Here is a 144,179-nt window from a genome sequence, read left to right on the forward strand (position 1 = left end):
CAATAAGTTTAAGGACTTTAACATGGACATTGGAGAGGAGTTCTTGATTATTCTATAATGATAAGACTCCTATCTCAATTTGATAGTATCAGGTAAAGTTTGAATACTACAAAAAAAAAAAAAAAAAAAAAAGGATACAACTTGGAGGAGTTTACTTACATTCTTGTTAATAAAGGGAATGATATCAAGTTAAACAAGTCAAGATTCAATGTTATGGTATCGTATCACAAGGACCAGCCTACGAATTCCTTTTTCAAAGAAGGGATAAAGGTTCAAGCCCAACAAGAACAAGGTTTTTAGTGTGAAGTCTAAAGAACACAAAGATGGTGCTTGGTCATCAGGTGAGAAGAAAAAGTACTTCAGTGGAAATAAAACTACTGCAACAAGATTGGTCATAAGAAGGTTGATTGTTGGAGGACAAAAAGAAAGCAAGAAAAGTATGGTAAACTTTTGATAATTGAGACCAATATTATTGATGTGCCTACGCATACCTGGTGGTTGGATATTGAAGCAACAATTCATATTGCTAATTCATTGCAAATGATGATAAGTCAAAGGGTGCCAACTAATCTGAGCATATCTGTCAGGACCCGTCCAGAATTCCTCCTCCGGAACCCTAGACAGCCCTGATCCCAGGGAAATACCACCGAACCTTCCAACGGAAAATCCGGCAGCACCTCCCCTAAGGGATTTACTTACCACAAATTTACCTGCACTGAAAACACACTTCAAAAATATCCCCTTATTCCTCCCACAAACTACAAACTGGTTCCACAAATTTCAGCACTTCAAAACAAAAATACAGTAATCCAGTGCAAGATAAATACAACAAGAGTGAAAGAAATAGTACAACTGCAATAAAGAAGAACAGGGTACAGTACGAACTAAAACAGCGAGGAAGATCAAGTCCGCTCCGAGTGAACGCCGACAACCTGGTACCTAGAGGAACGGAATTTAAGAGTGTGAGATGCTAATCATCTCAGTGAGCGACCCTACTACTATACCATATAATATCACAGTAATAAGTATAAATAATAATTATTTGGAAATAATATTTTCTCTCAAAACCCTTACAATTCGCTCAGTTGGAAAGGTTCCCCTTTTTAAAACAATTTCACAAAACCCTTTATCCATATTCCCCGAAAACCAAGACATCAATTAAATACCAGAAGCGGTAACAATTATATTTTTCATTAACATTTTATTTTTAAAACACAGTTCTGAAAATAATTTGATGCACCCACTATATACCAGTGGCGCCAACAGTACCCAGCGTCCCAAGGTACCGCCAGACAGGAGGTTATAGAAAGAAACCGGCATACGGTCGCGTGGCGTCCCACTGCGCCGCTGCTAACCTGGTGTCCCGGCCAAAGGGGGGTGGCCGCCCTCTCCGATGGCATCCACAGGACACCCTCATAATATCAACCGCGCACTACTCACACCCACCTGCGCGCTAATCACATCACCTGCGCGCTAATCACACCCACCTGCGCGCTAATCACAACCGTGTGCACACTAACCATATCACATATACCATATCACATAATCAGAACACCAGTACGTGCACGGTGCATCTAAAAATTATAAAATCCATAAATTTAAATCATAAAACAAATTTCACATTTTTCATAAGCATAGCGGGCATAATCCATCCGCTTGAACCGGAAAATTCTCCACAATTTCCTTATAATTAATACCATAAATCCCATGATTTTCAAATCCACCAACTCCCAAATCCATCAATTCAAATATCCACATTTTTTTCCAAGCATAAATAATTTCTCGAAATATCATAATCAAATCCCATAATATTTTATGGGCATATTTCATAAAAATTGAAATCACCAATATAACCAAATATTTTCTTTGAAATATTTGAAAATCAAATCATGCCCAATTTACCATTAAAACCACACCAATTTCAAAATCCTCAAAACCATAAAATAATTCCACATGGCACAAATTTGTAGAATTCGCATTTTCTTAAATCCAATAAATTCATAAATAATTCTACAATAAATCCAATAAATATTTGGCACATAGATATTAAATTCCAAATATTTAATTCACACATAATATATTCATCAATTAAATTCCCCAAAATTAATTTGAAGGTGGGTCACTCACCTGGAGCACGCAATTAACCCATGATCCACTACGGGATCAATTCTACGACTCACCGGTGCTCCTAGAACAAAATTCACAGACAGTCAAATAAATTAATATTTTATTCGGGTAAATAATACCCGGTACCCGGAGGGTCAAAACACAAACGATAACTAAAATTTACGAATCATATACCGAATCGAAGCTCGAGTGATGCTAATCACAGATCCGGTCTTAATTTCCGATGATCGTACCCGACGGGGTTTGAATTTCGTCGGGAAGCTTTTCGGGTTTCGGCTCCGCAATTCTCCCAAACCGTCGCGAATTGGTGGAAACGGAAGTCGGATTTGGGTTCAGGAGGTCGAACACTGCGGACTGGAGCTGGCCGGAATTTTCGGGTACTCGCCGGAACAGTAACTTCCGGCGGGCCGCCACGTCACCGGCAACCGTCGCCGGAACAGTAATTTCCGACGGTGGCCGTTTGCTGTGAAATTTTGCAGATTTGTAGATCGTGAGGAGAGCAATCCAACGGGACCGACGGTGAGCAAAACGGAGGTCGGACGGCGGAGAAATCACCGTTTGAAGATTTTCGACCCCTCGCCGGAAAACGCTCCGATCCCGGCGCGTCGGTGGTCCGATGGCCGTGATTTTTGGTGGGTAGGCCGGACTTGAGGAGAGGATGCTGGGTGTATGGCGCGTGTACTGTTTATCGGCCGGAATAGTGCCGATTCGCGGTGGCCGGCGGTGGAGGGGGAAAAATCGCCGCCAAACTTCGGACGTCCGATCCGGGCGCGTCCGGCGGCCGTTCGCCGTGAAATTTGGAGGTTTTGCCGGAAATGAGGTGGGCAATCTGGCTGGCCGGCGCGTGTACAGTAACTAGGCCGGAAAAACGTGAAAATGGCCGGCGGCCGGCGGGTCCTCTCTCTCTCTTTCTCTCTCCTCTCTCTTTCTCTCTCTTCTCTCTCTTTCTCTCTCTTCCCCGAGAGTTTTTCAAAATTAAAACCCTGTATGACACTGTTCATGCCACGTGGACCAATCAGAAACTGACACGTGGCGTTTCACTGTTCACCGACCCAAAAAAAATATTAAAATAATACGGTATCCGGTAAACTTCAAACGTCCATAACTTTTTAACCGGATGTCCGTTTTAAGCGTGCCGCTAGTCTATGAACTCGTATCGACGAGTACTTTACAACCATACAAGAGTCAACTCACAATTACATCACAAGAAAAAGTCAACTCCCGGCACCTTTTAGACAGTTTACACTTCAACTTGTTTTGCCCATAACTTTCAAACCGTAGCTCCGTTTTCGACGTGCTACTAGTCTACGAACTCAGGGCGTCATGCACTTCGCCACGGTACCCTAGTCAACTCAAAATTCTTACCGAGTCAAAAAGTCAACTTTTGACCCCTTTTGGTCAACGGTCAACGGTCAACGTGCACGGATTCCGGTGCGATTCGGGACGGGGTGTTACAGCCTTCCCCCCTTACAAAAATTTCGTCCTCGAAATTTCCGCACGTCACTGGAACAAACAAGGGTTCTGATCACGCACCTGCGCTTCGGGCTCCCATGTCGCTTCCTCGACTAAGTAGTTCCTTGCCAACCAATCCATGCCCAACACTACTTCAAGTCCGGATAGATCCAACAGGATCAGGTCTGCTTCCATCACTTGATCTGTGAAATCGTCGGGCGTAGTCCTGGCTCCCTGCTGCGTCATAGCAAACACCCGGCCTTGACTTGTCTGCTGGGGTCTCTTTCCTCTACCTCGACTCGATCCTGCAGACGGCTGGACTGATCCCGAAGAAACTCCTACTGGCTGACTCCCCTGGGAATTCTGTCCTGGAAATATCCCCGTATGCTGTGTCCGTCGACCTGCTTCTAGCACACTGCCGCTACCATAAGGGCAATCCCTCCTTATGTGGCCTGGCTGCCCACACCGAAAGCATAAACCATCCATTTGACACTGCCCAGAATGATTCCCCCTACAAAGTGGACAAATCCGCGGAGAACCAATGCGTGACTGCTGATACGAGCTTGCATCCACACTGATCGAATGGCGAGCTGGCTGGGGCATGCGATAACTATCTCTCCTCTGGAATCTGCCTCGTGGGCTTAACCCATCACTGTCTGAGCCTGAGCTATGGCTCTTCTTAGCTGCCCCCTGTCGAGGTACTCCGCTATACGAACCTTCGAATGATCTGCGCCTCGCGGGTCTGTGTATCTCCTCCTGTCTCTCTAGCTCAAGCGCTGCATCCCTGGCGGACTAATAGGTGGGATGTACTGATCCAGAAAGGGTGTAGCTGATGCTCTCTTTCAATCCGTCTATGAACCTCACCTTCTTCGTGTGATCGTCGGGAATTAGGTGCATGTAGAATTCTGATAGTTCTCGGAATCTCCTCTCGTACTCTGTCACTGTCATGTTCCCCTGTCGTAGTTCTTCGAACTCTCTCCTTCTTGCTTCACGGTAGGCAGGAGGACAAAACTCAGTAGAGAAGGCCATCTTGAACTGATCCCACGTATGCCTTGCACGAACAACTGGGCTAACTTCTCGGGTGAAAAACGTTCTCGCACCGGTAGGAAGTGTGCCGACTTGGTGAGACGATCAATGATTACCCAAATGCCGTCGTACCTTCTAGGTGTGGAAGGAAGCTTGAATACGAAGTCCATGTTGAGTTCTTCCCACTTCCACACAGGAATCGGTAAAGGTTGGAGTAGTCCCGAAGGCTTCTGTCTTTCTGCTTTCACTTGTTGACAAATCAAACACTTTGATACGAAGTCTGCCACTTCTCTCTTCATACCAATCCACCAATAATACTTAACAAGCGTCCGATACATCTTGGTACTCCCAGGATGCATCGCATACATCGAGCTGTGCGCCTCCTCTAAAATCTCCTTCTTGAGTCCTGGGATATACGGAACGCAAAGTCGTCCTTTATACACGAGGGCTCCATCCCTCCTTATGGAAAATTCCGGATCAAGACCTTCTTGTACCTTGCCCTTAATTGTCCTCAACTTAGGATCTTCCATTTGGGTCTCTACTATACGATCCACCAACACCGGTCGTACCTGGAAGCTAGCCATGAGAACTCCTGAAGGATGCATATGCATTAACACCCCCATCTTCTTCAACTCCACCATGAGAGGTAGTTGGATGACTTGGATGTGAGCAAGGGATCCAGTAGCCTTCCTACTCAAAGCATCTGCCACTACATTCGCCTAATAGTGACTTTAACTTCCCTCTTGTGCAACTTTCCTTCTCATGCCCACTAATTAAGGATAGTCAAATTGGTCCACGAGAACACGATCTAAGAGTCTTGGTCATAGTCGAACGCTAACCATAAGGTGCTTCTAAAGCATGCATCCTTAAACCAACAACCAACTCTCGTGACTCGATCAGCACTTTAAAAGGTTAGATTAGAACTTAAGTCTAATTTCCTCAATTACTGGTATCACCAAGTTAAGGTTGAGATTAATTCACTTGTCTTCGATTACCCTCCTAGTACTTACAATTATAAAGCCCCTGCTCCTCATTGATTAACCAATAGTCTTAACCTCGACAAACATCAATCTTTCTTTTAACTAAATTCATCAAGGTCATGAATAAAATTCTCAACATCCAAATACCATTCTTGAAAACCCTAAGTTTCCCCCATTTCAAATAAATTCCATGAATCCACACCTCAAGCAATAAGAAATTTAAATCCTAATTCTAGCATCACCACCAATACTATGAACAAATCACTAGATCCTTAACCCAATAAAGTATTCCACACTTCTTAAATTCTAACTACGTCCCAAAAATCATACTCCTTATCATTGTAAATTATCACCAACAATATCAACCACCTTGAATCGATAAAGCACCACCAATACGAACCTTAAATCTCCAAGGAAATAAGATATCAAGATCTTAGCTTCTAGAATGAAAAATAACCATGCTTAAACATCCAACCATGCCTAAGGAATCATCCTCATCTCATTAACCTCATCAACCACCAAGTAGAACTTTAGTCGCTATCCGGAGCTTGCTTGATTCTCTAAACGCTGTCGTACCTTCTCTTTGTGAATGATAGTTTAAGCACGAAATCCATATTTACATCTCCCTACTTTTACTTATCGGTGACCTAAGTACCTTTATTCGGATCTTGCAACTTCCTTTATCGTGCCAAACCACCATGTCATCCAGTGAGCATTCCATACGTCTTGGTACCCTTGGGGTGTATCGCATACTTTGAATCGCGTGCTTCCTTTAAGATCTCCTTTTTGAACTCAACGATACCCTGCTTTGGATTCTCGACTGGCGATACTTAACCCTTAAGTCGCTCTTGGAAAAACCATAACATAAAACAAATAATAAAATATATTTTTCAAATATACCTAACTTGCATAGGCAATTGTTAAAACTCCACATTGAAATTCATATCTTAAAATCCATAGCATAAAATAAAATATGCACGCTTGTAATGGAGGTACGTACGACACCTTCTACATGTTACGTAATCCATGATTCCAACTGTCGCCGACACTCTGCTACCAATACAAACCAGGGTGGTTGCCTATATTGGCCGTCCAATTTCCCGGGCTCGTAGGCAACATGATCATGGGGCTAGCTCTACATGGACCACATTGGTTCGCCGCCTCCATATGGTGCAGTATAATATCAAACAATATAACATACAGATACATGTATGAACACAAACCAAAAATACTTGAATAAAACACCTTGAAAAGCATTTAAATTTTGATAATCGATCGGGAAAATATTTTGACGCCTTGAAATCGATCGACACACATCCTTAGGCAATCATCCTTCTTCTCCATGAACGAAACGGATACCATTCACGATGATAAGCTTGACCTTCAAAAAGAAAAGGCATCCTCGACCATCGACTAGGCCATAGGAATTTCCCGTTAGGCTAGATGATCCTAATTGACACCCTCGAAGATTAGAGTTATTCAAACTCGGGCAACGAATTTACTTCGAGACAAACAGAAAGAACGCTTCCACGCGGGTAAAACGAGAGACTAGACATGGATGGGACACACAACAATGCACAGTCCCTTCGGAATACTAGAACCTAGAGCTCTGATACCAACTGTCAGGACCCGTCCAGAATTCCTCCTCCGGAACCCTAGACAGCCCTGATCCCAGGGAAATACCACCGAACCTTCCAACGGAAAATCCGGCAGCACCTCCCCTAAGGGATTTACTTACCACAAATTTACCTGCACTGAAAACACACTTCAAAAATATCCCCTTATTCCTCCCACAAACTACAAACTGGTTCCACAAATTTCAGCACTTCAAAACAAAAATACAGTAATCCAGTGCAAGATAAATACAACAAGAGTGAAAGAAATAGTACAACTGCAATAAAGAAGAACAGGGTACAGTACGAACTAAAACAGCGAGGAAGATCAAGTCCGCTCCGAGTGAACGCCGACAACCTGGTACCTAGAGGAACGGAATTTAAGAGTGTGAGATGCTAATCATCTCAGTGAGCGACCCTACTACTATACCATATAATATCACAGTAATAAGTATAAATAATAATTATTTGGAAATAATATTTTCTCTCAAAACCCTTACAATTCGCTCAGTTGGAAAGGTTCCCCTTTTTAAAACAATTTCACAAAACCCTTTATCCATATTCCCCGAAAACCAAGACATCAATTAAATACCAGAAGCGGTAACAATTATATTTTTCATTAACATTTTATTTTTAAAACACAGTTCTGAAAATAATTTGATGCACCCACTATATACCAGTGGCGCCAACAGTACCCAGCGTCCCAAGGTACCGCCAGACAGGAGGTTATAGAAAGAAACCGGCATACGGTCGCGTGGCGTCCCACTGCGCCGCTGCTAACCTGGTGTCCCGGCCAAAGGGGGGTGGCCGCCCTCTCCGATGGCATCCACAGGACACCCTCATAATATCAACCGCGCACTACTCACACCCACCTGCGCGCTAATCACATCACCTGCGCGCTAATCACACCCACCTGCGCGCTAATCACAACCGTGTGCACACTAACCATATCACATATACCATATCACATAATCAGAACACCAGTACGTGCACGGTGCATCTAAAAATTATAAAATCCATAAATTTAAATCATAAAACAAATTTCACATTTTTCATAAGCATAGCGGGCATAATCCATCCGCTTGAACCGGAAAATTCTCCACAATTTCCTTATAATTAATACCATAAATCCCATGATTTTCAAATCCACCAACTCCCAAATCCATCAATTCAAATATCCACATTTTTTTCCAAGCATAAATAATTTCTCGAAATATCATAATCAAATCCCATAATATTTTATGGGCATATTTCATAAAAATTGAAATCACCAATATAACCAAATATTTTCTTTGAAATATTTGAAAATCAAATCATGCCCAATTTACCATTAAAACCACACCAATTTCAAAATCCTCAAAACCATAAAATAATTCCACATGGCACAAATTTGTAGAATTCGCATTTTCTTAAATCCAATAAATTCATAAATAATTCTACAATAAATCCAATAAATATTTGGCACATAGATATTAAATTCCAAATATTTAATTCACACATAATATATTCATCAATTAAATTCCCCAAAATTAATTTGAAGGTGGGTCACTCACCTGGAGCACGCAATTAACCCATGATCCACTACGGGATCAATTCTACGACTCACCGGTGCTCCTAGAACAAAATTCACAGACAGTCAAATAAATTAATATTTTATTCGGGTAAATAATACCCGGTACCCGGAGGGTCAAAACACAAACGATAACTAAAATTTACGAATCATATACCGAATCGAAGCTCGAGTGATGCTAATCACAGATCCGGTCTTAATTTCCGATGATCGTACCCGACGGGGTTTGAATTTCGTCGGGAAGCTTTTCGGGTTTCGGCTCCGCAATTCTCCCAAACCGTCGCGAATTGGTGGAAACGGAAGTCGGATTTGGGTTCAGGAGGTCGAACACTGCGGACTGGAGCTGGCCGGAATTTTCGGGTACTCGCCGGAACAGTAACTTCCGGCGGGCCGCCACGTCACCGGCAACCGTCGCCGGAACAGTAATTTCCGACGGTGGCCGTTTGCTGTGAAATTTTGCAGATTTGTAGATCGTGAGGAGAGCAATCCAACGGGACCGACGGTGAGCAAAACGGAGGTCGGACGGCGGAGAAATCACCGTTTGAAGATTTTCGACCCCTCGCCGGAAAACGCTCCGATCCCGGCGCGTCGGTGGTCCGATGGCCGTGATTTTTGGTGGGTAGGCCGGACTTGAGGAGAGGATGCTGGGTGTATGGCGCGTGTACTGTTTATCGGCCGGAATAGTGCCGATTCGCGGTGGCCGGCGGTGGAGGGGGAAAAATCGCCGCCAAACTTCGGACGTCCGATCCGGGCGCGTCCGGCGGCCGTTCGCCGTGAAATTTGGAGGTTTTGCCGGAAATGAGGTGGGCAATCTGGCTGGCCGGCGCGTGTACAGTAACTAGGCCGGAAAAACGTGAAAATGGCCGGCGGCCGGCGGGTCCTCTCTCTCTCTTTCTCTCTCCTCTCTCTTTCTCTCTCTTCTCTCTCTTTCTCTCTCTTCCCCGAGAGTTTTTCAAAATTAAAACCCTGTATGACACTGTTCATGCCACGTGGACCAATCAGAAACTGACACGTGGCGTTTCACTGTTCACCGACCCAAAAAAAATATTAAAATAATACGGTATCCGGTAAACTTCAAACGTCCATAACTTTTTAACCGGATGTCCGTTTTAAGCGTGCCGCTAGTCTATGAACTCGTATCGACGAGTACTTTACAACCATACAAGAGTCAACTCACAATTACATCACAAGAAAAAGTCAACTCCCGGCACCTTTTAGACAGTTTACACTTCAACTTGTTTTGCCCATAACTTTCAAACCGTAGCTCCGTTTTCGACGTGCTACTAGTCTACGAACTCAGGGCGTCATGCACTTCGCCACGGTACCCTAGTCAACTCAAAATTCTTACCGAGTCAAAAAGTCAACTTTTGACCCCTTTTGGTCAACGGTCAACGGTCAACGTGCACGGATTCCGGTGCGATTCGGGACGGGGTGTTACAATATCTTTACATGTGAGATAGCTCAAGAGTGAAAGTAGATATCATGGGAATAATCAAGTTGAAGCTTACCATAAAATATTTTTAAAATTGCCAGAATTTTCTTATGTACCCTCAATAAGAAAGAATTTGTTTATGTTTCTTTGGATAGTCAGGATTATAATTTTTTGTTTGATAATAACAAAGTTGAACTTTATATTATTGGTTTTGGAACTTTATGTGCAATTTATATCAACTTCATTTATTTGGTAATGATCTAATTCTTTTGTTAATTCTATAGACACTCCTATTTTGTTGCTTCCAGATGCACAACAATTAATGATAATTCCTCTATGTTGTGGCATATGCTTTTGGAATATATTTTTAGGCACAGAATATAAAGGTTAGTGAAAGATAGAATACTTTCTAATCTTGACTTCTTCGACTTGTCAACCTATGTTGAATGCATAAAGGGAAAGCTGACTTTCAATGTTGGAAGGATAAGATTGCTAGGTGTGGAAATATTTTAAAGTTAATCCACACTAATATACGTGAATTTTTCAACCAACCGCTTTGGATGGTTATAGATATTTTATTACCTACATTAAAGACTCTTCTAGTTATGGACATGTTGAGCTTATCTATAAGAAGTCAAATTCCTTATTTGCCTTTAAGGAGTTTAAGGTAAAGATGGAGGTTCAAAAAAATGTGAAACTAGAGATCTGAAAAAAGTGGTGAATTTTACAGTAAATATGACAAGATTGGATGTAACCTGATGCCATTTGAAATTTTTTTGCACGAGTGGGGCATTGATGTACAATATATAATGCCTGATACTCCTCAGCAAAATGATACAGCTGATAGGAGAATCATACTTTATTGGACATGGTGTAATTCATGTTGGCAAGTTCTAGTTACCAGATTACTTGCGGGGAGAAACTTTGAGGACAATAACTTATATTCCAAATCAAGTGCCAAGTAAATCTATTCATAAAATTCCTTTTAAGTTGTAGTTAGGGAGAAAGCCTAATGTGTAGCATTTCAAGTATGGGGTTGCGAAACTAAGGTACGAGTTTATAATCCCCAAATTAATAAATTGGATTTTAAAATCATTAGTGGTTATTTTGTTTGCCATTGTATACGATCTAGGGGTTCCAAATTCTTTTGCACATCCCACACCACCTGAATTCTTAAGTCAGACCAGGCTGTTTATTTTTAAGATCATTTTAGATTTGATGACAGCAAAGGTCCAAGGGAGCTTCAATTTAGAGAAAAAGGTGCTTTGAGTCTCATTATTAATGTTCTTGACATAGATGTTATTGATCTAGTCATTGATGAACCAATAGTTGATCAGGGTGAACATGCTATTGAAAAGCAGGATATTCAACTACTACAGATACAGATGTGCCTTTGAGAAGGTCATAGAGGACTTCGAGATCCACTATACCTGATGACTACGAGGTTTATCTGCAGAAGCATGAATTTAATATAAGTGATGAGTCATATCTAATCACGTTTAAGGAGGCCATAAGTAGTTCTCACTCAAATTTTGATTGGATGCAATGGAAGATGAAAGGAAATCAATGGCATTGAATGGTATATGGGGCTTTGTTGAGTTATCAAAGGGTAGCAAACCAATTAGGTTTAAATGGGTATTTAAGACTAAAAGAGACACCAATGGTTAAATGGCAAGATATAAGGCTACACATAGACGTTCTTTCCTATATTCACAAAGGTTTCTTTTAGTATGGTCATTGTGGCTCATTATGACATGGAGTTGCATTAAATGGATGTCAGAACTGCTTTTCTGAATGGTGATTTGTATGAGAATTTGTATATAGTTCATCCAATTAACTTTTAGCAAATGGGAATGATAATTTAGTTTAGAAGGTTAAAAATTTTATTTATGATCTTAACAGGCTTTGAGATAGTGGTATCTCAAGTTTGATGAAAGCGTTATAAAAAATAACTTTAAGGAGAATGTTGTTGATAGTTGTATATATATGAAAGTCACCGAGAGCAACTTCATATTTCTACTATTGTATGTTGATGACATACTCTTGGCTACCAATGACACTGACCTATTGATTGAGACAAAGCAAATGTTGCAAAACCATTTTAATATTAAAGATCTTGATGAAGCTTTCTTTATTTTGAGCATTAAGATTGTTCGAGATAGGACTAATTATATGTTGCACTTGTCTCAGGAAGCATATATTGATAGGATCCTTAAAAGGTTCAATATGCACACTTGTTCTTCTGAAAGTGTACCAACCCAAAGGATTAAAGGCCTTCTAAGAACCAGTGTCCTAAACATGATAAAGAAAGGATGGAAACGAAAAACGTTTGCTATTCTTTTGCAGTTGATAGTTTTATATATGCTCTAGTTTGTACACGATTTAATATAGCTTTTGCAGTGGATTTGCTTGGTAGATTTATAAGCAATCCTAGTCCTATACCAGGCAGCTAAGAAGGTCTTTAAATACCTTTAGGGTACTAAAGATCATATGTTGATATATCGATGCACCAACTCTCTTGATATAGTTGGTTAAAAAGTCTATGATGTATATCTATTATGGTAGAAGGAACTATATCTTGGTGGAGGCAAACTGTGACAGCATCCTTGACTATGAAGGTAAAGTATGTGGCATGTTAGAAGGCAATTCATCATGCAATTTGGCTTCGAAACTTTATTCCTGATTTGGGATTGGTTGACTCCATTGACAGGCCTATTATGATATAATGTAATAATACTATAGTAGTGGTTTTCTCCAACAATTTAAAAGGTATTTATGTGGCAAGATACATCAATGTAAAGTATTTTGTAGTGAAGAAAAAAATTGAGGGCCTATTTATTGTTATTCACATGCTAACTTACAACATGGTGGCAAATCCATTGACTAAAGCCTTACCAGCAAGTACATTTAAGGAGCATATATCTCGTATGGAATTATTGGGAAATTGAGATTACAATGGGTCAGTGGGAGCTTATTATGTAATTTGCAATAATGTCCATGTTGAGCATTGTTTATTGTTTTAAATATTGTATTGTTAAGAAAAATATTTATGTATGTAGATCGTTATTTATTTATAAAATATCTATTTCACATAATGTTACTCCTTATATTCATAGGCTTTTTGAGACTTTTACACTATATATACGTTAATCCACAAGTAAGTCCCTATTGGCTATATTTTTTTATCTTTTCGGTACACAATGTTCTCTAATTAAATGGTATCATATGTTAGGGGATAGCACGTGGCAAGGTAAATCTCTTCTCTTTAAATTGAGCTTATGACATGCAAAATGCTCAGTTGAAATGATATTTAGTATTAAGATATTTACTGGTAGAATCTCTACTGCCTAATTTGATATATTGTTATGTTCTGACAATATGATATATACTTAGATGTACTTTGTTTTGAGAGATTATATAATAAGTGAGTTTTAATGATACATATATGATGATTTTATAATCCAAGTGGGAGAATGTTGTATATATATATATATATATATAGATATATTGTGTGGACTTATTATAATTAATAACTTACTTACAAGGCTTATTTGTACTATTAATGACATCGACTTATTTATTGATTTATGCAGTAGGGTCCTCAGGCACAAACTTTCTGTAATATTACAATTGGCCAATTAGACTTGAGGACCAACTTTCTTTAGAAACTCATTTGACTTATCCATATTTTTATTATTATTATACTTATTATCAAATTATTATTTTTATATGTGTTAAAAATAATGGATAAGTCAAGTGACTTGCACATAACTTCAATCTTTAAAAGGCTGAAACTTTATTGATGGGGCAAATGAGAGAGATGTATTTTTTCTTAGGGTTTAGAGGGATCATCACTAACCTGTAAAAGAGAGAAGGTTAGAAAACAGTGTGTCCATTTTAGGCACTGCAATCACGTGTTTTTTATTTGGTAGATCGCATATCAAGATTATCAATGGTTATTATAGGAGGTTACTAGTTCTACCATTAATTTATTTATTTTAGCGGAATTTATTGTGTGTACCATTTATGGATTTTATAGTATTTGAATATTATTTAAACTAACAAATAGAGCACTCACTACTCCTAAATTACTCTCACATGCAACACATGTGGTAATTTTGTTAATTTTTTTTTTACATAAAATGCAAAAAGGACCAACGGTGCAAGGTTATGATGAGTTTAGAGTGCAAAATAGCGGAAAAAATAGGTTAAGGTGCAATATACAAGAGTCAATATAAATTAAGGTGCAAGAGAGACAATTTCCCAATAAAATAAAAGAACATTTTTTTTTAATGAAAAATTGTTCAGTAAATTTATAAAATTTAGGTTCTCCAATAATCAACCTCTCCCATAAGCTAAGAAATATCCAAAGATAACTTGCCAGATTTTGCTAGAAGCAAAATCAAATTTTAATGTTAGAAGTACAAATATAATATTTAAGCAAGGTTTACCAAATGCTCGTATTCTAATTTTATAGCTTTTAGCAATTTTAAAATAACAATTTATAAAACACTTATTAGATTGATAGAAAAACTAATTGTTGCTTTAGTATTGCTTAAGCAGGGTGACTTTTTCATAATCTACAACAATCCCCAAACAAGCTAATCTAAAACAATAATGCTATAGTTGCTAAAATATTTACCAAAGAATATATTAAATTATGTAACAATATTTAATTTACTTAGTCATTTATCCATTTTAAGATTCTCTTATTCATTTTTAAGTTTTATTAATATTTCACCAATTATATATAGAGACATTTTTTGATAAATGTTTTTGGTAAACAATTTAGTGCCAGAAACATTTTTAACCTAAAAATACAAATGTAATATAAAATTATCAAAAATACTAATTAAAATACAACAATGCTAGAGTTTTCAAAATGATAACCAATGTGATGAATAATAATATATCAATATTTAATTGGAAATTTTTTTATTCTTTTATCCATTTAAATATTCATTTATTTAAGTTATATGTATATATCAATTAATAATATATTTTCACATTTTGTTACTAAATTTTTTTAAGATATTTTGATATCTATAATGTTACTGTTAAAAATGTAAAAGAAAAAATTTAATTTTTTTCTTAAAATGAAAGTATTTTAATTGTTTATTCCAAAAATAATAATAATTTAATAATTAAACTATTTTAATTGTTTATTCCAAAAAATAATAATTTAATGATTACAATCGTTAAAGGTTCTTAATTGGAACCTTATTTTCTTATCTTGAGTTATTAATTTGTTGATTTTAATATCTTAAATTAATATTATTTAATAATAATTTTTCTGTTTAATTTTCTTTAAACGTTTTATTAGCATAGTATTTATTTATTTATTTATTTTCAAAGTAGTCAAAGAATTCGAACATTATATTCTTTATTTGTTTAGGGTTTAATTTTTCATAAAAAATTAATCTATATTTGTATTTTAATTCTTTATTAACTTTTCATAATTGATTTGAAACCAAGACCACCGTTGACTTTTGATCGTCATACGAAATCCCATTTAAACCAATGTTCTTGTCCCTACTATTACTCCGCCAAAAGGAGGTCATCAAAGCTTGAATTTCCTTCAAAAGCTAACTTGGAATATGAAAACAACAATAAGTTGGAATAGCTTGGGCAACAACATTAATAAGAATTTCTTTTCCCACCTTAGAAAATAATTGCTCCTTCCACTCTTGACGCTTCAATTCTATCCTTAATAACATTAAAATGGACACCCATATTCTGACCCATGAAAATTGCGAGACTCAAATAAGTATCATGAACACCTGCTTAATCCCCAATTAAATATGCAGAGAAGTATTAGGACTGAAAATAACCAAAGATTTTCCAAAATTTACCTGCTATCCTGAAGCTTTCTCATACTCAAAAAGAATTCCTTTTATCCAATGTGCCTCATTTAAAGTTGCCTAAGCAAATAAGAGATTGTCATCTACAAAAATAAATGGGAAACAAAGGAGCTGAATGTGCCACTCTCACTATCCCAATAATATACCATCCAAAACAGTGCAGAAAAGCCTTCAGCACAAAGGGAAAATAGATACAGGGGCAGATGATCACCTTGCCTTAGTCCACTTTTAGGATGAATAGGGTTTCCCATGAATAAGGATTGAATAAGAAATAGAGGAAGCACATTTAATAATTAAATCAATCCAGTTTGTATGAAAACCTAATTTCTCCATAATTGCTTGTAAGAAATCCCACTCCACCCTATTATACGCCATGCTTATGTCCAAGCTTAATGCAATAAAACAATTTTCCCCACCCTATGCCCCTTAATGAAATACATGGTCTCAAAAGCGACAGTTACATTATCGGTTATCTCGCATCTTGGAACAAAGGCACTCTGTTCATTAGAAATAATCTCAAGTAAAGACAACTTCAACCAATTAGGCGAAGTTTTAGAGATTATTTTATAAATCATATATTTTAAAGGCTAATTGATCAAAACTTTGAAACTAACCCTGTATTTCTAACTATAGGCAAAGCAGTAATCAAACTATGATTTAGATTACCCAAATCTCCACCATTATTTAAGACATCCAAGCAACAACTAGTACTAACTTCAGGACCAACCACATACCAAAAATTATGATAAAAGAGAGCCGGTACTAAAAAATATTATAAGCATATATTAAATAATGTTATTTGTATAAAAAATACAATATGATTAAAAGCATACATTAAATAATATTATTTATAACAACACAACGATTATTAGGACTCATGAACTACTAAAATCAGTGGGCGATCCACCGTAATCACCGTAATTAGGACTCATGACTTCAGTGATCTTGTGGCTGAGCGAGTGGCATCGGTTGCATCATCAGCTTCAATTAACGAGTAGAAGGAGGCCTTTCAAGTTTAAGTTGCTTCTTCTTATTCTTCTTCTTCATTTTCTGCTTCTTCTTCAGGGAATCAATATAAGTTGCTGGGGGCGGTTGCAGTATTTGCTTGCAAGACTTATCGGACCAATCTCTATGAAAATAAAATTGGCAACCTTTTATCAACTCAAAAGGAGGGTGGAGACTACTATCACAATTGTGAATTAAAATGACCACAGATAATGGATCCATTTCCACTTCAATGTGATTCAAATACGGACTGTTTGTTTTTATGTTATATAGAAAAAAGATTTTACTTGTTTTTTTTTTTTTTTTTTTTTTTTCCCCGGTCACTCGGAGGATATAATGAAAAGTCGTACATTGGTTGAATGGAAATTACAAGAATACTTTATAGGAAGTAGTTAATTGGTAAATCTAATATTAGCCTCCTCTTTCTCCTTAGCCTTTAGTAAGCTTACATATTTTATTTCTCATATTCATAATGTGAAAAATCATTTATAATTAAAGAACAATCATATTTTGACAGTAGAACTTAGAATTAAGTTAGTCAATAAGAATTACTATAAAAATTAATTAATCAATTAACTAATAAAAAAAGCCCTAAAAATTAATTAATAAATTAACTAATAAAAAAAGCCCTATTGAATGGTGATCACTCAGGGGTGATCACTCGGGCAGAAGCTTGACTTTTAATAAGTGGGGACAGTTAACAAAATGATGTAAAATTGATAAATTGTTTTTTACAATGTATATTTACAACAATCAAAAATATTAAAATTCAAAATCTACGATGAAAATTTTTTACCCTAGTTTTCCTTTTGTTTTACTTTAGCCCGCTCCAGTAATTGAACTATCAGTCAGACTTGCATATTTTACTTTAAATGACAATTTTAATCTTCTCTTATTGACATATATATATATATATATATATATATATATATACACACACACACATAGTGTATATACATACAATTTAAATTTTATAGGCTATCTAATTCACTTTATAATACATGATATTAACAAATGGAGTAAAAGGGAAAATGTTAAAAAATAAATAAATAAATAAATTTAAAGAAAAATCCAATGTTATATGCCTATCATATAGTAATTAATAGACTGTCATAAAAAAAATTCACTTTTCCTTATTGAATTCTATAACTTTCTTATAGATAAATATTGTGGAAATGAATGGATAATTAATAAATAAAAACAATGTTATATATAAAATTATTTTTTTATTTTTTTTATTGACTAAACATTGACTTCCACATAAGAAAACTATAAATTAAACATATATAAAATGTAATAATAAATAAATTATATTAAACATATAAAGTAATAAGGTTAAAAATGTCATTTCAAATCAAATATAAAAGTTGATTAATGGTTTAGCTACTAAAAGGGCTAAAATGAAAAAAATAAAAATAAAAAATGAAAATAAAAAAGCAGGGGTATAATTTGTTAAAATATTGGTTCAAAAAATCCGTAACAAAGGGTGCTAAAGTAAAATTTAGTATTTGTATACTGTTTATTCATTTAGTTTTTTGGTTTCTTGGTGAAATAACTTGCATATTAATTTACTTAGCATTTAACGGTATTACTTTTGAAACTGCCTAGACAATAATTAGATTATGTGTTTGTAAAGTTTAAATATTTTTTAAAACAAACTTAGCATATTAGTTCAAAAATGTTTCCACAATAATTAATGTATTTTTTAAATAGCAAAAAAAATTAAATTATAGGTTTTAAGAGCTTAATACTTTTGAAAAACATTTTTTTTCAGTTAAAAAAACAATAAGTTTAGAAGTTGGCTCATAAAATTTAGTGGCTGTTTTTGAAATTTGACATATAATCATTTTAATAGTAGAGTGTTATAGTTTGCTAGTCAACAACTTTTTTTTTTCCCGGATTTAATAATTATGAAAACATTTCTTTAGTTAATAAAATAAAATAGTTAACGGAAGTAGGGTTTTGTTATTTTGTTTTTTTGTCTTATCATTATTATTATTATTATTATTGTTATTATTAATATTATTATTATTATTTCTTATCTTTCTCAATTTGCGTACCGACTTTTATGCCTAGATTGAGCATAGAGTTTAAAACACTACTATTGAATAATTCCCACATCAAATAAAATCAAAAAAACAGTAACTCTTTATAAAGCGATTCAATCCCTTAGGCAGCGCCTGGCTTAGCAACGTAAGTGGAAGCTTGGGATGACGGTGGGCTTTTGTCGTGGGCTTTGCAAATTATTCTCAATGACAAGATACATGATCCAACCATAGGCATTTGCTCATAATATAAGTAAAAGAGGCCTCATCGGCAACGGGCTATGACAATGAAACTATGTTTGTGGTTCACTATCTTTACACTTGGGCCTGACGTGACCAACAAATTTTTTTTTTTTTTTTTAATTACAATTGATTTTGCTTGAGGCAATGACCTATTTTCTCGTTAATGTTTATAAGTATTCCCTCCATATCTATCGCTAATTTTTGTTCAAAGTTTTTAGAACTGCTATAACATTGTATGCCCCTATTTTTGGAATTGCTATAACAATTGTATTCTCCTTGGTTCTTCTTCATCAAAAATTTAAGGTTTAAAAATATTTACTCAACATTCATTAGCATTGAAAATTAATGATAATAATAATCAATGAATAAATATTAAAATTAAAATTAAATATAAAAAAAAAAAAAAAAACCCATACACAAAAACTTAACCATTAGTCACCAACAGTCATTTCGAGTGCAGACTCCTACTGATTTCTATGGACAACTACAATAAGTGGCGGGTCCTAATATTTACTCAACACTCATTAGTATTAAAAATTAATAATAAGAAATGAACCATCACTACTACTAATAATAATAAATAAATAAAAACCCATACACACAAAAATTAGTCATAACAATCATTTGGAGTGCACACTCCTACTAATCACTATGAACCACTGAAATAAGTATCAGGTCCACCTAGCTCGACATCTTTTTTTCTATATGTACTACATATTTCTTTTGTTTGAAAAAAAGAAAACAATCTTTAAGAAAGGATGTAGTGCCCACTTTCAAAAAAATAAAGTGCCTCTTTATGTATTCTCAAAAAATAATTGATATTGTTTTTTTTTTTTTTTTTTTTTCTCCTACGAAAGATATGTAAAATTATTTAAATAACACTAAATTTAAATTTTCCCTTCTTATCTAGTCAGTATCAGTTTTTGGTGTGTATAAGGTTAAAACCTCTATTTTGTTAACTTAACTAGCTTTCTAATTTTATATATAAGTTAAGATTATTTTTCCCAGAATGAAAAAGATCGTTTCAATTGGCTCAAAATTGTAGCAAATGAATTCTAGTTTAAGTTTAAAATATATTTATAATTAGTTTAATGCAACAACTTACATTATATTTTATTATCCATACCGCTCAACAAAATTTCTATAAAAGAAATAATAAGTGAATTATATTATTTATAAACTAAAAGGTTAAAAATGTCATTTTAAATCAAATATATAAGTTGGCTAATAGTTTGACTAATAAAAGGGGCCAAAATGAAACAAAAATGAAACTGAAAGAGCTGGGGCGAAATTTGTGAAAATAGATGTGCATTGGTTCAAAGTATCCGTAACAAAGGATGCTAAAGTGAAATTTACCATTCGCATAGTTTTTTTTTTTAAATAATTTTTTTGGGCTTTTCTTGTTGTTTTATTATTATTTATTTATTTTTATTTTGTTAAACAACTTGTATATCAATGTACTTACAAATTACAATATATGTTTTATTTTTGAAATAGCATAGAAAATAAATAAATTATGGGCTTATAAAGTTTAAATACTTTTTAAAACAAACTTAGCATATTATTAGTTCAAAATTTTTTTACAAAATAAATAGTTTTTTTTTTAAAATAGCGTAAAAAAGTTAAATTATAGGTTTAAAAGCTTAACAATTTTGAAAAAATATTTCTCTCAGTTAAAATAATATTAAAAAAAGGAAAAAAAAAAAAAGATTTAAGTGTAGAAGTTAGTTCATAAAATTTAGTGGACTTTGAAATTTGACAGAACTATTTTAAAAGTTGAGTTTTATATAACTTAGTACTTAAAAACTCCCGCATTTCATAATTTTGAAACCATTTATTTAGTTAAATAAAATAATTAATGGAAGTAGGGTTTTATTATTAATTATTATTAATTATTATTAATTATTATTTTGTATGTTTCTCAATTTGTCCATCGGCTTTTACACTATCATGGTTGAGCAAAAATTAATAACATTACTATTCACTAATCCCACATCGATTAAAATCACATTACAATAAACCTTTATAAAGCAAGTCAATCGGGCAAGCCACTGCCTGGAGTGGTTATATAAGCCAACATACCATGTTAAGACTTGGGATAACGGTGGGCTTTGTAAGTGGATCTCCATGAAAATCCAACCATAGGCATTTGCTCATGATACATGGGAAAAAGGCCTCAACGGCAACGGGCAATGACACAATGATACCATGTTAATGATTCACCATCTTTGCACTGTGGGCCCGTCCTGACCAACAATTTTTTTATTTTTTTTTTCCAATTGATTTTGCTCGAGTTTATTAAGACCATGACCTATTTTCTTGTTAATGTTTATAATTATTCACTCCATATTTATCGCTAATTTGTGTTTAAAGTCTTTGGAACTGCCATAACAATTGTATTCTCCTTGGTTCTTCATCAAAAATTAAAAGTTTAAGAATATTTACTCAACATTCATTACCGTTAAACAATAATAATAATAATAAACATTAAAATTTATAAAAAATAAATAAATAAATAAATAAAAATAAAAAAAATAAAAAATAAATAAAAAATAAAAATAAAAAAAACCCTACACACAAACACAACCATTAGTCATTGACAATCATTTCGAGTGCGGATCCAACAAATCACCAAGAACATCTACAATCAGTGGCAGGTCCGCCTAGACTCGATTTCTTTAATCCATATGAACTACTATATATTTCTTTAAAAAATAAATAAATAAGTAAAAATCTTTAAGAAAAAGGTGGCGCCCACTTTCGTATAAATAAAGTGCTCCTTCTATTTATTCTCAAAAAATACTTGACACTGTTTTTCTATTTTCTTTCCTACAAAAAATATATACAATTATTTAATAACTCTTAATTTAAATTTTCCCTTCTTATCTAGTTAGTATTAGTTTTTGATGTGTATAAGGTTAAAACCTCTATTTTGTTGACTTAACTAGCTTTCTAATTTTATATATAAGATCACTTTTCCCAGAATAAAAGAGATCATTTCAATTTGACTCAAAATTATAGCAAATAAATTCTACTTTGAATTTAAAATTTATTTATATTAGTACAATGCAACAATTTACATTATATTTTATTATCCAATGTTACCACTAGTCAAAATTTCTAGATCAACCCTTAAACAAAATTTTTGTCACAAATCATACCCTCAAAATACTGGCAAAATATTAAGGTGGGCAAGCAAAATAACCAATTTGCATAAGAAAACTGTAAATACAGAATTTCCCCACCATCTAAACCATTTTGAAAAATCATGATATCAATTACAATTCTAAAATTTGTATATTTCACCCTTAAATCTTCAACAACACTAAAAGAAAAAAGAAAAGAGGCTACTAGTACTGACCTACGCCTTTTAATTCAGCCTGTGTTGGTTGCTGGGCATTGCCTTCTTTTCCCAAAAATACAATACGACCTACGGAGGACACAGTAAACGTTCATTGAAGGAAAAAAATTAAACCAAATGTTCATACCTCATCACCACAAAATGCAAGAAAAATTCTATATCATGTAGACATGATTCATAAAATTTTGTGCCTTGATAGAAAGCAATGACCATGCCACTTAGCCACATCAAAAGATCAAAAGCCAAGAAAGTTAATTTTTAGATCTAGGCATCGGTAAAATATGGCAGATCTCCTAAACAATACATATTTAGAAGGTAGACGTGAAGTAAAAATATTTTGGAAGATGGAAAATAATACTGTGGAGCAGATATCTAGCTATGTTATCATAAGATTAGTGGTCCCAAATAAAAATGATATATTACAAGGAGTGGAATGTGTCTAATTTTGAAATGTGTGGGTGAAACTACATGAGAAATAGGTATATTCATCTAATTCTAAAAATAAGATATACAAATAAAGGAAAGGAAATGTATTGGAACTAAACATAAACCAGGTAGATTTTTGAACAATTAACTGATGAAATCAAAACAAAGAGTTCAAAATGCAATACACATACCATTTTGACGAATGGCAATCTCTCTTATGCGGCGTACAAGACCAGTTATCGGGTCAGTAAAAATTTTGGTCTCGAGATTCCCCTCCATATATAGAATTGAGCTGCAAAGAAAGAATTATCACCAAACTATCACAAATGCATAAGACATAAATGTTTATTAACATGCGAAAAATTCATAGGTCAGCAAAAGCCAATCTTTCACAGAAACATGGTATGACTAAAACCAGAGCCAAAATCCGACAGCAACAAAAGTACATTATGTTTCACTAAATTTTAAAAAATATATATCGGATTGGCTTTGCAGATAAAATCAAAACACAAGAAGGGCAATGAGACTCAACCATTTGACAAACAAAACCCCTTCCAAGTATGAAGTCAAGTTACTGAGACTCAACAATTGGCCCTTGGGTATTTTGCACTATTTCTTATATATTGTCAAGAGGCAAAGGAGGAGATACGCTTTGGTATTTTGCAAACCCAACAGACCCACATAAAATAAAGTTTTTATTCTAGATGACACCAACAGAAATCTTCATATCCAAGATAATGCACTTCCTTGATAAGACGGCCTCAATTCTTGAAAAGGCTATCATGCATCATTGACCATTTGAAAAGGGTCTAAACTAACTAGAAACTTAAGTGTAGACAAAGCATACTCTAAAAGCAACCAAACCAGTTTTCAAAAAAGTTGCTATTACAAACCTCAGAGAATATTATCAACTTCTGACCCCATATGATCAAACCAAATTTTAATTCCAAAACACTACAATCCCAAGCTTGAAAGCTACTGACACCTTTCCATGCATCTTACCAATTTATTTATTCAAAAAAAAAAAAATTGCACATCTCTACATATTTGTTCTACCAAGCAAAGGAATCAATGCAATAAAAAAATTTGATACTGAAATGTGACAATATTTACATTGATTGTTCTTGCTGCCATTTTGTTTTTCACGATACTGCTGCTAAAGTTATCAATTTTTAACACTACGATTTCTAATAATTCCATGAGGTCAGCCCATGAAAGAATTAAAAATATCATCTAACATTCCAATAATAAATATTAACAAACCAACAATTACAACTACTGCCAATCAATTTCCTCACTAAAGAAAATGTTTCTATAACACAGAATACTCACCCAGGCAGAGCATTCTTCATGGCAATCGAACCCAACCTCTCGGGATAAATACAAACCCGATGCCACTGAACAGCGCAACGATTTGCATACTCATTCGGGTTTTCATTATCAAATGGCCTTCGATTATTTCGAATCCCACCTGTTCCAACTGCAAACATTGTCAATCTCATCCCATTCTTCAATGTCTTCTGCACAGGTTTCTGTCCTACCTGCCCAACCAATATGGCCTACACCAAGGAAAAAAAAAAAAAAAATCAAAAACCAAAAACCAAAAACCGAAACCCTAAGAAAACAGCAAATTGGACAATCCAAACATTACCTTATAAATTCCTGCATCTAATCCTCCCTCAAGAGGCCGATCATAGAGAGAGCGTCGCTGATTCGAGTTATTGGATGAAGAAGAGTGAGGGATGGCCGAATCAGAGTCCGAGCTGGAGGCATCAGAGTCTTCCGCTTCAGAGGTCTGCTGGGAAGTTTGGTGGATGGTGGTGCAAAAGGGTTTATGGCAATGATGAGAGGTTTTAGGGTTAGATAGCAACGAGCGACTGAGCCTTCTTGACAGCGCAGCCATGGAAGTAGCCATTTTCCCCCTGAAATTTCGCTGTGAAAAGAAAGATGGGAACGTTTTGACTTTCTCCTTGATTTTACATGCTTTTGGGCCTTGGATCGGGCTTCAGGGTTTTGTCTTGGGCTTTAAACTGTATGGATGGGCTTGGGATCTGCATGCTGTAAGGATTGATGTGTGGCTGGGCTTGAAGCAAATTTCTCATTTGGCCACGGAATTGGAGGATATGAGGTCGGCTTGCGTTTTTTGTGATGGAATGCATCTTCTTTTTATTTATTTATTTTTTTATGGAGTGGTTGAATCTGATTCTCGACAAGGTGTTTCCTTGTTGTATAGTAATTCAGAAACTTGGTCTTAAGAATGTTTTTGGATTGAATCAATTCAAAACTCACTCAAAAGATATCATAGGTTTCAATGTTGCTTTGCTCCTCCTACCCCTAATCTTGATGTGGCTCATACTCGAATTTCAAAAGTAATTACGACTTTGTTTCTTGTGTAGAGGAGGGTCCTTCCTAATCTTCATATCCAAAAACTCTTTGAATACGAATATGGATAAATTTTGAATTCTTTTCAGTAATCAAGCTAAGATCGAATGGTTTTGGAGCTCTGGGTGTAAAAATGGTGTATATGTGAAAGAAAATTATTATGTAAAAATGATGTATATGTGAAAGAAAAAGACTTTTGGTTGAATTGCTATGTCTTTGCTTTGTTCATCATGAAACATAGTACTACAGAGTACCTAAAATATAAAAATATACAAAAAATCAATCAACGGTATTTCTAAGGATAGGAAATTGTGATCCTCCACGGTATGTCCCAAACTAACTTAGGTAAGTCAACTACAATAACAATTACATATATTACAATTATATCTTAATACTCCCCCTTAAGTTGGAAAGTGAATATCATGAAGTCCTAACTCGTTGTGCAATATCACAAATTAATCCTTTTCCAAAGCTTTCACTGATGCATCTGTTAGTCGGAAAAATGTAGGCATATAAGAAGGCTTAATTGTTCCTTCTTGCAATTTTCCTCGAACTATGTGACAATCTATCTCTATATGCTTTGTATGCTCATGGAAAACTAGGTTAGCTGCAATATGCAAAGCTGCCTAATTGTCTACTTGTGGAACCTTCAAGTCTTGTAAGATATAGCACAATTAAGCCAGCTCCAAACATGTGTTTGCCATAGCTAAGTATTCGACCTCTTCTAATGATCTGTAAATATTGGTTTGTTTCTCAGATTTCCATGAGATAAGTGAATTCCCAAGAAAAATACAATATCTTGTAATTGACCTTCTAGTGTCATGACAACATCCCCAATTTGAATCACAAAATGCATTTAGTGTAAGAATACTAGTAGAAGGCAACAGTAAGCGTTGACCTAAAGTTTCTATGAGATACTTGAGAATTCGTATGGCTGCATCCCAATGAAGTTTTCAAGGCTCATGCATGAATTGATTCAATATTTGTATTGAATAAACTATATCTAGTCTTATAATGGTTAAATAAATTAATCTTCTAACCAATCTTCTGTACTTAGTTGGATCATTAAGCAATTTTCCATATGGAGGGTCAATTTTAAATTTTGTTCCATTAGGAATTTTTCTGGCTAGGCAGCCATAAGTCCTTAATCTTGCAAAATGTCCAATGCATATTTTCTCTAAGACATGAAAGTACCTTTCTTTGAATGAGAAAATTCAATCCTTAAAAAATATTTCAAGTCTCCAAGATCTTTGATACGAAAATCCTTGAGAAGAAATTCTTTGAGGCGTTTGATTTCTTGAAGATCATTATCTGTTAAAAGAATGTCATCAACATAGATGAGAACTGCAGTAAATGAAGTGCCTTAAGCCTTTATGAATAAGGAATAATCAATTTTTGCTTTTTGATAACTAACTTTCTTAATGATATTTTAGAAAGCAGAAATCCAATTTCTTAAGGCCTATTAAAAGGATTTTTTTATCGATATACAATATTTTTATATAAAATTTCATACAAGTCACCATGAAGAAAAGCATTTTGAACATTTAATTGGTGTGAAAACTGATTTTGGGTAGTGGCAATAGTGAGAAGGCAATGAAGAGTAGTGAATTTGGCTATAGGTGAAAAAGGTTCTCAATAATCAATGTCTTCATCTTGATTGTATCCTTTAGCAGTAAGACGGGACTTGTAACATTAATACTAATTACATCGAACTTGTACTTAATTTTATAAACCCATTTGTTGCTGATTGGTTTATGTCCATTGGTAAAAGAGACAAAGATCCATGTGTTATTTTGTTGCAATGCTTTCAATCCTGCATTCATGGCTTGGATCAAGAATAACTTGAGCATAAGATTTAGGCTCAGTGTAACCTATAATGTTCGCTGGAAAGGAATGATGGGCAAAAGATATACGAGAGTAAGAAAGAAAATGAGAGAGAGGATATTGGGTACTTGTTGTAGGACATGATTTCGAAGTAGAATGATTAGCTTGAGAAGACATTATGTAGTCTTTATGCCATGTCAATGGTGGCTTAGGACGAGTAGAATGTTTCACAAAAGGTGTAGAAATGATGGTAGTCGGTGCATGAAAGTCTTGATGTGTGGATCGGGTTGAAGTTCACATGGAAAGTATTTTAGGTATCAAAGGTGCAAGTGTTGCCTATTCGATCTCATAAAAACTTGGCTGGTTAATTGGTTGGGTTTTAAGAGAAAGGATGGTTGTGGTGGAAGTATTTTTAAATGGCATGTCAAAAGAAAGATTAGGCAATACAGGGTTATTAGAAGGTGAAGTTGTTGTGTTAAATAAAGGAAAAATTGTTTCACAAAATCTAACATCACTGACTTACAAAGAATTACTTAGTCTTCATGGCATAAAAGTTTATAACCTTTTTTTACCTGTAGAGTACCCAATAAACATGCAATTTTTGGCACAAGGATTAAATTTTTTAAGTGGGATCAACAATAGTTGCGTAACATAAACAACCAAAAAATTTTAAATGATCAATAGGTGGTGAATGACTATATACTAACACAAAAGGAGATTTATTAGACAATAATAGTGATGGTAATCGGTTGATAAGGTAGACAATAATAGAAATGCATTCACCCCAAAAATTAAGTGGTAAGTGAGATTGGAAAAGTAATGCACATGGTATGGTGAGAATATAACGATATTTGTGTTCGACGATGTCATTTTGTTGTGAAGTGTAAACATAAGTACATTGATATTCAATCCCATGATTTTTCTCATGAATAAAATTCAAAACCATTATCCACTTTAACAACTTTGACATGGGCATGGAATTGGTATAAGCAAAATCAATAAAGGATTTAAAAAGGTTTTGTGTTTCAGATTTATTTTGCATAAGAAATATCCATGTGCATCTTATAAAATCATCCACAATTCTAAGAAAGAAATGTGCTTCATAATATATGGAAACTTTATGAGGACCTTAAATACAATACAATAAATTAATTGGAGCATCACCTTTTATAGAACTTAAAGGAAATGCAGTGTTGTTTGTTTAGCCACAGGACAAACAATACAATTATTATCATAGGAGATATTATTGAAAAACAATAACTGTGAAACTAGTTTATGACAATACGTGGATGGATGTCCAATATGCATATGCCATACGTTTGGAGTATGAGATACATGATAAGAAATGTATGTCCTTTGCAACGAATATATGTAACAGAGATCATCACGTTATTTATTAAGCTAATCATCTTCCCCATAGCCAAGTCTTACAAGACACAGAAAGTTAGAAACATAATAACACAACAATTTAGAATGGTGGTGAGTTTGCTTGTAGGCATTAAATTTAAATGGAAAGAAGGGACACATAAAATATTGTCTAAAATTATGTCTTGATTGAATGGTATGGTTCCCATTAAAGTGATTGGTGCTGCAGACCTAGTGGATAGATTAATAATGGGCATTCATAAAGGTTTTGTGTGAATAAGAGATGTGGGATCATAAACAATGTGATCGGTAGCTCCGCTATCTTAAATCCATGGTTTAATGAATGCATAATTGATTGAAGCATTGGAAAAAATAAACAGACCTGTGGCATTTGCATAAACATTGCTATTACTAGAACTATAATTTGAATTCAACATCGATATGGTATGAGCAAGTTGTTGGGATTGTTATGTAGAAAGACCAGCAACAGTGTTGGTGTCACATAAGGACTCATCATGTGCAGATTGTGAAGAATCTATTGCATTAGCAGTAGGGAAGTTGAATATATTTCCATGAGAACCACATTGTTGTTGTTATGGCTGATTTTGCGATTGCCACATTGTTATTGTTATGGCTGATTTTGCTATTGCTTTGAGTTCTTATACTGTTAGGAACCTGAATCCCATTTTTATATTTGCACCTATCTTCAGAGTACCATTTTCTATCACAATAATTACAGTTAAATTTTAGAGTTCTACAATTTTCAATTGTTTGACCTGCCTTATTATCATGATCACAATATTTATTCTTGAAATTGTTTGAGGAGTTGTTTGTTCTGTTATTGACTGCAATAGCCATGGAGAAATTCTTTGTTGATTTCGATGTCATTTGATGCTGTGTTTCTTCTTAAATTACAAAAGAGTAGGCTTGATGTACAGTACGCAATGGTAACATTATGAGGATAATTTTATAGACAACATTGTATGTATCATTAAGGCCCATGAGAAATTTAATCAATCGGTCTTCTTCTCTCTGGCCAATGTGCTTTCATTTGTTGTGGGATTCAACACAAGTAGCCTTTGCTAGTAAGATACCATGTTACACCACACTCACCCACACTTATTCTGGTAGGCTTACACAGTTTCACCCCCAGTCATCACAATCTACCCAAGTGTATTGATTACAGGTGTTGCCTCATATCTTTCAGGGTTCATAGTCTTACATAAGAACTTTATAATAAAGATATTCTATTTGGAAAGACATGTCATCTAAATAATTCCACCTCATTTAAATATATCTAGATTATTTTTAAATAAATCCTAATTAAAGAAGTAATAACTGGTTAGATTTGCATAGGATCCACCAGTAATTGTTATGAAATGGTTAATAAAATATTTATTATTCTTATATTACAATCAATATTTATGATTTGCCCTGCCAAGTATAATATACTTACTATAAAATCCTATTGACGTCCTTACTATATCAAAATCTTATAAATATATTACTTTTGATATAGTGAACACGAGGTAAGGATCTTATTGTAAATATATCCTATTTGGCAAAACACATCATCTATATATATATATATGAGTTAAGCTTATACCATGTCAACCTAATGGTTTTAGTATCAGGTATCTTCGATTAAAATCTCTTAAATCACTTTAAAGGTTGGGGGGTTTAAAAATCAATAAATAATTTGAATTCGTTGACATACCAAAACCTTGTTTAGGAAAAAAAATGAACCCAGTAAAAACCTAGAAAATTGTAAATGTATTTTTAAATCTCAAATCTTGTAGTAATCCAATGTCTAAAAGAGAATGTTCTATTGGTAAAACCATCAAATCGACTAATAGAAACTTGATTATATATATATATATATATATATATATGCGTGCATGGTATCTAGTAATCATCTTACTTGCAAGTGGTAGAGAGTGAGAATCATCAAGTGAAAGTTAATTTTATGCAATTTTATTCAATATTCAGATATCATGTAATTAGGGTACCCAACTTCACAATCATATGTCTTCAACAATGGGAAAAGGAAACTAAACAATAAAAAACTCTAATCATGCAGAAGCTTATATGTACATTATCATTAGACAAGATTTTTTTTTATAGTATTTTTTTTATTATTATTTTTATTTTTGATATTGGAGATTAGAGATTCGAATTTGAGTCATTTCTTGAAAAAGTAGTGGCTTTTGCTATCCTTGCATGGCATTAGACATACAGTTTTTATATGTGAGAATAATGACTAATTGGATAGAAGTCTTGAGAAAATGCAGCAGAGGAGTAAATCTTTGATGTCATGAGACTTTGAAATTCACTAGAGCCTTGTACTATTTAATGAAGCTGGTCTCTTAAGTCTGCTAACCTTAGTTGATCACCATAAATGCTTGGATCCATAATTAATTCAGGAACAACTGTGCGGCCTTCAAGCATACTTAATACTGCGGATATGTTGGGCCGAAGTGCTGGAGATGGATTTGTACATAATAATGCCACTTTAATCACCTCTTCCTTATTGAAAGCAGATCCCAACTTTTGATCCACTAACTCCACTATATTCCCTTTTTATTGTAAAATAAGGGCCTGAAAAAAACACCACAGTTTGAAAGGTATTAGAAGAAGTCAAAGACCAAACATGTTTCAATCTAATTTTAATATGCTAGTTGATTAAGTTTGTGCTTCCTCAATTACAGTTATTAAAAAATTATAAATAATAATAATATTTGGTCGATATTTCTAATACATTTCCCTGCAACAATCTCCAATGCAACAACACCAAAATTGTAAACATCTGCTTTATAGGTTAAGTAACCCCACAATGCATATTCTGGTGCCATATATCATCTGCACAGTACTATAAACTATTAATTACTTCTTAAAGATCCATATAAAAGGATATCAACTTTCATAAAAATAAGGATTGTTAGTTCTGTTACTCTCTAAACTATATCAATGATTGCATTTTGGTTGATTAACTTCTCTTTTTTCTTTCTTTCTTTCTTTTTTTCTTTTTTACTTTTCACACCTTAAGTTTTGGCCATTAAAACTATTTTTATCTACTTTTAGCAGTTTTGAAACGTACACGTATTTGATGCATCAGGCAAGACTTTTGTGGAGTTATCTGATTTTATAATTTCATACTGCATGTTTTAAAACAACTAAAAAGTATATTAAAATCAATTTAAAGTTAAAATGAATAAAAAAAAAAAGTTTAAGGACCAAAGTGCTAAAAAAAAAGTTTAAGGATGAAAAGGCAATTATGTATATAGTTCAAGGGTTAATAAAGACAACAATTTTTTTTGTTACAAACAAAAAAAAAAATGAACAAAAACCAAAGCCAATAATTAAGCTTAAAAATAAATATATCTATACTTAAAAAAATAACTAAATAAATTTTGGAAAAGCGACTCTAGCTACTAGGTAGAAGAAACAATATTTTGAAAGAAGGAAAAGTAAGTGATGAAAAAAAAAATCTATAAACTAAAAAATTAAGTTAAAGAGAACAAAGAATCACATGGTTCCAGCGATTCTTGTGCTAATGCTAAAGCCCCCATCGAGTAGATATTAGTTGCCTTGATGTTTCTGTGAACCACTTTTGGCATATATAATATTATAATAAAATATATATTTTTGAATACAACCAATAGAAAGTAAAAATATCATACTCTTTCAATTAATTCTTTTAATTCACATCCAAATCTATTATATATATAGAAATACTCTATGTCATATATATATATATATAATGGTTATGATAATAGATTTTACATATTTTTTGATACAATTATAAAAGGTAAAAAAAATTCATGCTTTAAATAGCTGTTGAGTTTTGTGTTAATTTATATTTTAATAGGATCATAAATAATAATAATAAAAGATGATATTTTGTTTTATTGATAATTTTGGAGAAATTTTTTAAAAAAAAATTACGATAACACGTGGCATTGACTCTTCTTCTTTTATGTATTATATAGATAATATAATATAATATTATATAAATTATAATAATAAAAATAAAAATATATGTGATTTAAAAAAGGTAATACTTGCATTCTTGGATAATGATCTTCAAGATTTTTCCCATTGGTCCGAATATACTTGATTAAAATCTGGTCTTTCTCAACCGTCTATCTAATATAATAATACAAATATATATTAAATGGTAATAAAATAGGATTTATTTTCAAAATAAATTATTTGATCCTATTTTATTACCATTAAATCCTATTTTACTATGTTTAACGATTATTATTTATGATATTATATTTTTATATCCAAATAAAATATATCTTTATTAATTTTCATGTAACTATATTTGTATATATAAAAATATTTAAAATATATTTAATTAATGAAACTATATATATGCAAATACATTTTATGTATTTGACTTATTTGATAAATAAAATAAAATAAAATATTTTATTTATTTTAAATTTATTTCAAAATTATTACCATATATCATTTTATCAATTGCTTGATTGTTATATTAAAAATTGATTTTATATATATTTGGGTATAAACATAAAAAGTAAAACAATAAATAAATAAATATATTATAAATAAAATAAAAATAAAGAAGTGCTTTTGGATGGAATTTGGAAGAAGCATATGCTGACACGTGGTACATACGGTTCTTCTTTTATATATTATATAGATATGACAAAGTAGAATTTATATTTAAAACAATTTATTTTATTTTATTTTATTTTATTTATCAAATAAGTCAAATATATTTGGGTTTTCATTAATACAAAGAAATAAATTATTTATAAGAATAAAAAAAGAAAAAAAATTTATAATTTATGTATTAATATTTTTGTTGATTTGTTAAATTTATTTTATTGTAAAACAAAAAGATGTTATAAGTGGTAATTAATAATTAGATTCTATATACTAATATATATACATATATGGACATATAATAAATGGAGTTTCAATATCAAAATATATAGATTTCAATAATAAAATTGATCTTCGAATTTAATCTTATTAAAATATATATAATCATAAATAAATTACCTCATAAGGTAAAAAAAATTTCATTAGGCAAATAATAATAATAATAATAATGAAGATAATTAAATTATATTATAAGTATTTAATATAAAAAAATTAATTATTGCAATGAATTAAAAAATATATTTGAATTTGAATTTGAATTCTGTAGATGAAAAACATTATATAAATACATCTAAATTTGAATTTAAATTCCATAGGTAGAAAAAATTAGATAGGTAAACACTTTTGAATTTGAATTCTATAATTAAATAGTATTATATATAGAGAGTAAACATTTTATTTTTAACAAATTTTAACGATATAGATTAACAAAAAATTAAGATCCAAATATATTTAGTAACAATAAAACTTTTAAATAAGTTTTTAAATATGGCTGGATAGATTGATTTTATCAACCAGATCAATGCTACCAAAATACCATAGACATTCAAAATTCAAGTCCTAAGACTTTAGGAGGTTTCAAGCTTTGATGATAAATCAGAAATTAATAATGTTGAAATGGTTTTAATGGATGAATATTTTTTTTCTTAAAATTTCATTACATATTATTATTATCATTATTATTTATGTTTAAGTATATATAATTTCTATTTATTTTTAATTTACTGTTTCAGAATATTTTAAAATATTTTTATAACAAATAATATATATAATATAATTTAAAATTCAGTTCGTAAATATGTATGTAATATATAATAACATCGAAACTTAAATATTATTATTTATAATATTATACATATTATCTAAATTATATATAATAGTAAGATAGTTATTTTTTTATGTTATTATTAGATTTGAATATAATTAATTATTATAGATAATTTTTAAAATCATTTATAATGGTTTTATATATTATGAATCGCACGGAAAATAATGCTAGCGTATATATATATATATATATACACCAAAGTGGATTATATACATACACAAAGGATGATAAACGAAAAATAAAAAAATAATAAAATAAAAAGGATGATATTTGTCATGAGAGACGGCCCACATTTGGCTGCCCAAACTGACCGTACATTTTGGGTGCCACAAAAAATAGGCATTTTCTAAGGCATATGGATTGGCTTTCGAAACTTTCTTATCCACGAAAATCTTACACCAACTGATACATATACTTGACTGAAAACAGATTTGGAAAATACTTTCAAAGCAAAACCAGAGAAAAAGCTCCTCCATCACTAAGTAAAAAAATATATTGAAAAAAAAAAAAAATGTTACAGAGCCCAAAATCCTTGCAATCTTCCTCTCACTTCCTTCATCATCCAAAACTTCCACTACCACCTACTCCACAAATTCTAGAAATACCCACTTCCCCATCTTTTCCAACAACCAAACAATGCTGCAAACTCTCTCGCAGAGATCTCACAATCCAAAGCAATTCCTTGTTGCTTCTTCTCTTTGGCTTTCAAACTCTAGAACCCTTTCAAATCTCCAATGCTCGAGCTGAAGAGGAAAACTTGGCAGGCACTAAAACGGAAGAACAGCAAGTTGAGAATTCAGACACCTCTCCTAGTTGCAATAATAGAAGCCTGACAAAGCGTGCATTCATTGACATATCCATTGACGGAGAACCAGCTGGTCGTATAATTGTCGGGCTATATGGAAACGATGCCCCAGTCGGAGTTGCTACATTTAGTGATCTTGTGAGTGGTGCTGCTGGTATTAGTTATAGGAGGAAAGAGTTCGTCAAAATCATGCCAAGTTATGTCCAGCATGGTGGGGTGAGATCTTATGGTGTGGATGCAGAGATGGCGAAAAGGACGGGAAGCACTTCAACGATAGAGAATCTTGTCGACGAATGGGAGAGGATAGAACAGAGGTGTGGAGCAGGGACTAAGAACTTGGCTGGAAGTGTGAGCATTATTGTTAGAGATCCTTCAAAACCACCCCCTAAGTTGAAGCTGGTTGCAAGGAAAGGGAAGCTGGAGATAGATCAAGAGGAGGTCGGTACAGCCCCAAACGGAACAGAGTTTGTCATTGCGTATAAGGATTCTCCGGAGCTGGATGCTTCCACTTTGGTGGTCGGGAAAGTGTTGGAAGGCATGGAGATTGTAGAGAGGATTGGCCTGGTGAAGACTGTAAAAGAGAATACCAGTTCTCCTTATTTCAGGTGAGCTGCAAAATTACATTGAGAAAAAGGCACAAAAATGAAAAATTTGGTGCTAAAACTAAGAATTCTAGACATTAATGAAAATTACTGTACATTCACAAAATGACCGAAGCTTAAGAGATTTCCAAGTGCCATAAAATGTAAATTGATTCTTAAATATGCATTCCCATTCCATTCCAAATTATATTCTATAAAAATTTAGATAGATTTGTCTGGTTTCATATCATTACATAAAAGAAAATACTAAGCAAACTCATGCATTTCACATCATGCACCAAAGTAGCCAAACTTACAGCAAAATTATAATGATAACTGTATCACGAGTGCATTACCCTATTTTACAAATGCTAAAATTGATTGTTTCTAAGCCAATGCCCCTGGAAAATATTCATCAGCTATCATGATTGCCAATGATTTTCCGCTCTTGACCAAAAAGTCATACTAACGACCAACTTTTGTCTCGTGAAAGGGTGGCAAAGCTGATAGGTGACAAAAGAGCCGTTGTAGCAGAAAGAGGTTTCAACCGCCCTTACTCAAAGGTGGTGGTCACAAATTGTGGCTTGCTGGAGTAGACTCTGTTCACAACCCATTTTCTTCCCTTTCTTTTTTGTTAGAAGAGAAACACTTCATGTAGTGCAATTAATTCATTTATATTCCTTCAAAAGCCTCAACATCATATGCTTCAAATCGGAAGTTTCCCCCTGCAAAGGTGAAAATTCCAGCTTTACTTTAAAGCTGAGTTTGGCAGTAAGTGAGAGAACTTCCAAAATGGATGTAATTAACAACAAACAGAACACTTCCAACGGTTCCAAATTGATTATAGCCAAGAAAGAGATGCTTTGTGTTAAAGCTTGCAAGCATTTCACTACTTCTCAGAACTTTGGGCCACCATAAGTGTGCGCTTCATTCTTTTTGGAGACGGAGACATGAAGAGCTTTCTAACCGAAGTGACTGGATCATCCACCTGCACAAATTTTATAATGCAAGATGATGACTCTCTTCAGAAAACCATTCTATAATTAACACTTGCTCAAATCTTATAAGACAGACACTACTACAACATGATGTTTATGCATCAGTGCATCCTGTGTTATAATTAGTAAAAGAACCTGCAAATTTGGAGTTACAAACATATACCTGGTGAAACAGGATGCAACAGGTAATAGAATATATGCTGGAGTGCGAGTGTTACTCTTATTTGACAAGCAAGCATAAACTGTTAGTACATTAAGTAAGGCTAAAAAATACCTTAATTATGGATGCTGAAGAAGGTGAATTCTTAGGTGGAGAAGGTGAAAATCCTTTCTCTCGTTGTAAAGCATATAATGTTTGTCGCCATCCAGGTGTCACATTGCCTGTTGATGCAATCCAAGGACAAAAATGTCTGTGCTGCCTGATGGGATCAAACTCCATTGCTTTTTCCACTGGAACTTGTTTATGATCCTTACCTGATAGGAGAGACAAAAACATGTTGATAAAATCTATTTTGGAATTTCATTTAAAGTCAAGCATGACAAGCTCTTGTCTCACTGTAACCAACTGAACAAGAATTTAAATGTTTGGTTATATATCTGTGATCATAATCAGTCAAGTAAATAGTAAAACTTACAAGGTAAGGAAGATAGTAAAAGAATATACCATCAAACTTTGAGCAAGGTAGCCGTTTAAAACTTAAAAGACAATTTAACCAAACAATGTGTACTCCATACTCAAAATTAACTACTTCAATGAGTCAGGAGATAGTACATTTGTAATGGTGCATTCTCAGACAAATAAAAAATTGGAAAAGTTTAAAAGAGCAAACGGAGCTTGATTAGGAGGGTGATTTAATGGAAGAAAACTTTCTAACTATGGTAAACTTGCTCCCACCCAAAGCCCTCCCTCTTATTTCTCAACTTGCTGTAGCATTGTTTTAGTTTGGTTTATTTCAATTACAAATCTGTTGTTAAAAGTCAATATTCAGGTATATTATATTATATTATATGCTTAAGGCCAAGAAGAGAAAGATCATGAGGGACAGACAACTCAGGACATGGAATCAACAGGAAGCCATTAATGTATTCTAGGGAGAGTTTCATAGAATATTAAATAAACCCTTTCGTAGTATAGGATTCTTACCCCTATCAAGCTGGAAAAATGAATGGATCCAGCTTGAACATTGATGACTCTTTTATGGCTCAGTTTAAAGAACACAGCTTTTTTAAAAAATTCTTGCATGGTCTATGAAAATATTATTACAATTTTTATTCTCAACTAAGAAAATTTATTCAACCATAGCATCCAACTGTCATATGGTTATAGTTATGGCTGCTAATCCTATAAACAAACTGCTAGACAAGATGCAATTAATAAAATGAAAGTGATGGATCAAGAAAGGAAATCGAAGACTTGTTTCGAGCACAAATAGACACAAGCACAAATATGGTATATGGTTAATTAACTTTCAGTGTAGTTATATAGTTTCATAGTTTAATTAAGTTTCCTTATTTAGTTTCCTAAATTAAGTTGGTTATTTTATAATAAATAGGGCACATTAGAAATTAGATAAACTATTACTAATTAATGAATAAAGCTACTGAATTAGCTCTCTTAACTCCCTTTTTCTCCTAATTCTCTCCCCTTTCTCTCTGTTTCTCTCTCTTTCCTTCTCTCTCCTTACCAACTTGCATCAGAAAGATATTGTGCGAGTAAATATCTAATAGGGAAATAGACAAACAACTAATATAGGTATAGACCAAAGCAAGACACAAAGCAAAAAATCACCAATGAAAAGGTATCACATTAAAGTCAGCTGGAGTTGATAAGCAAGGAGTAGTAACATTTCTTACCAGTACCAAAAACCACAAGTTCATTTTTGGCAGGAGTCTGCAATCTGCCTCCAATATCCTCCTGGCTATTGGCTTCCACAGCTGTGGTGGCCTGGTTATCAGTACTGGTTTTTTCAACATCTACATTGGTTTCCAAACAAGATGGAACAGATAAAGACTCTTGATGGCCAGCTAAAGAAGTATCTTTACCATCCACTACATTGCTCCCTAAAATATGTAGCACATTGCCATTGCCAGATGAAACATTTAAAGAGGAGTGGTTTCTGTCATTTTCACCCATTATATTGGTATCACTGTCATTAGGGGTCATAAGAGAAGAGTTTTGAACATGAGAATTATCAAGATCTTCTCCTGACAAGTTGTTAGATCCAACATTAGCCACATTTTCAGACAACATAATATCACCCTGGCAACTTTCTTGTGTTTCAATTTGTGAACAAATACTTCCCATTAAGAAATCATGCATGCCATCATCAGGACGAACTGTTTGTCCAATAACATCTGTTCCTTCCACTGACTTATTTTTGTCATTCTCCTTGCTATGAGCATCACCTTTTTCACTGGCATGACTTTTTTCTTGGTTAAAAAGTATACGGTCCCTAAATTCAGAATCATAAGAAAACCGAGCCCTTAAATTCCGGCCTATAAGAGGCAAAGAAATAGTTGCTTTAAAGTTCTGCTTTGTCGGTGGAGGACCTCCTGCAATTGTCAAATTTAAGTTTGAAAGTCTTTCTTTAGACAATGTTGCACCTTCTAAACCACCACTTATAACATCTCTCCTATTTTCAGTATGATTTTCAATGCCTGAATCATGGATTACAGAATGGTTTTCAGTCCCTAGCTCTGTATGTCCAACGAATTGGAAAAATTCCATTGGCCGCTGAACTGTAGAGAAGGTCCATAATCCTACAGTGGCTCCACAAAGCCTGCAATCTAGAACAACAGAATTGGGATCAGATAGTTCAAAATTAGGAACTTCAGAATTTTCATCTCCTAACATACGCTCTTCATTTCTAGGATTCTGTGTATCAGAAACAATATCAGATGAGTCACAAACGTTTGCCTTCAAAACAGAATGATTTGATCTAATCTCTTTGTCAACAAAATATGGTAGTAAGCGAGGTTCCCAGCCACATAGACTTATAAGCTTTTGTGCCTGCAATTACAAAATGTTTCAAAAGTGATCATCTATCAACATCAAGAATGAATCTCTAAACTATATCACTAGCATTTCCAAAGAGTATGCTGAGGGCCAAATCAAATTATCACTAACATCAATAGCAGTCACAATGTTTAGCAAAGGTGTTCAGAGTGACAAGATATAATGCACAGACATATCAATCCACAAGGAAAAATACAGTACGTGTCAATCCAAATTAATGTCAAGTTTATATAAAAGAAATAGAAGAAACTGCATCAGGAGCATACCAAAAACAATACAATTCTTTCTATAGACTCAGGGAAAGTCTCAAATGGTAAGCAAAGTACTAAATGAATAAAGCCAGGTCAGACTTTGTTATACATGTTACAACAAACCAGTATGATGCAAAGAACCAAGAGACTGACAGGTATTTTGTTCTCTCAGTTCATCAACCATTAGTACATGTAAAAACAGCAACAATATAGATTACAGATCATGTATAAATGGTAAAAGAACTTTTCACAATGATATTAGCTTCCTAGACTAAAACAAGTTTCAAACCTGATAATACAGCTTTGCAGAATCACATTCGCTGCCAAGATATTCTGTTGTTAAACTTTTGGCAGAACCATTGCCACATTCTACAGATTGATCAAGAAATTGCTCGAGTTCAGGAACTCTCATGCAGTCAATGGCTGAAGATGAAATCAAAGGAAGAGCGAAAAGTTGCAAGAGGACAGAGCAACGTTCTCTGAATTTATCAACTAAAACTGGGTGTGGTGTGGGCGGAAACTGTCCCAGCATTTCATCACATGCATTGTCAATCCAAGGACAAAGTAATTTGTGCCCATTGTCCAGCTTTAAGCTAAATACCAAGGCTGCCTTCTCAACTGACAAAAATAATAGTTTCAACTCAGTTATAAACATAAAGAATGTTGCTGCATAATAAAGTGAACGACTTCAGTAAAGCCAAACTTGGTAAATATAACATGCCTTGCTGCTGATTCCAAGATGAAGGAGTTGAAAAGAGAAGACGTGCCCCACATGATTCACAGGCTATGATATCTGTATCTACATTGATCCAACCTCTCCTAGCACAATTTAGAGCACTTACTACCTGATAATAAATTAAGAAGTTATTTTCCATCCAGAGAAAAATATTAAGGTGAGAGGTTGTCAAAGACATTTCAAAACCAAACTTCAAAACAAATAACGATGGAAATAACTTGTGTAAATCAAATAAATTCTAGATATAACAAGTTGGAATTCGAGTGTTCAGAAACATGTTAAACACTAAGAATAGAACATCTCCCATGAGCCATTAAGTAATACACTTCAAGTATCTCAAAATTGATCCTATAGGGTCACATGAGGCAATAAGCTCCATCTCAACTTACTTACGCGAACTATACCGGAGAAATTGCAGTTTTATGAATCAAACTACTTTCATAATCATCTCGAATAATGCGGCTAATGTTACGAGCCATTAGGCAACTAATTACCATTTCTAATGGGGAAAACATCTCAACATGATATAATCCGAGCAGCGCATGTGTAAAAAGAGAGTTAACCCCATATTCTCATAAATTCAATCTGGCAACTAACAAAATGAAAATGCAAAACATGTTAGGAAGAGCTGGTCAGTGGAAGCATACCTCAGGTTTAGCAAACCAAGTCATGGACTTGAATGTGGCTAACCTCCTCATAAGATCTCCACGGTCCCATGGCCTACACAACGGAGCCTGAGAGGAAGGCTCGAATGCATTACCACTCGAAGTCGGTTCTACTAAGGCGAGTGCAGACGACGGATTTGCACGCTTTTTACCCCTCGAAGTTTTTGAATTCGAAGTACCACTACTATGAAATAAAAACATAATCAAATTAAATTTATATAAAAAAAAACAAAAAAATAAAAAAACAAAAACAAAAGGAACAGATTCAAATAGCTCGTATCAAAATTTTCAACATTTAAGTTTCAGAAAACGAAACTATTTAGAGAAGTATCTGCTAAGCTGAAATCGAGCTGAATTCTCATATATTAGTAAAGACCAAACAAAGAATTAAAACCGAATATTTTCTCATCAATCTTTTTTTTTTTTTTTGTTTTTTAATTCCATAATTTCACCGGGAAACAAACGGAAACGAACCTGGAGGAGGAGTTAGGGATGGATTTGGGAGCGTAAAAAAGCTTGTCCATGATCGAATGGAACTTCTTCTCAGAATCTTGAGCCATTTTTCTCTCTGCTTTCGCTTTTTTGGGATTGAATCGCAAGGTGACCGTACAATCAGATGATGAAAAAAACCAAAAAAACAAAAACAAAAACCAAAAAAAAAAAAAAAAAAAAAAAAAGCGCCTAGCTTATCAAAAGGGCTTTTTTTTTTCTCTCAGTTGCCGTTCGTCAGCATCCACGGATTTTCTTAACGTGAAACGACACGGCGGTGATGGGGACGATGAAGGAGGAAATAATCTGGCATGTCTCAGAGATTATGTTTGTGTTTGCGCTTGCCCGTGAATTCTCGACCGTCTGATCAACGTTCTTGAAGTTTCAACTTTCAAAACACAGTATTGGACGAGAGTCAGGAGACTGAGATGGGCCTGAGTTGGATCCACAGGCCCAATAAAGCCCAATGTAAATAGAATCTTGGTCTTAGCCCAAAACCTTTGGATGAAAACCAGTCCACCCGATCCAGATTATGTGTAGGTCCGTGATCCAAACAAAATCAGGTCTTTGGGATAGGGCGAGATAACATTTGTCATTGCCAAGATGTGGTTTGGAATCATAATTAGTTTTTTAGTTTCCATTTTTCTCTTCTTCTTTTTTTTTTTTTTTTGGCTTAGTTGTATGTAATTTGTTTATGTCAGGTATTAGCTAATGATAGTTATAGTTTGTTAAATATCATAAATAATAAAAGTTTGAAAAAAATATAAAAATAAAATTCAAAATCCAACTCAATATGAAATTGTGTCCAATATTATGTCTTCTTTTCATTACCTTTATAGTTAATTTAAATGTCTAATAGGCTTAAAGTATCACTAACACTTGAATAAACAAATTACACATAAAAAGTGGGAAAAAGGAAAAACTAAAAACTAAAACTAAAAATCAATTATGTTACCAAACAACTTATAAACTCTAGCATTTTATCCCTATTTTTTTTTATCTTTAATGGGAGGGATTGTCATTTTTTAACATTGGATCCCACAACAATAAAGTACAAGGACCCATAACCACTTTTTACATTAAATATTATATTTTTACTTTTAAATGCTAAAAAATGGACCCCATGACAATTTGATAAAATTTATATTTTGATAATGCTAGTTCTTAATATTTGTTATAGAGGAGTCGATGCTAAAAGTTAACACTGGCATTGACATTTATGATTGTTAATACAAAAATAACATTTGCTATTAAAAATGCTTAGTATTTTCAAAGGATTTTTTAAAATAAAAAACATAATTTTTATGAAAAAGAGCTTTTTTAATACAAACATTAAAATTTTACAAGACATAGCAATACTTTTTATTTATGCTCTTTATTTTTATTTTATCTATAAATATTTATTTTTCTATTTATTACAAGTTCTCTTTCTTTTTATATGAAATTTATTTAAATATTATATTAATGACATGGGAACATGTGCTATATTAAATTAAATCAACATAAAAGCATCTTTAATAGGCTTTATGAAATCTTTTTCTTCTCCTATTTTAAAAAGTCAAATATCTTTTTCATAAATCTAATAAATTAAATTAAATCAATATAAAAAGTATCTCTAATAGGTTTTTTGAAAACCTTCTTTCCTCTATTTTCAAAAGTTAAATAATTTTTAAATAACCCTAATACATTTTTGAAACAAAAACAATAATTCCAATAGTAAAGCACCTTATCTGTGCCCTATGCGGGTTCAAGTCTCATGGATGGAGAGGGCCTAGGGATTAGCAACCAAAAAAAAAAAAAAATTTAATACACTCTTTAAATTGTAAAATTGAAATAAAAAGTGAGGTTTGATTTTCCAAAATTAAGAGATCCACTTTCCATATAAAGTTTTTAATGCATATATCTATTACACAAACATTTTTCTATGCAATATTAGTATAATTTATTAAATTTCGTATATATATATATATATATATATATATAAAGAGGGAAAAATTAAAAAAAGAAAAGTGAATATTAATTATTTATAGGGAGATAAAAAAATTTAAGAGTAATGAAAAGTGTATATATATATATATAAAGAGGGAAAATAAAAAAATAATAAAAAAGAAAAAGTGAATATTAATTATTTGTAGGGAGATAAAAAACTTAAGAGTGTAATGAAAAGTCTCTTTATTTTATAATATTTTTCAACGTGTTTTTTATTTTAAAGATTATATCATAGTTTGAGATGCTCTAATATTTAGTTAAAAATAGATTAGATTTTATATTTAAAAAGCTAAATTAACTTTTTATATTCAAAAATCAAAATAAAAAATATATTAAATTTTATTTTAAAATTTTAATTTTCTAAAATAAAAAATATGATATATTTAAATAATCTATTGGAAATGCTTTTTAATAAGCTATAAAATGGTAAAAGCTATAGCTTATCTTCTAGGTCCATCACACATGTGAAACAGTAAATGTACCGAAAGTGCTAAGATGATCAATTCTTATAGAGGGCCTAAATGAAAGTAATATAATATTGTTGGGTTCATTTTTCTATACATTTAGATTCTAGTCTTTTATCAATTATCAATCTCTTGTCAAATTATTTAGTAAAACAGTTTAATGGCTGTTAGTATTATTGTGTGTGTGCGTGCATATATATATATATATATATATATATATATATATGTAAATTATTTTGTTGTCCTGGATGCTACTATTGTAAATATATATATATATATATAAATTATTTTGTTGGCGTGGATGAGTCCACAATTTCAAATTGAAAGCCTTTACCCATCCAATCTTTTTAGCTATTTTTAATAGGTAGGATAAAGATTAGAATTAGGATTAAATAATCCTAATCCCGTATTTAAGTAGCAGTATCTCGAACCTGTTAAATAATTCCTTTCCTATGGATAAAATTATCCAATATAAAATAGTGGGATAAAATTATCCCACCAGAATATGCTTTTTGATTTTTTTTATTTCTTTTGTTTTTTTAAATCTTTGTTTCTTTTGATTTTTTCCTAGATTTTTTTTTATTTTTTTAAATCTTTGTTTCTTCGTTTTTTTTATTCAGAATTCTTTTTCTCTTACGTTTTCCTTTTTTTATTATTTTTTATCTACTTTCCTTTTTGTTGCTTTCTTTCTTAATCATTGTATATCTTTTTTTCTTTTTTCTTTTTTCTTTTTAAATCTTCGTTCTTTTTTTTTTTTTTTGGGTCTTGGTTTATTCTTTTTTTTTTAATTGCATCTGTCTTAAGTTTCAGTTTTTTTTTTTTTTTTGTTTCTCTAGTTTCTTTTTTCTCTTTTATTTTAAAAAAAAAATAATTAAATAAAGGACTTATATATATTTTTATATTAAACTTATTTAATTTAAATCATTTTTCTTAATTAAAAAATCAATAACTTATATTGTAACTCATATTCATTTTTTATTTCAAATAAAAAAACTTAAATTCATTTTAATAACAATTATAAAAATAAAAATAAAAAGAATTAGTCCTATTCAATTGACACCAAACATAAAATTGAATTAATTCTTATGCATCCGATCTTACTTCCAATTCTAATTCAATCTCAATTTCAATCCAACCATATTGTGGGCAAGCCTATTTATGTATCCAAACAAAATATATTTAAAAAAAAAAAAAAAAAGGGAAGAAAATGCGTAGTAAAGTGATTAGAGAGTAGGGAGGCGCAGAGCAACGTGCAGGAACCGTGGAGCACCATGGAGTCTATAATTATAGATAGAGTTTGGCCCTTGTTAATGTATCTTTATAGGGATTCATAGGGTGGTCCAAACTTCTCCTTCTCTCTCTCTCTCTCTCCTCTCTCTCTCTCTCTCTCTCTCTGTGTATAATAGAGGTTAGACAATGAAGATTGGGAGAACAAAGCCCGAGGAAAAGTTTCATTAACTGCCCATAAATGAAGTTTAAATGTATATATGCTTTTCATAATTGTAAAAATAAAAGTCAAATTTTTTATTACATCCCTATATACCATTCCTTTAATTAATGTGCTGCGGATGCTGCAATGTTCCACATAGCTCTAACATATAATGGCATATGTAAGATGAAAATAAAAAATAAAAATAATGGTATCATATTTTCTAAATTTGTTCAAAAACCATCCGGGGAACTAATGCCAACCGTTGGATTCATACCAGGGTTCATATTGAATGTATACTTGGTTTAGTTTTAATTCTATTTCTACGCCGCTTTACAGTTTTGAGAAGTATTTCTCCCAAAAAAAAAAAAGGCAGTTTGAGGTGTAATCCAAAACCTAGCTAATGCAAAACTTAGTTTGTACATTTTAACACACTACTAAAAGAAAAACAAAGATGAAAAAAAAAAAAAAACCACGAAAATGACCTTATTCACCCTTTTATTATTATCATAATGAATGGCATTTTCTTGTGGAAATTTTAGTTATTTTTAGCATAATATTAGGGAATTTCATTACTATTACTCTTTAAGTATGAAATATATAGATCAAATTGAATATGTAATTATTAGAATTTGTTAAAGATTCATATATTTAGTACTATGGTGGAAGATTTGAATTTGTATTATTATTAAAAAACAGTAACTTTTATGACTAAACTATCCCCATAGAAACTCATAAATATTAATTATTAGAATTTAAAAGCACATAAGTGTATATTCAACTAAATGTGAAGGGTGAGGTTTTGGGTTTTTGCGTATAATTAAACATCACTAACCATTTATAAATTATAAATTTATAAAGAATCGTTCCAATTAAACAAATTCATAAATATTAATTATTAGAATTTAAAAGCACATAAGTGTATATTCAACTAAATGTGAAGGGTGAGGTTTTGGGTTTTTGCGTATAATTAAACATCACTAACCATTTATAAATTATAAATTTATAAAGAATCGTTCCAATTAAACAAATTATAGTGACCCAAATTAAAATCTAGCTAAGGCCAGAAAAAAAAAATATGAAATTTACATTTTTTTCAAGTCACGTTAAGGAATTACAAGCATAATAAATAAATGTTTAATGAATTATTGAAAGCTGTCTTTCACGAGCTATACATATAAATGTAGAAGACAGTTGTCTGTATAATGGCTAATATATGCACTGTACTTCAATAAAAGAAGATGGCAGTGAAATGGAGGTTGTATTTGCATGCATTTGCATCATAATTCATGCAGAGAGAAAGACAGCCTTAAAAATTGGTCCCCTACAAACCCTAACACCGTCCCTACAACTCCCTCCTTTCTTTATTTTATGTGTCAATGCTATTACTCCTTATTAAACACCCTGAAAACCGTTTACCCAAAAAGCCATGATTAGAACCCCAACTTGTTTAGCTTCTCTTTTTTCCTATACTGTCTCTACTCCAAACACCTGCCAATCCATTTCTCGAGATCTTCACCTATAAAAATCTTCTTTTACCAACCCATTTTGCCTATAAATTAAAAAAAAAAAAAAAAACCTAAAAATTTAGGTACGGTTTAATAACATGTTGTTTTTAATTTTTAGTTTTTTTTTCTTTAGTTAATTACATATAATTTACTTAGCTTGAATGTTTATTAATAATAGTTAGAGTTTATTTAACATTTTTATTAGTATAAAATTTAAAGAAAGAAAAATAAAAAAATTAAAAGCAAAAGTCTAATATAAATTGAAATTTTGTTTAATTTCGCATATATGTCTTCTTCTTTTTTCTTCTTAATTTTATAGTTAACTGATATGTTTAATAAATTCTAATTATTATTTAAAAAACATTGCAAAGAAGCAAATTATATAAAATTAGAGATCGAAAAAACCAAAAATAAAAACCATCCATGTTAATAGACGGCATCTTTTAGCAAACCTCACCTCTATTTTTCTCCTAAAAAAACATAAAGGGTAAAAACAATATATATATATATATATGTAGTAATTTTTATTTCAAGATTGTTTTGATATAGTGCTATCAAGTCCTTTTTATTAGCTTTCAAACTTTGTTTTATTAGTTGATTACTGATTCAAGATGTAATAATGGTTTATTTCAGATCATATACAATCACTTAAATTTTAAGACTTGTTTCACTAAATTCTTATGGTCTTCCCATCAGTTTTCAATCTCAGGGCTAGCTGATGATGGTTGTGAGAATAACTCTATGAATATACCATCCTCTTGAGGTAAAGATATACACAACTCATGGATTTGATGTTTTTAGCTTAATAATGAGAAAAACTTGAGTACAATGGTGGCAACCTGCCATGTAAATTTAAGAACATAACTACCATATAAATCTAAGAACATATAATTATATACAGTATCACGATAAAATAAAGCATTTAGACTCGATAAAATATTTAAATATTTATTGCATATTTATTTGTGAGTGGTCCATTGTACTATATCATCAATAACAATTTATTTAAATTTTTGGTGTTAAAAACAATGTTTTATAACTTATAACATGCAAGTTGATTGTTTTTACTAATCACCTAGTTTCATTCCTAATCATTATTTTATACGAGTTTCACCACCTTATAAGTTTTTTTAACAAATATATACATATTTAGCAATGACCATTAACAATAAAATGGAGGGGTATCAGATTTATTGACTAAATTTTTATATCTAGTTATGTGTAATTTATGAAATTTACTAATGATTAATAAATTAATAATATGAATTTTTATATCTAGTTATGTGTAATTTATGAAATTTACTAATGATTAATAAATTAATAATATCTTATAGTCATAGATAAATTTAACGAAACAATATTACCAAATCATTGAATACTGAAAATTTAATTAAAAAAATTAATGAGTCTGGAATTACTCTAAAATGGAGTAAGTGAAAAGAAGTATTCAGCTTGCACACATTAAGCAAAATATTGTCTGCAATTTATATAAATTGTAGACGTCCCCACCGAACAATTATTCAATAAACATGTATATTCAACTTTCAAATTTGTCTCCTAATTTTTTAAAGACAATTTTCTTGTAATTTTTTAAAGGTAATTTTCTGATCAGTACAGTTTTTAGTTTTTTAGCTTGTGGACTGTACTGACTTTTCAAAAGCCACGTTTTCTGCAAAACAATAAAATAAAGAAAAAAAAATACACAGTGAGGATAAAGAAGATTTTTTATTATTATTATCATTATTTTCCTTCTTTTTGGTCTGACTTTGAAGCTTACTATTGTTATGCATATTATTGTTATTGCTATTATTGTTACTTTTTCTTGGGCGCCGAGAAGTGTTTCTGGTACTTTTAGCTGCTGCTGTTGCTGCTAGAGTCCTTTGGATCTTACTGTCCTGAATCATATCTCTCAAACTATGGCTTTCCTGTTTGTAGATATATAATTAGTTATAAGTTTTGTAACTAATTTCAAAAATCTTTCGCATTTTCTCTGACTCCATTCGCATCTTTAAATTTTTTTCCTTTCTTTTTCTGGGTTTTCCTGGAAAATATATGTGTATATAGAACCCTTTTTCCTTCTTGTCTTGGTATTGCATTTTGTGAAAGAGGTTCTTTGGTTTCTGTCTTGTTTGGCTTTTTATTAAACTTAATACTCTTTGTTCAACTGGAATTTTCTCTTTCTACATAAGCTGCTTTTTTGGTTGGTATAGATTGGTCAAATGAAGGATTTTAGTATACCAAATGTTTTTCTTCTTCTTCTTCTCCTCTTGGGTTTTTGCAGTAGCTTGTTTGTTATGCACTGTAATGGTCAAGAAGAAGCTTTATCAGTAGCACCAATGGAGGAAAAAGAGAAAGAGGCTCTTTACTTAGCCATTCAAGGGTTTGTGGGAAAATGGTGGAATGGTTCAGATCTCTACCCAGATCCTTGTGGATGGACTCCCTTACAGGTTTGATACTGTTTTATTCTATTTCAACACATGGAAAAAAAAAAAAAATTCTATTTGAAAAAATATTTATAGATTGAGAATTTATAGAATTTAATCTTTTCATATCCACCGAAAATAATACAGTTAGAGTAACTTGTTTCAGTGTTTCTCAATGAAATATATATATATATATATATATATTTTTTTTTCCTTTAAAAAAAAAAACATTGACTTTGTGTACTCTCTTTTTTTTTTTTTTTTCAAATAATAACATTGATTTTTTTTTTTTGGCTTTTTTTGTTTTTTTGTTTTTTTTTTTTTTTTTTTTTTTGGCAGGGGAAGTCTTTTTTGTGTAACTAATTTACTTTCCCGAAATTTAGATACCAAACAAGTGATGTTTGGTAACATTAGTTTTAACCAAAAAAATATAGAGGATATTAAAGAGAAACTGGGTATTTTTTATTTATTTATTTATTTTTTCGCTTTTACCCCAACACAAGAACTTGTTAGATGATACACAATATTAGCATCTAGAACTTGTTAATTTAACTAATTACTTCTCACTATATGTTCCATGAGTTTCTAATTAAAAAGTTCATGATTTTAATAATATATATTCTTCATATACAGGGAGTTTTCTGTGATCTCCACGAAGGTTTATGGTATATTAGCGATATAAACATTGGACCAGTTTATGACAACTCTCTCATTTGCTCCCCAAATGCAGCATTTTCACACCATTTATTCAATCTCAACCGCTTGAAATCACTCTCTATCTTCAATTGCTTCACCAACCCAAACCAAAACCCAGTTACAATCTCCACTCTGAACTGGACCAAATTCACAAACACCTTAGAATCCTTAGAATTTAGATCAAACCCAGGTCTCATTGGAACAATTCCAACCACCATAGGTTCTCTCAGAGAGCTCCAATCTCTGGTGCTTCTTGAAAATGGATTATCAGGGAAATTACCATTGGAGATAGGGAATTTAGCCAACTTGAAGAAACTTGTCCTTTCAGGAAACCAATTGGTGGGTCAGGTTCCTGAAAGTTTTGGGTCTTTAACCCAGCTTTTAATATTTGATTCAAGCAGGAATAAACTATCGGGTCCGTTGCCTTGGACAATTGGAGGCTTAGTTTCACTACTAAAGCTTGATTTAAGCTCCAATGTGTTAGAGGGCAATATACCAGAAGATATTGGAAAGCTCAAGAATCTGACACTTTTAGACCTCGGGAACAACAAATTGTCGGGCGGGTTAGCTCAGAAAATTCAAGAAATGGTTTCCTTGAAGGAATTGGTGATGTCCAACAACTTAATTGGCGGTGACTTGGACAGGATTCAGTGGGCAAATATGAGGAATTTGGAAATATTGGATCTTTCTAACACAGCTTTGGAAGGAAAAATTCCAAAATCTATTATGGAATTGAAGGGGATAAGATATTTGGGGCTTGACAATAATAATCTATCAGGAAATATACCCACAAATTTGGAATCTATGTCTAATATCAGAACAATTTACATTAATGGAAACAATTTAACAGGAGAGCTTGGATTCTCAGAAGGGTTTTATAGGAAATTTGGTAGACGTTTTGGAGCTTGGAATAACCCAAACCTTTGTTTCCGAGAAGATTTGGTATCTGCAAGTTTTGTACCATTTGGTGTAAAACCATGCAAGCAAGAACATGGTGTTTTTAGTAATGGAGATTCAAATGCCAAGATAAGTAGCAGTGAAAGGAATTGGAATGGCGACTCTCAAGTTGTGAATTCTTTGGGATTTGCAAGCTATGGGTTTGATTTTTGGGATGTTTTTGGTGTACAAGGGACTTTTGTTTTTCTTCTTTGGAACTTATTGTTTTAGATATGATTAAAGTGTAGCTGATCAAAGTATCAATCAGAGATGCAAATTTTTACACCTCTTAATTATGAGTCACTACTAGCAAAAATAAAGTGCAAAATTATTAATTTTCCATTAATTGGTGTATATATATATATATAAACGGAAATTCTATGGTGAGAACGGTTCGTATGAGAATCACAGTATTAGTGACCGTTTTTTATAGTATTAACGACAGTTTCTTAGAAAATCGTCATCAATAGTATAAAAAACTGTCATCAATACTGTGATCAACATGAGAACCGTCCGCACTATACATGGACTGTATATATATTTATCTACAGTTTTATCTCTAACCATCAAAAACAAACTCTAGAGAAATATATATATTTTATCTTTGGAAATAATAGCTTCATAACTCTAGAGAACTATTTGATAATAAGATGCAAGACATAGAGCATTATTTTAAAAACATAAGATAATTTTTATTACTAGATCTACTTATTTGTGGAGAACAATTTTGGTGTCATAAGTGGTAACAAACTAAAATGGTGTTTTAATAATTTTGTAGCATTGATGGTAAACGTTTCCACCCGAGTTAGATTTTCAATCGTAATGCAAAATGTTAGATACAGAGGTGGAATTGATCATAAAAATGGCCCATCAACATATGTAGCTTGTTTTTGTAGAAATCACGCTTGGTGATTTTTTATTTTTTATTTTTTAAATGAGTATATGCATGTAATCCGTGACTAACTGAATAAAAAAAAAAAAAAGAAGTAAAAATATACATTTTGTTTTGACAATATATATATATATATATATGCACATATTTTATTATATGGGTTAATTACACTTTGCATTTTAAACTGGTTTTTTTTTTTTTTATCACTTTGTATATATTTTTGTACTAGAGCTATTTAAAAATTTATGAAATTAAAATATTTAAAAAAAAATGTTGACTATAAACAACTAGTATAATGTGTTTTTTTGACTAAAATAAAGCAATGGATATTATGAATTCCAATTAATAAACAACTTTATTCATTTTCTTTCTTTATTTTTATCCTCTTTTTCCCAAATACACTTTATTGAAAGGCATGTGACTTATTCCATTTTTACGTGGATGGTGCTGACGATTGTAATATAAGAATAAAAAAAATAAAAAAATAAAAAGCTTGTGGCAAAAATATCTTCTAAACTTTCATCACATTTGTAAATTGTACCTCAACTTTCATGTTTAATGCCTATATTTTATACCCTTTCACATATTTAGGCAGTGCCACCCAAGCACTTCAACGCGGTTCCACCATGCGCGTTAAATACGGCACATGCAGGTGAAATCAAGGGTAAAATAGGTATTTTGATATATTTTTCCTAATTGTAAAAAAAAAAAAAAAAAAGATACCTCGTCTTAATTTTAACCCCAAAATTGTTTAACAAACTAAAAAAAAATTAAGGAGAATAAAAACTTCTGAAAAAAGCTGGAAAACATACTTAATAAATCTTAATTTTAAAAAATTAATTGTAAAAATAGTTGAATCTATTTCCACCAATTTTTTTTTTTTTTCCAGTGCATATGATAGGATCACCACTCTCATCGTCTTCTTCACCATCTTCCTCTTCACCTCTGCAAAGACTCTCAGCCTTCAAATCCCCAACTGCCGCCATACCCTCAACCGCCACCTCTAGCTCCACCAACTCCTTTTACAGCTAGCTCTCTTCCCTCCAGCACACCGACCACACTCTTTCCACTCCGATCTGCCGTCTCATCTCTCTGCCGCATCCCATCCGAGCTCTTTGACCGTGTCTCAAATCGATCAAGGCACAGACCGTCCAGCTCTCCAATCTGCATTCCACAATCGAGCTAATACTTCACCACTCTTAAGTGAGCTCTTCACCTCTCCATGGAGGAGGCGTTTTGGTGGCGATGGCGGTCGAAGGGGAAGCCGAGGTGGCGGCTTTAATAAAAATTTAAAAAAACAGGGATGTGAGGGAAGAAGATGATGGCCTGCTTTGAAAAAACATTGAGATTTATTTATTTATTATTTTTTAAATTTTCAATAGAATGATACAGTCCGGATAACATAGAGTGCACCTTCACGTGCCGTTTTGTTGAGACATCCACTAATCAAAACGCTCCGTTTAAAAAAAAAAAAAAGAAAAAAAAAAAGGGAAAACGTTTTAGACACCCGTTAAAAACTGAAAAAAAAAGAAAAAAAAAAGAGAAAAATACTGTTGAACCCTTCCTTCGTCTTTCCCGTCTACCTTCCTTCGTAAAAACCCTAAGTGCAGAGTACTTGGATACTAAACCTTCGCCCGAGTGTTTATTAAAAAAAAAAAAAAAAAAAAAAACAAAACAAAACCTTACGCCCGAGTTTTGCCACAAAGCTCTCGGTCTCTTACGCCCGAGTTTTGCTCCCCCCAAAAGCTTTCGGTCTCTTCTGCCGCCATGGCCGAAACGCAGAGCACCTCGCATAACACTTCGTCCGAGGCCAAGAAGAGGAAGCGAAAGAGAAGCCGGAAGCAATCTTCATCAACCATTATGGAACAGCAAGAACCTTTGGAAGCCCAGGAAGTAGAGGAAGATGGAGAAGCTGTGAAGAAGAGTGAGAAGGAGAAGAAGAAGATGAAGAAGAAGAATAAGCTGAAAACAGAGAAAATGGAGCCTGAAAAGTCTACTGAGATGGAAGAAGAAGACGAAGATGATGAAGGAGAAGAAAACAAAGATGAGGAAGAGAAGAAGAATAAGGTGAAGAGTAAAGGAGGGTTTGGGATTATGAGTATGGAATCTTTTGATTCATTGGGGTTATCTGAGCCCACTTTCAAGGCCATTAAAGATATGGGTTTTGAGCATATGACTCAGGTAAAAAAAAAGTTAATTTTTTTTTTTTAAACTAATTCTTCTTTTTGATTATCCTAAATTCTGAGGTACCTGGGCTATTGCTATTCATTTCATTATGCTTCATTATGATTTTTTATTTTTTTTAGGTTAAATATGAATTAACGTTGTCTTATTGGATTTTTTTGGTAGCAAAGTTACACCCATAATCGAAAGAATTTTAGTTGTTTTTTAGTAATAAATTTAGTACAGGACATCTCTGAGCAAAGTTGAAAATTGTTAGGAGCATGAACTATTCTTAATAGATAATTGGTGATAAATGCATATGGCAGTCTTGGCAAGTTTGTAGGAACCAGATAGTTAAGGGAATCCACATAAAGCCCCTCAAAGTTTGTCTTTTATGCCTTGGAATGTTGTGGCCTTATGTGATCCATATACGTTCAAACCAAATTGAATTTATATTGCATTACAATGCAGATTCAAGCCAGATCAATTCCGCCACTTTTGCTTGGAAAAGATGTTCTTGGAGCTGCTAGGACCGGTTCTGGAAAAACTCTTGCTTTTCTAATACCAGCTGTGGAGTTGTTGTACCACACACACTTTGCCCCTCGCAATGGAGCTGGAGTTGTGGTTATTTGCCCAACAAGGGAACTTGCAATACAGGTGAAAGTATTATTATTATTTTTTACATGTGTTTCCTGGACATCAAAATAGAACATTGGTGATAATTCTGTTTAGAGTGATTATTTGTTCTCTTTTTTTTTTTTTAATTTTTTTTATTAATAATTTAAAGAACAAATGCTTTACTTTTTTTGGTAAGTAGGTTTCAATTTATATCTATACAGAAATCGGAGTGCAATTATTTTTAGTTTGATATATCTTCCATTGCTAATCCATTTTGTTTATATTCTTGGCTTGTATGCTAAATTCCTCTGTTCTTCCTGACTTATTAACCTTCCACATTCAGACTCATGCTGTTGCAAAAGACCTTCTCAAGTATCACTCACAGACTCTAGGCTTGGTTATTGGTGGTGCTGCTAGAAGAGGAGAAGCAGAACGTATCGTAAAAGGAGTAAATCTATTGGTGGCAACGCCTGGTCGCCTTCTTGATCATCTTCAAAATACCAAGGGATTTGTATTCAAAAATCTAAAAGTATCATATGCTACTCTTCAGCATTTTATATTATTTTTATTGCTTTCATGGTGGTTTCTACATGATCTGTTATGAATTTTTGGACAATGATTTTTCTACATCTTTCTCATTCACATATTTTCGTATTTATGTAGTTAATAATCATTGTAAGTATCATTGGCGGACTTTTGGCATGGTTATTTTTCTGCTCTCATGTAGAAGACCACACAGTAGTTGTTTTTCTATGCAAATATGTACTTACGTTTGCTTCGTATGCTAAACTCTTTTTTCATATAATTGGCTTGCATTTGCAGTGTCTCATGATTGATGAAGCTGACAGAATATTGGAAGCAAATTTTGAAGAAGAGATGAAACAAATTATCCGGCTTCTACCGAAGGTAAACTCTATGATTCAATCTTTACCTTTAATATTATCAAATTTAAGTTGTTGAGCATGTTTTCTTCACATGTTCATTTGAGTAATCAAGCTATAAGGTTTGTTCATCTATTGCAAAGAATGAAAATGGTTTATCTTCTAAGTACTTAATTTATATAATAGTCCATTAAGTGTTTGCATGGCTTGCTTAGGAAAGGAACAGTAAAAGTGTACAGTAGATGCATTCTTCAAATGTTCTCTAGGTCCTAACTAGATGTTTGATCACTTGAACCTAACCGGGGACATTATATGGTTGTTCTGCAACTATGATACTGGCACTTAAAGAATATCATTGTTTATAGAGAATGTTTGCATTCAATTTCCACTGTTTTCCCTTGCTTTCTTTCGCTGCAAAATGATGGAGTTTGGAAATATTATTTATTGTTTAAATTTAGCTATATGCTTAGTTCTGTTAGTTCTGACTTTTTATAGTAGCAATATCATTTTTACTTTTTGGTAATGTCTATGTCAAGGTTTTTAGCTGATTGAGTTCCTTTATGATATGCAGGATAGGCAAACAGCTTTATTTTCAGCAACCCAAACTAAGAAGGTATATTGACGTCTCTTTGTTGTGCCTCATTCTTTTCAGTCTTCTGATATTCAAGTTTTCAGAATTATATTAAACTGTCCAAGTCATTTTCTTTGTAATTTTGAATTTTGGATTTTGATATTAAGCTGGTTATAATAATTTTTCCTGCAACTCTGCAGGTTGAAGATCTTGCTCGCTTGTCGTTTCAAACAACTCCTGTCTATATCGATGTGGATGATGGTAGAACTAAGGTAGAAATTGACTTGGGAGTTTAATTTGTGTACTTACGTGGTTATGAGTATTATATTCATTTTTTAAAAATTGCTTATACTTTTACTGTGTATCTTGCATCTATATATGAATTTACAATTTCCTTTTCTTTAACTTTCCACTTTGAGACACTCACAGGATTCTGGCATTGTAGGTTACCAATGAAGGGCTGGAACAAGGATATTGTGTTGTGCCTTGTTCCAAGAGATTTATTCTTCTATATTCTTTCCTCAAGAGAAATCTGTCTAAGAAAGTCATGGTCTTCTTCTCATCATGTAACTCAGTCAAATTCCACAGTGAACTTTTGAGATACATCAATGTACCTTGCTTCGATATCCATGGAAAGCAAAAGCAGCAGAAGAGGACAACTACGTTTTTTGACTTCTGCAAAGCAGACAAAGGGATTTTGCTCTGTACTGATGTAGCAGCTCGAGGACTTGATATCCCTGCTGTGGTATTTGTTTCTTTTCCCGTGTGATCTGGATGTGTTACATTTATTGCTTTTGCATTATAGCAATGCTTGCAGGACATGGGTTGATTGCTTTTTCCTTGAATAAGAATTATAGTAAGCTATTCAGATATTTAATTTCATATGCTTGCCTATCAGTTATTAAGCTATTCTAAAGTAAAAGCATGTGGTGAGCACAACCTTTAGGTGAGCAATTACTAAATGCATCAGTTGATGATATAATGCTTTGCTTCTAGCTTAATTATGCTTATTAAAAATGTCTTCATTTGTCTCCTTAAAAGTTGAAAGGTTATGAGCTTTTAGAAATTGAAGTCTTGTGCTCTGGAAACCACTGGAACTGCTGTGGAATAATTTTATTACATAGCACTTGTGAAAACATGGCACCATGAAATCTTGTTTGGATAATTACCTCCGTGGCACTATCTAAATCTAAAACTTTTGAAAGTTCATTTTGTGTTTTACTGATTATGTATCTTACATTACTTCTGTTGCTTGTAGGACTGGATTGTTCAGTATGATCCTCCTGATGAACCAAAGGTGCCTACTATCCTTATCTTAAACAATAACATATTTTAGTTTTATTTTTCATAGTATAAGTTTTGTTCATCAATGTTCAATAAACTGAAGCTTGGGATTACTGCCTGTAGGAATATATTCACAGGGTAGGTCGAACAGCTCGTGGGGAAGGTGCGAAAGGAAATGCACTACTTTTCCTCATTCCTGAAGAGTTGCAATTTCTTCGCTATCTGAAGGTACAATTATTTTAATAGAACACTACTAATTTACACAATCTAGTTAGTTAAAGAGGCAAGAAGCTAATTAAAATATCAAAGAACTAAAATAAGCTAAAAAGTAGTAAGGGCCACTAATTTGGCAATCCGTTTGGTTGATAAAGTGAACTCCTCAAATGATGTACTGTTCAACCGAAGTCATTCTTCAATGCACAATATGAATTATGGTACTAAAGAGGATAGAAGCTTATTGAAAGAACGAAGAATTAGAAGCAGCTAAGTGATACTGAAGGCTACTTATTTTGGCAATCTTTTTAGTTTTGAAGTTCTTTAGATGATGTACTGTTTAAGCTTTGCTTATATGCTCAACAGGAATTGTGGTATTTAACAGTGATATAATGTTTGTCCAAGAGTTGAAAACTGATACTTTTTTTGAACTAATACTTCATTTTTGTCTTCAGGCAGCAAAAGTTCCTGTTAAAGAGTACGAATTTAGCAATAAGAAGCTTGCAAATGTGCAGTCTCATCTGGTGCCTAACTCTTTCCTCTGTTAACTTTATTCTGTGTGCTTTGTATAAATAGAAACTATTTGATAACTTGTGTCTTGTAACTTGGATTGATGCAGGAGAAATTGGTCTCTGGTAACTACTATTTGAACAAGTCAGCAAAAGATGCATATAGATCCTATGTATTAGCATATAATTCACACTCTATGAAGGACATCTTTAATGTTCACCATCTGGATATGCAGGTACCTAGTCATTCATCTGATTACTTGAAGAACAATTCTCTTTTTTACCTTGCTGATATTCTCGTTTTGGTGTCCATAATTTCTCTCTAGAATTACCAGAAAATATGCTTGTAATTTACACCTTATCCAAGTGCATGTGTTGAACATCTTTTCTTGTCCTAAGAAAATCTAAATGATGCTAAACTGGATGGAGCAAAATAATCGTAGAAGACTGGAAATAGATATCTTGTTGAGCAGTCCAGTAGGACGAAGAAAATGAGATAAAATCACCTATGGTGCAAATAGACAACAATTTTGTATGAACTGGATATGTTTAGCTGCAGGTCTATAGAAGCGAACTTTAGTTGCAGGTTCAGTTGCATTATAGTTTTCAGATAATTAAGGTATGCTATGTGAAATCCAATATAAATTACTAATGTTGTTGGCTTTGGCCAGGCGGTTGCAGCATCATTTTGCTTCTCTAACCCACCAAAGGTGAATTTGAACATAGACAGCAATGCATCAAAGTTTAGGATGAAAAGGCGTAAAGTTGAGGGAAGCCGGCATGGATTCAGTGAGAACAATCCTTATGGAAAGCTGAAAGGTGGTGGAGATGACAAAACCCAATTTGTAAGGTATTAGCAGAAACAGATTTATGGCTCTGCACAAATTTTGTTAGGATAGATGGAAACGGGGGCCGGTCGGGTTAAGTTTTTTTCCCGTGAAGAAAATACCATTTTGTTTTGAGGGCGTTTTTGCACAATTTCTATTTTTCTTGCTTGTTGAGATGTGAAATCAGTGACTAAATATTTGTATTAAGTTTTTAGCAAATTTATTTTCAATTTGATAACAAGTCTATTTAATCTTTTATTTCTCTGACATATTTGAACAGAAATAAGATTTTATTAAATATCAAATTGAAGTAACATGGTTATTAAAACTTGATCTTCAGTCAATATAATATAATTTACATACTTAAAAGAAAATATAGTATCATGTATAATTTTGAATGTATTAGTCAAATTCAAGATCATATAAATTTGTGTACAAATGTTGTGGGGTTATTTTCAAGCCTGAACAGAAAACTTCTTATGTATGCAGCATGAGAGGCAGCTAGCAATTATTTATTAGCGTGTGTCCAACTAAATAAAGAAGATAACTATACGAAAAAGATTGTGTTAGAAGTGACTTTTCGTAAACTTATTGTTCACAAAAATGAAGATTTTACCTGAGGGTATTTGAAACAAGATTTTCCTCTGTTAAGTTCAACAAATGCTCAGAGTCTCGACCTCTGAATTTATTATATCCTTCACTTTTGCCTTGCAACATTGCGAAGTTCACGATGCCCCTGGATCTTTTGGTTGAATCTGTGCACATTTTTTGGTTAACCAATCAAAGGTGCAAATTGCTATACCATACCTACATATTATATGGAATTCTTTGGCTTAAAATATTTCTCTTTGCTTTCAATTTCAAGCCATTTTGAACGACTCCACCTGGAATTTCCTCAGCCAGTTTCTTATGTACTAAATATTTTTCAGAATTCAATTTTTTTGCACTGCCAACCGAGAAAGTGAGATAAATAAACAAAACTATGATACATGGCCATATTGTCAACAATATGAGATGACATGCACTGCCAACTTTCAGAAAATAACAAGTTTCATACATATAATAAATCGAAGTCCAAGTCAGATTGTACCCAAAAAAATAAAAATATTAAACTTAGATAGTTTGATTGAATCTAAAAGAAAAAGACCCCCAAAACTGACATGAGCATGAGGAGAAGAATAGTTGGAGAAGAAGAAATGGCCATTACTCCAACAGCAGAATTTTTATGTGATTTGCCTTTGGTAGTGGTAGCATTTTGGCTTTGAGCTTGAGGTGGTTTTGCAATTTCAGGTTCAAGTACTTTGATGATCATCTTCTGGCCTCTCTGGCAATGTCCCGAAACACCACTAATGAAAAAGAACAATCCGGGTCGGTTCAATTCGAAAACGGTATCACCATTGTTGGAGAACAAAAGGGGATGAGAAGAATGGCATTTTCTATACTCCTCTTCAGTCACCTCCATAACTGAGTCTTTCTTGTACTTGAAACCTATACGTTTAAAACAAAGAAAATGCAAATTTAAAAAAATAAAGAAAGCAAACAAACTAACAAATGTATTTTGTAATTTGGGATCTTACCAAAAAAACAGATCAAGTAGTAGTAATACTTACATATAGTGTCATTGACATTGAACCTGTTTTGAGATGCCCATTGATTGTAAATTTGTTGGTCTCTTGTTTTTGGAACATTCCAGCCATTGGTACCTCCAACATCAAACTCAATGGATGTTACAAAGAAGAATTTGAAGGTAGAGAGAAAGAGAAGGAAAATAAGTATTTTGGAGGACTCCATGAAAGAGAAATTAAAGCTTCGATAGGTTTAGAAAGAGTGAAAATGGTAATACAAATAGAAATATGCAATAGAGAAAATGTGGTTTTTGAGTTTAAAAGGAGTAAATAAATGCAGTTGAAATGGAAGTGTATTAGTGAGGGAGTAGAGGAAGAGAATTCTAAGGAGTAAAATTTGGAGGTAGTGGGATTGTTGAAAAGGGTAACCGTTAAGCTAAAAGGCTATCTTTGACTTGGTAATATACCACTGTTTTTCCAACATGGCAAGCTCATTGAGACTGTTGAGAGAAATTAGCTGACAAAGAAAAATTTAGAGAAAAACGTTGAAAATAAAGTTGCTCCAAATGAAAAAGCATTTCTTAATAAAAAAGAATGTACAATTTTGTTAGTGGGAGATTTCTTTTCTAATGGTTAATTTAGTATTTAGATTAGAGATATAGAAGATAAGGTGAAAGAGTAAAATAATTATCAGAATAAGTAATATCAGTTTATTTCCTGTAAATTATAATGAACGCAATGACAAAAATTTCTCCATTCTTTTAGACCAATTTATATCAAAGAACGGTGCAACATTTTCAAAGAGTTTAAGATTTGTCCTTATTGGAGGACAACCAAGATGGATTGCAATGGTCGTTTAAGTATAAACCTTCAAATTTTGAATTCAATTGAGGGGAGATAAAAATATAATAAAATAAATAAAATAAAGTAGCCCATTAAATTTTTACAAGATTTCTAAAGTGCACCATAACTTTCATGTTTAGTGTTTATATCCTGACTATAACAATTAAATTTTTATAAGATTTGCAAATTCCACTTGACTTATGTGTTTAGCATTTATATCATGAATATAACAACTTTTAGCGGTAACGGTCTCAGACCTCAACTCCATGGGTATTGTAGGCGTAAAAATAAATAAATAAAACCTATCCTTGTAAAATTATAAAAAATATATATATACATATAAAATAATTGTATAACGAACCGTCCATATATAAATTATATTTAAAATCAATATTTTTTATAAAAAAAATATTAATTTTGAATACCTATTGTAAAAATTTTATATATATATATATATAAAAGTGCTATAGAATCAACTCATCCACACCATATCAAACATCAAAAGGACATTGACATGCCGCATTCAAAATTAATATTTTTTGACAAAAAAACAAAAAAACAAAACTCTCTGTACATTTATATATAGCTATAGAATGAGCCCATCCGTACCATATGGAAAGGATATTAACGTACATTTCTTTTTCTCCATTTCATAAAATGGTGCGTTGTGTCACGGTTGGGGCATTTCATCAAACACTTGGTAAGCATTCTCTCCATTTTGGGCCTATTTTGGGCCTTACAATGGACCAAGCACCTAGAGTAGTGTGGAATTCTCTAGAACTTTATGGAGAACTCTAGGTCAAGCCATGTACATATCCATTTCTAGATGCTTCTTTAGATATTTTTGTAAAGGAGGTGGGAAGGATCTAGACACCCATTCTCCACCGTAGGATTAAAGCAACTATAGCCGTAGGATTAGACTTTGTATGCCTATAAATAGGTGGAGGCCTCATTTGGCCAAACCATCCAAGAATCCAAGCATCCAAGGATTCAAGAATCCAAGCTACTCTTGTAAAGCTCTCTTTCAAGCAATATACTTTCATTCTCCCAAACTCTCTTTGTGCTCTAGCTTTGTTTGCTTAGCTTTCTCTTTTAAATGGGCAAAAGGCTTACTTAGTTGCAACAAAGGGTCGAAATAGCAACTAAGGCCGCACGACTTGAAGGGATAAGAAACAAGTCCGTGACAAGTGGTATCAGAGCCAAGGTTAAAGGTAGCATCTAGAGCAACAATGTCTTCATCAGAGGTTGTGGTTGAAGAAACAAGGGGAAGGGAGGTCATCCCCGAAGCTGCAAGGAAGGGACGTGGACGTTCAAAGTCGAAGGACGTTCTCACCGCCATGGAGACCAAGGTGGTCAAGATGGAGTTGGCCGTTGCCGACATGTTGAAGCGGCTTGATTGTGTGGAGCAAGGCATGGAGGAGCTCGATGGTCGTGTGGGTGACCAAGTGGGGGAGCTTAGAGGTATCATGCAAAGCACCAACGAGGCCAACACCGAGGCATGGCGTCATGAAAGCCAAGCTTTCCAAACAAAGGTAATTGAAACCTTGTCCCTTATGCAAGCTCAATTAGATGAGTTTAAGAAGAGTTTAGAGGAGACACGTGAGAATTGGGCGTTATGCAAGAGAGCTGCAACTAGTGGCACCGTCACTACCCAACAAATAGTTTCTACTCCAAGGGTAGATGCTCCCAAGCCCAAGGAGTTTAGTGGGAGAAGGGATGCAAAGGAGTTGGACAACTACATGTGGCATATGGAACGATACTTCGAGGCCTTGGATTTCCAATACGAGAAGCAAAAGGTAAACACCGCTACCCTCTATCTTACTAATCTTGCTGCGGTATGGTGGCGTAGAAAGCATGAAGAAATGAAGAAAGGCATATGCGCTATCAATTCTTGGGAAGATTTAAAGAGTGAATTGAAGAAGCAATTCTATCCCGAGAATGTGGCGAATGATGCTAGGAAACGCATGAAGGAGTTGAAGCACCAACGGTCCATCCGTGAATATGTGGAGCAATTCTCTGGGTTAATGCTCCAAATTCCCAACATGAGTGAGGAGGATCTCCTTTTCAACTTCATGGATGGGTTGCAACCGTGGGCATGCCAAGAGCTTCAACGAAGGGGAGTACAAAATATTTCCACTGCCCTCACTACGGCCGAAACACTTGTCGAATATGGGCGAGGTGAGTCTTCCAACCCTAAGCCTAAGAATAATTATATTAAAGGTGGGGGAGCCAAGTTCCATAAAACTCCCCAAAGTAAGGAGTTTCCAAGAAGGCCACCATTACCTAACAAAGGTTGGAAGAAAGGAGGCAAGCCCGAATTCAAGCCGAAGGAAAATTGCTTCTTATGTGATGGTCCCCATTGGGCTAGAGATTGTCCGAAGAGGAAGTCCTTAAGTGCCATGCTCGAAGCGAGGGAAACTCAAGAGCACACACAAATAGGTTGTCTACAACTCCTCAACTCACTAAAGGCTAGTCCAATCCCAACCAACAATACGAAGAACAACTCCCTAATGTACGTGGCGGCACGTATCAACGGGAAAGATGCCCAAGTCATGGTAGACACCGGCGCATCTCACAACTTCATAAGGAAGAAGGAGGCCATGAGGCTTGGCCTCAAACTCGACAAAGGTCAAGGGTGGTTGAAAACTGTGAATGCGGAGGCTAAACCGCTAGATGGCATGGCCCGTAACGTGGAGTTGCACCTGGGCACTTGGCAAGGTAACGTAAACTTCTCCATTGCTCCTATGGATGATTTTGATATTGTACTTGGCATGGAATTCCTTAGGCAATTCAATGTGGTCCCTCTCCCTCGCTACAACACGGTGTGCATAATGGAGGGAGGCCCTTGCATGATTCCAACAATGCACAAGCCAAGTACTTCCAACCGCCTCTCCGCCATGCAACTCAAGAAGGGAGTAAAGAAAGGAGAGCCTACATTCCTTGCTACTCTACGCGAGGAAGAAGAAGTTACTTCCAAGGAGCCACCGAAGGAGGTTAGCCAAGTCCTTGAGGAGTTCAAAGATGTCATGCCACCACAACTACCTAACAAACTTCCACCAAGGAGGGAGGTAGATCATTGCATCGAGTTGGAGCCCGATGCAAAACCACCTGCAAAAGCACCATATCGCATGTCTCCACCGGAGCTAGAGGAGCTAAGGAGACAACTTAAAGAGCTTTTGGATGCCGGTTACATTCAACCGTCGAAAGCACCTTATGGAGCACCCGTCTTGTTCCAAAAGAAGCACGATGGTTCGTTAAGGCTATGCATCGACTATAGGGCACTTAACAAGGTTACCATCAAGAACAAGTACCCTATACCGTTGATAGCCGATTTGTTTGATCAACTTGGAGGAGCAAGGTACTTTACTAAACTTGACTTGAGGTCGGGGTACTACCAAGTTAGAATTGCGGAGGGTGATGAGCCAAAGACTACGTGTGTTACTCGATATGGAGCATACGAATTCCTCGTCATGCCCTTTGGTCTCACCACCGCACCCGCCACATTCTGCACTCTCATGAACAAGATCTTCCATCCTTACTTGGACAAATTCGTGGTGGTCTATTTGGATGACATCGTCATCTATAGCAAGACGTTAGAGGAGCACATCCACCACCTACGAATTGTGTTCAAGGTTCTAAAGGATAATGAGCTTTACGTGAAGAAAGAGAAATGCTCGTTTGCAACCAATGAGGTGTACTTCCTCGACCATAAGATCAAGGATGGCAAGCTGCACATGGATGAAGCCAAAGTGAAAGCCATTCAAGAGTGGGATCCTCCAACCAAGGTGAGTGAGCTGCGATCTTTTCTTGGTCTTGTTAACTATTATAGGAGGTTTATCAAAGGGTATTCCGCCCTAGCCGCACCACTCACCGATCTACTAAAGAAGAACAAGACATGGAGTTGGTCCACCCAATGCCAACAAGCCTTTGAGAATTTGAAGGAGGCGATTATGAAGGAACCCGTGTTGGCATTGCCCGATTGCTCCAAACCATACGAGGTGCACACCGATGCTTCCGACTTTGCCATAGGGGGCGTGTTGATGCAAGAAAGGCATCCAATCGCATACGAAAGCCGTAAGCTCAATGACACGGAGAGAAGGTATACGGTCCAAGAGAAGGAGATGACCGCCATCATCCATTGCTTGCGCACTTGGAGGCATTACTTGCTGGGGTCTAAATTCGTGGTAAAGACTGACAATGTGGCCACAAGCTATTTTCAAACTCAAAAGAAGTTAAGCCCCAAGCAAACTCGTTGGCAAGACTTTCTTGCCGAGTTCGACTACAAGCTCGAATACAAGCCCGGTACGGCCAATGTGGTTGCCGATGCATTAAGTAGGAAAGCCGAACTAGCATCGATAACCAAGTTCCAAGGGGAACTGCTCAACCTAATAAAGGAGGGCATGGACCATGATGTTGTGGCCAAACAACTCCTACAACTTGCCATGGAGGGCAAGACTAAGAGGTTTTGGGTTGAAGATGGCTTTCTCTACACAAAGGGGCATCGCATTTATGTACCAAGGTGGGGCAACATAAGGAAGAATTTGATCAAGGAATACCATGACACCAAATGGGCTGGCCACCCGGGGCAAAAGCGTACGAGAGCTTTGTTGGAGACAAACTATTATTGGCCACAAATGCGGGACGACATCGAAATGTATGTGAAGACCTGCCTTGTTTGTCAACAAGACAAGGTGGAGCAACGACAACCCGCAGGTTTATTGGAGCCACTACCAACTCCGGAGAGACCATGGGAGAGCATCTCCATGGACTTCATCATTGGCTTACCCAAGTCCGAGGGATGTAGCACTATAATCGTAGTGGTTGATCGATTCTCCAAGTATGCTACATTCATTGCCGCGACAAAGGAGTGTCCAGCTGAGGAGACGGCACGGCTATTTTTCAAGCACGTGGTGAAGTATTGGGGACTCCCAAGATCAATTATAAGTGATCGAGACTCGAGGTTCACCGGAAGGTTTTGGACGGAGTTATTCAAGCTCATGGGCTCGGAGTTACATTTCTCTACAAGCTTTCATCCACAAACCGATGGGCAAACCGAGCGAGCTAATGCATTATTGGAGCTATATCTACGGCACTTTGTGAGTGCCAATCAACATGATTGGGCAAAACTGCTGGATGTTGCCCAATTCTCCTACAACTTGCAAAGGAGCGAGTCCACCAATCGAAGTCCGTTCGAGTTAGCCACGGGGCAACAACCACTCACTCCACAAACACTCGTTACCAAGTATGGAGGAAGGAGTTCTGCTGCATTCAAGGTTGCCAAAAGTTGGCATGAACAAGTGGACTTAGCAAGGTCATACCTTCATAAGGCCACCAAGAAAATGAAGAAGTGGGCGGATGCCAAAAGAAGGCATGTGGAGTATCAAGTGGGAGACTTGGTGTTCATCAAAATTCTTTCATCCCAACACAAGTCTACCTGAGGGCTACACAAAGGCCTTGTTCGCCGATACGAGGGACCATTTCCAATCGTCAAGAAGGTGGGCAAGGTATCTTATAAGGTGGAGTTACCCCCTACACTCAAACTTCACCCGGTCTTCCATGTAAGTTGCTTAAAGCCATACTACAAGGATGAAGAAGACCATACAAGAGGGGAGTCCAAGCGAGCACCAATAGGTGTCTACAACACTTATGACAAGGATGTGGATAGCATATTAGCCGATCGAATAGTTCGTGGAAGGGACAACCATCCGAGTCATGAGTACTTGGTAAAATGGAAGGGACAACCCAATAGCGAAGCAAGTTGGGAACCTGCTACCGCGCTTTGGCAATTTGAAGATCACATCAAGAGGTTCCATGAAGAAAGCTCGACGAGGACGTCGATGGCATAGGTGGGGGAGAATGTCACGGTTGGGGCATTTCATTAAACACTTGGTGAGCATTCTCTCCATTTTGGGCCTATTTTGGGCCTTACAATGGACCAAGCACCTAGAGTAGTGTGGAATTCTCTAGAACTTTATGGAGAACTCTAGGTCAAGCCATGTACATATCCATTTCTAGATGCTTCTTTAGATATTTTTGTAAAGGAGGTGGGAAGGATCTAGACACCCATTCTCCACCGTAGGATTAAAGCAACTATAGCCGTAGGATTAGACTTTGTATGCCTATAAATAGGTGGAGGCCTCATTTGGCCAAACCATCCAAGAATTCAAGCATCCAAGGATTCAAGAATCCAAGCTACTCTTGTAAAGCTCTCTTTCAAGCAATATACTTTCATTCTCCCAAACTCTCTTTGTGCTCTAGCTTTGTTTGCTTAGCTTTCTCTTTTAAGTGGGCAAAAGGCTTACTTAGTTGCAACAAAGGGTCGAAATAGCAACTAAGGCCGCACGGCTTGAAGGGATAAGAAACAAGTCCGTGACAGTTGGCACCCCTTTTGGGAAAAAAATAAAAATAAAAAATCCAAAACAAAACCCACATCCATTTCTTTCTAAACGGTGCATTGGCACCCCTTTCACCTCTTCCCCCCCCCCCCCCCAGAACAAAAAAAAAAGAAAAAAACAAAAACAAAAACAAAAACGCAGGTCTTCCTTCCTAACACAGCTCATCCCCTTCTTTTCTAAAATCTCTAGCTCACCACCCATTACTTTTCCTTCTCTGCCGCCCAACGCTTTGCCGCAGCTCACCATCCTCTTCCTTCCTCTCTAATCTTATGTAAGTTTCCTTTTCTCTCACTGTGCATTTTCTCTGCATTTTTTCCTCTGCTGCTTAGATTTTTTATGAATTAAATATGACAGTAGTGACGATTTAGCAGTAAAAAATTCCTACCTTGTCTAGCAGTCAAATATGACAATAGTGACTATTTAGCTAAATTAGTATTTAAAAAAAAAAAAAAGTTCTACCAAGATTTTATAAACGGTGGAAAGTAGCTTAGGGAGAGTACTTAATGTGCTTCTTATATAGGCACACATAAAAACAAATTAAGAAGGATGTTTTTTTTTTTTTTTTGGTTTCAAAAGGGGTGCCAATGCACCGTTTCATTGAATCGAGAAAAAGAAACAGACGTCAATGTCCTCTCCATGTGATCTGTACAGGTTCATTCTATAGCACTTCTGTGTGGATATATATATATATATATATATATATATTATTATGTATGCTTATCTTGTTAATTTGGCACCTTTTCCCATTAATGTTTCACAGCACAGGAGCTCCATAATTCATATGAAAGTCGGCGGATCTAATTCGTTTCTTAATTTTGTTTTTATTTTAATTTTGGTTTGTGTTCTTTTTGAATTTGATTAATCTCTTGAAGACTTACTTTCTTTCAATGCATAAAAAAAATATGAAGGCATCAACACTTGGCTACCTTTACTCGCGTACTTCTACTTTCCTCATAAAAACAAGATTTTTTTTCAATAAACATTTAACTCAAATAAAGTGAAAGATAATATAATATCGACTATTGATTGTTTGATCATAAGTGAATCAATAAATCCATGAATCAATTTATCAATTCACTGACCGATCCATCTATGTGTTGGATTGATCCATCAATCTAGTGATTAATTTCAATAAAAAAAGTCAATAAATCAAATTTTCTCAAGACCAAAAACAAACACTTCAATAACACCATAAGAATTGTAAAAACAAGTGTAAAATACTTTTTCAAAATAACTTAACAAAATATTTTAAAAAAGGTGTTAGTATCTAGCAACGTAAAATTAAATGTAGTTTCTAAATCGCATATTATTTCTAAACAATATTTGATCTTTCAATTTTTACAGAGATAATCATATATTCATTTAGGTTTTGAATTAATATAAGAAGTGTCAATATATAAATATTGACTTTCTAATATTGAAGTAACACCAAATATGTTTGAAAATTTGCAAATGATGTAAAATCATTCTACCTTTAATTATGATTTTTTAACTTTTTAAATTATATTAACCAAAATAAACTTTTTAGGATCTGTTTGGTAAAGCTTTTTTTTTTGTTTAAAAGCTTTTTTTTAAGGTTAAAAATTCTTTTATAAAAAAAAAGATATTTGACAAAAGTCAATAAGTATTTATTAATCAAAAAATAAGCTTTTTAAAGTTGTTTTAGAGAAGTCCAAATTTTGAGCTTTTCAAAAAAAAAAATTTTTTTTTACTTTATATGAAAATTTAATGAGTATTTAATACAGTTTAATGATCATTTAATGCAGATTTTTTATTTACAACCAAACACTTATGAGCTTTTTAATAAAAAAAATTTAAAAAAAAAATCTATTATATAAAATTTTATAAACTAAAGTTCTATTTTTATAAGTTATAGCAAGCATATACTTATTCCATTTATACATAAGTGTGAACACACTTTAACATTTAAAAAGGTCATAATATGAAGATTTTGGAGTTATATTATAATATTTACAAACTTCAAAGGATATTGGTGTTATTGATGTTAATTTGATACTGCAGATAGTAAAATGTAAAAATGTTAAAACTATATAAAGAATTGATATAAAAAAAGCTTTCTTTAAACATATTTTGTTGTATAAACTATAATTTGAATACTGATTAACCAATCAGTTTCATCAAATTCTAATAGAAATATATAAAATAATAAATTGAGCTTTATGCCAAATTTTAATGGAGAAATTACTTTAGAAACCATAAAAAACAAATTAAAGCTTAAGTTAACGTATAAAAAATGAAAAAAAAATTAATAACAAAAAACTCTAAAAAATAAAAAGAAAGCATATGGTTTGCAAAAATGAAGTTCTATTATATGAAAATTTCCTTCTCTAAAACCGTTCAAAAATTAGTTCAATGAAAACTATCAGAAAAATCTTAAATGTATTTGAAAGATAACAAAGCACTAATACTATGAGCATATTTCCAATACTCTTGGAATATGTACTCCTTCTCTAATACAGGAAGCATTGTAATTTTTTTAAAAAATATTGTACGTGATTTTGGACAATAGATTTTTAGATTCAACGAGGTTTTTATAAATTATTTTAAAATGGTGGATGAAATTTCTCTTATCGTCTATGGTGGTTGTTCCATGCATGAACAATAATTATGTCAATCGGTTCAAATCAAAATTGTTGCAATCAATTAGTCCATATGACATTTGAATATTAAGTCATTTTGATCCCCTTTAATATTCCATATAAATGGAAAAAAAAGATATTTAAATATGAAGTCACTTTGAAGAAAAACTCATGTACAACAGTGATAAAACATAATAATTTTTTATATGTTGCCACAAACCAATGTATTATTTAAAATTACCACATCATATTTTATTGAAAACGGAAAAAGAAAAAATTCATAATTTCAGGGTCATGATCCTCTCTTTCTTTCTATAGGTTTTTCAATCTAAGCATTTCTTCATTGTTGACAGGGTTTGAATTTTTATTATTATTATTTTTAATGAAAACACTGTTATTTTATCAAATTTTTAATACTAATATTATATTAGAATTAAATGCACTTTGCTACCAATAGTTAAGATAAAGTTTGTTTTGAGATCTCTGTTTATTTATTTATTTATTTTGCATTTGATATTCTTTTAAATTTCAAAAATTTACAATTCGGTGATAAAAATATCAAACCCTTTAACAAAACATTAACGATTCCTCAATGTTTAAGCGTAAATCTTTTTTTTTTCTTTTTAACTTTTGATTTAATCATTAATCCTTCCTAGATAATTCAAAAACTCACCATTTTTTGAAAAAAAAAAAAAAAGAAGAAGACCTATAAAAAAAATTTGTTTCAACGAAAGCTTAATAAAGGGCATTTAACCGGATTTTTTGTAATTAAAGTCTTTGATAATTTTACTCAAATTCTTTTTACCTCTTTCGAAATTCATGTTCGAAATTCATGTCTTCTCCTTTTTCTTTATTTTTATTTTTAAATACGAAGTATTGTGTTGCCTATTTTGTTACTCAATTGTTTTTATTTTTATTTTTATTTTTTTTAACTCATATTAATTCTTTATTTTGTGATATCTTCTACTTTTTTCCCCTCAACTTGGTTCCTTATTCATTTTTTATTTTATTCATTCGTGCATTACTTTTCCTTCAAGCATCCAAGGATTCAAGAATCCAAACTACTCTTGTAAAGCTCTCTTTCAAGCAATATACTTTCATTCTCCCAAACTCTCTTTGTGCTCTAGCTTTGTTTGCTTAGCTTTCTCTTTTAAGTGGGCAAAAGGCTTACTTAGTTGCAATAAAGGGTCGAAATAGCAACTAAGGCCGCACGGCTTGAAGGGATAAGAAACAAGTCCGTGACAGTTGGCACCCTTTTTGGGAAAAAAATTAAAAAAAAAAAATCCAAAACAAAACCCACATCCATTTCTTTCTAAACGGTGCATTGGCACCCCTTTCACCTCTTCCCCCCCCCCCCCCCCCCCAGAACAAAAAAAAAAGAAAAAAACAAAAACAAAAACAAAAACGCAGGTCTTCCTTCCTAACACAGCTCATCCCCTTCTTTTCTAAAATCTCTAGCTCACCACCCATTACTTTTCCTTCTCTGCCGCCCAACGCTTTGCCGCAGCTCACCATCCTCTTCCTTCCTCTCTAATCTTATGTAAGTTTCCTTTTCTCTCACTGTGCATTTTCTCTGCATTTTTTCCTCTGCTGCTTAGATATTTTATGAATTAAATATGACAGTAGTGACGATTTAGCAGTAAAAAATTCCTACCTTGTCTAGCAGTCAAATATGACAATAGTGACGATTTAGCTAAATTAGTATTAAAAAAAAAAAAAAGTTCTACCAATATTTTATAAATCGTGGAAAATAGCTTAGGGAGAGTACTTAATGTGCTTCTTATATAGGCACACACAAAAACAAATTAAGAAGGATTTTTTTTTTTTTTTCGTTTCAAAAGGGATGCCAGTGCACTGTTTCATTAAATGGAGAAAACGAAACAGACGGCAATGTCCTCTCCATGTGATATGTACAGGTTCATTCTATAGCATTTCTGTGTGGATATATATATATATTATTGAAAATTCTACTGTGAAGACGTTACGTATGAGTACCGCAGTATTAGTGATGGTTTTTCATAGTATTGGTGACGATTTTTTAAAAAATCGTCACCAATACTATGAAAAACCGTCACCAATACTGTTATCCGCATGAGGACCGTCTGCACTATAGACGGACTGTATATACTATTATGTATGTTTATCTTGTGTTGAGTGATTGACACCAAGATTTTTTTTTTTTTCCTTGTTAATTTGGCACCTTTTCCCATTAATGTTTCACAGCACAGGAGCTCCATAATCCATATGAAAGTCTGCGGATCTAATTTGTTTCTTAATTTTGTTTTTATTTTAATTTTGGTTTGTGTTCTTTTTGAATTTGATTAATCTCTTGAAGACTTACTTTCTTTCAATGCATAAAAAAAATATGAAGGTATCAACACTTGGCTACCTGTACTCGCGTACTTCTACTTTCCTCATAAAAACAAGATTTTTTTTCAATAAACATTTAACTCAAATAAAGTGAAAGATAATATAATATCGACTATTGATTGTTTGATCATAAGTGAATCAATAAATCCATGAATCAATTGATCAATTCACTGACCGATCCATATATGTGTTGGATTGATCCATCAATCTAGTGATTAATTTCAATAAAAAAGTCAATAAATCAAATTTTCTCAAGACCAAAAACAACGGTTTTGACACTTCAATAACACCATAAGAATTGTAAAAACAAGTGTAAAATACTTTTTCAAAATAACTTGACAAAATATTTAAAAAAAGGTGTTAGTATCTAGCAACGTAAAATTAAATGTAGTTTCTAAATCACTTATTATTTTTAAACAATATTTGATCTTTCAATTTTTATAGAGATAATCACATACTTATATAGACTCTGAGTTAATATAAGAAGTATCAATATATAACTATTGACTTTCTAATATTGAAGTAACACCAAATATGTGTGAAAATTTGCAAATGACGCAACATCATTCTACAACCTTTAATTGTGATTTTTTAACTTTTAAATTATATTAACCAAAATAAACTTTTTAGGATCTGTTTGGTAGAGTTTTTTTTTATTTAAAAGCTCTATTTAAAGGTTAAAAGCTCTTTTATAAAAAAAAATGTTTGACAAAAGTCAATAAGTACTTATTGACAAAAAAAATGAGCTTTTTAAAGTTGTTTTAGAGAAGTTCAAATTTTGAACCTCTCTAATATTTTTTTTTTTTTTTACTTTATATGAAAATTTAATGAGTATTTAATACAGGTTAATCAGCATTTAATGTAGATTTTTTATTTACAACCAAACACTTATGAGCTTTTTAATAAAAATTCTTTTTAAAAAAGATCTATTATATAAAGTTTTATAACCTAAAACCCTACTTTCATCAGTTATACCAAATAGATCTTTATTCTATTTATATATAAGTGTGAACACATTTTAACATTTAAAAAGGTCATAATATGAAGATTTTGGAATTATATTATAATATTTACAGACTTCAAAGGATATTGGTGTTATTGATGTTAATTTGATACTGCAGATAGTAAAATGTAAAAATGTTAAAACTATATAAAGAATTGATATAAAAAAAGCTTTTTTTAAACATATTTTGTTGTATAAACTATAATTTGAATACTGATTAACCAATCAGTTTCATCAAATTCTAATAGAATTATATAAAATAATAAATTGATCTTTATGCCAAATTTTAATGGAGAAATTACTTTAGAAACCATAAAAAACAAATTAAAACTTAAGTTCACGTATAAAAGACGAAAAAAAAAAAAACAAAAAAACAAAAAACTCTAAAAAATAAAAAGAAAGCATATGGTTTGCAAAAATGAAGTTCTATTATATGAAAATTTCCTTCTCTAAAACCGTTCAAAAATTAGTTCAATGAAAACTATCAGAAAAATCTTAAATGTATTTGAAAGATAACAAAGCACTAATACTATGAGCATATTTCCAATACTTTTGGAATATGTACCCCTTCTCTAATACAGGAAGCATTGTAATTTTTTTTTTTTTTTAATATTGTACGTGATTTTGGACAATAGATTTTTAGATTCAACGAGGTTTTTATAAATCATTTTAAAATGGTGGATGAAATTTCTCTTATCGTCTATGGTGGTTGTTCCATGCATGAACAATAATTATGTCAATCGGTTCAAATCAAAATTGTTGCAATCAATTAGTCCATATGACATTTGAATATTAAGTCATTTTGATCCCCTTTAATATTCCATATAAATGGAAAAAAAGGATATTTAAATATGAAGTCACTTTGAAGAAAAACTCATGTACAACAGTGATAAAACATAATAATTTTTTTATATGTTGCCACAAACCAATGTATTATTTAAAATTACCACATCATATTTTACTGAAAACGGAAAACGAAAAAATTCATAATTTCAGGGTCATGATCCTCTCTTTCTTTCTATAGGTTTTTCAATCTAAGCATTTTTTATTTTTTTAACTCATATTAATTCTTTATTTTGTGATATCTTCTACTTTTTTCCCCTCAACTTGGTTCCTCATTCATTTTTTATTTTATTCATTCGTGCATTCCAATTTTTACTTTTTTTTTTTTGGGGTATCCTTTTGCATAAAAGAAAAATAAAGACGAAAAGAAAGAAAGTAGAAACGTGGGGAAAAAAAATTAAAGAGTAATAAAACAACGAAATTAAGTTGAAATAAAAAATATAATTGATAAGATCATAATTACATAAAGATACATTGTAACCCAAAAAAATAAAAAAATTAAAAGTAAGAAAATTTCAAAAAAAGGAAAAAAGAAAAATGGCGTCGTTGCTATATCAAAAAATAAGAATAAAGAGAGAAAAAGAACTAAAAGGCATTTGCTATATCAAAAAATAAGAATAAAGAGAGAAAAAGAACTAAAAGGCATGCTATCTAAGATCAAATCAATACTGATAAAATGAGAAATAAAAAATGAACATTGAGTTAAAAATTTAAAAAAAAGAAAGATGTAGTTTAAAAAAGAATGAATTAAAATACCAAAAAAAAAAAAAAGACTAGAGGAATTTAAAAAATAAAAAAGACATGATAAAAAAAAATAAAAAACCCACACACACACACACAAACGAGTTAAATAAAAAAGAAAAACAAAGAAAGAGATATAAGTGGTAAAAAAAACTTGAATTTAAAAATGGAAAAATAAATAAAATAAAATTAATTAAGAAATATATATATATATATATATATATATAAATCGAGAATATAATTTTCAGATGCTTGAATGTTGGACAAATTTTTATCACAAAGTAAAAAGAAAAGCAAACAAATATGGAAAATGAAAAAAATAAATAAAAATTTAAGAATATATATAGAGTACAAAAATGAAAGGAAAAATTGAGGCATACAAGAAATAAAAGAAAAAACTAAAAACTAAAAAAAAGAAGGAAAATAAAAGATATGAAAAAAAAAATGATAAAATTGAATAAGCATGAGTAAAAAGAATATATGAGAGATAGGAAAATTTTCCTTTCAATAATCCATTCCCAAGGGAAGTCGATGAAGCTTCTGTGAATGCTATCTGTTTGATTTCTATCTCTCTCTTTTTTTTAAAAAAAAAAAAAAATTGAGAGTCTAACTCTTCCATCTAACAAATGGTTGTGTTAAAAAAAGGATTTAGATAGAGAAAACACTTTGTCAAAATTGGGTTTAGAGAGAGAAACATCTGTGCTTAGGAAGAAGATGAAGTTTTTTTGTTTTTTTTTTTTAAAAAATTAATTAGATCTGTGATGTGGCATTGAATCATTGGTTTATAGAAAATAATACAGCAATGTACAATTGACTTGTGGTAAACACATCATATTTGTAATGTGTTATCACCGTTATAGGGAAGCTTTTTTGGGGCATTTGTGGCCTTTAATCTTGCAACTTGAAGAGAGAAATGTATCAGCTACTGGGTAATTAATCTTGTACAATCAGAAACTTGCATTTGCAAATTTCTTATGGTGAACCATATCTTCATATTGCTTTGGTTTTAGTCTTGAACTACTAGCAAGTAGTAGGGTATGGCATCTCTTGCTCTTTGAACATGTGTCCAACTATGAGTTAGTTCCTAATGATAAAAACTTAAACAAAGCTCATATCATAATACATGGATAATTGGCTCCTCCTAACCCAACTATTAATATATAAGTATTACCAAAAAAAGAAACCCAACTAATAGTAACTTACTCCTAAATACTTTATTATATCTCCATTATATTAATATCAAAAAAAAAAAAAAAAAAAAAACCTACTCCATTTGTTTGTATCAGAAAGACATATTTTGAAGATTTGGCAATGAATATCCTATTAAAGAATAGTATTTTTTTTTTTTTGGGTAAATTATTAAACAATAGTACTTAGATGCAATACTATGCAACCTTTATAATTAAGCTTCATGATGATTAAGTAAATTATAAAAACTACATTATGGGATCATGGAACCAATAAAAAGAAAGAACATGATTATAACATGTTCCCACCTTGGTATATATGCTTCATTACTCATAATTTAGGTTTTAATTTAATAGCCTTCCTTAGAAGGCATGGACTGGAACACTAAGAAACCAATTAATGTAATTATGTTCCACTCACTTCAACAATGTTTATTATTCTTTTTTTTTTTTTTTTTCCTTTCTATAATCTAGACTACCAATTTTTATTTGACCATGAAACTAAAAAGAATATAAATCATAATCCCATTTCCAGATGGAGGCTATAATGATTTTGATAAAAAAAAAAAATGTATAACTAATAATGCAGAAATTTTGGCTTTCTCTTTTTTCCCATCAAAATAAACAAGTTCATTTTTGTCTAAATGAATAAATTAATAAATAGTTTATCAATAAATAAATAAATAAATAGAACAAGTTCAACTGACCCAACATTTTTTTTTTTTTTTTTTTTGGGGCTGAAAGTTCATCTACCTTAGTTATGATTATATTGATTAGGACTTCTATCCAGGTCCCTAACTAGATATACAATACAAGTGGACCAACGAACCATATCCAGTGCTAAATTTGACCATGGCCAGACTTAGATCTGACGGTGCACGAAAAAATAAAATATTATTTCCAAGAGTGTTGACTTAAAATATATATATATATATATATATATATATATTTTTTTTTTTAATTTTTTGGACCTTATGGTAACATTTCTAAGAAAAATAAAATAATTAGGAAAAGAGAAACCCAGTTTATCCAATTGTTCTTCTTTGGAGGGAAAGGAGAAAAGCAAGTTTCAGTATGATACAAAACCATGGTTTGTCATCATTCACCTAACCCCATAAGTCATTAAAAAAAATAAAAAATAAAAAAAAGAGGAAAAGTAAAGTAAAGGCAAACTTTAATCAAACACCATTGATATGGTTGAACTTGAATGATGAGGCAATCAAAGCCTTATTCTTATATTCCACATACCAAATGCCTTAAATACTTTTATTTGCTACTAGTCTATGTAGCAATAACATATGTTGTTCACCATGTTAGGTAATCTATTAGGATGGAAGATATAAATTTTTACTCATACAGTTTAAAAAAGCATAAACAAAAATTATATTATCACAGTTCAAAGAAAAAAGAAAAACAAAAAAAAGAAGAAAAAGAAATTGAATAATTGATTAGACCTAATGACATATTAGTCCTCATGGAGTATCATGCTGCTGAGCTACACCACATAACAGATAATATAATATTTGCTTGCTTTTGAAAAGATTACGTCTTTAATTATATCACATTATAAAAAGGGGAAGGTTTCCCGTGCAATGTGAAATTTCCTAACTGGGGCCCTCTTTCTCTCTCTATCTCTCTCTCTCTACTCTCTTAGCTAACCGTTTGGATCTGACAACATTTTTGACCGTTACAAACCATCAATTCAAAATTTTCAAAAGTTTTACCCTAACAGCACTCCAATTTTTGCTTCTTCCACTCCACTTTCATATTAGAAGGGTACACAATTTTGGAGGCCAAGAAGCAGAAAGAGTGTCAAAAGTACATATCTTCAAATATTGATTTCCCCCGCTATGAACCCAACCGTTCATTCCCTTTAATCCAACGGCTTAGAATCTGCCAAAATTAATACCCACATATCGCTCACAATCTTGATCTTTCCCTCTCTTTCCATTTCCACAGTGTTTTTTCTACTACATTTTTTAGCTTCTACACTATCACTGTGCACATTTTTATCGATTTTCCAGGGAAAGCTTGGAACTTTCTGGCATTTTGAGCAGTTTCTTCATCTGGGTCCGGTTGGGAGTTTTTTTTCTGGGCTATGTTTGGATAGTTAGAAAAATCATATAATGCCTGTGTCAACTCGGTCTCAGATCGTTAACCAAGGTAGAAATGCAACGAGTCCAGAGCAGTGGACCAGATCCAGGACCAGGTCAGATCAAGAACAACAAAACCATGCCAATCTTTCAATGAGAAATCCACATCATGGTTTGAAAGAGAAGATGAAAGCTCTAACCCTCTTGTATGAACAACAAAAACAAGCTTCTGCAGCTCTCAAGAACCAGACTTCTTCGAGGTTCGAAGAGCATAATCATCGATTACGGACCCACCCGAGCGTCGAGCTCCAAGGATCTTGTAAGAAGGAAGAGAAGGAATCAACAAAGCCACCAAGCCATGTGATGAGAGAGAACACGATTCCCAATTCCACCATTACTAGAACTTACGTTTTGCCTCAGCCTTCAATCCACGATGCTAAGGAGAATTTGGGTGTGGGTGGTAGTGATCGAATCCTGAGCTTTTCTTCGTGCCCAAGAAAGGCCAATGAACCGTCTAATAGAGTAGTTGCGAGGAAGCTCTCGATGGGTCCGGAGCAAAAAGGGAACGAAGTGACTAGGAATAATAATGTTCAAGAATTGGAAAAGTTGGAGACCATTTCGGAGAGACCCAGTTTGGGTGGTGGGAGTCGAATCCTTGTGTTTGTGAGGCTTAGGCCTATGGCCAAGAAGGAAAAGGAAGTGGGTTCTCGATGCTGTGTTAGAATTGTGAATCGGCGAGATGTTTATCTAACTGAGTTTGCCAATGAGAATGACTACCTTAGGCTGAAGAGGCTTCGTGGACGACATTTTACCTTTGATGCTTCTTTCCCAGATTCCACTACTCAACAAGAGGTCTATTCCACCACGTGAGTCTACTCATGTTCTTTGAGATTTTTGTTGATTCCCCAATGATTATTATTATTATTATTTTTAATTTTTCCTCATTTATTCTGAGTGAGGGTTTCTTTTAACTGGAAAACATTGTTGATGTTTCTTAATATTGAGCACACAGGTTTTGTCATTTGTTATCAAATTTCCCATTTGTGAGTCAGAGTGTTAGTGTGTTTATTTTTAGTGAATAATTTAATCGACCCATTTGTTCAAATTTAACGTTTGCTTTCTCAGAAAAAGGAAGGAAAAGTACTGATTCAAAATTCATCTTTTTCTCATTTTCCTATCTTGCACTTCTTTAAGTGCACAATTTCTAGGCAACCAAACAAAAAGAGTAGACTTTCCGCAGCTAGTATAGTCCCAATAAAACTATTAGCATTCTGTTTGAATTTTTTTATTCACTACCCAAGTAATCCCCTTCTTTAATAATGGGGAAGATTTAATAGGAAAATGTATGCATCTTAATTTTCAGAACATCGGAGCTGGTGGAAGCAGTTCTACAGGGGAGGAATGGGTCAGTATTCTGCTATGGTGCAACAGGAGCTGGAAAAACTTACACAATGCTGGGTACTATGGATAACCCAGGAGTGATGGTTTTGGCAATTAAGGACCTTTTTTCCAAAATAAGGCAGAGGAGCTGTGATGGAAACCATGTGGTTCATCTATCCTATCTCGAGGTCTACAATGAAACTGTCCGGGATTTGCTTGCCCCTGGAAGACCTCTGGTCCTAAGAGAAGATAAACAGGTCTGCCTTTTATGTCTTATGAATCACATTATTTTAGTATGTACTTAAACCTGAACAAAAACTTCTTCCAAATGGCATAGCTTTGGCAGCATCACATTGACCAAATCTAAACACTGTACATATCTACACCATTTGAAAGTTTTCTAAGAGACTGATTTATGAGCTGAAGTCTGAACAAACAAAATCTCATTTCTGCATCAATTCTACTATGAATTATATCAATGATACCTGAAATGTGTGTATGCTATGCTGCAGGGGATTGTAGCAGCAGGCCTTACACAATATAGAGCTTATTCTACAGATGAAGTAAATTCCTTTCTCTTTATGGTAATCAAAAGGTTTTGTAAATATTCTATTGAACGATAGTAAGGTAATGTTTGGTTTCTTTAATTTTTGCCTCAGGTAATGGCATTGCTTCAACAAGGAAACCAAAACCGCACCACAGAACCTACTCGTGTCAATGAAACTTCTTCACGCTCCCATGCCATTCTTCAGGTATTCAAGAGAGATGGAAAGCTTTTGGCGTTCTTAAGATACAATTGTGATACAATATTCTTCTTTTCATGTCCAGGTTATGGTTGAATACCGAGTAAAAGATGATGCCAAGAATGTAGTAAACCGAGTTGGGAAGCTCTCACTGATTGATCTTGCTGGCTCAGAGAGAGCGCTTGCCACAGATCAGAGAACACTAAGATCACTTGAAGGTGCCAACATAAACCGGTCACTTCTAGCTCTTAGCAGCTGCATCAATGCCCTTGTGGAGGGCAAGAAACACATACCTTACCGGAATTCCAAACTAACCCAACTTCTCAAAGACTCACTAGGAGGTTCTTGTAATACTGTAATGATTGCCAATGTCAGTCCAAGCAATCTGTCATTTGGTGAAACCCAAAACACCCTTCATTGGGCTGACCGAGCCAAGGAGATTAGGACCAAGGTTCATCCTTCTAACTTATCATTTTGACCTTCACTGTTTAACAGTATACAGTGTTTAGATGGTACTTAAGTTGTGTGTGCTTTTGATTCAGTTTTATTTTTCTTAAACTTCAATGCTTCAGTTTTAGTTTGTCCTTTAAGATGTTAAAATAGTTATGCCAAAAATTTTTCATTCTACAGTCAAAATTGCAGGCCTACGAGGCGAATGAGGAAATACAGTATATGCCTGAATCTGAAACTGATCACGCCAAGCTATTGCTTGAATTGCAAAAAGAGAATCGTGACTTGCGTGTACATTTGGCACGTCAACAACAGAAGCTATTGACTCTTCAAGCACAGTCCTTTGCAGTACATGCCTCCCCAACCCCTTCTTCAGTTACCTCTCTATTGACTCCTCCATCTTCTGCCCAACCAAATGAGAAATACAAATCCAGATCCTCTTTCTTAAGTGGAAATTGTTTCACTCCAGAGTCCAAGAAAAAAGGGGCTGACGAAGCAGTTAAAGAGCTTCGCCGGACAGTGAAGGCATTAGAAGCAGAAATTGAGAAAATGAAAAAAGATCACACTTCACAACTAAAGAAAAAGGATGACCTCATTCGCGAGCTTTCGAGGAAGAGTGAAAAACCAGTGGAAGGACTACGAGGGGAGGGGTCAAAGAGGGTAGTCACAAGGGCCAGTTTGAGGTCAAAGGAACCAAGCACAGGGGAGTTGAAGAGCCCAAGTCACCGTTTTCGGTCACCAGTTCCAACAGCTAAGAAACGAAGCTTTTGGGACATAACAACTGCTAACAGTCCTTCAATTGCTTCATTAAATGGAAGGAAAACTAGAAGCCATGTCATTTCTGAACCCGTTGCTGTTCCATCCATGCTTCTCCAGGTACTCTAAATCTTTCCCGTCTTGAATTTTCTTTTTCAAAAATGCATGTTCTGAATGAAATTCTAATTGGAAATGGCAAGCTTCTGGTTAAAATTGTCTTTTCAATCTAGAAAGCTCATGGCTCTCATCATCATATATACTTATGCATATGAGTTTCTTGTTCTACAACTAATGCAACTTCCATTCCCATGTTTCTGGTTTCTGTTTTTGTCTGGACCTCGCATTCAATTACATGAAACAGCCGGGTTTTGCTCGACAGAAGACAGATTGTTTGAGGTGACAGAGAATATGAAAAGGGGAAAGAAATGAGTGACCAAGGTAAGCCTTGCTATATTATCCGGCTTAAGCCTGGTCAGTTCAACAGGGAAGGAGGACTATTGTATGATTGGAGATACTTGCTGTCCTTCTGTTCTTGTATGCAGTCAACACAGGAGGAAGTCATTATTAAGCAGCAAACACATAATTCATTCGTTCTTTTCGTTTTCTTTTTTACCTTTCAATGTTCCTTTGTTCCAATCTCTTATTGACTAAAATGTATTTAGAGAGAAAGTCCTATTATTTCTTCTCTCCTTGTAACCTAAGCTTGTTAATCACTAAGATAAAATGATTGATTTGGTAAACAAAAAGAACCATTTTTATGGAAGCCCAAGTTTATATAAGGAATTTCTTTATGCTCGTAGACTTTTTTGATATTGGACCTTCCGTCTCAAAGTTCATCTTTTTTCAGAAAGTGTGTAGCATTTTTTCAGTTGTTGATTTTTGAGATTCTTTAGAAAATATTAAATGGGGGTCATGAGCATTCTAAAGAAAATGACAGGGCAAAATTTAATCCAAATAAAAGCACCAATTACATCTTCTGCAATTCTGACTTGTGTCTATTTTCTTCAACCTTGACATTAGGGCATTTGATTGGTGCATTTTAAGGTTTTTATGACTGCTAATTGCCAAGATTTCAGCAAACATAAAAAGGCATCATTCTTACCGTTATATAAATAAAACATTATGTCAGAATTTAGAGATGAATTTAAAGTTAGTCTGAATATCTTTCTATCAAGAAGGTATTAGGGAGTTGATAACTTTTTAGAATGTATGTGAATCTCTCAATTTAACCACAAATTTCAAACTTTAGCTGAAGTTTTACATAGATACCCATCAAATCAAGTTCAGTTAATCTAATAATGAAATACTAGTTCATTTCCAAGAACTCGAAAGAGATGCCAACTTCTAATTCGATTTATTATTATTACAAATATTGTTTGGAGGTTAAGTTTTGAAAAATTTAGACTTACCCATTCTCCTTAGCACTCCTGATTAAGAATCCATAAGTCCTATTTTATTTTATGTTCAATCCGAATGGCCAGGTTTTCACTAAGACATAGTGATAACCATCAATTACATATTTTTTTATTCAAAAGAAAACAGAGAACAAAATTCCAAAAGCCATTGCTCACAAAGTGCAGATTCTTACTAGTGCAATGATCAAAGCACAAAATACTGAAGCCAGAGAACTCAAATGGTAATCCCTCAGGTAGAAAGAAAGCTGGAAGAGAACAATTAGAAAAGGAATAAATTTCCCATATACCCAAGGGACTAAAAATCATGAGGAAACTATTTGGATATGCAAAATCTATTCGGAAAAAACTTAAACAAACAAGATTTTACCAGACAAAGCAAGAACATAAGATTGGATACTCATCTCTCCAAATGACACAGCAAAAATCAAGGCATCCAGAAAAACCATCTGGCATATTTTACTCGGAGCTAATAATTCCAGATTTTGCTTTAAGAATTACAGATGGAACATCAGTCTCTATAATAGGCTATTTTCTGCATAATCAATCAAATGGAAGTTGGGTACAACCTTGTAAATTACCCTATATTTATGATCAATAAAATTTGAAACTTTTTTAGTCGGCAATGTTATATCCATACTGCCATTTCATTTGCTGAACTGTGGAGTTTTGAGGGTGTAAATAGAGAGGAACAAATTATCCCACATCGAGGAGAAACTAAATAGCAACGCACTTTACAAGAAAAACAATTAGGGGATTCGGCCATATGGCCCTGTTGAAAGACACTGGAGATCTCTTTCCACACATATTGGTTCTTTTCTATTTTACCTTCAATATCCATTTTAATCTTGAAAAAAAATTACAAATGACTTGCATATCCTTATTTTATTTTCCTCTACTACAACGCCATAGCAAAGATCATAGAGAAAGAAAGAGTGAGAGAGAAAAGGATCGTACTGTGATGCCATAGCAGAGATCGTAGATAAAGAGAGAGTGAAAGGGAAAAGGGTTGTATGGAGAATAAGGAAAAGGAAATGGAATAGAACAACAAAATGAAATAAAAAAAGATAAAAACCGATAACAGAGAGAGAGAGGTCCGAAACCACAACCACCCTCTATTTCTATCCTTGGCATCTACTACTTGTTCCCTATCTTGATGTTAACCCACACCCACTCTCTCTCACTCTCTCCGTCTCTTTCCAATGCTTTGGAGTCAATGTCGTGTGTGTTATGGTCCGTCATTTGCACGCTTGAAATTTAGCATAAAACCTCCTTCCACAGCTTCAAGATTGTCCTTCGAATCCAACGAGAAAAAGAACTTGAATATGAGAATGGTTACTGGTTAGAAAAAGAGGGAATTGGATTTGAAATGTGATAGGTTGGACATTGGTAAGAGAGAGAAAGGAATTGTACATGGTTTATTAAGGACAGAGTTGACATAATAAAAAGAAAATAGATAGATAAAAAAAAGTATAAAAGAAAAGGAATATTTTTCATTACCGCTTTCAAAATAGGGGGCATTGGACCAAATTTCTCTAGGCCCGTTTCAAGCCAAGAGCTGAGTTTTGTGGTTTCAGAGACGGCTTGGGCTCCGTGCTTCCTACAGAAGAGGGTCTGGTGCTTTACACGGGCTCAACATGGCCCACTGGGCTGTGCCCAATCGAATCATTATTTTTTTGCAAATATGATTTTTATTTATTTGCATAGCAAAAGGAATACATATATGTTTATTCGACAAGAACTTTATGAAAGAAAATTATTTAAAAAACATTTAAATCCTTTAATGATGTGTGAATATGTGGTGCCACATGTATACACGTTCATTACCGTTTCGGATTAAATATTTTATTTTGTTTTGTTTTTTTTTCTTTTTTAAATTATTTTGCTGCAATCATATGGATGATAATAATAATAATAATAATAATGGAGAAGAGAAATTTGGTTTTAAAAAAGGATTTACCATTATACGTAAATTAGCATTAGATCAAAAAACTCCCATATAGACTAAAAGAGATAAATATATAAAACATGGTTTAAGAAGATCAAATGGGCATAGGGATCATGAACACCGCTAAAGGTGTCAAAGGGGTGTCGAGTTGTGTGAACACAACCCACATTCAACATTAATATTAAATTATTAATTTCCTCATTTATTTTAAAATAATGTATATTAAAAAAATATCATATACCAGATTTTTTTTAATATAAGTACTGTATACGGTGACTAGTTTAAAATAGAAGAGTAAAGCATATTTTTTTATAAATCAATTTAGTAAAAAATCAACTTGAGAAGTAATTAATTGTTATGGAAATTTTAGAAAGGATAAGAAAAAAATTTTCAAACTTTAATGAATTTTCCATCAAAACTTAGAAGAAATATGAAAGGTATGATGAATATTTCCTTTTATGTTTAATTTTTTGGATAAATTATGCTTGGTTTATAATAGTAGAGCATAACTTTGATGAAGCAACCATTGTTTCTCATCATTTATACAACCTAGAATAAATAATGAACTATATTATAGCTCTAGACAAGTAGATACTAATTATGGCCTTTTAGGCATGAACCATACTATGGAATCACTTTAACTCTCTCTCTCTCTCCTTTTTTTTTTTTTTTTTTGGGGGGGTAGTAAGCACTTTAACCCTCTCTCTTTTCCCGACTATCTTACTTTCTCTCGTTTTTTAGTTTTTATTTTTGCTTGAATATATTATTTTTCTTCTGGAATTTGTATTTATTTCCAAGATGATAAAGGCCTAAGTTTGTATTTATTGGGTTAATAATGGTACAAAGCAATGGCCTAACTTTATGTAGAGCAGCCAACTTTTGAATCTTTTGAAGAATGATGAGTAGATGATCAAAAATTTGAACCTCGATTTCTGTGATAAGACAATCCTTGAGGATTTGTTCTTGTCCCAGCTGTAACCCACAATCTCTGAAACACCCTCTTTCTTTCTCTCTCTCCTTCACATTTCTTTTTCTTCCCAGTTGCAGGGTAAAAAGAAGAAAGAGTTCATGCTTGAAAGCCTTGAAACTAGGAGACTGGAACAGTAACATAAAGCTGGACAAAATAACCAAATACCCACTCATTATTATTATTATTATATTATCGTAGACATATATATTAAACTGGAGAAGAGAGATTTTTTTTTTGTTCCAGATCCAATCAACCCAATGGATTCTGGAAGTTATATGGTGATCATTGCTACTTAAATTGTTCCTAAAGAACATGATCAAACCAAAAATCCTAGGAAGACAGAAAAACTTGCATACACATGCAATGTTTAATAAACAGGTGCAACATAAATTCCACTATATATATATATATATATATAAAACAAGAAGCATGGAGTGTCTAACTAAAGTACATAGATATCACAAAATATTTGTTAAATATCCATTCATGAATGCCCCTGTTATACCAAAATTTTTCGTACAATAATTGTACATAAGATATAAGTTTTTTTCAAAGGCTTATAATATGTACTTTTGGGGGTTGGTTATTGAGTTCATTTACTTTTTACTTGTATAAAATCTACACTTGGTGAACTATAATCTAAGTGACGTTACTATAAAAAGTTGTAAATATTAGCAGTGGTGGTTTTATATTTTAAGTTCGGTAGAGAATCAAAGGCCATGGTGAAAAGCAGTCAACATGGTTTGTACCCAGAAAACCAGAAAACAGAGAGAGAGGAAAAAGCAGTCAACAATAGGAGAAAAGCCCAATTCTTGAGTCAGCAATTGGGTTTTTGCATTTTCCTTTTTATATTTTTTTGCTTTTGATGACTTCTATGATTAGGTTTTAATAAATATTTCTTGGGATCATTCCCTCACAAAATTATATATCAAAAGCAATGATTGGAGCACCTTATACTTTTAGACCAAATGCTGGAATTTTATGGTATGGATGCGTATGTAAGAACATGTTGCCAAAGGATCCAAGCTAAACAGGGAAATAAAATGAGTGGGCAACGTAAAAGAAGAGACAGTGAACTTATGATTGAACTTAATGGTCCAAAGGAAGAGAGAAAGAGAGAAAACAAAGAAAAGTAGGAAGCTACCCTTATAAACCCCCCTTCCCCACCCAAGAGAAAAGGAAAAAAAAGTTTGCATCTTTTCGTCATTAATATCTTCTCCTTTTTTCTGTTATACATATGCCAAAATTAAATGATGTGGTAACATGTTTAAGTCATACATCTGTCCAGATTAGAGAAAAAAATAATAACAAATTAATGAATTACTTTATGGTATTAAGATATGGTAATTTAAACTTGGAATTATCCTTAAAAAACAGCAACTTTGCTGCTATACTGTCCCGTAGCAAAAATGATTAAAATGTTTTTTTTTACCTATGCCATTTGGATTTAACCAAGTATTGATCTCTAAAATGTAGTGTCACCATTTTCTTGTTTAAGAAGTGAAAGGTATCAATCAACCAATGGGCTTCATTTTTCTACATATAGTGTATGCCAATCAAGTGCAATTTGACGTCAAGAAACAGAATCATAAACAACTTTTGCAGAGGTAATTTCTGAATATGAATGGAGAAGTCATATAAAAGAAATGAATACAGTGAAATTGTTGCATTCTAATATTCTATAATGAAGCTATCTACCAAAAAATGGGGTTTAGGAACTAAGACATAATATAACACATTAATTTCATAAGTTTGTCCTGTTGGCCATTAAAAAAGAAAGAAAAAAAGAAAGGGGCACCCGCAAAAACAAATAGGAGGGTTTCTCTGTTACCTTGGGTCCCTCCATTTTGTTCTCATCCTTGCTTAAAGGAAAATCAATGTTAAACTTGAGCACTATCAGAAAAAAGAAAAAAAAGAACATGAAAAATTAAACCAAAATGCATAGACAAGCATGATTGCATTAGCCTCTTTGTCTGATCATTGCTTAATAAAGGATTGAAACAAAAAACTATAGATATACACCTTCATAACCCCACCAGCCATCATGTTATAATGTATTGCCCACCCACCTAAACTAACAAAATACAAATAACCCCACTAACCATTTTCTCCACATATACCAAAGGGAAAAGAAAGTAAAAGAAAAAGAAAAAAAAAAAAAGAAAAAAAAAAAAAGTACTTGGACAGAACTAAAGGCCTCCATTTTTGCACTTGAAGAGCTTAAACAGGAATCACCCATTTTAACTCTTCAAAATTCTCAAATGCACAAATATGGTAATTTGAGCAACTTTTGTTCTTCTCCCATAATTAATTTAGACTCTAAGCAAATAAACACTAAGTTCAGGAGCTCCATTGCTATCAGGGTTCATCATGTAAAAAGCTTCAGAATCTCTAGACCCAACAATTCTCTCAAACTTAGCTCTCATATACATAACTTCACCATCGGACCCAGCTTCAGCTTCATTCCCAGGCAAAACTCCAGCACCCATTGAAATCGGTTCCACAGCTTTCAACACTTTCCACTCTTTTGGACCACATTCCCTTCTTGTAGCAAACCCACATTTTTTACCATTGCAATAAGTCCTCCACACAGGCTCTTCTAGCAATCTCACTGTTTTCTTACTATCTTCCTGATCCGCTTTCTCCTTATCGCATTCCAAAGCAATTCTAACAAGCCCAGAAGCCATTTCTCTAACCAACCCACTAATTGGTGTTGCAAGCTCAATCAGAAATGCTGGTTGTGAATTTGGATCCCTTTGGAATGCAAAATGCACATGACCACGCCGAGACCCGAAAAGGGTACCCACTACTCGAGGCCCAAGACCGTTTGGCAAGCTCGATCGATTCCTACCGAAGGCTGTAAGCACGGATCGGAGCCTGGAAACCGCTACTGACTGAAGCTTGCTCCTCTTTGGTACTGATTGAGAAGTCGAAACTACAGCAGGCTCTGGTTGTTGGGTCTCGACATTTTGATGGTCTTTCTTCTCTTCCTCTGTGGACTTTGAGGTGGAAATGGATTTGAGGGTTGGAATTTGGTCATGATCTTCTTCTTCTTCTTCATTCCCAACCTTCTTTGTCCAGTGGAAGTGTCTTTTGGAGGAGGATTCTTGAAGGCTCTTTGACATGACTGTCCTCATATGAGAAAGCAAATCAGAGGGGGGGGTTTTTAGCTCGTTAAAAATGGTGGGTATACAGAGTAAAGAGAGAAAAAGAGAAAAGAGCTGAGAAGTGAAAGAGATTCTGGTTTCTTCTCTTTTATTGATATGTGGAAAGAGAGAGAGAGAGAGAGAGGAATTCAGGTTCTTTCTTTCTTATTGTGGGGCATTTCATTAATATTTTGTTTCTAGTCCTTTGTTGCAGCCCAAGAGAATCCTGACAAAAGAAACATAGGCTGCCCCAGTAACTGATTTTGGAAATGAGAGAGAGAGAGAGAGAGAGAGAGAGTGAAGGATTTTTGAAATAGAAAAGAAAGGAATCTAAGGAGACAATGTGTGTGTTATTTCACTTTCCAGTGGGGTAGGGAGAGACTGAGAATAGAGAGAGGGATTTTGCTTGACTGACTCTTTTGACTTGAATGCTCAAAACAAGTAAAGCAATGGCCACCAAAAACACAACCATAGAACCATCGCTATTCACATTATATACTTCCTTAACCTTATCTATCCCAAAATCAAACCCACTCCTAATTTCCCTCAAACTTTTTCTTTTTCCTTTTTTTTTTTTTTGCTTTTCTTTTTAACAAATTGTAACTTAAAATTTTTCTAAATCACAATTACTATTTTCGTTTTCAAAACCAGTTATTTATCTTTGAAATACTACTGCCACTTCTTTATATATGCATAAATATTCTATCCACATCTTTTTGGAAACAACCAGATGATCATGGCTATAAGAGGCAATCCGATATTTTAGATTGAATTATTAATTTATCATGAGTTAAAGTTAAAAAAATTAAAATAATCTGAACAGTTATTCCCAGATGATAATGACCTACTTGATAATTCTAGATTTTGGGTTCAATCAAGATCAGGTTTGAAACTGTATAATTTCTTCTTCCCTAATTTATCACCAGTTAAAATAATAATAATAATAATAATAATAATAAAATGAAATTCCAAGCAGACAAATTTTCTCACACTACAAGCAACAGAAACAACACAAACCCTTCTAAATCCATGTCTTCTAGTGCTGAATTGCACCAGGGTCATGCGGTTCTAAAGGTTCTCTAGGGTCCCCCTGAATTATCATGGACTCATGTTGGGTGCAGAGTCTACATTTCACCTACCTGCGAACTGACCGTATTGTCTCACTGCGTGGACCCCACCAAAGGAATGAACCATCACCCCAAGTGAAACCCATGTACCACCCAGTGGTTGCAATTCCACCAGAGCAACGCTCAAATCCTTTCCCCGGTGGCAGTATTGCCAAAACGACCATTAATATGGAGTCACAATATCTGTCAAGGAGGTGTTTTCCAAATCAGTAGTTATGAGGTTTCAGAGAAAAGAAACTTTGTTTTTATGTAAGAAGAGGATATCCATCACGTCATGACCAAACTTTCTGTTTGGGTGCTTGGAAGATACAAGGACAAAATAATAATAATAATAATATTAATATTAATAATAATAATAAGCAAGGGAATTGCTTTCATAATCCTAACCACCACAAACAATTAAAAAGCAGTTTCCCTGTTCTTACAATGCAAGAACCACACACAACGAATGGTGCCAACAACTACATCGGAGAGCTAAATGCTATTTGAGAAAGTGCAGGCTCAACTAACCAGGACGGAAAGAATTGTGACCTTCCCAAACTATAACTTAATAAACCAAATAATTACATACAATTCTGACAGGTGGTTCTGGATAAAACTCTCACTAATTACATTAACTTATAGACATTGATCCCATTAAAGTGAATACACATAGGAGTGCATATTAACATAGGCCAGCAGACTAGTCAATGGATTTTTGTACATAATATAAGAGAGAATTTGAAGGCGAATTTTTGGAGTGTCTTAGATGCTTGCCTACAATTCAAGAAACTAGAAGATCCTAAAGTTAGCTATCTAAATTTTGGTCAGGGTCTGGTTGCTTCGGAGGATTGGTCCCACCATTCATTCTTGCTCGTGCCTCCGCAAACATCCTCTGCTGCTCAGCCAACGCTTCTTCTTCTGTCATCTCCGCTCCATTGCTCCACTTTCCACTTTTTAAGTCCTGCTGGTAGGACCAGAAATTTATCAGTATAACAGCTTGTGTATAAACTAGACAGTTCAACTCCCCAGTGAAAGGAGGTGTTAAAGTGTGCTTTGTGTGTGCACAAGAGAATCGGTTTGGACAAGGGATAAACAGTTTGCTTAAAAACTAGTCATCATTCAATCAAATGCACCAAGAGCAATGACTCTCATATGATATGTTTAAATTTAAATGATGATCAAGCTCCCAGAACATGCTTTACATCGCTTGAAGGTTCAAATATAGAATGTAAAATGAACACTTACCATAGTCTCAAGCTTGTGTTGTTCATATGCTGCATAAACTTCCTCGATGTACTCACCAAACCCAAGTACCTGATAACGGAACCACGTACAGAAGTCAACCATATAAACTATAAACATGAAAGATGAGCACCTTTTGTCAAAAAGACTAGACTCCAAGAATTATGCAATTACAATTGATTTTTCAAGAATCATGTCATTTCTAATTGATTATTCATTCTCAACCAAAAAACACTCACAATCCACTGCAGTTTTACAATTTAAACTCCTAAAAATTGTGGCAAATCAGCCACTCTAATTAGACAGGATTCTTCTTAATTTAACCAGGAGGAAATCATTTGGCATAATTTGGAAGTTTAGGAGGTTATTTAGCAAATTTAACAGTTCAGGTGTACAAAGAGGCTATGACACTATGATAGTTCATTGTGGTGTTTTCTCAGTTTACCCATATTACAATACATTCTTCATCTAAGTTTTTGAGAGGGATAAGGGAACCATATGGCATGTCAAAGGCTACAAGGTACTGTTTAGGAGTGAAAATTCCATGGACCCAGGCCCACATGGTCCCAGGTCCACAAATATTTTGTAATTGTTTAGGTTGAATTAAGCTTTTACCAGTCCATGTTCCCTACGACTCATGGGTCCCACTTATTTCTACGAGTGAGGACCACATGGTCCCGGGTCCATGGAATTTTTTGTAATTGTTTAGGTTGAATTAAGCTTTTACCAGCCCACGTTTCCTACAATGTAATTTGAATCTTATTCAAACTACAAAATGCTCCTAACTGCTGCTGAACAGGTCAACTCCATATAAAAACATGCGACAAAAAATCATTGACTGATAAAATTTTCATAATTATGGCATCCATATCAATCTATTTAAAGCATGCAGTAAAAAGTTCACAAATGAAATAAATCATGATATTGTACTTTAACTGTGCAATGGTATCAGGCAGGATTGACAAAAAAATGATAGAAAACACAAATCACATAACCATATGCATTAGATATCGCTTCCAGATGATTCCTACAAGTACAAGTACAAATACAATTATAGAATATAATTTCCCCAAAACATGAACACTAAGTTCTGACAGATCATGAGTTGAAACCAATAAGGAAATTAACTAAAGAACTAAATAATAGATTAACCCAAATTTAGACCCCAAAAAATATGTTTAGATGGTCAAATACCTCTAAAGCCTTGAGTACATGTTCTGGTGCTATTGTTCTTTTCTCCTCTCTACTACAAACTTCATTAGATTCTGATGAGATTAGGTTTATAAATTCTGCAAAACCATACAACAGAATCAGAACAAAAAGAAAACATAACTTGAACACCTATAATGAATCGGACGACCAGTTGGTCATGGTAATTAGTGTCATAGAATGGAATGCATATAAACATTTTGCCATAGTTACAGCAACCAACTTATAAAATCTTAGAGAAAACAATACTAGAACCTTTATCATGTTGCATGGTCATAGAATGGAGCCACAGTCACAGCAACCAACCTATGAAATCTTAGAGAAACAATGCTAGAACCATTATCATGTTGCATACAAACCTTTTTTTTTTTTAACAAGAGTTATTAATAAAACAAAAAGCACAAGTTTATGCAATAAACATAGTGGCAGTGACCCAGAATCATAAAAAGGAGCATTGCTAGACCTCTTTCAACCTACAGATGTGATTGAAGTAAAATGATTTTGGCTAGCCTCAGAAGGAACCGTTAAGAGATTTTTTCTGTTTAACAGGGGAAGGCAACCACAGAACTAACAATCTGCTTTATTTAGATAAGGAACTATTATCCTTTCACCATAATCAGTTCTAAATACATGCCCTTACCATACAAAAGGATATAAGGTTGCTAAAAAGTTTTTCAAATATTATCAAAATGCTTCTACTGATGTAAAGCAACTAAAAATTATTACATAGGGATTCCAAGAGAATCAATGAGCCTTTACCCTAAGGCTTGCTCTTTGAAGTAAACATCAATCCCCAGAGGAGCATAAGTAAATTGGCTTTCAAATGAAATCCAACATCAACAAATAACAGCAGGGTAAGGACCTATTCAGCTTAGTTATTATATAAGATGCTTACAAGATATCAGTTGCACAACAAAGAAATCTTCAATGTAAGAAAAGAACAACTAGGAAGTGACAATCGTGAATAACTTCAATATGGCATTACAATACAAAAATGTATTAATTTATATACATTCTTAAATATGCTTGCATGTATGTATACATAAATAGTGATAGAAAAAGACTACTAACCTACACAACATTCGATCAAAAGATCTTGAGCATCTCTAGCAACACGCACATCTGGAGGCAACATTTCCTTAATGATTTTAGTCATGGTTGCTGACACCCAAAAAAAAAATCAGAGTGATCAAACACATTAAATTAAAAGGAAAGAAATAAACAAAACCATTCAGGCAATAATACTTAGATTAACATCAAGTTCCCAGTATGCAAAAGAAGCAAGAATTTATCTCGGAATTGTTGGAAATTCAGACGTATCGATCCTCAGGCTAGAAAAAGTCTAGGAAATATATCTTTTTTAGGTTTTAGGAGTATCTGTGGACCATCCAAGTTTATGATGGATTGGGTAATCATTTTGAACTCAATAATTGAAAAACATGCAACCCAAGTTAAATAAGATGATGAGGTTAAAAAGGTTTCAAATCTAGAGAACTTGCTCTCCCAACCTCAGGAAGAAAGAACTCTCCATATTACTCTGATACATGCAGTTCTATATATGTCCACTTTCCAAAATCTGGAGGTAATAGATTTACAAGCATTAAGAAAGAGGATTTAAAATTTTTATCACTCCAAAATAATTCCTCTATCTGACATTAACATGCCAAAAACTTTTTACTGTAACTATATATATGCTGTAAAAGATAGAATCAAATTCACAAATCAAATCATATTATAATATTCAGAAATCCATTAAGATAAAGCTTCTCGGAGGTCTATTACATATTATAACTATTCAAAAAAGCCAAAAGAAAGGCAAAATTTTATTTATTTAAATATAAAAGTTGTCTTGCCGAGAGCCAGCCCTAAACAATGCATTGCACCTTGCACCCATAAGCCACATGGATTTTTGTAAACAAACAATACATTGTAGGAAAAGCTTCAACCAAAAAGATATTTGAACCTACAATTACTCTACTACTATTGCTTCAAATAGTTGTTCCACCAATTTTCAGATGTTCAAGTTACTTATAGTTGAATAAGCCATTAAGAACACGAAATATCATATCAAAGAAATCAATTATGTAACCAAGGGAAAGATTGTTTAGAGGCAGAAAGTTTCAAATACCCACTGCATATCACTGATCAAAACACAAGCTCTGAGTCCATTCTATCAATGCCAGTTACTAAAGCAAATATTGCTTTCCATGAACAATGCTAAAACCGTATAAATATCTTTATCATATTTCCAACAAAGCTTGATGGCTCCGTTCATTAGATTTTTTTGGTAATTTCCGTTCATTAGATAAAGAAGCATCAATTAACAATTAAATAGATATCCCAAACCTAAAACCATCCATTGCTATCTTAATTGTATTGCATATTGTTTTCCAACCACTCTACTACATCAAATTCAAAAGTTCATGCTTTGCTAATTTCAGGGGCAGAAAAATGTAACATTAAAGCAAAATCACTGCAATTTGAACTATTAGATAATGACATTAATTGAAATGACAAAGAAAACAATAAACCCAAATTAAGGATTAACAATTACAGGTCCACAAAGATCTCCTAAACCTGAACCAACACTTACCAATTCAGCAATCATTCTACTCCTATCAAATCCAAAAAAGTTAATTTTCCTAAATTTAATCCAAGAAAAAAAAAAAAAACATATACTCAAGCAAAGTCAGTGAAAAATCACATATTAAAACAATAACATAATAAAAAAAAAAAAGACCTAAACATAAAATCTGCAAAGACCAAATTAATCATGCAAAATACACATATGAATCTATCAATCATAAATCTACCTTTTGGAAGCGAAGCGTCCTCCTTCGACTTTCCTACGATGTCCATTGGCTCCATCCTTAACCTTCAAGAATTAAGTACCAAAAAAAAAATATTAATATAAAATGATATATGCGCGTATATATATATATACACATATATAAATCGAAGAAAATAATATGGATCTGAAAGCCTGGAGTGGTAGGAGAGGAATCAGAGATTTTGGACTCACCGAGTTATTGAGTTGAATCAGAGAGAGAGAGAGAGGGAGAGAGAAAGAGAGGGAGAAACCGCTAAAATATGAAGACGAAATTAACCGATTGAAGATCCGAGATGAAGGTAGATCAGGAGGAGGAGGAGGAGAGACATGGTTAATATATGGATCTATCGGTGAAGGTCATGGTTTGTTTCTGATAAGAGCGCGAGTTCTCGTTCGCAGGCGATTAGGGCAAAGAAAGACCCTATAGCGCGTTGGAATGTGATTTCCCCCACGCGCCTATTTGTCGCGTTGGTTGGGTGCTTCCGATTTTAGAGGGTGTATGAGTCCAGGTGGGGACCCTTTTTGTTGAAATAATCAAATGGTAGGAGTATTTTGCACGCGTTATGGGAGCGCGTGCTTGAAGTATTAACTTTGCAGTTCGTTCCCCTTTTTTTTTTCTTTTTTTGGCCGGAGCGGGGGGGTGAGGTGGCTGGGTGTGGGGCGGCCAAGAGTCAAAGGGTCAAGAAAGTTATTGGGGTGAGTTGTTTCGTCGGGAGTAATTGGGGAATTATTCGTAAAGATATTGATGCTGATCCTGATCCACTTCACAAACACGACATGATTAAGTGGCATGGAATTAGGTTTGGCAAAATTTTACAAATTTAGGAATGAGAGTTAATATTATCGTGCTAAGTTCATATAATCTGTATTTGACAGGCAGAAATGAATCTGATTGGATATGGATGATAAGGTTGAATTACATTAAAAGTGAACGAAATTAAATATATTTAATACTATTATATATTCAGTGTATTATTGAATTAGATGATAGAATATTATCTTTTGTGTTTGATGCAGTTTAGGATTACACTTAATATATATATTTATTATGTATTAAAATATTCATATTAGTTGAAATATCATTGAAATAAAAAAAAAATAACTACTTTTCTAAGTTCATAAATAGAGTTGTTTTATACTTTTGGAAATGTAGAAGCTTTTCATCTTGTGATAATAATTCTTGCTCTCTGTTAAATATTTTTGGTGTGTTGCTAAAGGCAATAAAAACATATATTCTATTAAATATTTATTATATTATTTTGTATATATTTTGAACATTGCAAATACGCTGGACGCATGGTTACAATACAATATCATTGAGTTCTTGTTATGAAGGATAAATTTGCAATATGATCCACGAACTTATTTATATGTTGAATTTGTTCAATGGTGGTCATGTATCATTTTCTTTATGCAGTTTCTAAATTAAATATTTTGATTTCATAATTTAATATTGCCAGTATTGTTTTAATGGGTTTGCTAGTATATAATGAATTTTTTTATGGATCTTTTAATTATTTATTATTATTTTTATGGTTGCAACATTGTTGTTATAGTTAGGTAATGTGAGTTTCTTGATGGCTAATTAATCTCCTGCTGTTTTGGAAGGTGTATTTATGTGTGTATAGATATATATATGTACACATATACATATATCATTATATATATATATATATATATATAGAAGGGTTTTATGGTGAGGATATCTTGACCAAACACCACCAGGACAAAAAATATGATCTTTTTACTAAGTTTTTTTTTATTACTGTTGGATTAAATAAATAGCCCAAATTAGTTTTGGTCAATCTCAAATTCCCTCCCAGATTAGGTTCGGGAGCTTCTCTTCCTTTCCTTTCGCGTCCCAAACACCATCTTCCAACACCATATAGAAGTCAAAGGAGCCACTTTTCATCCCATAAATTAGTCCGTTTGAAACCCATTGCCTAGAGCCACCATTCACGGCAGAGAATTACCCATCAGAGAAAAAAGAGAAAATAACGATAAAAGGAAAAACCCATCTCTAATGGCAGGAAGAAAAGGATCATTCCATCCCTTTTTATATTGGTTTTTACCTGTTAGATGAACTGTTGATATGCCATGGGTACGCTCCTTAAAACTGATTGCTTTTTTTTTTTTTTTTTTTTTTTGTGGTTATTTATTGATATAATTGGTTGGTCATTTTGTATTTTCTTACAATGTTATTGTGAATGCGATTATCATAAATTTATAAACTTTTTCTTAATAATTCCAACAAATTTGGCAAAAAATTTACATTTGGAACATGAATAAATTAACTTATATATACTTTATAGGATTGCATTTCAAGAACTTTCAATACTTTAGCACCAGATTGAAAACAAGGAAACTATGACTTTGTTTGGTTATGTTTTGTGTTTTGTATTTTCAAAATATTGTTTTCAAAAATGGAAATAAAAAACTGTTTTATTTTATTTCAGCAAGAACAAAGGAGTATTTAGCTATTGATACTTGAAAACAGTTTTCAACACCAAAAAATAGAAAACATGTTTGGTTAAATAGTTTTCAAAATTTTTTTAAATATTTTTTGTTTTGTTTTTTTTTTTTCCATAGAAAATAATTAAATTTAAAAATCCATCCTATATATGGGAAATAATTACATTTAAGAGTCTCTTGCCAAATAAAAAATAAATTAGTTCCAAAAAATATTTATATATTCAATATTGTATGTAAATGATAAACGAGATTAGTTTAGTGTTATTTCTGGCACCCACACCTTTACGTGGTTAATTTACAAAATTACGTGGTCAGCAAATATATATACATATTTTGGTAAAAATGTGGTCAGCAGATTTTTTTTTTTTTAATATATATATATATATATATATTTTTTTAAGTAGTGGTGGGCAGATATTGATAAAAGAGGGAAGCATAAGAATCTAATACAATCATTACAAGGCCGTCTTTTCCGAGTAAGGAAAACATAATAATGAAATTTAAATTTAATAAATTTAATTAATCTCTATTATTGTAGAGATAAAAAGTTAAAGGGTACGGAGTCAATGTATATTATATTATACAGGTGTTATTATGTATGGGGATGGGGATGGGGTTTTTAGGCTTTGGTTTTGGTAAAATGAGTGGGACCCATTATAAGGTCACCCCAGCGATACAAACGCTGATGGCGATAATCGGTGTATAAACCACCGGTAGTGTCTTTGGTGTGTATCAAAGGAAAGGAAATGGGTGGGTTTCAAAACATTGGAAAATGTTTTTGATGTTTTCTAAATTTTGTTTTTGTTTTTGTTTTTTTTAATTTTTTTTCTAGAATAGTTTTTGAAAATTAATGGCTAAACAAGTATATTATTGTTTTATAAACAGCTTTCTATTTTATAGAACAGAAAATTGTTCTAAAATCAGGTGGGCAAACAGATTCTATAAACTTCATAGAATTCCATCTTTAGGATATGAATTTTTTACCAAAAACAGCAAGCACAACACCGATTGGTTCTGTATATATATATATATATATATATAATTACTTATGATATAGGATCAATTAGAAATTAATTCTCATTAATCAACTGGTTGATAATATCATGTTCTATATATTATATTTAATAATTAATTGTAATTTTGGAGTGCATTGAATGTGTAGGGTAAAAACACCATCGGCAACTCTTCTGTTTCCATCTTTAGAAATGGAAGCAAATGGCCCCAACTTGTGAATATTAATAATAAAAAGAACACTCCAAATTCAATCTCGGCCCTCCAACAACCTCCTCTAGCAAAGATATATATGGTTTTATACATATCAGCTGATATTTTGCTATATATAAAAGCTTTATCAAATAAGTTAAAATTAACTAAAAATTATAAATCAACTTTTATATATATCAGGGTATATATGCTTTTAATACTTTACAATGATATAAGTCAAAATTAAGTTATAATAGAAAGCTATTGGAGAAAAATAATTAGTAAATATTTTGTTATATATAAAAGATTTATCAAATAAGTCAAAATCAAGTCAAAATTACATATAAGCTTTTATACATATAAGGGCATATATGTTTTTAATTATAGCAACATAAGTCAAAATTAAGTCATAATTGAAAGCTATTGAGGAAAGAAAAATAATCAGCTGACATTTCATTATATAGCTTTCTCAAATAAGTTAAAATTAAGTCAAAATTATACATTAGCTTTTATACATATCAGGGTATATATCTTTTAATACTTTACAGTTACATAAGTCAAAACTAAGGCATAATGAAAAGTTATTAAAGAAAAATATTCACAATTGAGTATTACTATCAATTATCTAATATATCATGTATTTGAACCAAGGTTTCTATCTTTTGTCATGTTATTAGGAGTGTAGTGCATATGATGCGTGAGGTTGATATTGGGTTATTGATGAAATCGTTTGTTTAATTGTTTTATCTAGCATTGAGCTCTGTAGTTTTGACTTTTTTTATGCTATGCCTTTTCCAAATCTATCAGGTTTAAGAATATCTTTAGTTGATTAATATTTAATTTTAGGACCATTGAAAGCTTCAATGGCTAATAGATTTAGGATCCGTTTGGTATAACTGATGAAAATAGAGCTTTAGTCTATAGAACTTTGTATAATAGATCTTCTTGATAAAGAACTTTTATTAAAAAACTAATAAGTGTTTGGTTGTAAATAAAAAAACTGTATTAAATGCTCATTAAATTTCCATATAAAGTAAAAAAAAAAAAAAAGAAGAATTTTTTTTAGATAAGCGCAAAATTTGAGATTCTTTAAAACGACTTAAAAAAGCTTATTTTTTGGTCAATAAGTATTTATTGACTTTTGCCAAACACCTTTATTTTTTTAATAAAAGAGCTTTTAACCCTTAAATAGAGCTTTTAAGCCAAAAAAAAAACTCTACCAAACAAAGGAGAAAATCTTCAATACCACCGTGCTACCACGTCATACTATGCAACATCAATACATTTATTGCGATCTGTTTAATATTTGCCACATGTATTGCCACATGTTACCTTTTTATTTAAAATTTTCTTTTCAAAAATTAAAATTTTAAAAAGGTTTCTTTGCACATTCTAGAAGAATGATGTTTTATGTTCCAAATTAAAGTTTCTCCTCCATGGAATAAAGTTTAGCTCATGAAAGGTGTGCTTAAAAAAAAGGCAAACTACATAAGTTTCTTCTCCCAAAATGTTTAGGCAACACAATAACTAATCCTAAATAGGGAGGAGATGCTGCTTAAACGAAAATGGAGCAAAGGCCAAACCCATTACCTAAAAAGGAGTATCCACTCCCATTCCATTTGATTTATTTGGTTTGACAGTTATATAATAGGAGAATGATTTTTTTTTAAAGTTTCTACTCCATGGATTCATTTACCCATTGTTGGCTATGTTTTAGCGTGAAAGTGTATAGCTCTTCTTTCAAAATCATCTTGCAAGCCATTTAACCCAGAAAGAGCAATAACATTTTTGGTTTGGCAAATACGATTTTTCTGCAACTTGGTTGGCTTCTCTAAGAGAAGTTATTCTTCAACTTGACTTAGGTACTTTGTATTCTTCATTTAGTTGGCAATAAATGAAACCATGAAGAAAAACTTTAGTTTAGAACATAAAACGTCGTTCTTCTAGAACGTGCAAGGAAAATTTTTTAAAATTTTAATTTTAAAAAGAAACATCTTAATTATGAAATGGAAAATTTAAAATAAAAAGGTAACAGGTGGCGATACACATGGCAAGTATTAAACAGATGGCAATAAATGTATTGATGTTGCATAGTATGATATAGTACCACGGTGGTATTGAAGATTTTCTCTAAACAAACGCTTAGTATTCGAGAACTTAATACCTTCTCTATTGAAGGACCTAAGCCAAAACTTGATTTCCATCATTTGGATAATAGTAAAAAATATTTTTTACTTTGAAATGTTTTTCTCCTTTTTATACAATATGTATTATATATATGAATATATTATATTATGTGGTATTCGATAATGATATTATGTTGATTTTATTATATTAGATGTCATCATGAATGATTTAGAGTTAGAAGCAATTAATCATCCCATAGGAGTTTAAGAAATATCACTACTGTCATGTTCAAATTTCGTTGATGATGTTTATATTCTCTAAGTGTCAGAAGACTGCAAAGCAAAGGTGGGACAAGAGTTTGAATCGAAACATAAGATTCATGTGTTTTACATTAAATATTAAAAAAGGAGGGGTTTATATTTATAGTAATTCTAGTAGGAGATGTAAACATATCAATAAAGTTGTAAGGAAAGAATTTGTGTGTTATAAAAAAAGAGTATCTTTTAAAAAAGCTAGTGGGAAGAAAAGGTATTGGGGATAATAAGAGAAAATTGTATGGCAAAATTTGCTGTGGTCAGATCAAAATTGGAAAAATATGTCTTACGTCTTACTTTTTTTATGTCGAAAAATCATTAACTCATTAGTTTTCAGCAGCAAATGTACCAACTTACCAACAAATAAACATTCTTAAATTTGAAGATGGAGATATAGAGAGTATCGAAGGTACAAAGAAGGATATTTATAAGCATGAAACTAAGTTACGTAACTAATGAGAGAACAAAATGTAGAATTATTGAAAGAATATTTCCTAACAAAGCAAGAAAGGGATCAATCATTCATTTTTGAAATAGATATAGATGATGATTGTAAACTAAATTGTTGTTTTTGGATTGATTTGGTTTTTAGAAGAGCTTATGAATATTATGGTGATACAACTTGCAACACTAATCAGTATGGTATGATAATTGCACCATTGGTAGGGGTTAACAATCATGGTCAAATAGTGCTTTTTGCATGTGCATTCTTAAGTGATGAAAAAATTGAATCTTTTGTTTGGTTATTTGAGTTGTTAAAGAAAACCATGCCTAGTAACAACCCAAAATGATTATTAAAGATCAACATTCTGCATTGACAAAGGGTATAGCTCAGAGCCTACCAAATACATCTCATAGGTATTGTAGTTGGCACATACTTGATAAGTTCTCTATACAAATAGATGCTGTTATTTATAGGAATTTTTACAAGGATTTTCAAAAATGCATGTGGTAATTAGAATGTCCTGAAGAGTTTGAAAGAAAATGGGTAACTATCATTGAGAAGGTGAATTTATATGAGATTACTTAAAATCAATATTTGAAATACATTCAAGATGGGTGCCTGCATATATTAATTATATATTCTTAGTTGAAATGTCAAGCAGTCAATGTCTAGAAAGCTCTCATGGGTTTTTCAAGAAGTATATTTCAAAGAAAAACTTATTGATAGATCTTATACTTCAATTTAATAAGGCACTTATACATCAATGTCATGAAGATTTAGGTATTGATCATGTTGATATTAATAAGAAGCCCCTTTTGAACCTGCCATTTGAAATGGAAAAACAGATAGCTAAAATTTACACATGCAAGATTTTTTATAAGTTTTAAGATGGATTATGGCATAGAGTAGAACTTATGCATGAAAGTGACACACATAATATGTATAAGATTGAGAGTAGTACAAATGGAGTGGTTCCTAGAGTATAAGAAATTACTTATTATAAAGTTTTAGACTTTGTATCTTGTAGTTGTAAGAAGTTTGAAAGTAAAAGAATTCCATGTAGACATATTTTCACATACTTGTGACTCTTTGGTAATATTCTTTTGCCAAATCAATATATCATGAAAGGTAGATTAAAGTTGTAAAATCTCAACTAATCTTTGATAAGCATGGTGTGAAGATAAATGGAAAAGGCAATTCAATGTTCATGTGGCGAACTAAACTATTCCAACTTGCTTTAGATTGATAAAACTATAACAAATGAAGAGGCAAGTGTAACTGTGAAAGATAGTCTTCAAACTTTGCTTGATAAGATCAAATCAGTAGTTGGAACCATGACAAGTGGAGGAATTTCTTAAAAAGATGATAACATTCATGAGACAACTTTGAAAAAACCATCTCAAGTAAGGGCAAATGGATGTGGAAGAAGATTAAAGGGGGGAAAGAGAAGGCAATAAATGTTGCAAAGTATAGATGTTGACATTGCAATGGATGTGGAAAAATTGGACAATCGCACGATAAAAGAAACTGTCCAATTCTCAACAATCAATAAAAAAATTATACATTTATTATTTATTATTTTATGCAATTAGAATGATATATTAATGTACATACTATTTTTATTGTTTTCAGGTTGCTACAATTTGAAGATAATCCTCAACAAGCATCATAATTTGAATCTGAAGCTGATAGTTTTAATTTTACAGGTATAAAACTAAATTATAACTGCTGGATGCCTGCCAACTATCTTATCTTCAACATTTGATACATTGTCAAAAATAGCTTCCTTATAGTCCTTAAATTTAGTTTAGAATTGCTTTTATGAAAGCTATAATTTTGCCATGTTTTGGTAGGTCTGCATTAGTACCATAAAAGGATGACTTTTGGGTGTGATAAACAATCTTGCGACAGTTTAGTGGAAATTTATGGTTTTCATAATCTTTTGGCAGCCTACAAACTTTGAATAGCTGTAGAATTCTACACTTGATGTGGCACAAGGGGAAAAAAAAAAAAACTAATGCCTTTAATCCCATGCTAAGAATTTTTAATGATGCTATGATTGTGTGAAAAATTGAATTTCTATACACAATATTTTTTGAAATGAATTTCATTCTCTATTAATTGGGCATTGCTTTAATTTGTTGGTAAATGATTTATTCCTTATGTTGAAGCAGAATATTACTTCATGCATAACTTACCTAACATCCACCTTAGTAGATAAATATTTGTTGAATAATGTTGTTTATTGTTGTAAGGAACAAAAGCTGTCAAAGGCATATTTCTTAATTTCCTTAAAAACGTATAGCTAAACTTGAGTACTATACATGTTGACGCAATCTTACAGATAAAAATCCTAAACTTAAGTGGCCTTATTTTGGTAAATTTAAAAGATTGCAAGTTGCTTTTGAAACTTCCAAATGAACTTTGCAACTTGACATCTCTAAAAACTCTAGATGTATTAGGATGTTCATATGTTAATCAACTTCTAGAATATATAGGATGCTTAAAACAATTAGAAACTATTGCTGAAAATAAATGTGCAATAAGAAATGTACCATCCTCAATTGTACTTCTGAAAAATCTTAAAAGGCTATGTTTTGCTGAATGTAGTAGTGTGGCACATAGATCATTGGCTACTTATTATCTTTGACATCTTTATGTCTAAGAAGATGCAATCTACTAGAGGAAGCAATCCTTAAAGGTATTAGTTGTTTGTCCTCGCATGATTTTTTAGACTTAAGTGAAAACAATTTTGTGAGCTTACCTGATAGCATCTATCTACTTTTTAATCTTTGAGATCGCTATTTGAACAATTGTAAAAGGCTTGAATCATTGCCAAAACTTCCATTGAGTGTAAAACATGTATATGCACATGGATGTCCTATGTTGAAAAATTCAAACAATTAAATAAAAATTTGGATTTCTAATAGCGGATTCACTTTCATAAATTATTAGAACTAAGTCAAGGATGTGGATTTATCTATGTTCGAATAACATGTTGAAACCTTCCATTCCAAAAATCTCGAGGAAGATAACTGAACATTTTCTATCTCTTTCTCTATGAACAACTTTCATATGTATGTATATTTTTGCTATATTTTTAATCACATTGGTCAGGACAACATTTATAACGGAGAAGTGCAATTGAAATTTGACTTTATGTTATAAGAATTCCTTAAAGGTGTCAACAAAATATTAGGTCTTCAACAAGAATCCAACTACCGTTAGAGGATAATGGTAAAACATGGATAGGATTTACCAGATTTTAAGCACTAGATCATATGGAATTTGCATCTATATTCCATAAACAAAATTCACCTAATAGTTGAAATATTTTAGAGATAATTTCAACAAACAAATCACATATAAAGGCTGATTTTTATGGGATGCATATAATGTTTAACAAAGATGTGCCAGAATTTAGTGGAAAATTTGTTTAACAACAACCACATATATGGTCACTAGCCAAACATTTTAAACAAAAAATAAAAAATAAAAAAATTACAACAAATATAACAATCTTAAATTCATACTGGTGACTTTTCTTAGTATTTTTTTGAATTGCTTCAAAAGTACTATTTGATTTTTCAACTTGTCAAGATAAACGATAAATTTCACCAATCAGTATATTCATTTCGTCATGTTTAGCTTTTTTTTCTTTTGCCCAAATGGACTTACCACATCCTTTTTCCTGTAATAATTAAACATATATAATTAAATTATCTTATAAGTGAAACAAATGAAAATTCAACAAATTAACAATAATGTATAACTTGTTCTATGTTTAAGCATTTTCAAAATTGATGATTTGGATTCTTATCTATCCTTGACATTTTTAACTGCATATATTACTCATAGGAGCACATCCACATCAGTTGAACTTCACTGGTACTTATTGACATTCTTATACAATTAAAATTCTTCCATTATAAAATAATGCACTACATAAATTGACAACCTCTGCTGACTACTTAACTAAACACAATAGAGCACATAGGCAATTATATACCATTTGTCAATGTTGCATTTGTTCCGATAAACAAGTTGTTCTTCTCATTTCACATTCCTTAAATCTAGCAATTGATTTAAATATGTTATGATTAGTTGATAATTCACTAATAGAAAAAGTCAAAATTAAATGAAAAAATAATATTAGCAGAATTACAAAAAATATGTTAAGGTCAAATAAATGAAATTCAGACCACAAGCCATGTAAAGTTGGCAGACCAAAAAGTGAGTTAAATTGAAGTAGATGATCTATAATTAATACATATATATTGCATCTTGCATTAATAATGTTGGTTATCTGGTCAATGGAAGAAGGGTGGTCGGCAAAAGAATAGACCAAGAGGATGGTAATCTAAAGAATGGTAGGTGGGAATAAAAATGATATAAAAAATACATTTCATGTAACACCCTGTCCTGAAGTACACCGAAATTTTCTCACGTTGACCGAGTTTAACTGCCGTTGACCAAGTGGGGTCGTTTTGACTTTTTCATCCGGATAGAATTCTGCATTGAACAAGGTATCATTACAAAGTACGCATCGACCTAAGTTCGTAGATTAGTAGCACATCGAAATCGGAACTATGTCTGAGGGTGCTAATTTTGACTTTTTATTTTTGTAAAATTTTGCTTTAACTGATGTATGATTGTAAAGTACTCATCGATACGTGTTTATAGACTAGTGGCACGTCTAATTTGGGCATTTGGTTAAAAAGTTATGGACTTTTAAAGTTTTTCTAAGACAGTATTATTTTATATTTCATCGTTTGTGTGTGTAAAACTTGCACAGTGCCCACCAACACTGTGAGATGTGTCATTTGCTTAGCCAACCCGTGAGTGCACAGTGGCACCCACGGGTGGCATTTTAATTGGCTAAAAGAGTGGTAAGGGTGAGAGGGAAGAGAATTCTATTCAGTTCGGTTTCGGAAAACTTGCAAGTAGATCTCTCTGGTTGAGGCTGCAAAAGAAAAAGGTGAGAGGGTGAGGAGAGAAAGTGAGAACCGATCAATCGTCATTACCCATTTTCTGGCCACCCCCTTGCCACACATGCTTGACCACCACCATGGCCCTTCCATTTCTGGTTGACCACCCAAATTTCACGGCCAATCGGCCACCCACGCTCCCAAATTGGTCGTTTTTCTGTTGACGGTGCTGACTTCTTTTCCAGTTGATTTCTCCTAAACCAGCCACCCATTTTTGACATTGCCAGTTTCGTTGAGTTACCCATCCTTTGATCTACCTCCCCATAAAAAATCATGGCCATTGGCCACCAAACGCGCCGCCAATGGTGGGCTTTACTAGTGGACACTGCGGCTTGCCAGAAAACATGATTCCGGTGAGTTCTCGGTGATCCCACTTGCCTTTTCCCACTAATTTGACCCCCTTGAGTCCATATCTAGGGTCTTTTTTTCCTCAATTCTTGACAGATCATGAGATTTGTAGACATTAAGTTTGAGACATTTTCGGCGAGATTCCGACTACCACAAGTCCGATCTTTGGAAGGTAAGACCTGATTTGTAATCTTCATATCATAAGCTTCGTTTCGATATATTATTTGTAAATTTTAGACAATGTTTGTGTTAGCTCATACCTAAATAAAATATTAATTTATTTGATCTTGTAATGTTGATATCTTAGGAGCACATGTGAGTTGTGGGACTGATCTTATGGAGCATCTCGATTGATTCATGTGCTTGAGGTGAGTGATCTACCTTCAAATTTATTTTCAAGTGTTAAATTATATATATTTTGTGGTAATTAAATATTTGGATTTGATATTTTATGTGTTGAATAATTATTAAATTTCTATTCAAAAACTTTGATGCCAAATTTGGGGTGAAACAAAATATATATGCATAGAAATCATACTTTTGATTTAAGAAATTGTGAATTTAATTTTTATTAAATTATTGTTGAATTTAATTGTGGATTATTTACGATTGATAAAAATGTATTTATATAAATTTATGCATTTATGGATTTTTATTGCAATTTTAATGCAATTTTATTTAAATTTATTTTGAGGATTTAAGAAAATGTTGTTTTAAATGATTATGCTTCAAAAATTTATTTTATACATTGAAATACTTATGGATCCGGTTTTATAGTATTGAAAAATTATTATATTTATACTGATGGATTTAGATTGATGGATTTGAAATTGATGGATTTACATTGATGGATTTTAAGTGATTGGATTTATGATGATGGTTCAAAGGTGATATGGATTATGTGGATTTGAAAAGAGCTATTTAATCCAGTGGTATTTGTGAGATTTCGATATTTGAAAAATATATGATTTTGTTGGTTTTAGATGCACCATACAGTACTGGTATTCTGTACTGTAATTGTGGATATGATTAGCATGCATGTTTATAGGGTTGTCCTGTGGATGCCATTGGACTAGAGGGCTGATAAGGTATAATGTACAGTAAGCATCATTCGTCCCCCTCCATGGTCAGGACGATTGACAACAGGGGGGCTGTGGGATGACAAGCGACCATGTGCTAGTTTCTCTTTTTAACCTCTCCATCAGACAGACGATGCTTAGGGCGCTGGATATTGTCGGGCATCACTGGTATATAGTTTGGTGCATCAAGTGGTTTCCTTGATGTGATCTTCAAACAAAATATTTTAAAATCGTATTTAAATTAAAATGTATTTAATAGTGTTTTATCGTTTATTTCAATTGATGTTTTAAAAAATGCATTTTACCATGATTTTATTATTTAAATTGATCTGATGATTTAAAATGGATTTTTATTATATTTTTACCATTTATTTCAAATAGATGTTTTAAATTGATTTAAATATTTCTTTTATTAGTTAATTGATTTATTCTATTTATTTTAAATTGATCGTTTAAATGCATTTGATCATGTTTTTATTTTTTATTTTAATTTGACATTTTAACATGAGTTTAGTTGTATTTCATTATCTATTTCAAAATGAGGTTTAAAAATTAATTTTAATATTTCCTTGATTATTTCTAATATAAATTTTATTGTGATTTTGTTTTATTTTGTTTATTTACAATTTAACAATTGTTGTTAAAATTATTTTTATTTCTCATTATAAATTTTAGATCTTTAATTTATTGTATTTTATTTGCAATGTATTCAATTAATTATTTCTTGATTTTTGGGGTATACAAATATTGGATTTTGTGAAAATGTTTTAAAAGGGGGAATATTTCCAACTGAATGAACTGTGAGGGTTTTGAGAAAAAACATTATTTCAACTATTTATTATTATTATTAATTAATCAAGTGTATTTTATTGTTATATTATTATTATTGTATAGTAGATTAGGTCACTAACTGAGATGCTTAGCATCTCACATTTTTAAAGTCATTCTCCCAGGCCTAGGTTAGTAGGTATTGATCGATCAGGAGCGAGCTCAACGTCTTTATTCTTTGTTGAAAGTCCTAGAAGTCTTCCTTTCTTTATTTCCTGTCTTGTAATATTTCTCTTTACTTCATGTTGTAATAACTCTTATACTTGGAATTATATAAAATGCTTTGTATACTATTTTGGATATATTTAATTAATATTGCATTGATTTCCTGTTTATTTTGAAGTGTTGTGAATTTGTGAAAATAAATTATAGTAAGGTGGGAAGAATAAGGGGATATTGTTGAAGTGTATTTTTTTTGTGCAGGAAATTTTGTAGTAAGTTTAACCCTTAAGGGAGATACTGTCGAATTTGCCTTTGGAAGATTCGGTGGTGTTTCCCTAGGATCAGGGTTTATCTAGGATTTCGATGAGAGATCTTGAACGGATCCTGACATTTCATTTATCATTTAGCAATGGAAAAGTATGGTAAATCATAACATTTCTATGCTAACTATTAACCAATGCCAATTTTTGAATTGGAAGACCACTTGCTCACAACTCTCAAGCTAGTCAATTCGTCATGTTGAGCCACATAAGCCACCTGATTTAGAAAACACTAAATATGATATAGCTTATACTAAAAAGTGATACGTAAATAACAAGAAATTATCACTTAATCTAAAATGAATTAAGTAAAATTATCTACCAAAAATAATACTTCTAGGCTTCCTTTCAAACACTAGAGGCAAGTTAATAAAAAAAAAATTAAAATAAAGATTAATTAGTAATAAATTCGAAATGGGAAAAAAATAAAATAAAATTCAAATTAATAAAAAACCACAACCATAACCACATTTGCAACTAAACTATCAACCACCAACTATATTATTCATATATATTGTCAAAATACCAAAACAGCCCCATATATAAGAACAAAATTAATAATTAACAATGTAGGGCTATGAGTCAGTGGACTTAAATAAAACAATGATAAAGCATTACAAAAGAATTAATTAAGAATTATTAAAAATATAATGTTAAATAAAATAAAATCAATAAAAATTAGTTAAACAATACCTTTTATAGCTAAACACAAGAGATCCTCTAAAGAAATTGAGAAAACAAGTTTGGAGATGACAACTTGAGATCCACGACATCGACAAATACCTTTCAAATTTCAAACACCTTCAAGAAAACCGAGAAAAAATAAATATAAAAAACCCATATCATACAGACAAATAGAAAACTCATTATGTAAAACAGAAAATCCATAAAATCACAGAGGAAAAAGAAAAAGATCTAACCTCAAAATCATCCTCTACCTTCTTCTCCAATCTTCTTCCTCGATGGGTTCTTCTTCTAATGGATTCTTCTCCTATAATGGGTATTTTTCTTTCTTTTCTGATAGGTAATTCTCCATCGTGAACGGTGGCCCTGAGCGATGGGTTTCGTATGGATGGGTTTCTGAGACGAATGGTGGCTCTTTCGACATTTATGTGGTGTTGGGATATGGTGTTTAGGATGTGAAGGGAATGGAAGCTCATGAACCTAATTTGGGAGGGAATTTGATATTAACTAAAATTAATATGTACTATCCATTTAATCCAACAGTCAAGAAAAGACTTAGTAAAAAGATGACGTTTTTGGTCCTAATGGTGTTTGGTCAGGATGTCGTGCCATAAAACCCCTTTATATATATATATATGTGTATGTATATATATATATATATATTAAGTATTAGATTACCTTTGTTGCTTTGATGAAGTTTATTGGTATGTATTAATTATATTGAAGAAAAATTAATTTTCTATAGATTATGATAGTAAGAAATTATACTATAGTTTATTTATTTTTATGGCTATATTTATATTGTTTTTTATGATATATATTTCAAGTGTGAGGGTAATTAATATTACCAAAGTTGCATTTGAATTTTATATTAGTATACTAATTTTTTATTTTTTGTTTATTTTGTAGGAGATGATGTGGATGTATTGTTATATAGTTAATATGATTCCTACAAAGTCTCATATCTATTTATGTGTTGAAGATTGGATTTACCATGGAGAAATATTATTCTTCTCGATTACCATGTTAGGTATATTTTTTGATATTTCTCAAGCAGACAATTATATTTTTAGAGATGCATTGGTATCCATATTCATAAGAGCATGAGATTATTTTTCTCAAGAAGCAATTGATTTCTTGATAGTTTTCTCATCCTAGAATATTGGATTTCTTTAGATTTCTCTAAATAGCTTTTCTAAGTTCAACTATTATTATTATATAAAGAGTAGTGGAATTCATTTTTGAAAGTTTTACAAATGGAATTCATTTTTGAAAGTTTTTCAAACTGTAATATTTTATTATTATGTTGGAAGGCTCCAATATTTATTAAGTGATTATTGGTGGATTTCTAATATTTATTTATGAAACAAAACTTATTTCTGCTTCATCCATTAAATGATATGGTTTGTATGAGTTATCTTTGAAGATTTTAATTTGTTTTCATATTCTTCCCATGAGTCATAAATCCCTAGCTTTCTTTTTTGAATACATCATATACACTTTAACATGCCATTAGTAGTATTAATATATAAAAAATAAGTTACAAAAAGAATTGCACATATTATAAAATGAATGGTCATAATAACATTATCATTAATATATTCAATATCAATATAAACTAGCAAAATAATTCATAGTCAAACAAAAGAACTCTTTGATGAATATTTCATACAAATATTGCTCATATTAATAAAATAAAATATATTATAATGAACATGACATACATGCAATGCTCATAGTAAGAGCGTCTCCAATTCATTTCACAAAAATTGTGCAAAAGTCACATTAAATAGTAATTTAACTTCAACCTATTACATAATTTCTAACATAAATAAGAATTCTCTTTATATTTGTTTTATTTAATATTGGATTGTTTTTCAAAATTTAAAAAATTTAAAAAAAAATTAAAAAAAGAGATGGACAAGAATTTGAGCGTGAACAAGAGTTCACCTAATTTGGTGTCATACCATTCATTTCCTCCAAAGTAGTGCAATAAATTACGTATGATTGGAGCAAATTTTCATCAAATTTTTACTTTTTGCATCAATATAGTATTTGATTGCCGATGTCTAACAAAATAAAATATATCTAGTAAACATTTACAACCCATGTTTATCTAAAAAGAATTTTATATATCATAATAAGTGAATACTATTTTTTAAAAGTCATACTCACATCAACCTTCATCAAATATAAAATGAAGCTCAAATGAACTCATAAATAAACTCCAACTTCTCTTCATCTTCCTCTAGTCCCTGACTTTTCATTGAATTTATCAAGAGCTTTAATCCTAAAACGAGTAGAAAGTCCTAACTTCCTAAGCTCAACATGTAGAAATTGTTGCATTTCCATATCAATCTTAGGATATATGGAATCAACTAGTACATGCACTTGCTTGTCCCCTTACCTCAATAATTTAGCAATATTATCTCATCTTGTAACTATGGAATCAAATAGTCTAAATCTCTTTTTAAGGTTGGACTGTACTTGACTAGTTCATTAGGTATATGAAGTTTGATTAACTAACATTGCATAATTCTTGTCATCATCTCCAATATCTGTTGATTCGGCTTCAGTCTTATTATTGATATCAAGATTTGTAACCATATCAATTATAGTTTAGCATCTTTCCGAGTTGCGTGATGTAGCCTATAAATATTTATCAATCTTTCATATATAGGAAATGGTTTATTATTCTATCCATTAGCAAATTTATTACTCTACAAAATAATGATATATAAATTATAAGAATCAAAATAAAATACAAACTATCACTTACTAATTTGCACCAAATTTTTTGTTCAAACATAGGCATAGGCTTCCCAAACTTCATTACTGTCTACTTCAATATACTTCTTATTGTCATTATATCCAAAACCATTCTTGTTCAACACAACTAAGACTATTCCATAATCTTTTTCATTCTATATTCAATATATAGGGTGGCTTCCTAATCAGATCCTAGATATAAGATTGCTAAAAATTTCTTAATAAAACCAAGTCTACTAGGTTTGAAGGTACTATTTTTAGTTTAGTATGCTTTGGCTACCACCTCATCAAAGACATTTGATAGTGTCTCTTCCTCAATTTTAGTCCGCACACATCTATTGCCCTTTTTGAATCAATCATCACCATGGTTGCAACCTACAATATTCATTCCTAAATAAAACTTATAATGAAGCATAAACATAAATATTGAAAACAATAAAAATAAACAATAAACAATCAAAACTAAAACCTAAAATAATAAAAATAAAAATGTTTATCCAGCTAAATAATAAAAACAACACATAAAACATGCAACTTATTGTTCATAACAAATAAATTAAAACATAACAAGTTCATCAAGTGCAAATGAATTACATAGGATAAGTTCTTAACAAGTAAAGTAGAACAAGCAACTGATTGTTAAAAGTAAAACATTCATAAAAAATCTAAATAGTTAATCTCTATCCAACCCTATTTGCCTTCCAATCATTATATATTTATGTAGCTAAATTGTTCCCCCACTCCATTTATTTGAAGCTTCAATAGATCCTATGATGCCATGCTCTCCTATGAGCTCCATCAATATCATCTAATTCAAGCTTCATCAAGTCAATTGTCATTTTTCTTCTTATGAGATTATGTAAAAGACAACATGTAGTGATTATTCTCCCTTGTGTCTTGATTGGATAAAGGCATGGACTCCTTATAATGGATCAATACTTTTTAAGTAATCCAAAAAACCCTTCAATTACATTTCTTATAGATACATCATTTATACTAAAGTATTTTTTTCGGTTTCGTGGTGCAAAACTAGCTCTCTACTGTAAAAGGTGATAATGTATTCCCCTAAATGGTGCAAGAAATCCCTAATTATTTATTTATCCAGCATTCTACAAGATAGTAGTAACCTAAAAGGGTAAATAATAAATTAATTTTAATTCTTATTACGTGCGATTAAATATAGCAAGTATTGTATAACTGCAATTTTTATTCTTACTAGTGGAGATCCATTTGGTTTAGTAATTACTACTATGAGAAGTCTTCAAAAGCAAAACATTTTCAGTCAAGTAATGTGAATATAAACATCCTATTTCAATCACAAACATCTAACACATTAGTTGCAATATCTATATTTCATGTTTGATATTTTGGCTTGTCAATACAAGACACATATACATTTATATATGTTCTATCTAATGCTATCTAACAATTATATACAATTAATGATAATAAAATCAATATACCATATTATCATATATGAATCTTTATTAACATAATTTATATGCTAATACATAAACATACCTTAAAAAATCCCCATCTTTCATTGGTGTAGTTATCAGGCATTGGATCTGGCGATTTAAGCATACTACCTTGCAATTGCATTACTCTATTTTAACATAAAGTTGAAATATCTACTAATAGTTTCTCTTTATTGCTTAAATCTATTATCAACATTCGATTCTTAATATGATGAGCAAGTATGCGTAAAAACATACACACATGCTCTTTTATACCAACTATGTCATCTATTTTGATTTTTCCATTTACACGACATAATTCACATAGCAAACCAAACATGCTCCTATCCATCCTAAACTGACTCACACATTCAACATCACTTTGGCCTATAATCCCATCCAAATAACTCAAATAAGTTTTATGCCGAATGAATGTATGGTTCTTAAGCATATACTTTTCATTATATCTAAGCACCAAAACATAGACATCATTACATGCATCAAACAAATAATCATCATTTTCAAATGCAACTTCCTTGCAATGAAGTAGAGGATAACCTTTCTTTCAATGTCCATTTATAAAAAAAAAAAGAAAATCACAATAATAATTAAAGTAATAGAAAGGTACTAATCGAAGCTACTAATTGAAAGTTCTCAATACACGATACTTTTCATGTCAAAGTTCCATATGAAGTCGACTATTAAGATCAAATTGATAGCAAAATACTTAATATATATATATATATATTTATATAAATACATATATATATATATTATGCTGTAATACCGAAAACAACAAAATCACTAATAAATAATACATGCTATATATAAATCTTATCTCTCTCCCTTACACTAACCTATAAACATGATTCAAGCATTAGCTTCAACAAAAAGGTAGGTGCATGATAAGCATATCAAGCAAGATTCATTAGGCTAGTGACCATATGCTTTTAGCAAATAAAAACAAAAATTAAAAAAAGCTAGTACCATGCATGTACAAAAATGTAATACATAATAATCATGCATGATAAACCATTTAACCAAGAGTGGCCTCTAACAAATATAAATATAATAATTCAAGATTGTTAGAACCTGTCCAATTCTAACTTTTTCCTCACCAATCACTACAATAAGGTTATATTGGGCTAAAGGAGCTTTTCGTAGCATGATATATGATATTAGATGAATTAATTTACTAAAAAAGCTTTTTGTTCATACCACCTATCGCTCTCTTTTAACATCACTATTACATTAATTAAAGTAGAAGGTTTCTTCTCTATTGCTTGGAATATGACAGGAGATGTGAAATAAAATGTTATGTTTTATGATTCCAATCCACATCAATAAGCTACTTTTAATTATATATGATTACTCCCTAATTTTTATTATTTAGTGGAGAGGATGCTAGCTCTAAGCTTCTTGTGCTTTGCTGACGATTTTTCAAGACTTCTAATTCTCAAATCTCAAATGATAAAAAAAACTATGCTAAATTAATAAAGGAAATAGTTAAGATCAAAGAGTGAAGAATCAACATTAGTATCATCATTTAATGAATAAATCATTTTAATATAATTTAATTTTTGGTAATGAAGCATTTTGATTCTGCTAGATTGAAAAGTCAAACATTTGGGCTAGTGGTAGTAGTTAGGCTTTTTTGTTATCTTGTTTGATACATGAGAAGAGTTGAGCTAAAGCAACTTGCACATTTTTCCTATGTCAAGCTAAAAGGACATAGTATGTCTCTGACTATACATAATGATATGAAAGATGTGTAGCATTATCATGTTGAAAAATGTATGCTTCTTAGCAATTATTCTTTCATATGAATTAGAAAGCTGAAATAAGTAAAATAAAATTTATAATTAATAAAAATAATAAAAAGATAACATACCTGATGAGAATTGATGTTTCTTCCAATTCTTAGATGAAACTTGAAACAATAACATCCAACCAATACTCAAGCTATTCAGATTTATGTTTCTTATTCATTAAATAAATAAATGAATAATGATGCCTAGAGCTTGAAGATGACTATAGAAGGGTTTAGCTGAAACCAAAATGGTTTAAGAAGAAAAATCAAGAAAAATTTACTAGATTTTGGATTATTTTTTTATTTTTTTATTTTACAAGTATAACAAATAAGGAGTAACAAATAAGGAGCATAAAAACATATAGGAAGAACAGAGAAGAGAAGTGTTTTTTTCCCCCTCCTTGTTGGAAGTATATTTATAGAAATAACGTACCTGAGAATCATTGAGAAAGACACAAGGCAGGAGGCACAAGAATATTAGGTTTCCTTATTCTTGTTTGTCTTATAAAATCCCACCTAAGATAAGAGATTTAGAAATATGGCTGGGTGGAGGATTAAAGGTCGGCCTACATTCCCTTATTCTCTAGGAAATGCAGCATCATACATATGATTAGGATAACACTATCCAATCATCTCCTCTTATCTTCCCTTATCCAAAATCCCAAATAATGCCATGGTGAAGATCCAATAAAATAACGGGTGAAACATGATAAATTTATTAAACTCATTAAAAATATTATTTTCCTAATTATATCAATATAATATTTTTAAAATATTTGATTATTATTTAAACATGTATTGATTCTTTTTTACTTTATTTATTTTAGAAATATCAAATAAACACATATGTTTTGTAAGATTAAAAAAATTAGTTTATCATTGTGTCAAAATTTGAATTATACACACACACACACGCATTTATACATCTAATGGTTTAACAGGTTACACAATAATTTAACGAATAGATTCAACTCTATCTATCCTTACACAACAGCTTAGTGATAAGGGTATAATTTGGGCTGCCAACCCAGTCCTAGCATAAAAAAGTAGGCTTCAACAGGTTGAAACTAGGCTTTTCTCTAGGCTGGAAAGAGAATCTGGGTCGGCTCGAGTTGGACTGGGACGAACCAATATGCTAAATCTAAAATTTGCTATCTGATCCAATGGATATCGAGCTTGGTTTTAGCTTGGACTTTGGGTTTAATGCTTAAGCCTTAATTTAAAATCCAAAATTTAATTATTTTTCTTATAGTCTTAAAATTTGATTCGAAAATATTTTTCTTTTGCTTAAAATATCTTTATAATAATAAAATAAAAATAATAGCTTAATAAATTTGAGAATGTTACAAGTACCAAATTTATTAACTAAATTTTTTTATATAAAATAATGTAGCTGTTTTATTAATGGTTTATATATTAGTAAAGGAGACTATTCCTTGTACCAAGGCTTTAAACAAATAGTTTTGACAAATGATCTTGGGCCTTAGATTAGTCCAATCTAAAAGTGGAGATTTATTTTTTAAAAATCCTTTAATCCTTTTATATCTATATCCAAACACCATGAACTCTTTAAAAATCCTTTTTATCCTCTTATATCTATATCCAAACACCATGAATTCTTTTTACCTACATAATGTTTACTGTAAAAAAGTTTTCCAATTCCGACAAAACATGCTGCAAAAAAATAAAAAATAAATTCAAAAACATGTCATGGCTCCAAGAACTCACAGTAAACCTATAGCTTCATCATCTTATGCTTTAAGAAAGTTTTTATTTTTGTTCTCACGAAAAAAAAATTTTAGCAAGAAACCAGTGTGGTATCCACTGCAACAACTTCAAGTATTTGGTTCATATAAAGGTATTTGTAATATTTTTCTTGGTAGTTATGAAATCATTGTTGTTTGCCTAGGCCTTTCTTGGTATAGTTTTTAAAACTTTTTATTCTTTATTTGAAAATAATGACACATGGAGATTGACTATACTTCTACATGAAAAACAATAATAACAAAAAAAAAAAATTGTTTCACCCATTTCTTCCCCAATTTTTTCATTTGATTCTACATGCCTAAATAGGTTTCACTGTTTACAAACTTGTAATTAATTAAAATAAGAACAATTAAAATCTTGAAGATGTTAGGGAATTCACAATTATGCTTTAGATTTTTGAAATCTTAAAAAGAAAAGAAAGCAAAGAAAAAGCATATATATGACAACATATAAAATGTAGCTTATATGCTTATAATATAACTACTACAAAAATGACGAGAATTTTGCAAGAAGATAAAATTACGTAGACAAACATTAAAGAATTTTGAAGGTTGATAACTTGAATAGTTTAATGACAAGTTGAAAGAATTTTGAAGGTTTATGTAAACCACTCATTCTTAAATTGCATCAGAGTTTGGGCATAGAAACATATCAATTGGTTGTGGTCATGGTTCAAGGTCAGGAGTGCCTAACATTGAATATGATGCGAATCTGCCCGTGTCTGCACAACCGACTACCCGTTGGGGTGCTGATCCAATACGAATGAAGTCAGGGCCAATCATAGGGCTCAAGTCAAGAGATTTAAGGACAACCTGGTTGCCTTTATACAGGAAGTTATCAATTCTTAAAAGGGTTTATCCATACCCAAAGATACAAAACCTATTTTAAGCATTCAAGTGGTGGAGGTCGATACAGACCCGGGTAGCAGTTTTTGTGCAATTATGGAGTCCGGGCAGCATGGAATGGATCCAAAACTTTATGGATTCAATAAATGTCATTAAGAAGTCATGGAATCAAGCCAAGGTAGAATCAAAAGCAACCACAATGCTCATTTACATATAGAGGGAATAGTTGGCTGGTTTTGCTGTATTTGTTGCTGACTTTACTGTATTTTGTTGATTTGACATTTTCTCTTTATTCCAAGCAAGCGAAATGTGTGGGACTCATAAATAATCCTATTTGGCATCCTACATGGCATATGGGAGATGATTTGGAGCCTTTGCAAGCTGGAGTTTTGTCAAAGATAACTTAATGGTCAAACTAGTAAACTAATTTCCTGATTTGCTTTTTACTTTTTTGTTTTAAGCAATTAGTCTTTTATTTGGTTTCTATTTATTTATTTTCTGGAAAAATCAACTTAGGAAGGCTATTATTTTCATTCAATTCAGAATAAAGGAATTAATTAATTAAAAATAGAATTAGGAAAAGAATAAAATTTCGACCACATTAGGAAATTGACATTGTATGGTCGGTTTTCTCTTAGATTTTTAGGGTTTATTGCTTTGTGACTTTAACCTATTTAAAGGTTAGTTTTCAACGAGAATGCACCTTTAATATTCACCATTCTCTTTTTTTTACAGTTGAAGTTAAAGATTGATTATACTTAATAGTAAACTCAAGAAGGTTGGTTCAAGAAATAACAAAACTATCAAAAAAGGAGTTAATACCTTCATTATGACGGGAAATAATCCATGTTTTAAGCTAGAACCCAACTAGCACGAATTGCATACAACTCTTAAGCTATGTATTATTTTCCATACCATTATCCATAATTATTTCTTTCCATTTCTTCTCAAAATCTTCAACCTTATATGTACGATGAATATGATATGTCATATTTTTCTTGAAATTTGACTTCTTGTAATATAAATGTGATAGTTTTTTACCAAATTTTTTCATGACATGCCAAATACATAAATGATGATGTGTGTGAGGAAAACCTTAGTAATAGTTGCCTTCATTTCTGGATCTTGGTCTGTTATAATACAAGCAGGATAACATCCTTGCATAGCATCAAGCCATGTTTCAAATAGCCAATAAAAGTTAACCGGACTCATTTTCTAATAATTCACTACCAAATTGTATAGAATGAGAATGTGATGGTTCACATTGGTAAATGTTGCAAATGACATTTCATATTAATTTGTCGTATAAGTTATGTCAAAAGTAACAATGTCACCAAAATATTGATATAACATACGAGATCTTGCATCCGCCCTAGAGCAATTAATTGTTATTTCACCTTCATCACATTGCATTGCATAATAAAATTGTGGATTTTCTGCTTGTTTATTTTGAAAGTATGTGAGGATAGATTGAGCATCATCAACTTCTAACTCTTGATGCCATATATAGACCTTAAATGATTATAAAAATCTCGTCCATTGAAGCCAATATACCAACTTGCATATTCTTATTTCTAAAAGTTTCTATGAGATCTTTAGCTGATTGAGGCATGTTCCTATTTAACTTCATTTTCATTCTTTTAGGTGGTGACACAAATTTATGGTTGTTATCATCTTCAAATGCTGCTACAATCTAATGATCACCTTCAATGGCATTTAAGATTTTCATATTAGACTTACACCAACCTCTAACAGTTGAGCAACTGCTAATTTTTTTTTGTACCTCCACTATTTTTATCCATATCTATCTTACTTGCTGCTTTTTCAACAATTTTCTTGTTAGAATTTAGTTTTCCTTCATTTGGGCACACAAATTTAACAAAAGTAACTTCATTTATATGCGGTCATATTTTGGCCGTAATTCGAGTGCGAATCTTGTCCATAATCTACATGAAAAGTTCGTGCTCCTTCAATTGTTTTAAATTTCATTCCAACATAGGGGCATTGGACTTGAATTGGTTATGATCCAATATCATTAGGTTGTAAGATTGGTAAAAAAGTGTCACCACTAGTTGCATCTATGATAACAATATATGTGTATGTCAAAAAAACAAAACAAAGAGGACAAAAAAAAAAATGACATCAAATATACTAATATTAGCTAGCTAGAATAAACAATTACCATAATTAATAACAATCGTTCTTTTCTACTAAAAAAATAATTATTGTTGTATTTTAATTAATTCTAAGTTCATAAACAGGAGAACCTATTTGGCCATGCAGAATCAAAGGAAAAAATTTGGGAAAAAGTAGGTGAAACAAGAATTAATTTTTTTTTTTTGGGTTATTGTTTTTCATGTAGAAGTATAATCAATCTCCATGTGTCATTGTTTTTAAATAAAGAAGAAAAAGATCTAAAACCTATACCAAGAAAAGCCTAGGCTAGCATTAGCTGTTTCATAAATACCAAAAAAAATATTATAAATACCATTTCATTAACTAAATACTAGAAGTAAGTTGTTGGACTAAAAACTACACTAGTTTCTTGCCAAAAAACTTTGTTTCGTGAGAGCAAAAATAAGAATTTTCTTTAGTATAAGAAGATGAAGTTATAGGTTTGCCATAAGTTCTTGGCACCAAGGTTTTTAATGGGATTTTCTTTTTTCTTTTTTTTTTCTTTTTTGCAATGCGTTTTGTTGGAATTGAAAGAGATCATACAGTAAAAATTATTTAGGTAAAAGGATTCATGGTGTTTGGATAGAGGTATAGGAGGATTAAAGGGGTTTTTAAAGAATTCATGATGTTTGGCTATAGATATAAAAATTAAAAGGGTTTTTAAATAATAAATCCCCACCTTTAGACTAGATTAGTTTAATGGCCCAGATCATTTATTAAAACTATTTGTTAAAATCCTTGGTACTAGAAACAATTTCTGTTAATAAATGTTTTGAAATTATAAAAAGTAAATCCAATTAATAATATAAAATTATTGGATACCAAATATTTTATTAATAAATTTGGTGAATCTAAATTATCCTTAATAAATTATCTTATTTTATAACAAATAATAAATAAACACAATTTAACATGTAATAAATATTTCTAATATATTGAATAAAAATATAAAAAAAATTATAAAATTATATTGGGCTAGATAATTGTGTTGAGTTTCGGGCTGGGTTTTGGGTAGGCTTGATGGGTAGCCTAACAAGTTAAGATTCGAGCAGGGTATATACTAAAATTCTAAAGCTCGAGTCCAACCCAAATAAAAGTTGTGCATAATGGATTTTTTCAAGTGGGTTTGACCGGTTTTGGACTTTCAGGCTTTTTTTGCATCTCTACTTAATGACCATATTTTGGTAGACTAAATTTCATATACAGATAACAGGACACTATATGAATATGATACAATACAATATATCACCAAGTCCAGAATAAATCACAACTAAACCCAATATAGTGTTTGATAGTGCAAAACTCACATGATAAGAAATCGAGGATTTTTAAATAGTACAGGATTGCATGGGATAAGCTATCCATCTAAACACATGTGTTAGAATAGTTAAATATTCTCATTATATAGGATATATATAAAAAAAAATAGTTTAAAAGTTTAATATTTATTTATTTTATAAAAACGAAAAGTTTAAAAATATATCCAAACTAAAAATGTAAAAAAATTATAATAAATTGTGGATGGCAAAAATACATAAATGCCTATCAAATATATTAAAATATGCATATTAAAAATAAACCCAAAAAATGTTGATACTTCTTTTTTTTTTTTTTTTTTGTGAATCAAAATATTTGGACACTTAATTATAAATGCTTTATATTATATTATTTTAATATATCATTTAACTTGATAGACATTGATGAATGCTTTATATTAGATGAATGCTTTATATTATCTTATTTTAATATATCGCTTAACTTGGTAGACACTGATGAATGTAGCACCATCCCTTCATTTGCAGATCTATTACTCTCTACCGATATTATCCTAATTTAGCGACCACACCTTCACTAGCAGATCCATAACTCTCTACTGATATTGTCCTAATTTAGTGACCACATCTTCACTGGAGATCTGTAACTCTTTACTGATATTTTTCACAATTTAGCCACTGCACTTGCTATGAGGATTTATGTATAGAGCTTTCCAGGAGGTCATCCATCCTAGGATTGCTCTTGCCTGAGTATACTTCACTTTAGAGTTCTTTCAAACCCCAAAGCCAACTGTTCTGAAAACATCTAGGTATTATGAGAGTGATTATTATTATATTTGAATCATCCCTTAATCTATACTTGGGCAATAAATGATTGGACATCAGATAGCATGTAAGTACCTCACACTCATCTACACTGGTTGTCAAATGAACCTCATTCAATATTTTATGTCTTTGCATACAAGCTTGAAAATTTTAATTGTTTGATTTTTTATTTTTTTGTTTGCTTGTTTGTTTATATTTCTAGAATGAACTCATTTTACTTCAAGTGTATTAATATAACTTTTATTTTAAAAAGGTAAATCCCAAATATGATTAATTTTATTTTGACATAAAGAAGGTTATGTATATATATATACATATTATATGATTAACTTTTTAATCGTCTACAAATTTAATCACATTATCTATGTCGATATGCTTCTTATATCCTCATTTATGAGCTCATGAGTTCAAGATACATCCTTTTATTTTTTAAATTAGAAATTGTTGTAATAATAAAATAAAATAAAAAAAGAAACTAATCCCAAACAAATAATTGATTATTTAATAAAATCATAGTTTTACCAAATATAACCATAACATGAAAATTATAGTAAAAAGCAAGGCTATGCACATAACTGACCGATTATTTCGGTGATAGATGGATGGTTGGTTGGTTGGTTAATTGACATCGACGAAGTGCAAATGGTCAGTCCTAGTTTCTAGTTTTGTATAATGGTCGGTGACTGAATCAACAAAACTCTATTTTTTTTTATGTGTATTTTTTATATTCTAGCTAATTGTAATTACCTACCAAATCCCTAAAAAAATCTCTTATTTTTTAGGGATCTCTTGACTATTTCATAAAAAAACCCTTCATTTTTCACCAAAGTAGAAGATCAGCGCCATTCGAGTCTCCATTAAAGTCTAAACGCTAAAGCTTCTCTCTATCAAAGCTTATTTGGTTTTCTCCCAGACTCTCACTCTCTTCATCTTTCACTCTCTTAATTTCTCATATTCTCGTTTTCGCACATTGCAAGGAAATGAAACAACAATCAACCCAGCCATTGTTCCTCGATCATCCATCAAGGTCTCTCACTCTTCTCACTCTCTCAATCTTTCATATCCAAAGCTAGAAGGTAGAGCATTTATCCAGCAATCAACTTCAGCTTAATTTCATGATATAATTATAAGGTTGGTTTTCAAAATATTCTCATTACTTTATTATAATTTATAACTTACTTTATATCCAATTTTGATTAGATTCAAACCCACAACCTTCAAACCCCCAAAATGTGTTTATTGTATGGTTGTAGTCCCCATCTAACAAACCCAAAAGTGAAACCCATGCAATGCAAGCATTATTTTTGTTATGATTTGAATTTTATATAAGTAAACTGACTTGTGGAAACTCCTATACATGATTTTTGAAAAAGAATGGTGAATGAATCATCTTAAGTCTAAGATCCCTACCCTTGGTTAGTTTTTTCTTATTTTTTAATTTTTTCTTAATCAGCAGTATTGACTTTGGTTTTGGATAGTTTTTCTATTTCCACAGCTCTCCATTTGTGTTGAGATTGATAGTTTTTTTTTTTTAATTCCTTATTAGACAATTTGAGCTGCAATTTGTAATTTAGGAAATACAAGTTTAGTCTTTATTGTCTTTGATTTTGTCGCCTTCCAAGCATAATTTTTTGAAGATAAAGATCTTTAATGAGACTAGTGTCATAACTTTGTTTGACTTTTACTCTATATTATGACCAACACAATGAACTAATGTTTTTTAAGTGTTTTGTGCTTGTTTGCAACCATATTATAAAGTATATGTATATTATATAATAATGTAATATGTATGTGAGGACTAGGGATTGTAATTTGCAGCCACCATTTGATGATAGATGAATATTGAATAATTATAATACTCATAACAAGGAGAGATAGTGTAGTTCTTAACATTTATCTGTTTATTTAATTCTTGTGTATGAGTGGATTTTTTTTTTTAGATTCAATATGATATTTTTAGATTTAATTTGTAATATTAAGTAATTTATTTTCTTCATTAATTTAGCTATTGAATTGATGTTGTTTAATTATTTCCGAAGTATATGTAACTCATTTTTCTTTTATTCTATTTCAGGATTATTGCTAGTTCATCTATATGACAATCTCTTGAATTTGTTTCGTGAAAAACTACTCATTTAATTAGATTTTTTTTTCTTACTTCTTTTAGATTGATCTCATGTATGACTCATATTGCATTGTTCTCATGTGTGACTCATATTAGAACATTGTTACATATGAATGGAGTATATTGCAATCGATACTACATGAAACTTCTTTTTCCTTTTTTCTTTTTAATTTGGAAATTTGAACCATATTTATTTGTTGTTTTTTTTTGAAAATGTTGGAATACTATAGATGGATGATGCTTAATCAACTATTTCTAAACCTCGAATGGAGTCTACCTCCAAATCTAAATATACCTTAACTCATCCACCTCATTTAGGTTTACCACCACGTCTCCCATCTAATATAATACCACCACCAATACCTCCTCCTAAGAACATAAAAATCCAACTTCTTCTAGTACTACAACAAAGCTAAAAGAGAAGAAACCTAAAATTGTTTCGAAGGTTTGGTATCACTTCACAAAGGTTGAAAGATGTGATCCCAAAGAACCTAGAGCTGCTTGCAATTATGGTGGTAGGAACCATGCATGTGATACTAAAAGAAATGAAACTAGTACCATGAAGCACCACTTGATACATGTAAAAAGTATCCTTATAACAAAGAAGATTCTATCAAAAAGGTTATTGATTTAAAGTGAATGTGCTAGTCTTCAACTTTAGGTATTTAATAAAAAAGCTTGTAGATATTCATGTGTTAGGATTATTATTAAGGATGAGTTTCCATTTACCTTTGTGGAAAGGGAAGATTTGGAGATTTTTGTCTCGAAGCTTGTCCAAAATTAAATCCACCATCTCGAAGAACCATCACAAGAGATGTGTAACAAATTTATTTGTAAGAGAAAAAGAAACTTAGAAGTTATTTCATGAAGAGTAATATAATGGCTAGTCTTACCACGAACACATAGAATTTGATTCAAAATATTAATTACTTGGTACCACTCACTCACTTTGTTGATAATGATTGGAAACTACAAAAGAGGATTAAATTTTTGGCAAATTGGTAACTATAAATGAGAAACAATTGGAAAGTTAATTGAGGGTTGTTTACACAGATGGTGTATTTGAAAAGAAGATTGAAGTATTAAAAGAATGGTTATGTCTTAGATGGTAAATTTCTCCACATACATTGTTGTGCTCATATCACTAATTTGATAGTGATTGATGGATTGAATAAGCAAAACCAACTAAATTAATCTCATGTAGAAAATTGTCAAATATTTGAGATTTTCTCCTTTTAGGTTAGAAAAGTTTAAAGCTTGTGTTGCAAAGCAAAAAATTGAGTGTAAGAGGCTTTTGGCTTTGAATGTATACACTAAATGGAATTCCACTTACTTGATATTGGATGCCACTTGCAAGTATCAAAAACACTTTTGAAGAGATGGATGAGGAGGAAAAGCAATATGTCATTTACTACATTTCAAGCATTGGATTGGGAAAAAGTTCGAGTATTTCTTCAATTTTTAAAGCCTTTTTAAGATATGCACTTGCATTTAGTGGCTCTTTGAAAATAAATTCTAACTTGTTAGTGAGTGAATTTTCAAGGATCGAAGAGCTGTTATTAGATTGGTTAGTAAATGAAGATGCAACCTTAAACAGTATGACTAGTAGCATGAAGATTAAACTTGATAAGTATTGGGGATCAATTGACAAAATTAATAAATTATTTTTTGTTGCTCATGTCCTCGATCTTGATTCAAGCTCTCATTCATTCAAATTGCTTTCGATAAACTATACCATAAAGAGATGTGTGATAGAATTTTTGAAAAGTGTAAAGGAAACCTTGTATAGGTTATTTAATTATTATGCTGTTTTAACAACTTATCCTCTTATCATTTAATCTTCAAGTAATGTTTGAATTCATGAATAAACCAAATGACATATTTTTCTAATAGTCATGGCGAGGACAAAGGCATATTTGGGGAGATTAACATAAGGAAAATGACTAGTGGGGTTCATATTAAAAATGAGGTGAATAGGTACTTGACGGAGCCAGATGAAGATAGAGAAAAATCGGTATTTGATGTGTTAGATTGGTGGAAGGTGTATTCCTCCAAATACAAAGTTTTGTCATTGTTTGCTCTAGATGTGCTTGGTATTCCATTGTCAATGTTGCTTCGGAGTCCTCTTTTAACACCAAAGTATGTATTTTGGATTTATATAGAATTTCACCCACTCCAAAGATGGTGAAAGCACTAATTTGTTCCAAAAATTGGATTATAGCAATCCTCTATTGGACATCCATGTTCATAATGAGGGCTTTAAATTGTGTCAAGATATTGAATTAGGTATGTTTACATTTTTCAGTTACTTTATAAATTTTACATTGAATAATAAATACTCAGTCTTGTAGTTTCTTTTAAATATAAATATTGTGTTATAGTGTGATTTTAATATTTTAGTTTTTATATATTTTACTAATTTTTTTTAGATACAAGTGAATCTTCCACTACCTCTAGCTTGAACACCAATAGTCAAAAAGATTAATTAAATCACTTGGAGGTAAGAAAACCATCATTTAGTTATCTATTTGAATTTTTTTTATAATTTGTTCTAATTTATTATACTAAGTGTACTTACGTTTTGTTTACAATTTATTAGTTTGCTTGGTTAGAGATGAAAACTTACATTTTGAAGTTTGAAGTGGCAATGAAGATGAAGTTTGGGGATTGACAGGCTTAGTCTTTGATTTTTAATTTAGTAAGGACATCTAATTCATTTATCTTGTTATTTATGAGGTTTGGAGATTGAGTAGCTTAGTTTTTAATTTTTGAGGACATCTAATTTATGTGTTTTGTCTACTGTGTTGTAATGTACACGCCACTGTCTACTCCACTGTATTTTGTTTACAATATTAGACAAAGTTTGGGTTAGCTTTCTTATAGAAAATTAAGTTTCTGTTATGTCAAAAACCAATGGTCCATTTGTCATGACATGTCTTTGTCTTTGGTTTTTTTTTTTTTTTTGACATGCAAGGGGTTTGCCAGAAGTTATAAAATAAAATAAAATCTTTTTGCAGTAATAATGTTCGAACAAGCGGGAAAGAGCAAGAATGAATCATGATGGGATACATATAAATTTATAATCATACAGTGGGATATAATAATATATTATATATGGCATTCATTTGTGAAATTACTTACTATATTTCCATTTGTCCAGGGTAAATCTACTTTCAATTCAAGAGTAAATTTATAGGATGATTAAGTTGGCCCACATGTTTTACATAAAATATATAAATTTATAAGATCCAAAATATACTAATATATGCTTAAAATGAAAGCCCAAAAAGTATAAAATCTGGCCTAAATTTACATTTAATATTTTTTTAGGCCACTGTTGAAAATTGGCCCAAAATTGAAACTGATCGAAACTGATCGACCAATGTTTGGATGGCTTTGGTCGGTTTTCACAATGTATAACATCATTGTCGATTAAATAACCAATCGACCAGTCAAATTTCATCATCGATTGAAACTGATCGAAATCGATCAGAACCGACCAATGTCCACTACTAGTAAAAAGTGCAATGCCATGATTTTCTTACATATAAAATAATACTTTGTAATATATGCAATCTTTTAGTCTAATACTGCATTAAAACACATTAATAGGACTAAAATATATTCTATCCAATCTCATGCTAATTCTATCTCATCTAAAATAATAGTTCCTGTCATGTCTTGCATATAAAATATATATTTTTCTTTATTTATAGGGCGTGTTTGTTTCACCGGATTGGACAGGATTGTGTCCCAATCCGGTGTTTGGAAGGAACAAATGAAGGAGCGGATAAGTTAGCCGCTACAGTGAAATAATCCCCCGAGAGGGGGATTAAGCTAACCCGTCCTTCCCCCTGGGTCAAATTTCTGTCCGGAGCTCATCGAAGGCGTTGGTGGTGTCTCTCGCGTGCCTCTGCCCAGATCAAGCTCTGTGTTCTTCTTCTTGAATCTGTGAGTTTGCCTTCTTCTTTCTCTTCTCATTGTTTCTCCCAGTCTGTACTAATAGATATGGAATATATATGTAGACCTGTTTCTCCCAGTCTGTACTAATAGTTACAAGAGAAAGCAGAACAGTTTGCATAAAAGAACCAAGTTGAATTCCAATCCAGAGACCCTCTCCTCTAAGCTGAAACCAGAAACCCAAAATGGCAGCAACTGGTATCCCACAAAGATAAAACGCGCTGAGATTGATATAAGCCCCTATATGCTGCCAACCACATCCTCTAGCCACCCCTGAATTTATTAACATAAAACAGTTAATAGAACCTTGAAAACTAAAGCTTTATGTTGTTAAACAGAAATAGAAAATTCATTTTTGATTGAAAAAGTGTGTGGAGAGATTTTTAACCTGAAAGGACTCCTTGTAAGCTGTCGAAAATAGCATTGAGACAAACCAGAGGAGCCATTTTGGTCACGTAATCCACGACTTCCTTTTCGTTGCTAAAAGTGTAGCCGAAAATTCTGCGGGTGAAGAAGAGGGTTGTGCTAACTATACTTGTTTCTGCCACTGCAAGAAACATCACTGCACATGTAGCAATTCGAGCAGCTTGTGGGTTTCCAGCTCCTAATTCATTCGAAACTCTTGTGCTATAAAAAACCACAAACAAAAACACACAAATTGGCTAAAATTACTTTCTTTTTTTCTTTTTTTAACAGGATAAACGCATTATACATATATATATATATATATCTGTGTTTGAGCATATGCATACCTTGCTGCAGCACCAAGCCCAAATGGAATTGTATAGAGAGTCGAAATGGTATTGAGACTGTTCAAAGACAACTAAGAACTATCACATTTGCATCTAGTTATTTGTATAGAGATCAAGTTGAAGAGGTTATGAAATCTGGATTAATTTTTAACATCATCCATTAAGCTTACCATACAGAAAGAACGGAGGTTTCAAGCTGTGGATTTGGTAAAAGGCCAGAAAGCAGAACAAAGTTACAGGAAAACAGACCAAAAACAGAGAAAAAATAGCAGTGTAAGTTTGAAGTCCAAGTTTCTTATATTCCTCTGCTCCATAAGCTTGCCCACACAGAGTTTCCAGTGCACTAGCCATTCCTACCTGTAATTTTTAAACCATTCAAGAATTATAAAATCTAGTTAGTTATTCATTGAAGATAAAGATGAATTCCATTTTTATTAATTATTGTATACTGTATATATATATATATAATCTTATGTTTTCATTCATGTTCAATCAATGTAACCTTAATAAAAAAAATAACAAACATAGAAAATAAATTAAGCAAATTAAAAATAACAAATTTGTGGATGTATACAACAAATTTTGTATATTTTGCATGTATATATAAATATATAAATATATAAATGTACAACTTTAATTAGATGTAATAATTTTTTTTTAATATAAATTTAACTTTTAAAATTTTTATTTTTTTAAATTAAAAATATAATTACAAAATAATCCTATCTAGTCCGATTTGGCACCAAACATGGTACAATTAGTCCATCATTCAGTCTGAAACTATGCCAAACATAGTACTGCACTAATTATCCTGTCCGATCCTATCCGATTCTATCCGATCCGGACCTATCCGGCGTACCAAACGCCCCCTCCAATCTCATGCTAATTCTATCTCATCTAAAATAATAGTTCCTGTCATGTCTTGCATATAAAATATATATTTTTCTTTATTTATATATAAAAAAAAGGCATTTTGGCTTCATTATTACCTAAATTATATGAAGTTTTGATATGTTAAACATTTTCTTTTTCCTTCTAACATTATGCCCCTTAAATTTCACTTTTTATTGAATTGTTAATACTTTTTCTGTTTTTTATTTCATATTAAACAATTTAATAGAGTTGTCATATGAATAGCACATAGGGCAAAAAATGAGGTTTCAAAGTGTAATTCAAAGTAGTTTATAAGGTAATAGCATAAAAATCCCGAAAGTTAATGAAAAAACAACAATTTTGTTTTATCAAAAAGAATTATTAGTCTTTTAATAAATTAGTAAGGTACTAAGAAATAATGAAAAAGTAATATTTCAAAAAATAAAAATAACAATATGCATAAAAAGACATAAGCACATATAAAAAAAAAGATCAAATATTTATAAAATCTAAAAAAATTGAAAAATAATTTTTATAAAATTTATTTTTATGGGTTAGTTTCATCAACCTCTTCTGACATTTGCTTTAAATATAATTTAACCTTTTCAATTTCAAAAATATCATCAACCTCCATTTAAGTTTTACAAAGCTACTGTCTTCTTTTTTATTGTTTTGTCCACACCTTTTAAAATAATATTATATACACCCCTTAAGGGTTTTAGTTATAATTTTTGAAATTTTAAAAATTAAATTGTAAGTAATACAAATATTAAATGTTTAGATGTAATATTCTCTTTATTTATTGCATGTATTTTATATTTATTTTTATTATTCTAAAAAAATACTCTTAAGATTTTTTTAATATGTATTATTTATATCAAATTTTTTACTTTTCCAAAAAATAATTGATCTATTTAATGTTCGTTCAAATTTTATATGTTCTTTAATTTATTGCATGTATTTTATATTTATTTTTATTATTCTAAAAAAATACTCTTAAGATTTTTTTAATATGTACTTTTTATATCAAATTTTTTACTTTTCCAAAAAATAATTGATCTTTTTAATGTTCGTTCAAATTTTATATGTTCTTTAATTTATTGCATGCATTTTTTTTATTGATATTTATTATTTTGAAAAATACTTTTAAGATTTTTTAATATGTTTATATATATATATAATTTTTACGTTTCCAAAAAAAATAATTGACTCTTTTTACTGCTTTTTTCAAATTTTTTATTGGTCTTTATAAATATTTATATATGTATAGGATATCTATATGTGCAATTTTTTTTTTTCAAAAAATGTATTTGCAACTTTTTTTAGTTTTTATTTTATTTTACATTTTTTTACATATCTATACATAATATACCACCACTTTTTGCCCAACGTGCCTCTGCCTCTTATAGGCCAAAAATTAAGCCAAAATCGAGCAATTTTAGTGAGGTTAGTCATGATTGGTTTGTGCTCATTTCTACTTGAACTATTATTTTTTGGCACTTTAGTTCAATTTTACGTTTTTAACATATGAATTTGATAAAATTAACTTTACACAATTGATATAACCATATTAATAAACTATTATATTAGGTTTTATTTTATTTTTCTTCTAATATATATGTTTTTTAATTTCACCAAATTTATTAGATAAAATGGATAATTAAACTAAAATAAAAAGAAAATAATAGTTCACAGAAGTCAAAACAATACAAGTATTTTTGTGTTTAAAGAATTAAATATAATATAGTTCCGGAGGGGGAGGCAGGTGTCTCGCAACTGCAGCTCAGCTTAGCATATGTAACAACAAGTTCAGGCTAAACAAGAGGCTATTGTGTTCTACGTTCAATGTTCAAATAGAGATGATGCCAATGCATTCCACTTCTCCATATTTGGAAGACATGAAGAACATCAAGAAATAACAAATCTTTTAAGTAAAATGAATAATGATTGGTCTTTTCAAAAGAACAAAAAACAAAATCAAATAGTGCTTTGTAAATTACCTTCACAAAGTAACCACACACAAGGCCAAGATAAACAATCCAAGAGGTGGAATGAGAATGAGTATGAGCATATATTCAACCCTATTTAAATTGAATATAGAATTTAAATATATCTAATACTTTTTTGTAGATTAATTTTTATATTTATATTTTATGGATACTAGTTTACCGTGATATAAAGAAAAATAAAATAAAAAAGGGTTAAAAAAAGACATTATAACAATGAACTAACATTTTAACCAAAACTTTATGAGATTGTTGTAGCCAAGGTTTAAAATATCTGATATTTCCTCGATAGTTCCATTTTTTGAAGGGGTTGATATAAAATTTAAGTTCGATATGGAAATTGATAGAATTTCTATAATATCCATTGAAATTTTCATGGAAATTTTCATAAAATATCTATATCAAATTCTTAATAATTTGATTAAAAAATCTATAATTTCCATGGAAATTTCCATAAATTTTCCACTAAAATTTCAAAAATATCCAATTTTTTTTATTTTTTAAAAAAAATTCATAAATTTTATTGATATTTAGTAAACTTTTTATCAAATTAACTTCATTGATAATTTTTTTACCCTTTAATTGCTTTTTAGACATTTAGTGATATAAGCAAATAGAATGAATTGAATTGAATAACATTAATAAGTTCTACTTATTTTTTGAATATCAATAGAACAAAAATACAAAGATTATGGATTATATTTTTGAACCTTAGAAATCTTAATATTTAAAACTATAATGGAAGATGATGATGAAGAGGGCAATCAAATGTACCAATGGATTAGAGATGTTTATTTAGATGATCATGAAGGGAATCTTGATCCAAAGATTGCTCAACAAGCTGAAAAGGAGAGAATAAATGTTCAAAAAGTAATTACTGAAGAAGTGAATTCTAGTAGTGGTGATTCATTTCAAAGGCTTATGAGATAGCCAACTAAAACTACTAGTGCTTTAGCTCCATCAGGTGATACACATTTACAATTTGAGACTCTTCGTAGTCACTCTAGCTCCAGTGGTGATGAAGATAACTTTAATAAATTATTTGAATTAGAGGTTAGAGTGGCCAAAGGGAATCACCAAGTCAAGAAGTTGGATTAAGCTCATTTATTGGTGAATAATATTACACATATGTAAAACAAGATGAAGATCATGGGAGTAGAGATGCAGGTCAAGGATTTTGTGCTATTGAAAAAAACCATGTACGTAAAAAAAAAAAAATCTATAATGGAGATGTCACAACAAAAAAAAGATTCAATTTCTACAAATTTTGGATCTATGAGGGTTGGAAGTCATTTTCATAATCCTTATTCAATGGATATATATGGAATGTCATCAAGTAGCAACTCATAGGTATCATCTCAAACTCAACCATAAGAGAGTAATAGTTAGGCACATAGTCAATCAATAATGCAAAATCCATATAGTTGGCATATTAATAATTACATGCAAAATTATCAGGGAGATACATCATTTCATAACTATTTCTCACATTTCACATCTCAAAATCAAAATGAGGAAAAAACCGATGATTTTCAACCACCAAGAAGTTCTATGTGGTATTAAGATGACATTTATGAATTATAATATAATTGTAATTATTGTTTTATATATTTTAGTTGATAAATAATTTTATCATATATGCATTTTTTAATATATTTTTATTAATAATAATTCATCTATGGCCATTAATCCTTATTATAAATCAATTCACTAAGAAGAATATAACATCCATTTAATATTTTAGCAAGTTTTATAATCGATTTGATAATCAATGGATTAAATAAGCTAATTCTAAAGTTTCAATAAAAATTTTCACTTTTTAAAACAAATTTCCATAATTTTTTATAACTTTTTACCAATATTCAATATTTTTCGATATTTTTATGGAAATTTCTATATTTTAAACTCTCGATATTTCCATCGATATCGATATTTTGAACCTTGGTTGAAGCAGATTATTTATAAGAATATTTTCATATTAGAGTAATTATTTTGTGCATTAATGTTGTAAAGAATATATTTAACTTTTTTTATTTTTAGAAAATAAATATATTTAACTAAGCAACATCTCTCTTCTAATAAAAAAGAAAAACAAGAGACCTTAGCAACACCTATTAATTAAAAATTTTAATACATCAAATATAAGAAAATAATAAGTAAATATTAAAAGTTTAATTGCAACAAAGGAAAAAAACAACATTTTGAGAAATATTAAATGATTTTGAGAATAAAATTATGACATTCTTTTTAAATATTTTGAAAAAAAAATATTTGATAAATATTAAAATGTCATATTAAAATTTTATTGGATACATATATTTTTTTTATTTGATATGCTTATTTTGGGGAGTCAAAGACTTATTATTATTATTATTTTAATTTTTAATCTTGTTGATTAAAATTATATAATTATATTTTTTGAAAGCATAATACAATTATAATTTTACCCGACGGTTACCGGGTTTGGGTCGTGGCACAGCGACCCGCGGCTACCCCTCACTCTACTACATGAACGGGAATCAGGGTGGCTCGGCTTCGGGTCCCTATTTTGCCAGACCTCCTAGCATTCGACCCTAGCACAGGTCCCGCCGGAACCATCATCAACTCCGGCAGTCATATCTTAGTAGGAGTGTTACGGTTCAATTCTGACTCATTCCATGGCTCTGCTTTCCGATTTATATCACACCGTCCGAATCGTGAAACGCGAAACTCCATCGAAGGTCAAACTCAGAAAAGCTCCAGACCAACCATCTTCTACTACCACCGGACCTCTTCACTCAACAGGTAATTCGATAGCTTCTCAGCTTCAAAATTCCAACTCGGCTGTTTCCATTTCAGATGCTAAACAAAAAAAGAGCATCAATAAGCAGCCAACCGATCACCGTTACATTGCTAAAATTCTGTCGAGGAAGGACTGGTCTTTATTGCTTAACCACGAGTTGAAGACAAAAAGGGTAATTCTGAATGCTCAGTTTGCCGTGAGTGTCTTGCAAAACCAAGAGAACCCATCATCCTGCTTGAAGTTTTTCACATGGGTTTCGAATACTAATCCGTCATTGGCTAAGAACCAATCGGTTCGTGGTGCTTTAGCTAACACACTTTTTAGGAAAGGTCCGCTTGTATTTTCTGTTGAGTTGCTTCGGGATGTTAGGAAATCTGGGTGCAGGTTGACTGAAGACTTGCTTTGTATACTGATTGGTAGTTGGGGAAGATTGGGGTTGGCAAAATATTGTGGTGAAGTTTTTGGTCAAATTTCGTTTTTGGGTCTTAGTCCAAGCACTAGATTGTATAATGCGGTAATTGATGCATTAGTGAAGTCCAATTCGCTTGACTTGGCTTATTTGAAATTCCAACAAATGTCAGGGGACAATTGCAGTCCGGATAGGTTCACTTACAACATCCTCATCCATGGAGTATGCAGAAATGGAGTGGTGGATGAGGCGCTTCGTCTGGTTAAGCAAATGGAAAGGTTGGGATGTTTGCCTAATGTGTTCACTTATACGATTCTAATTGATGGGTTTTGTAACTCAAAGAGAGTTGACGAAGCCTTTAAGATTTTAGAGACCATGAAAGAGAGAAATGTGAGTCCAAATGAAGCCACTATCAGGTCATTGGTTCATGGGGTGTTTCGTTGTATGGCTCCCTATAAGGCTTTTGAGTTGCTATTTGGATTCGTGGAGAAGAATCCCCATTTTTCTAAGTTAGCCTGTGATACCATACTGTATTGCCTCTCTAATAACTCTATGGTGAGAGAGACTGCTGCATTTTTGAGAAAAATTGGGTTAGAAGGTTATTTGCCAGACAGTTCAACATTTAACATCACTATGATTTCCTTGATAAAGGAGTTTGATCTGAATGAGACTTGTGAGATATTTGAAAGTTTTATCAAACGAGGCGTCAAGCCAGGATTTAATACTTATCTTGCTTTGGTTGAAGCTGTGTACAAGGCAGGAAGAGTTGCAGAGGGTGATAGATTTTTAGATAAAATGAATAAAGATGGATTAGTATCGAATGTCTACTCATATAACATGTTAATTGATTGCTTCTGTAAAGCTAAAATGGTAGAAAGGGCATCAGAGACGTTTACAAATATGCAGCTTATAGGCATTGATCCTAACCTAGTTACTTTTAATACGCTTATAACTGGGTATTGCAAGGCTGGTGAGGTAGGCAAGGCTAGAGAACTGTTGGTAAAGCTCTTAGAGCATGGATTTAAACCAGACATCTTCACTTTTAGTTCAATAATTGATGGCCTTTGTCGAGTAAACCAGATTGAGGCTGCTTTTGAGTGCTTCACTGAAATGGTTGAGTGGGGTGTCACTCCAAGTTCTGTTACATACAATATATTGATACACTCTTTGTGTGCCATCGGAGATACAGGTAGATCAACGAGACTTCTGAAAAAGATGCAAGCAGACGGACTAAGCCCAGATTCTGTTTCCTTCAGTGCTCTCATTCTAAGTTTTTGTAGGATGAAGAAGGTTGAGCAAGCAAAGAAACTTTTTCTTTCCATGTTGAAAATGGACTTGGCTCCTGAAAGTTATGTATATAGTGCTTTTATCAAGACATTGTGTGAATCAAAGAGATTTGATGAAGCTGTGGAGTTCTTTTGGTCTATGGAAGCAAATGGTTGTGTTCCTGATTCTTGTACTTGTAATTTTATTTTAGATGTCCTGGTCCAGCAAGACCACTTTGAAGATGCCCGAAACTTAGTGAAGAGTTTTAATCGAAGGGGGCAATTCATTCCTAAAAGTTAGGACTGGGCATTGTTGGTTTGCGTTGATGCTGCTTTGTTTAGATTTTGGCATGGAGACAGATGAATCATGACAGTAGGCTGCATTTTTGCCCAGTGCATTTGTGAAACAGAGGTATATAGCATTATACAACATTTGCCTTTGTATTCTTTCATATTTTCAGACAAACAAGTTACAGTTTTAATAAAAAAATATAGAACTTATTCCTGATCTTTGTTTCTTACAGCTTGAACCTCCCTGGCCTTTCTTGGTGGGAGGAGCAATGGGTTAACTACTTTCCAGGTGTGATGGACATTTTACCTGAAGAAAAAGGTTGGAGAAACGTGCATGCACTCAGTTATTCTTTTCAAATTGCCATACTTTCCACTGTCATAAGAGAGAGCTCGAAATGATGTGGGTTGAGGAGGTGTGGAAAGGCACCCTGCACTAGTGTTGGTGGTTTGCATTTGAACTGCAACAAATTAACACATTGGCAATTTCAGTTTTCCAATTAAATGCACCTACTTTATTTACTTCCATTGCGTTTTCCCATCTGTGGAAAGCTTTTCTTATTTTATATGCACAAGGTGAATAGCAACTCATGTAGAATGTTCCATGGGCCTAGTTCATTTGGTCAAAAAGATATATATATACAAATAAAAAAGACTGAAAAATGGTTATATTTGCTTAAATTTTAAGAAAGTAGTGTGGTAGGCTAGGTTGGTTATTCACAAAATTGGCATAGTTTTTAGCGAACATAACCTTGGTATTTATTAGCGCTAATAAAACTACATTGTTATATATTTTCGCTCCAATTGTAACTATTTTCACTTACAAGCTTATGTAACAATAGCATTAACGAGAACACTCAGGTTCTGTGTTTTAGCTGCATAACTGATTCCCATCTCTGTTTTCTGCAGCTTATCAGGTATACAACAGAGAAAAACATAGATTGCTCATTTCATTTTTCAAAGCATTTATCTTTTTACATTGATCTTGATGAAAGCATTTATCTTTTTACGTTGATCTTGACAGGGAAAGCAGATGAAAATGTGCCTGAAATAGGCCCTGCATTTCAAGACCCAGCTCAAATTAGTGCTAAAGCTTTGCCATGTTTCAGTGACAAATATTCAGGAGGAATTCAATCTGCAATGGATTCAGTGCTGTCATTAGATAAATGCTGATGGCTACATCCAGCTAAGGATTCATGTCCTGCATTTATTAATGAAGCAAGGGAAGATCCTTTCCATTTAAGCAACATTAATCAACCTTCTCCTCTGCCTCTTCTTGCTTGTGTACACAAACATGATCATGCCACCATCAAAAGTTGCAGGTCCAAATCAGATCCAAGATCTGGACATGCAAAACCCATTGTAAGCTTCCCATGCCTATCATTTTCCTTTTTCTTTTGAATAACAATTATCATATTTTTGGGTGAGTTATGGTGATTTTGGCATGTTCCTTTTCACTTCTAAGGTTTTGTGCTTATTGTCATGTTAATTGAATTTGAATGTACTTTGCATTGTTATATTCATGTTGTTTTGGTGCTAGTTTCATTTGAAAAGGGGGAAGTATTTTCTTCCTGACCAAGGGTGAAGTTTTATTGTTATTTTCTTTTAGTTGATTTGAAAAAAAAAAAAAAAAAAAAATGAATAAGTCAACATTCAGCACAACATACAGTGTGTCTTAACAAATTAAATCAATAATATAGAGATGTACACTTGTTAGATGTCAAACATAGAAATTGGTTTCTTGGTTCTTGTTCTGCGCCAATCGTATAATAACACGATTCATGTAGTCTGATAAGCAGAAGACATTCTTCGAGACCTGGGAAGACTAGTTTTGAGATTCACTCAACAGGATCTGGCCTTTTCTTATCTTTCGCTCTATATTCTCTGTGGTCCTATTGTTTAATATTCATTTACTAAAAGCAATTATGCATTGCTTATTTATTTAATTTCAGATTGTGTTACCAGAAACAATGGAAAGCAAGTATTCTAGAATTGTCCTGTATATTACTTAATATAATCATGTATATTATGCATAAAAACTTAAATAACTGTAATTTTATTTAACTTCTAGCATAAGCAGCCTACATAGAGCTAGCTATATGTGAAATAATGCCTTTTGTGGAAAGGTGGAAGTGTCCTGACTTAAAATCTCTCTAGTTGTTACAACTTTTAAAAGATGGTTAAAATTTATTACTTAAATATAACCTAGTTAACCTACTACTATTTTCTTCCTCCTTCTTAGATAATCTCCAGTTTCTACATTAATATTATGTATGATTGCTTAGGTTGTATTCTGCCTTTTAATCTTGGAAGAACATGTATCATTTAAATTAGTTTACTCCCCCAATATCTTAGGAGGTAGATGTGTTTGGAGCTATTGGTAGATTGAACTTACCAGTCGATTAAGAGTTCTCCTATTACCTTTTTTTCTAGAATAAGTTCATTTTTTGAAGGAATAAATAATGAGTTGACTTAATTGTGTGTGTGTATATATATATATATATATATATATATATATATATATATTTTAACTTTATTGTATGGTTAAATCACTTAAACTGAATATATAATATAATGTCCAAACAAAAGTCAACATCATATCTAATCAGTTTTATTTTATAACAAATGATGATAAAATATATTTTTATTAAATAATTAGTTTGCATTCTTCTACAAATTTAATCACATTAGCCAACCTTTATTAGACAATTAATAAGAATTAATACATACTTCTTGCAATTTGAAAAAAAAAACATTTTCAATTAATTTAAGTATCATATCCAAATATTAATCATTATATGTAATTATACAACTATATCTATATCACAATTTTGGGTAAATTTGCTTACTTTATATTAATTTATGAATAAATTATAAAAAAATTTAGGATATATTTGATATGTAGAATATAACTAAAATAGTAATGCTACAAGTATCAAAATGTTTACCAAATTTATTTATCAAATGATATGGAAATGTTTAATTAGTTTATTTTTCAATTTATTTATCTATTTAAAAGTTCATTTTTTCATATTTAGATTAAATATATCAATAAAAAAGTAAAACTTTTAGATAGATAAATGAATTAAAAAATAAATTAATTAAACATTACCATATCATTTGATAAATAAATTTGATAAAAATTATAATAATCTAGCATTATTTCATATTATTAACAGTTCCTTTTTTTGTCATTGCAACATATTTTCAATTTTAAGAATATATAATCTATAGGAATATATAGCCTCATTTCAACAAATAGTTATTTTTTTAAAAAAGCTTAAAATTTGTATGTTTTGTCACTTCAAGGATAAAAATCCTTTAGTGAAGTGATATTGATTGAGTTGATAAGCCACTTATAACCATATTTAGAAAGTCGTAGATTTGAGAAACGATGAAAAAATTGTTGTAAATAATATAAAAAAATAATAATAAAAATACTTACCATATTTCAAATATATTTAAATTTATGTTAATTATCTAATATTAAAATACATAAATAAATATAAGATTTGATTTTTAATTAACTTTTATTAAATTTGATATTTAAGAAAAATTAAATCAAATTCAAAATAATACCTATATGTTGGTATGTATAACTATTCTTTTTCCTTTTTTTTAATTCTTATGAATAGGTATTTTTTGGGACGTAATGAGCTTAGTCGAGCCGAATATTGGCATTTTCAAGCTAAGCTCTCATAATTTTAAGAGTGCTCAAGTTCACTTCAATCTTATAAAATTTTGAAATTACTTGTTCAAGCTTAGCTATGTTTGTTCATGAAAAATTCGAGTTTACATCGATTCAACTCATTACATTATAAAAATTTAAAAACTTGAATTTGTTTTTTTAAAATAAATTTTTTTAGAATTAATAATTAATAATTTTTAGTTATTTTATTAATTTTATTGTAAAATTAATTTAATTTTAAGTTTATAAATTTAAAATATGAAAAATATCGTTTATGCATTATAAATACTAAATTTACTTAAATTTATAATATAATTTTTATATAAATAATAAATTTGAGCTACTTATGAGTTTGATTTACTATCCAAAATTGGCTCGCGAGCTTGGTTTTTTGGTCAAGCTTGACTTGTTTTTAGAAACAGAGTTTGAGTTAGCTAAAATTGAGCCGAGGCTGAGTCGATTGCTAGAAATAATCTTTTATACTAGTGTGCCCTTAGATAAAGAAATTATCTGATAGGATGGATCTATAACTTTGAGTTATATTGCATCAATTCATCAAATATGACACATCATTTATGTCATTTGTAAAATTCAATATAATTAAATTCTAAATTGGTAATTTATTTAATTTGGTAACTAATCAAACTCTTTTAATATTTCATCCAAAAGAAATAAATTCCTTTAATATGAATTTATTAATATATTTATTTTGCTTAAAAATATTATCTTATTCATTTTATTTCTTAAACAATCTAAAAAAAAAATGCAAATATTATTTCTTATTATTATTAATTTATTTTAAATTTGTATATTATGTGCCCTTCAATGGAAATATTATTTGGTAGGATTGGTTTACTACATTAGTTATAGGCCCATCCAATTAATTATGCTAATTTATCAAATATGATACATCATTTATATCCTTTTTAAAATTTGATATAATTAAACTCTAAATAGGTAAGCTATTTGGTAACTATTAAAATTCCTTTAATATTTTATCCAAAATAGATCAACTCCTTTAATATGAATTAATTAATATATTTAATTTCCTTAAAAATTATTATCTTATTCATTTTATTTCTCAAATAATATAAAAAAATACAAATATTATTTCTTATTATTACTAAATTATTTTAAAGAAAATAGAATTTTTATAAATACTATTGCTCTATTTTTATAAGCATTTTGGAAAAACTGGTATTGGCATATATATATATATATATATATATACATAAATATATTATTTTTCTTATAAAATAGTAGCAACATAAAGAGAAGTATAAAAAATGTATTTCTTTCATTTTCAAAAATAACGAATAAAAAAAACATATATCCTTCTCAATTTATCATATTAAACTCAAAAATATATGTGTGTGTATATATGTTGGATGAAATATTAAATACATACTAACTTTTTTTAAGGTTTATATAAATAGATATTAAATGGAATATAAAATGCATAGTAAGGTTTTTTTTAAGTATTTTTAGATAAATATATTTTTTAGAATAAAATTTTAATAACTTAAATGATATATATATGTAGATATTCGCATACAAAATGATATAATTATTGTTTTGAATGACACTAAATCTATTAATAAATAAATTAAATGAGAAACTAATTAATTAATAAATTAAATGAGAAAATTAATTTGATAAAAAATAATTTATTAATTTAAAATTTAATTATATTAATTTTTAAAAATAATATAAATAACAAATCGTATTTCATGAATTGATAAAATATAATTGAAAAAGTATGTGGTAAATTCGTCCTACCAAAAATTTTCAAATTAAATATATATATTTTATAGTTTGTTTTAGATTTATTTAGATGTAGACATCTCCACATCTTGTACGCTTTATTATTGAATAATTACACCCTTACTTTAGCAATGTCTC

At 31.9% G+C, this 144,179-nt stretch overlaps 11 protein-coding genes across 18 annotated transcripts; 5 read left to right on the forward strand and 6 right to left on the reverse strand.

The window, feature by feature from the left end:
* Window positions 1–22,383: 22,383 nt before the first annotated feature.
* On the reverse strand, window positions 22,384–25,101 carry LOC107418887 (single-stranded DNA-binding protein, mitochondrial). Its single transcript, XM_016027577.4, has 4 exons — window positions 24,793–25,101; window positions 24,474–24,700; window positions 23,333–23,433; window positions 22,384–22,784 (listed from the first exon to the last, which is right to left on the reverse strand). The coding sequence occupies exons 1-4, from the start codon at window positions 25,054–25,056 to the stop codon at window positions 22,705–22,707; spliced, it is 672 nt and encodes a 223-aa protein (XP_015883063.3). The 5' UTR covers window positions 25,057–25,101; the 3' UTR covers window positions 22,384–22,704.
* Window positions 25,102–34,802: 9,701 nt separating this feature from the next.
* Window positions 34,803–36,524, forward strand: LOC107418891 (peptidyl-prolyl cis-trans isomerase CYP26-2, chloroplastic). The gene is made up of 2 exons (XM_016027584.4): window positions 34,803–35,868; window positions 36,338–36,524. Exons 1-2 carry the CDS (start codon window positions 34,970–34,972, stop codon window positions 36,438–36,440), a joined length of 1,002 nt encoding a protein of 333 aa, XP_015883070.3. The 5' UTR covers window positions 34,803–34,969; the 3' UTR covers window positions 36,441–36,524.
* Window positions 36,014–42,364, reverse strand: LOC107418890 (uncharacterized). 2 transcript variants are annotated; one of them, XM_048473513.2, is made up of 7 exons: window positions 41,985–42,364; window positions 41,493–41,691; window positions 40,831–40,954; window positions 40,399–40,727; window positions 38,697–39,852; window positions 37,117–37,316; window positions 36,014–36,832 (listed from the first exon to the last, which is right to left on the reverse strand). In XM_048473513.2, the coding sequence occupies exons 1-7, from the start codon at window positions 42,068–42,070 to the stop codon at window positions 36,734–36,736; spliced, it is 2,193 nt and encodes a 730-aa protein (XP_048329470.2). In that variant the 5' UTR covers window positions 42,071–42,364; the 3' UTR covers window positions 36,014–36,733. The 2 variants fall into 2 exon arrangements, with proteins under 2 accessions (XP_048329470.2, XP_048329469.2); XM_048473512.2 differs by having other exon boundaries at window positions 41,493–41,694.
* Window positions 42,365–49,180: 6,816 nt separating this feature from the next.
* On the forward strand, window positions 49,181–51,723 carry LOC107418880 (piriformospora indica-insensitive protein 2). The gene is made up of 2 exons (XM_016027565.4): window positions 49,181–49,836; window positions 50,446–51,723. The coding sequence occupies exons 1-2, from the start codon at window positions 49,609–49,611 to the stop codon at window positions 51,673–51,675; spliced, it is 1,458 nt and encodes a 485-aa protein (XP_015883051.3). The 5' UTR covers window positions 49,181–49,608; the 3' UTR covers window positions 51,676–51,723.
* A 2,124-nt stretch (window positions 51,724–53,847) lies between these two features.
* LOC107418893 (DEAD-box ATP-dependent RNA helicase 51) lies at window positions 53,848–59,669 on the forward strand. Its single transcript, XM_016027588.4, has 12 exons — window positions 53,848–54,517; window positions 54,971–55,156; window positions 55,461–55,646; window positions 55,940–56,023; window positions 56,570–56,611; window positions 56,770–56,841; window positions 57,015–57,314; window positions 57,828–57,866; window positions 57,977–58,081; window positions 58,522–58,590; window positions 58,686–58,811; window positions 59,247–59,669. The coding sequence occupies exons 1-12, from the start codon at window positions 54,104–54,106 to the stop codon at window positions 59,430–59,432; spliced, it is 1,809 nt and encodes a 602-aa protein (XP_015883074.3). The 5' UTR covers window positions 53,848–54,103; the 3' UTR covers window positions 59,433–59,669.
* Window positions 59,670–60,219: 550 nt separating this feature from the next.
* LOC107418889 (early nodulin-like protein 5) lies at window positions 60,220–61,337 on the reverse strand. Its single transcript, XM_016027580.4, has 2 exons — window positions 61,013–61,337; window positions 60,220–60,890 (listed from the first exon to the last, which is right to left on the reverse strand). The coding sequence occupies exons 1-2, from the start codon at window positions 61,191–61,193 to the stop codon at window positions 60,535–60,537; spliced, it is 537 nt and encodes a 178-aa protein (XP_015883066.1). The 5' UTR covers window positions 61,194–61,337; the 3' UTR covers window positions 60,220–60,534.
* Window positions 61,338–78,761: 17,424 nt separating this feature from the next.
* Window positions 78,762–83,162, forward strand: LOC107418886 (kinesin-like protein KIN-8A). Of its 2 annotated transcripts, none has more exons than XM_016027575.4 (7): window positions 78,762–79,908; window positions 80,406–80,679; window positions 80,935–80,985; window positions 81,082–81,174; window positions 81,251–81,616; window positions 81,796–82,491; window positions 82,733–83,162. In XM_016027575.4, exons 1-7 carry the CDS (start codon window positions 79,076–79,078, stop codon window positions 82,769–82,771), a joined length of 2,352 nt encoding a protein of 783 aa, XP_015883061.2. In that variant the 5' UTR covers window positions 78,762–79,075; the 3' UTR covers window positions 82,772–83,162. The 2 variants fall into 2 exon arrangements, with proteins under 2 accessions (XP_015883061.2, XP_015883062.2); XM_016027576.4 differs by having other exon boundaries at window positions 78,763–79,908; window positions 81,808–82,491.
* A 5,477-nt stretch (window positions 83,163–88,639) lies between these two features.
* LOC107418883 (protein MIZU-KUSSEI 1) lies at window positions 88,640–90,297 on the reverse strand. Its single transcript, XM_016027568.4, has one exon. It carries the CDS (start codon window positions 89,836–89,838, stop codon window positions 89,014–89,016), a length of 825 nt encoding a protein of 274 aa, XP_015883054.1. The 5' UTR covers window positions 89,839–90,297; the 3' UTR covers window positions 88,640–89,013.
* A 997-nt stretch (window positions 90,298–91,294) lies between these two features.
* LOC107418942 (protein Dr1 homolog) lies at window positions 91,295–96,919 on the reverse strand. Of its 2 annotated transcripts, none has more exons than XM_016027650.4 (6): window positions 96,430–96,919; window positions 96,221–96,282; window positions 94,479–94,568; window positions 93,393–93,487; window positions 92,202–92,270; window positions 91,295–91,917 (listed from the first exon to the last, which is right to left on the reverse strand). In XM_016027650.4, the coding sequence occupies exons 2-6, from the start codon at window positions 96,273–96,275 to the stop codon at window positions 91,762–91,764; spliced, it is 465 nt and encodes a 154-aa protein (XP_015883136.1). In that variant the 5' UTR covers window positions 96,276–96,282; window positions 96,430–96,919; the 3' UTR covers window positions 91,295–91,761. The 2 variants fall into 2 exon arrangements, with proteins under 2 accessions (XP_015883136.1, XP_015883135.1); XM_016027649.4 differs by having other exon boundaries at window positions 91,295–91,920; window positions 96,430–96,893.
* A 33,048-nt stretch (window positions 96,920–129,967) lies between these two features.
* LOC132799095 (protein DETOXIFICATION 13-like) lies at window positions 129,968–131,468 on the reverse strand. Its single transcript, XM_048470892.2, has 4 exons — window positions 131,137–131,468; window positions 130,967–131,023; window positions 130,603–130,841; window positions 129,968–130,487 (listed from the first exon to the last, which is right to left on the reverse strand). Exons 3-4 carry the CDS (start codon window positions 130,772–130,774, stop codon window positions 130,177–130,179), a joined length of 483 nt encoding a protein of 160 aa, XP_048326849.1. The 5' UTR covers window positions 130,775–130,841; window positions 130,967–131,023; window positions 131,137–131,468; the 3' UTR covers window positions 129,968–130,176.
* A 4,872-nt stretch (window positions 131,469–136,340) lies between these two features.
* Window positions 136,341–140,234, forward strand: LOC107418955 (putative pentatricopeptide repeat-containing protein At3g16890, mitochondrial). Of its 5 annotated transcripts, none has more exons than XM_048473921.2 (3): window positions 136,341–138,713; window positions 138,826–139,506; window positions 139,614–140,234. In XM_048473921.2, the coding sequence occupies exon 1, from the start codon at window positions 136,503–136,505 to the stop codon at window positions 138,600–138,602; it is 2,100 nt and encodes a 699-aa protein (XP_048329878.1). In that variant the 5' UTR covers window positions 136,341–136,502; the 3' UTR covers window positions 138,603–138,713; window positions 138,826–139,506; window positions 139,614–140,234. The 5 variants fall into 5 exon arrangements, with proteins under 5 accessions (XP_048329878.1, XP_024929778.2, XP_024929779.2 ...); XM_025074010.3 differs by having other exon boundaries at window positions 138,826–139,165; XM_025074011.3 differs by having other exon boundaries at window positions 138,826–139,005.
* The last annotated feature ends 3,945 nt before the right edge of the window (window positions 140,235–144,179 follow it).

The sequence above is a fragment of the Ziziphus jujuba genome, chromosome 2, assembly GCF_031755915.1.
Source record: "Ziziphus jujuba cultivar Dongzao chromosome 2, ASM3175591v1".
Lineage (NCBI taxonomy): Eukaryota > Viridiplantae > Streptophyta > Magnoliopsida > Rosales > Rhamnaceae > Ziziphus > Ziziphus jujuba.

Coding starts and splice junctions, on each gene's coding strand:
- LOC107418887 (XM_016027577.4), bottom strand. CDS start 25,056: ATGGCTACTTCCATGGCTGCGCTGTCAAGAAGGCTCAGTCGCTCGTTG. Junction 24,701..24,792: donor TAGATGCAGGAATTTATAAG/GTAATGTTTGGA, acceptor TCCTTGGTGTAG/GCCATATTGGTTGGGCAGGT. Junction 23,434..24,473: donor ATGAAGAATGCTCTGCCTGG/GTGAGTATTCTG, acceptor CTTTCTTTGCAG/CTCAATTCTATATATGGAGG.
- LOC107418891 (XM_016027584.4), top strand. CDS start 34,970: ATGTTACAGAGCCCAAAATCCTTGCAATCTTCCTCTCACTTCCTTCAT. Junction 35,869..36,337: donor ACCAGTTCTCCTTATTTCAG/GTGAGCTGCAAA, acceptor GTCTCGTGAAAG/GGTGGCAAAGCTGATAGGTG.
- LOC107418890 (XM_048473512.2), bottom strand. CDS start 42,070: ATGGCTCAAGATTCTGAGAAGAAGTTCCATTCGATCATGGACAAGCTT. Junction 40,955..41,492: donor CTTGGTTTGCTAAACCTGAG/GTATGCTTCCAC, acceptor ATTTATTATCAG/GTAGTAAGTGCTCTAAATTG. Junction 39,853..40,398: donor CTGCAAAGCTGTATTATCAG/GTTTGAAACTTG, acceptor TTGTAATTGCAG/GCACAAAAGCTTATAAGTCT.
- LOC107418880 (XM_016027565.4), top strand. CDS start 49,609: ATGAAGGATTTTAGTATACCAAATGTTTTTCTTCTTCTTCTTCTCCTC. Junction 49,837..50,445: donor GTGGATGGACTCCCTTACAG/GTTTGATACTGT, acceptor CTTCATATACAG/GGAGTTTTCTGTGATCTCCA.
- LOC107418893 (XM_016027588.4), top strand. CDS start 54,104: ATGGCCGAAACGCAGAGCACCTCGCATAACACTTCGTCCGAGGCCAAG. Junction 55,157..55,460: donor CAAGGGAACTTGCAATACAG/GTGAAAGTATTA, acceptor TTCCACATTCAG/ACTCATGCTGTTGCAAAAGA. Junction 58,082..58,521: donor AATTTCTTCGCTATCTGAAG/GTACAATTATTT, acceptor TTTTGTCTTCAG/GCAGCAAAAGTTCCTGTTAA.
- LOC107418889 (XM_016027580.4), bottom strand. CDS start 61,193: ATGGAGTCCTCCAAAATACTTATTTTCCTTCTCTTTCTCTCTACCTTC. Junction 60,891..61,012: donor CAATGTCAATGACACTATAT/GTAAGTATTACT, acceptor TTAAACGTATAG/GTTTCAAGTACAAGAAAGAC.
- LOC107418886 (XM_016027575.4), top strand. CDS start 79,076: ATGCCTGTGTCAACTCGGTCTCAGATCGTTAACCAAGGTAGAAATGCA. Junction 81,175..81,250: donor GCTCCCATGCCATTCTTCAG/GTATTCAAGAGA, acceptor TTTCATGTCCAG/GTTATGGTTGAATACCGAGT. Junction 81,617..81,795: donor CCAAGGAGATTAGGACCAAG/GTTCATCCTTCT, acceptor TTCATTCTACAG/TCAAAATTGCAGGCCTACGA.
- LOC107418883 (XM_016027568.4), bottom strand. CDS start 89,838: ATGAGGACAGTCATGTCAAAGAGCCTTCAAGAATCCTCCTCCAAAAGA.
- LOC107418942 (XM_016027649.4), bottom strand. CDS start 96,275: ATGGAGCCAATGGACATCGTAGGAAAGTCGAAGGAGGACGCTTCGCTT. Junction 94,569..96,220: donor GGACGCTTCGCTTCCAAAAG/GTAGATTTATGA, acceptor TTTGGGTGTCAG/CAACCATGACTAAAATCATT. Junction 92,271..93,392: donor ATGTACTCAAGGCTTTAGAG/GTATTTGACCAT, acceptor TTCCGTTATCAG/GTACTTGGGTTTGGTGAGTA.
- LOC132799095 (XM_048470892.2), bottom strand. CDS start 130,774: ATGTTTCTTGCAGTGGCAGAAACAAGTATAGTTAGCACAACCCTCTTC. Junction 130,488..130,602: donor CTTACAAGGAGTCCTTTCAG/GTTAAAAATCTC, acceptor TAATAAATTCAG/GGGTGGCTAGAGGATGTGGT.
- LOC107418955 (XM_016027663.4), top strand. CDS start 136,503: ATGGCTCTGCTTTCCGATTTATATCACACCGTCCGAATCGTGAAACGC.